Source organism: Hesperophylax consimilis, chromosome 4 (genome assembly GCF_061612785.1).
Source record: "Hesperophylax consimilis isolate HC1 chromosome 4, BYU_Hcon_1.0, whole genome shotgun sequence".
In the NCBI taxonomy this organism is placed as follows: domain Eukaryota; kingdom Metazoa; phylum Arthropoda; class Insecta; order Trichoptera; family Limnephilidae; genus Hesperophylax; species Hesperophylax consimilis.
The window spans coordinates 32,445,578-32,589,756 of record NC_142839.1 but is presented as its reverse complement, the minus strand read 5'-3'; the positions used below and the strand labels follow the sequence as shown (position 1 = coordinate 32,589,756).

The 144,179-nt window shown below is 35.2% G+C and overlaps 5 protein-coding genes across 5 annotated transcripts in view; 3 read left to right on the top strand and 2 right to left on the bottom strand.

Annotated features, from left to right (window-relative positions):
* LOC149424560 (aspartate--tRNA ligase, mitochondrial-like) overlaps positions 1–22,972 on the top strand; it is a 34,354-nt gene extending 11,382 nt beyond the window's left edge. Inside the window, exons 7-17 of the mRNA XM_089631412.1 lie at positions 1,025–1,123; positions 4,563–4,667; positions 7,511–7,687; positions 12,912–13,135; positions 14,246–14,387; positions 17,820–17,953; positions 18,198–18,411; positions 19,097–19,420; positions 21,060–21,269; positions 21,748–21,931; positions 22,714–22,972. Of these exons, the coding sequence (XP_089487538.1) occupies positions 1,025–1,123; positions 4,563–4,667; positions 7,511–7,687; positions 12,912–13,135; positions 14,246–14,387; positions 17,820–17,953; positions 18,198–18,411; positions 19,097–19,420; positions 21,060–21,269; positions 21,748–21,931; positions 22,714–22,913 (2,013 nt within the window). The 3' untranslated portion in view covers positions 22,914–22,972. The remainder of the gene's footprint in view (positions 1–1,024; positions 1,124–4,562; positions 4,668–7,510; positions 7,688–12,911; positions 13,136–14,245; positions 14,388–17,819; positions 17,954–18,197; positions 18,412–19,096; positions 19,421–21,059; positions 21,270–21,747; positions 21,932–22,713) is intronic.
* Positions 22,973–28,436: 5,464 nt separating this feature from the next.
* Wdr82 (WD repeat domain 82) lies at positions 28,437–32,005 on the bottom strand. The gene has a single exon (XM_089631411.1). It carries the CDS (start codon positions 31,905–31,907, stop codon positions 30,963–30,965), a length of 945 nt encoding a protein of 314 aa, XP_089487537.1. The 5' UTR covers positions 31,908–32,005; the 3' UTR covers positions 28,437–30,962.
* A 1,171-nt stretch (positions 32,006–33,176) lies between these two features.
* On the top strand, positions 33,177–36,729 carry AlaRS (alanine--tRNA ligase, cytoplasmic). Its single transcript, XM_089651688.1, has 2 exons — positions 33,177–33,316; positions 33,724–36,729. The coding sequence occupies exon 2, from the start codon at positions 33,744–33,746 to the stop codon at positions 36,642–36,644; it is 2,901 nt and encodes a 966-aa protein (XP_089507814.1). The 5' UTR covers positions 33,177–33,316; positions 33,724–33,743; the 3' UTR covers positions 36,645–36,729.
* A 3,107-nt stretch (positions 36,730–39,836) lies between these two features.
* LOC149424557 (mitochondrial ribosome-associated GTPase 2) lies at positions 39,837–47,036 on the bottom strand. The gene is made up of 6 exons (XM_089631410.1): positions 46,659–47,036; positions 45,399–45,592; positions 45,124–45,232; positions 44,857–45,039; positions 41,410–41,548; positions 39,837–40,245 (listed from the first exon to the last, which is right to left on the bottom strand). The coding sequence occupies exons 1-6, from the start codon at positions 46,797–46,799 to the stop codon at positions 39,866–39,868; spliced, it is 1,146 nt and encodes a 381-aa protein (XP_089487536.1). The 5' UTR covers positions 46,800–47,036; the 3' UTR covers positions 39,837–39,865.
* Positions 47,037–68,508: 21,472 nt separating this feature from the next.
* On the top strand, positions 68,509–143,367 carry Kua (Plasmanylethanolamine desaturase Kua). The gene is made up of 4 exons (XM_089631409.1): positions 68,509–68,848; positions 128,975–129,186; positions 137,158–137,376; positions 142,518–143,367. Exons 1-4 carry the CDS (start codon positions 68,602–68,604, stop codon positions 142,776–142,778), a joined length of 939 nt encoding a protein of 312 aa, XP_089487535.1. The 5' UTR covers positions 68,509–68,601; the 3' UTR covers positions 142,779–143,367.
* The last annotated feature ends 812 nt before the right edge of the window (positions 143,368–144,179 follow it).

Here is a 144,179-nt window from a genome sequence, read left to right as displayed (position 1 = left end):
TTACAATTTAGAAAGTGCAAGTATTAAATAATTCAATATGCTACACTAGCGCCTTTAGGGCCCAGAGTTGTTAATACTGCCAATATTTGACTGAAGTTGGACTTATTATTAATATTATAGAGTATTTAATTACACAAAGTATAGAATACAAATATAATCCTCCTGTCAGTCACTTTAACTGCTTTCCACATGATCATGCAAATATGTTCCCGTGAACCATTTCTTGGTTTCACGCACGTTTTGTGTGTTTTATTGATATTACTGTTGACCATACTGTATTATTGATTGGCAGAAAGCAAAGTATGTCATTCTGAGTAAATCTTTATTTAGCAAATGTCTTAGACATCTAAAGATGTATGTTAGTTTCCTCACTCTGTCTTTGAGTATGTTTATGTGAATGAACCATTTTAGGCATTGGTCTACTGTAATGCGTATGTATTTTATTTCGGTTTTGCTTTCTATTACTAAACACAAATTATTGCAGTTATGTTGTTCTGTGTCCTAGAGTAGACTATAATTTGTATTTCTTTAGGTGTTTCTTGTTTTCTTTATGCTAAATGGTATATAATATTTTTTTTCGAATTTAGTGTTAATAAATTTATGTCAAACCATTTTTTTTAGCCATGTTTTTGACTTCCGTTTAACTAGGAGCTTTTATTAGCTATACTGTGTCGTTTGCGTATGAAATAATTTTGCCATATTTAGAGACATTAAATATATCGTTAACATATATGGTAAATAACAAAGGGCCTGATACTGTACCTTGAGGTATTCAGAGTCACTAACTTAATGACATAAAATAAATATATTATTTCAAAATAATTCGCCTGGGAAGTAGATTACTTCCTTGTTGAAATAGTTCTATCAGTTTTGCTGGTTGTCAACTTCAACATGAACACAGACCTAATGATATTGGTAACCCAATCAAGATGGCGTCCTTTACGTTTTTAAAAAGTTATTTCCTGAAAATCGAATATTATTAAATATTAAAAGATCACTTGAAAACAATATTTTTCTCTTTTAGAAACCAGAGCTTCAGTCTATAGCATCTCAAATCAAGCCAGAATCCATTATTGAAGTCAGGGGAAAAGTTTCAAGAAGACCAGATAGTTGTATCAACATGGTAAGCATATTTTATATAAAATAAATTTACGTGTTACGTTTGTTCGTGTGAAAAATGCGGAGATTCGCAAAGACTGCAAGGCTGATGTAAGCATAATGAACAAAATTCAGAAATTCGTCAGGGACGCTGTGATGGTTTGAACAATCACATAAATAAACGAAATGAATGTACTCCAAAAATTTTTTGTTTGGGCTAACAGATAAGATTTATTGACAGGCAGGTTTTATGAGTAAACACGTTCCCACGGGAAGGGAGCAGAGATCGATGAAACAGTCGGTTCTTGAATGTGGATACGTCGACAGCTCCGAGAAATCAATACAAATCAGAAGTGTTGTGTGAAATTACAGTTAATTAGTGAATTCAAATGGTGTTAGAAAACTTTGTTGTATATTGAATTAAAGTGAAATATTATTGAACCGGTGTTTGTGTAAAGTGAAAGTGGTTGTACTCAGTGGAGATAGGAACAATTGGATAATTTGTAGAGCGCCGTTTTGTGAAAAATCACCCCAGGGGCGCTAAGAGTTGGGCGATCGCGATTATAATATAAAATGTGTTAAATTAAACGTGATTTCGTAAATATGTATTTCAAATTAAATTACTTGTTTTAAAAACATGAAAATAATAATAATAATGATTGCGTTGTAAAACAGAGTGAACGTATTTAAAGGCAGGAAGTTTTTTTATCGGGCTAGGGAGGAATTGATCTGACGAGATGGCATTCTATCCACGGAGACCGAAATCCAGAGAATCAAACAAATCATAAACTCGGGTTCGAATCCCAACAGAGATTAGGGAGGTACAATTGTATTTACAGAATTATTTAATTACCCTTTTATAGGCGTAGGGAGGGGACCAAAATTGAACAAGTTGCAAGGATTTCGCTGAAATGAGGAAAGAAGCCGATAGGGAGGAGATCGAAAATTAAAGTGATTTAGCTATATAGTGTAACCAGGTAAGCTTCACGCTGAGAATGAGAGATGACTAACTGGGTGAGTTTTTTAATATTATTTATTAAATTCCAGAGGACCCTTTTAAAAGACGGATACAACCGAGATACAGGAACTAAGTTTACGACACCTGCCGCCCAAATAATGTTATCATTAAAAGGAATGTGCTAGTCGAACCATCTATCAGCTGAAAAAGGGAGACGGACCAATGACCTTTTCATATGTACGCCGAGGCGCGGTGTACGGTCAGTCGAAGGAGAAGTTTTGCTAGCGTATGACCGCCCGAATAGAAAGCGATCGGATGCAACCAGACAGAACAAAATGAATACTTTTCTTCTGTTATTTGACTTTCTAATTTAATACTTTTCATCTATTGTTTGACTTTCTAAGTTACGAATTGGGATGCACAAAAACAAATCTAGAGTCAAAAGAGGGAGATGGTAATCTCCGAAATAAAACTACCAACCGAACAACTTTTCTCAACAGGTACCTTTCGAGAGGTAGGCATCCTCTTTAAATTAAATGCAAAAATCAAACCAATTATCCGTTTATACCTACTTGAGAGGATAGGTATTCAGTAGAAGTTACCCATACCTAATACACGAGGATGCTAGTAACCTCATAAAATAATTACTAGAACCGAATATTAAAATACAGACAGTCCTCATCCTAAATTTGGCATTTCGAGTAGACCTTACATATATCTCACATGATAATTGGCTGAATGGGTAGGCACACAACCTATCGCTAAAAGCAGGCTAAATGTCGACAAGATCGTCGTGTGTTATCTATGTTATTGACCTAGAAAGGAATGTAGATTCCCGACGACGAGGAATTTACAACGTTTTCTGGAGGTGGCGCGTAACTTAGGACCTTACGTGTCACATTTTCGCAACTAGATTCGTGACAAGGGATGTCATGGTTTCCCCTTCTACACTCAGTAAAGTAGATTTTCCTGGAGGTGCATGAGGTTGGGGCAATTCTGAAATTGGTGATGAGACCTGGTTTTCTTTATTCTGGCGTGACGGTTGCCGATTTGGAACAAGGGGAGACCCGGCCGGTTGTGATATCCAGACACGCAGATATCGATCGCCTTGTTCAAATTATCATCCATCGGTTTTGTTTGGTAAAGAGGAGGAGCCAATCTTAGCTTGAAAAAATTCATTTCCTTTCCTCTCCTTCCCCTCCCAAAATATATACATGGATGGCGTCGACAACTAACACCATAAATTTATCGTATGTTCATCACATATATAAAATCTAACACTTTATTATGTTCACATTACCCTACGATAGATAGAATCGCGTAGCTAGTTGGGGGAGCAGGCGACTTAGAAGATAAGGTTTATGAAATAGCTTTAAAACACAGCGGTAATGGATTCAACTCACTCTATCTCAAAAGAACCGAGGGATACCACACATACATAGATAACTAGGTTTCTATACCGAGAAACAAAAAAAACCAACACAACGTTCGGTGAAGCCTTTTTATACTGAACCGTCACGTGAAATGAGAACATTCAAGGTCGTACGTCACGTTGAAAAACTAGGATGTACACACTTGAAGGGGTGTGTAATAAGGAGAGGGGCAAAGGCTTGAAAGACGGAAGGGAGGACATTCCTACCCCGGATATATACATAACCAAAGCCTTATGGAAAAGTTACCTATGGGACTTAAGGAAAATTTATCGTAGAAAGAAGAGAAGGAAAAGTTTAAAGTTAGAAAGGGCAGATCATTACAACGCTTAGATGCTTTGGGCATGTAGAGTGAATGAACGAAGAAAGGAGTGTAAGGAGAATATAGGACGCTAATGAGAATGCTAGAAGAAGTCGGGGACTCCCGAGGAAGACATGGCACGATCAAGTGAACCTAATACTTGAGTCGGGCCATGCAAAGAGTCAGAATAACAGAACAGTATGCATGAGACAATGTATGAATGTGAAAAAGGCAAGGAGTGTGTGCCAAGACCGAGTTGTTTGGCAGTCTGTCCTCTCTGCCTACCCCAGCGGAAAACAGTGCGATGGTTAGTTAGTTGCATTTACATGACATTATGCTCTATACCTCTAATACTAATGGAGTTAAAAATATTAAATTTTATTTTATTATTTATCAATTTTTTTTTAGTAATTTGTACATTTAAGGTTACAAATTACTAATTAATGGTTACATGCATATATGCTATATTTTCTCCTGCTTGATGTGGTTCCTACACAACATCTTGAACCTTCCAATTGGTGCAGACTTTAAGTTTTCCAGCAGCGCATTATAGTACTTCATCCCTTTATATAGTATACTATTCTGAGTATGCGCCTTGTCCTTTTTTGGTAGCCTGATTTCATTGCACATCCTTGTTATATGTTTTATGTTAAAGAAGCTAACTGTATAAAAATATATAAAACAAAAAAGGAGTACTGTAGACGAATGGCGGGACTGGAGTTTACAGAGATCATTTTTCTGGTGATGATTTTATTTTTTATGTTTTTACTTTCAGAAAAATGAGAGTGGAGGAATAGAGATCCTGGTGGAAACGCTGTGTATTTTAGATCCCCTTGCGTCTCCTCTTCCGCCACCCCAAAAGGAGACACAAATAAATGAGGTTAGTCATAGCACTTTTTTCAATTATTCCAATGTACAAGTATTTGTATATTTCAAAAATTATGGTTGATTTATCTCATTAGTTTTCATGAGATAAAAGATCAGGTTTAGTTAGAACAGCTGGTGTGGGCTTTTTCTTCAATCCACCATTAAGATTATTTAAAAATGGTTATTTCTATTCCGATTACTGTGATTCTTCAATTCCACTCTCAGTCTTTTACTTTCTTCTAACATACAGGATGTCCGGGGGTAAAGTGCGGGATGTGATTCTACACGATGGTAGAAGTAAAAAGATAAATAACTTTTTCAAATTCCAATGTTTATTTTTCCATACAAAAATATTTTTCCATAGAAGAATAGTTATTTTCCCACACAAACAATTCAACTTTTTAATCTAAAAACTACCTTCTAAAATCATGTTGAATCACCCCCCGAAGTTAGTGCATTTTTTCCCCGGACACCCAGTATATTTGTATCTGTGATTATCAGAGATGTGCAAAATGGGTACCCAAAACCATTTGAAATGCAAAATGGAAATGGGTCAAAACTTTTCCATTTGAAAATGCAAAATGCAAAATGGTTTTTAGAAAAGCATTTCAAATGCAAAATACCTATTTTCAAAATGCATTGAAAATGCAAAATGTTTTCTCAGTTCAAACAATTAAAATAATTATAGAATTTTTAAACAATTTTGTCATTTAATAATGGACATCAATGTAGAACAAACATATTACATGATGGTAAATCCAAAAACACCACGACTACAGACTATGAAACCACAAAAAATTTGCGCGGGACTAATGTTGCCAACGTAAAAACATAGAAACTGCTATCTAACATTTAATATTACAGCCCCATGTTCAGTATTTTTTGTAATGGTATCACTCAATTTCCAGGGCTCCTACCAGGGAGCAACTTGACAAATGTAAATTATCTCTCATAGCGAGGTTGAGGACCGACTGATATTTGGGACTTATGAAAAAAAGATGAGTGGAGATAGTAGGAAGAATGTTGCAAAAAAGCATTTAAAATGAAAAATGCATTGAGAAAAGCATTTAAAATGCAAAATGGTTTTTAGAAAAGCATTTAAAATGCAAAATGGAAAATACCCATTTTGCATTTCCATTTGAAATGGATTTATTTGAAATAAAGCACATCTCTGGTGATTATCAAGTAGGCCACAGACAATATACCGAAATAGAAAATATTCAATGTTGACCCGAATAAGTGTCACGTACGGCAATTTTAAAAGAACCAACACAGTATTCGCACATTTATGAAGTTTACCATTTTTTTTTATACATTTTTTTATAAATCCTAAAAATATGGGATAAACGGTAAAACATAGGTGAATTCATTGTATAGCACTATAATCAGTTTATATGTGATTTCACAGTTTATTAAAATTCAGAGGAATGAATTTTTTAATGAGGGCGGGAAATTTCCAAATCGAGCGCTTAGAAAACACGATTGCTGGACACATACTTCAGTTATATAGCTAAAGTGGTTGTACATATGTATCTGGATTTGTAAAATTGTTAATGTTTTTACACACTATATTTGCATTTATTTTCAATACATTCACACAATGCTGAAAACAACGCATTTAAAAAAATTATTTCCACAAGAAATGGTTGGAAGGAATTTCCACTTCGCACCGTCCCCCTTTGTACCAACTACTATGACATGAAATTAATAAATAAATATATTTAAGGTGTTAATTAATACGCCAGTAGTTCAGGGAACAGTAGATTTCGCATAACGTTGATTACTCAGACTTGACAGGTCACAACGTTCTCTGGCGGAATTAAAACGGCTACCATCTTGACAGCATTGATCGAACACAGACACACAAAAAAAATTACAGACAGACAAAATGCAAAGCGGTCGAGTCAAAACAGGACTTCGCTACGCTCAGTCAGTTAAAAGTAAAGGTTTATTTTTAATATAGGTTTGAGTTATTTACATTGTACTGGGTTCAAAAATGATTCATTCGTATAATTAACTATACAGGGTGTATCGGCACTAACCCGACAAACTTTAACCAGCTATTCCTTAGCACATTTGGAGTAAAAAATGTTAGGGGCATTTTGCTGTTCGGTAGCATTTTTTTTTCAATTAAAAACAAAAAAAAATCAAATTTCCACACTACATCACTGTCATTGGCATTGCGTTTCGTGTTCAACAGCTGTTATAAGCAAGTATGTCAAAAAGCGTCTTCGCTCTTTCGCACACACTAAATAATAATAGTTAAAAATGAGACGAATGGTGCCATGCCATTTCGTTGTGATTGTAAGTGTGCGCCAATATAGGTACACACGTGCATTATTCAACGGAATTCGAATAAAATATTTGCCAGATGGGTTTTCAGACTTTGACAAAGGATAAAACAGTGGTGACATGTGGTGAAAATATGAATAATTAATTTTTTATTAAAAAAAACGTTACCGAACAGCAAAGTGCACATAAGATTTTTTACTCCAAATATGCTAAGGAATAGCTGGTTAAAGTTTGTCGGGTACGTGCCGATACACCCTGTATATACTTGGTTCTATTTTTACACGGGGTGTGCGTTTCACAGAATACTGTTTAAAAAAAAGCAGTGCATTGGAAAATGGGAGATATATTTTAGTGTACAAAAATCACCACATGATATCGAAAAATAAAATACATTATTATTTATTACTATTACTGGATAGTGTGCACTACGCACGGATATTACCATTACGTTTTGTTGACAATGTTATTATGACCAAAATCATGTAAAAAAATATATGTTAAAGCAGAATTGACTTAAATATACATACTTATACTATACATAATAACTACAAATAATGTTTCCAGAGCAAAGAAAAGGGTGTGAACTCCAACAGCTGGCGCTCGCACACATGTGGGCAGCTGCGGGCGGAGCACGTTGGCGGCCACGTTCGGCTGTGCGGCTGGCTGGGCCACCGCCGCATGGGGCGCTTCCTGCTCCTGAGGGACGCCTACGGGGTCACTCAGTGCCTCATGCCAGATCATGTTAGTATTACAACAATTAACAACAACAATCATCACAAGTCTGACGTTTGTCATTTCGCTCCCTATTAATCTTATATTTTCTTCTAAAAACATCGACCCTTATCCTAAAATTTTAATACCAGCTGATAATATTCATAGAAGTGCATTAAAATACGAAAGTGAGTGTTTGTCTGGAGTGTAAAAAGTGCTAAATCTAGAGTTTTAGTTATTCTTCAAAAATCTTCAAGCTACCCACAGTATTGTAATCTATTGCAGCCGCAAGCCAAACATAAGATGGATACAACATGCAAATATTGCGTTAAGCAGCTGAAAGTGGCTGAGTGTATAAAGTGTTCAACCTGCAAATGCACCATCCATTTCGAATGCGCTGATATTTCGGCAAGTGTTTTTAAACGCATGTCGCAAGGTAAAAAGGATGCGTGGAAGTGCAATATTTGTATCTAAACCCTGGACAATTTAGATACCCAATCCTGCTCCTCAGATCAAAGCAACGTACTCCTAACTGTTGAGATCAGAAAAATGGCACTACAAATAGAAAAAATGAGCAGCAAAATGGCGGAATTCGAAAAAGTCATCATTTATAATAATAATGTAATGGAAGATTTTTCAAGTAATATGAAATCTATAAACGAAAAATTAGCTAAAATTGATAAGCTAGAAATGGAGGTCTCAGAATTAAAACAAACAGTTTACATGTTAGAGAGGGGAAACGACGAAAGGGACCAGGAACTTCTATCCAACAATATAGAAATACATGGAATGCCTGAGACCACCAACGAGAATCTACCTACCATGATGTCGAATATCGCGACAGTCATTGGATGCCCTCTCCATCAAAGCGACATTGAATATGTTAGCAGAATCAGTAAGCGCCATCGTACTCAAGCCACGACAGATGGACGTCCGGGTAACATAATCGCCAAATTCACCTCCCGCAAGAAGAAGGACGAATTTGTCGCAGCCATCAAGAAAAGAAAAGGAATCACTACCAAGGCCATCGGGATGGTTGGAGCTGACCAGAGGATCTTCGTCAACGACCATCTCACGCGGAAGAATAAATCTACATTGAGGTGCGCTAAAGCCTTTAAAAACGAAAACAACTATCAGTTTTTATGGATAAGAAGTGCAAAAATCTACCTATGGAAAAACGAAACATCAACACCCATACACGTCTCATGCGAATTACAGCTAAAAAACCTTATCTAACTACCATTGCAATGTTAAACCACCTATCCTCTCATAACTACTATTTTTTTCGTATTTTTTTTCATAATTTTTTCAACATCACCCTTTTTACATTAACCCCACATGCTAATAATTACACTAACTGCTCACTACTACATTCTATAATATACTCACTCACTTTAATTGATAATAATAGTATGTTGTGCTTTGCTAAGCCCAGTGGACTCATGACTAATAACATAACTCTAGAATATAATATTCTTAAAATATATTCTACAGAAACCGAACATTATAATGTAATTACCGAAAATTCTCAATGCATGATTCATTAATAATTTTTTATCAAAATTCAAGAGGTTTGCGCTCGAAAACACTGGAATTTCATCAAAATATACTGCTCAATAATTATGACTTGATCTTCATTACCGAAAGTTGGTTGGTTGATAGTATCCGAGATGAGGAATTATTCGATAATCGCTATTCTGTTTACAGAAATGATAGGGATATACACCGCACTAGCAAATCAACTGGCGGAGGCGTACTCATAGGAATTAAAAAAGAATTTTTTGTTACCCCTCGCTCTTGGAAATCAGACGCTGAGGATATCTGGATAACTGTCAATACATCAAAATCGAATCGTCATTGTTATAATATTCATATGTGCTGCGTGTATTTACCTAGCGTCGGTCCAAAATTAACATCATCAGAAAGATTAGCATTATTTACTAGTCATACCAATACTATTTCTGACTTAACAATCCGTTTTCCCAATGACAAGTTTTTAATCATTGGCGACTATAACATGCCCAATATCGAATGGAATAATCAACAAATTCCAAGTAATAGAGATCAATGCGCACTCGCGTTACTTAACTGCTTATCTTTTGCAAATTTAACCCAATTTAACCATTTACCTAACAAATACGGTCGAATTTTGGACCTCGTCTTTTGTAACACTTCAGTTAATGTGTCGCTTGCCGACCACCCATTAGTTAAAGAAGATGCTCATCATAAATCATTGATTGTAGAACTAGAATTTCCATCCACTACTGCAACCCTCTCAACTCCTCGAACAATAAAATTATTCCATAAAGCAGATTATGCAGAGATCAATGAGAGACTGAAAGAAACCGACTGGTCAACCGTTATAAATGCACCAGATGTAAATACAGCGTTAAATTCGTTTTATGTTATAATTGAACAGATTATCGAAGCGTTTATTCCTAAGAAAGTTGTGAAATCTGGAAAATACCCACTATGGTACACGGCAGCCTTAATAAAAATAACAAACGAAAAATTTAAATTCTTTAGAAAATGGAAGCGCCATCGGAACCCCCTTGATTATCTCTCATTTTCATTGCTTCGCAAAAGGCAAAAAGCAGTCGCTTCAGCAGCTTACAAAACCTACATTTCTACAATAGAATCCGGTATACAGCACAATGTTAAAAAAATTTGGTCCTACGTCAATTCTCAAAGAACATCTCCTGCCATCCCTGATCATATGATTTACGGTGAAAAAACTGCTAATGACAGTAGAGGAGTAGCCAACTTATTTTCTGAGTATTTTGGATCTGTATTTTCGAATGCTCAACCTGCACATACAAGCAATGCCAGTCTTTGCTCTAATTCAAATAGCATAATCAACTCAATCGAGATCAATGAAGACATCACATTCAAATACCTTAAGTCCATTGATATCAAAAAGGGACCAGGGGATGATCAACTTCCAGGGATCTTCATAAATTATTGTAGTAAACAATTGACACCCCCCATTTTTGTTATTTTCAAACTATCGCTATCCGAAGGAACATTTCCCGACAAATGGAAAACAGCCCTGATTACCCCAATATATAAAAATGGGAGTAAAAATGATGTCTCGAACTATCGACCTATATCCAAATTACCGATACTAAGTAAAGTATTGGAAAAAATTGTTTACGATCAATTATATTCTACTATCTCACCCTCACTCTTAAATAATCAACACGGCTTCATGAAAAATCGCTCAACAACTTCAAATCTTGCATTTTTTACAAATTTTCTTCATGCTCAAATGGATATGCGATGCCAGGTAGATGCCATTTATACGGATTATTCTAAAGCATTTGACCGTGTTAATCATTATATTCTTTTACAAAAGTTATTAGGTCTAGGAATTCACGGTGACCTCTATAGATGGATCGCATCATACGTCAATAATCGGCACCAAATCACGGTTGTCAATGGTTTTGCATCTTGCTTAGCGGAAATCATCTCAGGTGTGCCCCAGGGATCGCATCTTGGACCACTCTTATTTAATATTTATATAAATGACATTTCCGTATGCTTTAAAAATAGTTACATTGTTTTATACGCGGATGACATGAAAATTTATAAAGCTATACAGTGTTTATCCGATTGTATGGAATTGCAAAGCGATCTTGATAATTTGTGCGTATATTGTGAATCAAATTTATTGTCCTTAAATATATCTAAGTGTCACTCGATTACATTTACTAGAAATAAAAATAAAATCATCTATCCATACAACTTGAATAACAAACCTTTACAACCTATGTCTACGTGTAAAGATCTAGGTGTTTACTTAGATAGCAAATTAATTTTTGACAAGCACATTGAACACATTATTTCAAAATCCTACAGAATGCTAGGTTTCTTATTAAGAATATGCAAAGTTTTCAAAAGTGCTAAGACTCTGAAAATGTTGTTTTGTTCATTGGTCAGAAGTCCACTGGAGTATGCTTCCACAATATGGAATCCTCAATATAAGGTATACATAGATTTAGTAGAAAGTATACAGAATAAATTTTCGAAACATTTACTCAAGAAATACAACAATACTACAAATAATATGTTAACTTTACAAAAAAGACGCACATTGTCAGACCTGTTGTTTCTACATAATCTGCTAAATAATAAAATAGATAGTCCCGAATTGCTATCCGTCATTGGTTTAAATGTTCCAACGAGGCGTACCAGGCACACTACACTATTTCATATTGAAGCCAACAATACCAATGCAGCAAACAACTCAGTAATTACTCGCGCAATCACAACATACACCCATTACGAAAAATTACTACATTTAGACATCTTTCATGATTCCTTTCTAACATACAAAACTAACTTATTAAATTTCTTAGCATGACAAATTTCAAAAATATTTTCACATCATTTTTCAAAACTCCTATGTATTAACAGTCAATTACAATTCGTGAGCTTATTATAATTCTTATTTTCAATTAATTTATTATTATCTATCCACACACTTCCTTCCTTTTATAACAATCTCAGGCGAAATTACGTAATGACATTTTATGGACATACGTAATAGGTACTACAACTATGTAATAACTAAAAAATTTCTAACTGTATCTTATTGTACTGTGTATGTCTTAACAAATAAATAAATAAATAAATTACCAACTAACTAACCATCGCCACAGGGGTAAGCAGAGGGGATCGACCACCACACAACTTTGTCTTGGCACACACTCCTGACTTGATTCACATTCATACATTGTCATTTCTCTTCTGTTATTCTGATTTTTGACATGGCCCAACTCAACTATTTGATTCACTTGATCGTGCCATGTATTCCTCTGGGGTCCCCGACTTCTTCTATCATTGACTTCCACGTCATATATTCTCATACGACGTTGAATAATATTAGTATATTAGGAGTTAGCTCCTATATGTTAGTATTATTCGTTATATTACCTTTGGTTTTGAAATGAGAATATGCTAAATTCCTACCGGAATGTCATCTATTCAGTTCCTATCGGAATTTCATTTATCCAGTTCCAACCTCTCCGTAATCATCACTTGATGGATTTCCTGGAAAACTATTGAATTATAGAACATAACAATTGCAAGAAAATAGTGCAAATTTGAGTGCAATTGTTTTAAAAACAGAAGAATGATTGGGACTACCTTGAAAGCAAGTTGTTGGTGTTTTTCATGTACACAATCTCGTTTGTAACTAAAAAGAAGGAATTTGACCATCTGGAAGTAAAATTATTTTTTATTTCACCCGCAGCTTATTTCAGCGCTGCCCAACCTGGACGCCATTCCGCTGGAGTCAGTGCTGGAGGTGAGGGGGCAGGTGACGGTGCGCCCCCCGGGAACCGCTAACCCCGCGCAGCCCACAGGGGAGGTTGAGGTCGTGGTGGCTGACCTGCGTCTGTTGAACTCCGCTACGTTCCAGCCGTTTGCCGTGCGCAACTATAATAAGGCCAAGGAACACCTCAGGCTGCAGCACAGGTAAATTTCATTTGGTTACATTTGATTACACAAAACAAACCAGAACACTATTGAAAAGTGATATTATAAAGTTATGGAAAGTGATTGTTATTAAGTTTAATTTGTAAAACTTCATTTCTTATTCAATAATGTTATCATTGAATTTATGAAAACCGTTTATTTATAAACAAGTTCTGCTGTGTATCACAGTTTGATAATGCCTTCTGAAAGCGGAACAGCTGTCCTGAGTAATGATAATTACACAATTCTACATTTTCACTCCATATATGCTCAAGAATCGTTGGTCAAAATCCTTCGAGTATGTGCCTTTACACCTTGCATAGAAGTTCTTGAAAAATACCCCGGATAGATATAGCCATAAGTTTTCATTGAATAGCCAAAAATGTGTAAATTTACTACAAAGCTATGAAAAGAAGAATATCTTGGTCAAATTAAGGCCGTCGTCCAATGAGCCAATAGAGTGCTGCAAGACCCTGCGCAAAAAAGTCCCAGAATGAACTGCTCCGCAGGCCATTACGTTACTTTAGCAAACTTTACTTTTCTGCGCAGGGTCTTACAGCACTCGGTTTTTGTCGATTCTTTACTGACCCATGGGATGACAGCATGAGAACGCAATTGATAATCCAAAGGAAAATAGATGGAAGATGTTCTTGGCTTTGAAATCTAAGTGACTGATGCAAGATGAGGACCCCAGAGAAGAATAAGAATTCATTTACATTTTTTGATTCGATGCACATGAAATATAAAACTGAAAATTGGATAGTCACTAATACATAGAGAATTTTTCTTTATTTTATAAGCAATAATTATTAGCCTGAAACACTCATCCACATTGAAAAATCTCCCGATAAAAGATACATGACGCCAACGGGACTTGAACCCGTGTCCTTTCGATTTCCGGTCGACAGCTCTGACCATGCTATGGCGGCTTATCTCTTATACGCGAAATAATTCAATATATACTAGTGTTTCAGGCTAATAATTATTGCTTATAAAATAATTGTTACCCTTTGTGCTATGCATAAAAAAATCTTGTCTTAAACATTAGTTTACCAAAAAAATAATATTTTTTCTTTAGATAACCAATGTAGGTTATATTTAATTATACAGATATGTGGATCTCCGGTTTCCTGATATGCAGTATAACCTGAGGACCAGATCAGACATGCTGATGAAGATGAGGAAATATCTCTGCGATGACCATTCCTTTGTAGAAGTGGAAACCCCAACACTTTTCTGCCGCACACCCGGGGTACATGCATTTTATTTAAGTCTTCACATGTATTCTTCAATTTCTATGGATATTTGATTGGAAGTACTTTACATTCTGTTTTTTCTGTCTATTTATTTTTCATGCAAAGGGTGAGAGAGTATAATTTACCACCATTAACATTATTTGTCGAAGACTCACGCTTAAAGCTGGTATTAGCTATATGTAACATACACGGTGTCCGGAAAGTTGTAGTACAAGTGGGAAGAATCTACCTGACATTTGGAATCGTTTTTGTGGTAATAACTTTGTTTGATTTCGAGTAAATCGAGTCCGAAGTTTGAATTTTTTATATCAAATTTGAAAAAAATCGGTCACTAGGGGTTTAACCTGCAGGAACCGGCAAGAATATTAATTAAATAAAAAATACATTTTTGTTATGGCCAATATGTAGACGATACCATAGTTGATAAAGCGACATTTTAATTTTTGTGTTTAACAAACCCAGTAGAATGGCTAGACTCTCCTTTCTTAGTTAGTGAACTAAAACGAGTAATTAAATCTCTTTCTGACTCTTCTCCGGGTCCTGATGGAATATTATATAGCTTCTTTAAAGCATTCTCCGACATGTCGGTTGAATATTTCTTATCCTTAATTAATAACATGTTTGAAACAGGATTTATTCCGGATGTCTGGAAAGTTCAAAAAATCCTCCCGGTTTTAAAACCAGGGAAAAATCCGTCCGAAGTCTCATCCTATCGTCCTATTGCTCTTTCGTCGTGTTTAATTAAAGTAGTGGAACATTTGATAAAGAACAGATTAGAATGGTTTGTTGAAAATCACAGTATTATCCCTCCTAATCAATACGGCTTTCGGAAAAAGAAATCTACTATGGATAATTTAAGTTTGTTAACAACAGATATCCGTATTTCTCAATCCCTTAACTCTTGTACATTGGCCACATTTCTAGATCTTTCTTCAGCTTACGACGATGTATTAATTGATGTTTTGAAGGAAAAATTAATTAAAATAAAAATCCCTATTAAATTAGTTCAATTTATTATCAACTTGCTAACAGACAGATCCATTATTATCCACTCTTCCTCAAACATATTGAAGCGTAAACTTTGGAAAGGGCTACCCCAGGGGTCTGTAATCAGTCCATTATTATTTAATATTTATATTAGTGATTTAGACATTGTAATCCCTTCGTCTATTAAGCGACTTTATTTTGCGGACGATTTTCTCATATATTTATCTCACAAAAATTTATCACATGCTGCGAAGGAATTAAATTTGGCCTTACATAATATTAAAGTTTGGATGTTGACAAATGGAATGAATTTAGCTACCTCTAAAACCAAGGTAGTGGCTTTTACTCGCAAAAGAAAACTGCCTCACTTTACAGTCTCTTTTGATAATTTCCCCCTTCAAATCGTTAAGCAAATAAAATTTCTTGGCCTGCTTTTGGACCATAAGCTTTCCTGGCTCCCGCATATTCAGAACGTTTCTGCTAAGTGTGAAAAGGGGCTTAATATGATGCGAGCTGTTTCCAGAGTATGGTGGGGATCCCATCCTACTACTCTTAAACTAATGTATAATTCCCTCGTTCGAAGTCACTTGGATTATGGCACATTTCTTTTCGACCCACTTCCTAAATATCTGGATAAGAAACTTGAAAGAATCCAATCAAAAGGGCTCAGAATGATTATTGGGGCAATGCAATCTTCTCCAATTAATGCTCTTCAGATAGAATGTGTAGATCCTCCCTTATTTTTGAGAAGACAATACCTCGCGGATAGATATATCTTCAAAGCGTTATCTTTATCGCGTCACTCATTGGAACAGAGTCTCGATCGTTTGTTCAGTATTTTGAATAACAGAAGGAGGGTAATAGATAGAGATCGGTTCCCTCTCTTATTAAAAAGTTTTCTATCATTTAGATCTCTGTCTTCTAACCTTCAAAATCTACAAGATGATCCAATCCTTCCTATTTACAGTACCCCGTTTAATGCTATTAATTTTATCCCAAACGTAATAATTTCTGACTTCCGGACGAACATTTTATCATCAGCTAATAACTTTCAAAATGTTGAAGAACATTTTAAAAACTTTATATTTTCAAAGTTTCCTGGATTTTCCCTCATATACACAGATGGTTCCAAATCCGACCACAAAGAATGTGGCGCATCGGTATATATTCCTGAATTCAATGTTAATCTGTCTTATAAATTGCCTAAAGAAATTTCCATATTTACTGCAGAATGCTTCGCAATTGAACAAGCTTTAATTCAAATCCAACTCCTCAATATTCGTCGAGCCTTACTGTGTACTGACTCTCTAAGTGCAGTATTAAAAATTTCCTCTAATATCGTTCGAAGTCCAGAAGACTATGTTATTTGTAATATTAAAAACATCCTCGATTCTTTAAACGAATCTATGTTTGAGACAATACTGGTTTGGGTGCCTGGCCATCTAGGAATTGAGGGTAACGAGCAAGCTGATTCTCTCGCTAAACTTGGAACTGTATCTGGTTCTATTCCTTTAGATTTTAAAATTCCTGTCTCTGACGTCTTCTCTATTCTTAAATCCAACATGTCTCGTTCCTGGGAAGAAAATTGGACAGTCACGAAAACTCAAACTGGATCTTTCTATGCTGGAATACAAAATCATATTCCAAGTAAACCCTGGTTCCACGGAATAAAAAAGTCCAAAAGATTTATTTCCTGTATCTCGAGAATGAGAATTGGCCACTGCTCTATAGCAACTCATTTGTTTAAAATTCGGGTACTCGAAAGTTCATTATGCCAGTGTGGTGTGGAGGATGAGACTCTTGACCATGTCTTCTTCAATTGTAAAAACCATTCTTCTTTCAAGGGCATGTATCGATTGCTTATTAAAATCACCCACCAGTCTCCCCTTAGTATTCCATATTTGCTGTCTCTCAACAACTCTCGCGTATATTCTATTCTTTATAAGTTTATAGATTTGAATGACTTTAATATATGATATGTCCAGTCCCCTTATAGATAATTCACATCAGTTTAACCATATATCTTAACCCAATCGGCACAAAGCACTCTCTTTAGGGTGAATTGCCTAATACAAAAAAAAAAAAAAAAAACCCAGTAGAAGTAAAATCCGAAGGCAAAATCAATGTATAAGGTCGACACTGCAATTACAGTTCTTCGTGACGTGCGCGGGCACAATTCTTCAACACTGCAAATGCAGGTCTCCGGCTCCTAGGGGTTTAATGTCTTTTAAAATATGTTGAAGCGTATACCCGGTTCCAAAAGTTTTTTTTGGCCTTTGTTTGCCAAAATAAATGGAAAAGTAAAAAAAAAAATTGTTCTCAGATCGATAAAAAATGTGTTTTTGCATTCTTTATGTGTTGTGAATTTACCCGTTTCCACGCTAGTACTACGAGTTTCCGGACACCGTGTATAGGTAAATAACTAAGAATTTTGTTTTCAGGGTGCTCAAGAATTTGTTGTACCAACAAGGCATAGAGGACAGTTCTATTCACTTGTACAAAGTCCTCAACAGTTCAAACAAATGCTAATGGCTGGTTCGGTTGACAGATACTTCCAAGTTGCCAGGTGTTATCGGTGAGTACAATGTCCACAACAGTTTAAGTGCATATGCTAATGGCTGGTTCTGTTGACAGATACTTTCAAATTGCCAGATGTTATCGGTGAGTACAACGTCCACAACAGTTCAAGCAAATATGCTAATCGCTGGTTCCGTTGACAAATACTTCCAAGTTGCAAGAACTCTTAAATACCATTATGTACCTATACTCTTGAGACTGGTATTGTAAATGGGTAAATTATTTTTTACTCTAATTAACAGAGATGAAACAATTCGGGGTGATCGACAGCCAGAGTTCACGCAGTTGGATGTAGAGATGTCGTTTGCCGGGCGAGAGGAGATACTTGGCCTGATGGAGGGGCTGCTGAAGGCCTGCTGGCCCCGACTCCTGCCGCACACCTTCCCCAGGCTCACCTACCAAGAGGCCATGTCTCGGTATGGGTCGGATAAACCTGATGTCTCTTATGGTCTGGAGGTAAAAAATTTACCATTCCTACATATTTAATAAAATACAGTTACTTCGCTTGATTTCGAATTGAGTTTTAATAATTACATTGTATATGTAATGGCTAAACAATAACAATAATGTATAAGAAAAGTTTTTTGTATTCGTCACAGTTATTATACAGTGAAAGTAAAATTATGTCAGTAAGGCATAATACAGGCTCTCTGTAAAATTTTCAACAACATTGATATTGCCAAAAGATCGCAACACTAGATTGGGTTCTTCTTTAATGTATCAGCGGGTGAATACCAGAACATCTTTTGAACAAAGGAGTTTTTCTTATAAATCTCCGTTGCTTTATAGTATGCTCAATGAAAATATAAAAACAAATAAAAATAATTAATTATTGATTCGTTAAATCTATTCAAGAAAATGGTCAAAAATTTCATACTAGCTGAGAGTGGTGATTTTGGATTACCCATATTGTAACTTTTGTCATCACCTTAAACCCTATATTCAATATAATCCATCTATGAATGTATTATGTACTTATTTGATTATATATAATTGTAAAGCTGCTCATCTCGACACGGGAATAAAAAATCACAGAAAAAATGTGTATTCACCCGCTGATACATTAAAGAAAAACCCAAGAACTATTCCAAAAAGAATAACTATTGTTATAAATAATTAAGCAATGTTTTCTTAATTTCAGCTCCAGGATGTTAGCGATATAATGAAAACAAACGCCAGTATTCTACAAAGATTCCCCGAAAACTTTCACAGTTCTGCTGTAATAGGGAAAGGTCCTTTGTCAGGCATAACTCCTGCGTTTAGGAAACAATTGCAGTTGTATGCCAATGAAACACACCCAAACACCAAGTGTTTTGTCATCAAGATAAAGGAGCCGTTGGATAAATGGTTCACATCCAAACTGAATACGGTTCTCGGTGAAGACATGATGAAGAATCTGGCCGCCAAATTAGAGTTATCTCAGGATGATTTGCTGATCCTAGCTTATGGACCAGAGGAAGAAACGGTAAATTAATCAATCTATTGCTATATTTGAACCAAAAACAAAAGACCGTTCCCTAGCGTCGTCCAAGAGGAAACACTGTGTGGGAGGCGAGTATGGCGTGGCAAACTAAAGTAGCGTGTGAAGGCTAAAGATTTACTAATAAATCGCACCCATTCTGTGCATTGCAGGAACTTGAACTTGCATCCACAACATTTTAGCATTTTCTCTAATTTGTACATAGAATGTAGGTAAATAGGGAACAAAATATCTTCTATAGTGACATAGGTATACATAACATCTGGTATAGTGATATAGGTAAACATAACATCTGGTACAGCGATATAGGTACATATACATATTATCTGGTATAGCAATATAGGTGTACATAATCACTGGCACTACACCCTTTAGTACAGAAACTGGGCGGACTCTACACATCTTCATTTACACTGCCAAGTTGAATGTACAACCAAAGTTTTATGAATGCACGAGTTTTGGCATTTTTCAGACTCTATTTTACCTGTACTCTTGAAGGGTATTGGCAGCTTCTGGGAAATGCCTCCAGTTCCTCATGAATAAGGCTGCGGTATTGGCCTCCACATCATCCTGCCACCTGAGCTTGTATTAAATAGAAACCTCTTCGGTGATTGGCTTTCTTTCATTCTTGCCCAGTGGAACCACCCCAGTTTTATAAACCTTGTTATCGTCTGTTCTTCAAACATATTATAGTACAGGGCTTCCCAAACCTTTTTCAACTGTGACGCCCTTGGGAATTTGCCATATTTTTGCGACGTCCCCCCCCCCTGAACGGGTCACGTAGTATGGGTACGTTACCTAATAACAATTTGTCAGAAAAACTCCAAATAGTATCTACATTTTTTATTAGAAAATAAAGAACACAACATAAAAACAAAAATGGAAGCAAACAAAAAAGAAAAAAAAAGCAATTTTTTTCTTTGGTATTAATGAGAAGGATGTGCTTGCTTTTCTGAGCATAGTTTCTCAAAACGAGGTTGAAGTTTCGAAATCGCCACTCTCGTCTCTGCCTCTACATTTATTTTTGATCTTTATCGCGGCGGCCTGAAGTGGCGCGGGACTCAGTCACTCCGAAGTGTGCGTGTGGAAGACGCTATAAAGATTGCCTCACGACGCCCCTGGGATGATCCCGCGGCGCCCCGGGGCGTCGCGACTCACAGTTAGGGAAGCCCTGTTATAGTATATAGCTATCATCATTATCACTGTGTATATCCCAGGGTAGAATTTGGCCTCCTTCACAAATGTTCTCCGCTAGCTGCGGTCGCTCGCCATTTGCCTCCAGTCCTCCGCCCTTCTCATCCTGCACTAATCCTCTTCCATTCAGTTCATCCACCCATTCCTAGGGTCTGCTTTTCTGTCACTTCCACTGGGGCACCCACTTGATCATAATTTTCGGTGTTTTTTTGTCTGGCATTCTTTCTGCATGTCCAGCCCATCACAGTCTTTGGGACCTACAGAATCTTACAATTGTCTCATACTGTATAAGATTTTCGAGTTTGATTTCATGATTCACCTTTATACTGTAAGATCCATTTTCTAGCGTAGGTCGAAAGGTTTTTTGTGGAATTTTACAGATATATGTAGTTGCTGTATACATATATTAATATATGAAACATTTTTTCAGTGCTTATGTTTGGGAGACCTGCGCACCAGACTAGCCGAAGACCTAGAGTCACACCAGGCCCTGAACAGATTAGCCGGAGACCACCCGCTGTGGGTGGTGGACTTCCCCCTCTTCCTACGAGGCAGCCAGGGGCAGATGGAGACTTGCCACCATCCCTTTACGGCACCCAACGCCGATGATGAATATCTTCTCGCGACTGATCCATTCAAGGTATGTGATAAAATTATGTAGGTAGATTTTTGCAGTTTTATAACAAATAAATGAATATATAATTTCATTTTCAGAAAAAATTCCCTGAGAATAAATGTTTTCAAAGGTTCTTGCCGAACTAACCATTTATTTAAATACATTTGTTTTTTTTATCCCTTGCTTAATCTATATTACAAGTCCTTAAATACATAATGTAATTGTTTCGATTACTGATTAATCTGTATTACAAGTTCTTAAATACATATGATTGTTTTGATCACTGATCAACCATATTTAATGTTTCTAAATTTCACCTTTCAAAGGTGTTCTTGGTATCAACCTGTATAACAGATCTTTAAATACAAATGATTTTATCGATCACTATCTGCAATACGGTTCAAATACAAACGATTGTTTCAATCACTGATCAACACATATTATTAATTATTAAATAATGTCCTAAATGATTATTTCAATCACTGATCAATCAATATTACAGGTCCGCAGCCTGGCCTACGACCTCGTGATGAATGGCAGCGAAGTCGGGGGCGGCTCCGTGAGGGTGCACAATCCCGCACAGCAGGAGGAGTTGCTCAACATGCTGGGACTGCCCGTGGGACCCCTCGAGCACTTCATGAACGCCCTAAGGAGTGGGTGCCCCCCGCATGCCGGCATCGCACTCGGTAATTCATCTTCATCATTGTCACGGCGTTATATCGCAGAGGGAGATTTGGTCTCCTTCACAAATTTTCTCCATTTGCGGTCCCTCGCCATTCGCCTCCAGTCCTCAGTCCAGCCAAGTCCTCTTTTAGCCGCTTAGCCTCCAGTCCAACACTAATCCTCTTCCACAAAGTCTGTCCACTTCTTCCTCGGTCTGCTTCTGGTTCGTTTCCACTGGAGCAATCTTTATAACCTACTAAATCTTACAAAGGTCTAATAATTCATCTTCTTTATATTAAAGAGTGAGATTATTTAAGGAGATTTATTTCTACCATATTATAATGTATTTAGTAGTATATATTAATATTTAGTTTTCTTCAAGTTTCTATCATGCTTTTGCAATGTGTTTTTTCTATTTTTTTATAAACCTGTTAAGAAACCAAAATTATTTTATTCATTGAACATAGACATCTTAGTGTCATTTAAAACCTTTTAAACAATCGCAACACCATCAATTTTTGACTACTCATTATATGTAATAAGATTATAACATTCTATGTACATTGAATAATTAACACATATTATGACTTGAGCCCGTATTCAATGATTAATACCATTAAGTATACCATTAATTAATACCACTAACACCATTAATAATATATTTATTTTTGTCATTATTACCATAAATATTTTTATACACCATTAACTTCCACATCACAATATATATTATATTCTCCTTACAATCTTTCTTCTTTTTTAAAAACATTTTATGTATTTGGAAAAATCTATAATTATTATTTTTCAGGGTTGGACAGACTGGTCTCAATAGCTTGTGGAGCCACATCAATCCGGGATGTGATCGCCTTCCCCAAGTCTCTGGAGGGGCGGGATCCTCTCTCCGGGGCCCCCGCGCCCCTCAGTGACCACGAGAGGGATATCTACCACCTGTCCGTGCCAGAGAGCCCCCCTGTCCTGAGGGAAGATGAGATATCGCAAACGCAGTGATTTACAGTGTTGCTAAATTGATGATAGTATTAGTCGGCCTAATTAAATTATTTTTTGTACTAGTCAAATTAATAAAACAAATGATAAATTTATATTTTTGTTTTTAATACTGCTAGGTACAGTCTGACATTTAATGGTAGATATAAATTGATGGCGCTGGCGCTGCTCATAGGAAAATGAAGGTAAGTTTAAAAGAGCATAATGATCCAAATACATATTTATAAAAGACAATAAGAAATTAGTGATATATACATAGATTCTTCATCATATTCGAAGGCAGTCGTTCCACGGGTCGGTAAGGAATTATCAAAAAACGAGTGCTGTAAAAACGCAAGAAATGTTGTGCGATGTATGTTGCATGATCTCTGCACACGGCAGATAAGCTAGCTAGTAGCTTAGAAAACTGTCAGTATTGCAGATTTCTATTTTCGCATTTACCGCATTTAAGCTAACGATTTTTTAATATTTTTTTTCATTTTTTACAATATAATTTATGCATTTTCGTACAAAAAAGAAAACAATATTAGCATTACCATAACTTAATTAAAATTAACTTTATTAATTCTTCTTCTTCGATGTTTATCTCCTTAGGCTAATTTGTTCAGTTTTTTTAACAAACAGGTTTTATCTGTAGAGTCCATTTGTTCGCTTTTCGGAAAAGCTCATATATTATGGTCTCATAGAAATCTTTATGTCTCCCTTACCGTCATTTAGAAATACATATAAACTAAACAGTGTTAGAAAGAAAAAATACCAAGCTTTACATTAAAATTTAGAAGTTAACCACAGAATAATTAAAATGTACACCTTTACGAAACCATCTGTTCCAACTGCATTTTGAGAAAATTCATGAAACTTTGTGAATTTTTAACTAAATATTTTTATATGAAACGACAAAAAAGTGAGGTGACGGCATAGACATATGAATATTAGTAGATCTGCCCTAAGTGATTAAAAGCGTATTATCCCCACTCCCCATACCGGTTCCATTGGAGCCGGCTGTGCTCGCGTATGGCCTCAAGTGAAATTTGAAAAGTGACGTCATCATTCTTGTGCGAACTATGGTCGAGGCATCATCGGTTCATTTTACGAAATAACACGGCAAAATGTTCACTTGTACTATGAAAACTTGTAAAAATAGATGTGAAAAAGAGAATAAACCCAATTGTCGTATTACATTCCATATATAAGCATTATTTTACTTTATTTTAAGCATATTCACATCGTATAATATGAATCAGTTGTTACTATCACATCGAGAAACGTCTGGACGCGAAACACAAAGCTGGTTGGTTGCTGGGAAGTAAATTATGAACATTTATAAAAGTGTCGTAACTAAATACTTAAACAAAATATTCAACTCTGCAAATAGAACCGAATTTTTTTGCCGAATTTGGACTTCGCAAATTTGTTCATAACGTGGCGAGTAATTTGCGCTCCCATGTAAAAATGTCTATTCATTCAAAAGCAGATTTTACTTTTAAGAAGTAAATGGTGATATTATAATGCGAGATGCCTATTTACTGTCAGATTGATTTATTGACGAATCACAGTCAGATTAACCCCCTTCGTTCTTCAACAGTTGATTTTACCCCTCGCCATTATCTTCTCGTCTATTAATTCCTATGTCTGTGGGTGACAGTAATGCAGTAATGTTTATAATGCATTTTTCTAATAAAATATGTGGTTTTTTCATAATTTTAGTTCGACGAAAAAATGTAAGATGATCTATTTTTAAAACCCTTTGTTTGATTTCATAATTTTAATATTTAAATAATTACATGTTTATTTCTAATAATAAATTTTGAAGGCGTATTCCATCATCTTTGAAAAACAGTTACTAGCTTTCGGATACATTAAAAAATTATTTGGATTTTATTCAGAAGCAGAAATACACACAAATTCTCCGACTTTCTGACAGCATCTTTAACCTTTCCGGGAGTATGGACTCTAATGAACGACGGTACACACTTTCGCCAAAGGAGTATGGACGGCTATGGACAACAGGGGTCGCATATTCATATTCGATGCGGTGACCGGATAAATCATCACAATGATAATTCATCACATCTTTAAAAAGTTATTTAAAGTGATGGAAAGTGATGAAACAAAAACTTTATTAACTGGGTTAGGTTAGGTTAAAAAAAAAATTTTCATCATTTCTAATGACTTTATATCACTTTTTAAAAGTGTGTTGAATTGTCACTGTGTTGAGTTATCATGGAACCCTTCGATGCATATTCTGTAAATATGCATCGTATTGCCATCTATGGGCATATTCCTGTAACTTTACACCAATTTTAAACATTTTTCATCATTATTACGGCTGTTATTATTTTGCATACTATCATAAAATTTAATAAAAAATATTTTTTTTTATTTATGTAAAAAAAACTCACTCCCCAGAGCACGGCCAGCATTACGTAACTTACTCCCGGAAAGGTTAATAAATGTAACGGTCAATATGCCAGAGGCCTGAGGGTTAACATTTCATAAATGTATCAATAACATCGCAATGAAATATTTTACTTCACATTCCTGTTACCTACCTCAGAACAGGTTACACTTAGTGAGGTTAGGTAATGTAAAGTATACAACTAAATTATATAGAAAAGGATATCCCCTCCAGCCTGTATTCTATATGACTTTGACATAAGGCAAAGTAGGCACTACGCAATTGCTCGAGAATGTTCTGTCAAAAATTCATTTTGTGCTTCCCAGTGATTTTTTTCATCAATTATAATGCCAAATTACAATGTAATGTGTGTGTTGAATTGACTCACTTTTGCTCTGGTTCGGGCACCAAGTTGTTTTTTTTAATATTAATATTATTGATACCTATTATTAGTGATATTATTAATCTGCCGTACTGTTTACGGGAAGTTCCCCCCCGACCCGTTTGCGTTGTTTGCATGCCCCAATACAAATATATGGATCAGTGGGCTCTCGGTATCAGGGCGGGACCGATGCGGGCACAATTGGAGCAGTCAACTCTGGGCACCGAATTTCCAAGGCGCTGATAATACCTAACAGTCCTAACACATCGCCCTTGTCATTATTTTTCATAAAAATGAAGCTACACAAAAATACAAATCATATTATTCTGTACCTCAGAAATCAAAAGTCGGTTGTCACATTTTTGAAATTGTTCAGGAGAGAGGAAATAGTAAAAAAAATGGATACCAGACCTTTTATGTTGACCTAACTTAGTTTCACATTGTCGTAGTACAACCGTCTTTATACCTCTGTAGATACTGAAAAAACTAAAAAGGTCTCATACATAACTCATTTTCACAAAAAACTGGACAAACGACTTTGACTTATGAGGTACAATATTGATTTCAGTGCTCCTGCTCAGTATACCGCACTCAGTTTTTGTCAATTATTTACCTACCGCCTAAGACAATTTTATGTTTAAATTTTTTATTATTTAATGCTTTGCAAGGAAGATAATTACATTTGAAAGTCAATTATTTTGTAATTCTGAAACGTATGCATCAAAATAGCCATTTATTAGATGTTAAATTTAAATGTAAATGTATTTCACAGATAAAAATTATACAATTTTTAAATTGAGTTAATTAACTGTCAAATTGGAATGTGAAGAAATTTGAATGTGTAGAACAAATTTCAAGGATAAAAACATTTTTACAACCAATTTTATCAAATCTACATTGTTATGCTAAACTGCACCACATACATTCCCAAAAAGGCCGCTACAGACGTGTTGCTAACTAACTAACCATGACGCCACACGTAGGGGTAGGCAGAGAGGACCGACCGCCAAACAATTCGGTCTTGGCACACACTCCTTGCCTCATTCACACTCAGTGGCGGTTCGTGGTTTTTTTAACAGGGGGTTCAGAAATTCAAGAGAAGATAAACATATCTAATTAAAATTTACTTACTGTTGTCCTACGTCAAATAGTCGAATACGGCAGCAGTCACACAACTTAAATAAAGTTAGTGGGAGGGGTACCTACATATTATTGTTTTTAAATCACTTTACCTAGACACAATTATTAGATAATGAGAAAAGTTTTATAGGAATTAAATTGTTTAATGTTTTTATAGCACTCAATGTAGGTACGTTGCTAATTATTATTGTTTTTTAGAGAAGAATAATTTCGTAGAATACATAATAGATATTTTAAAACATCAAAAAAACAAATAAAGGTGGCACGAAATAAATTTAAAAATAGGTAGTAGATTTACAAATGCCATAAGCAAACGGTTGGAGAAATGCAGAAACAAGAAAACAAAAATATGTACAAAAATGACTACAAAGTTAAATACCATAATATAACATAAAAAAATAACACTTAACTTGCATCCCTATGGTTCAAAGGTTAAACGTCGGCCGCGTTCTCGGGTTTCTTCGGTTACATTCGTCAATGTTCGGAGGTCACGTGATATCACAACGCGTGTTCGGCGCACACAATTTGTCTTATTTTTGCAAAGAAAGACCAAATTTTGTATATATCACCGTCATAGGGTCTGTACCGGCTAAGATTATTTTGTATGGAGAGTTTGGCGCGGATTTTAACTCGCACAAATTTGGAATAGGCATCGTATTTTTCGGTGGCGCGGGTTTTGAAGGCGAAATTTTAATAGCGTGCTATCTATAATGTGCTTATATTATTATAAAACAAGGATGTTTTATTTTCTCATATTTTTAATGGGGGTTCGCCGCACAAACGCACTTTAGAGAAAACCGCCACTGTTCACACTCTTCTATTATTCTGACTCTTGAGATGGCCTGACTCGAGTATCTTTTTCACTCGATCATGCCATGTCTTCCTTGGGGGTCCTCGACTCCTTCTACCATTCCCTCTTGCTTTATATGCCCAAACGATTTGAGCATCGCTTTCTTAATTTTACTCATTACGCTTCCATCAGCCTTGCATTCTTTGCAGATATCCACATTTCTCACATGATCATCATGGTTTTGCCGCACATAGGCCTCAGGGATTTAATTTCTACAGCATTCCGACTGGTTTTCCCTGTAGTTTATCTATCGTTTTTAAGAAAACATGTAGGAAGAGATCGAAAATACGTTTTTCTAAAGGAAAAGACGGCAACACGGCCAAGCCTTTCGACATGGTGGTTTCAGCTAGTACCTGGGCCAGCCAGAAGTCTGTAGACTTAAAAAAAAATGAAGTAATAATAATAATAATTAATTAAACCCTTACAACCGATTTAAAAAAAAATTAAGTAACTAGTAAAATTAACTCAACTAAACCGCATTTTAATATAAATTGTCAATGTTTACCATCAATAACAAAAATTTAATTTTTTAAATTTTACAGAATCAATTGAAGCTTTTCGAGACTTCTCATTGACCGGCGAATGATGAAAACTTTTATTAAAGCTTTATTAACAATTTATACTGACCATTTAATAGGTTAAATATACCTACTTGACCCCTATCCCTATCTGGATCCTTAAAAATCCATTTCATATTGAAAATATTGTGATATTTCAAATAAAAAGAAACATGTATTTTTATACTAAAATATATTTCACTCTTTAACATCTACACTTTCAATATATCCTAATACATTAGTTCAAATATAAAATATGTACAACATAATAATTATTCTTAAACTTTAATGTACAGACTTATACTAAAAAAGTAATACAACTAAACCATCCTTACAACGTTGGACGGTTATTGATAAAAAAAATCTGGGAATAGAAAAATACAATAAGATCTTCATTATTCAGCATTGTCTTTCATCTTTAGCCTTTTACAACATATCGAGAGTGCAATGCTATCCAATGCACTTTCACAACATTGGTTTGCAGACATCAAACTTCAATACCGAAATCTAAGTACATACACATTTCATTAACTACCCTACTAGCACAGAAGAAATACCTACTGTTGAATACATAAAACATGTACATTGTTAATATTTTATCATCTTTATTATGTCTATTAAAATTATCAGCATCAATGGAACTTGAATAAAAACGGTACTAATCCATTTAAGAAATAATGAATTGTCTTATACTGGAAGTTTCATTATTCTAATTCTGCAATGAAATACAATCAGTTATAGAATTACAGCTAAAACAGTCATGACCGTACACGTAAGTAATTAATTATTATAAGAATCTTAATACGTAAGCCAGAATATCCGACACGATTGTAATGGTGTTTAGAAACACCGATTATTACTTTGCTTCCCTCTGGTAGGAAAAATTAAAGAACATACCCTTCTGTGCCAGACAATAATTAATTATGAACTTATTATACAAACTTTGTATATATATATTTTAGTAAGCCAATCCATAGAAAAAGCATATAAATGAACAAATTATAGTATGATATGTCTTTCAAAAAAATTCTATAATCCAAGAAGTTTAAACAAAACATTTTTCAATTAAAATCATGTGTTGTACATTTCACTCAAGGGATTTTTTCTTTTATGTTGTGTGTATTGATAACTTATTTTTATGTTACTCTTATCCCCTTCATCTATGATGGATGGTTCCTGACACTGCATTAGGGATTAGAAATTATTCTTGGTAAAATAGGAAAAGCTTATGTGTATTCGACTAGGCTTCCATACAATGTGCACATCTGCAATTTGTTTACTACTGAAAAACTTATCTCAAATTCAAACAGGCGTAGGATTACTACTGTATTTTAAATGTCTTCTAACTAGGGTGATGCATCACATTTGTGATCAGAAAATCATTTGATTTTTCACTTTAAGCATGTACTTTAGTGATTTAAAGAGTATATTATGGAAAAAGGTATAATTAAAATAAATTTAAATCTCAAATGTCTCCTGTCTGCTATTAAGATGACCCTGTTAGCTCGTTCGCTGCCACCTGGTTCCGATCGGAACTGTTTGGATTTAGTTCATTTACATCCTCAAAATTTTGTGACAGTGACTTGCTAGACATATCAAATGTCTACAAAGTGAAACTCCAAAACAACAATATAAATATTTTTATTTGACTTTGTTGATCAGGTCATGAAAATACAATAGGGATTTTCTCACCTAGGCCATAAAAAAAAATAAACAAAATTTAAATATGTACAGTTTGTAAGATAGTAATAAAATAATAATAACCGTTAAGAAAATTCTTAAATCATCTTCTTTGTCTGCTTCTAAAACCCATTGAAACCATTAAACCGCAGATCGCTGAAGCAACATTTGCAAAATTGGTGGCGGCACTTTTTCAATATTCAAATAAATTACGGAATTCAGATTTGCGCAGCAGGTAAAATTTCTTGAGGCATTTGGTAGAAAAACTCGAGGGCTTCCCATAAGAGATTGAAAAATAGCAATGACGTAACTAAACAGGTAAATCAGGAATCTATAATTGATGCACAGTGGGTCGCCATGAGTGTTATATGCATTAAAAGTTTCTATTGATAAATTTGAACCAGTTTTTGCTCATTCGTTGTCCAATATTAACACAGTAAAATCGTGAAAGTAATAATTTTACAATTGAAGAGAATAATATTATGAGGGTTAAATTATCAAAATTTAAAGAAATATTACTAATAGATTTGTAAATACGCTAAAAGTATGTTAATTAGTTTCATGGACACCCGTTAAAAATATGACGGGATCTTAAACTATTAATTATATTTCATGTCAAATGCAATAGCCTCGAAACATTTTCATATGTTATAAAATTAGATTAAAATACAAATTATATAAAAATGTTCTCAAAAGCAGTACTCTATAATAACTTAAATAAAGAAATGAATGTATGATAATTGGAATCTCTGCGAAGTCTGCATATATCAATTGTTTAATACACAGTTTACACTCAGAAGGAAGACAAACTAACCATTATAATCCAGTGCCTTCAAGGTTAAGTTGTAACCAACTCAGTCAAAATAATAAAGCTGTGTCACAGCTGCACTTGTGAAAAGTAACAACAATTTGAATGTCAACCTCTTGACCAAGTAGAATCCAATACCAATAATTTGGGATAACGATTCACCGATAGTTCTGTTGAATATTCCCTCAAAATGGTGGGCACATCAGTGAGTACATTTTCTAGCGTACATTTGTTATTTCACACATCCTCAATTGTTGGAAGCCAAAAGGCCATATTGGTGCAGGCTGAAGCCAACATCATAAACTTGGGGTTGAACTGTACACACTGGATGGGAGCGGGATGGTCTCCATTCAGCACGCATACTTTATATCCGGTATCGGCGTTCCACACGTGAACGCGCCCGTCCGTGGAGCCACTGAATATGAACTGGGAGTCGGGGCTGAAGGAAGCTTCAATAGGGATGCCTTTGTTGTTCAGATGTCCAGTAAACGTTTGTAGAGGGGTTCCGTGGAAAGCATCAACCAGCCTGATGATAGATCCATTTGTGCTAATAAGCATTGTCTTTCCGTCCTTGGAGAACTTGAGGCCTGTCCAGTCACATTCTTTTTCTTGATTCAGTTTAAAAGTCAAGAACGGCCCCTTGTCAAATGATCGCAAGTCGTATAATTTGATACTCTCGGAGTTGACTCCGGCGGCGAAGATGAGTCCCTCGGGGTCGTAGGCCGCCACGGGCCGGCCTGACAGGTGCATGAGGCCTTGACAGTTTGGCGATCTCAAGTCCCACAGGCGGAGTGTCTTGTCGAGAGACCCGGATAAGAATGTGTCTTCCACGGGTGACAAACATAGCGTCACTACCTTCTTGGTATGCCCTGGGAAGTATCTAATATATTTATTGTCGTGAAGCGACAGGTACCTGATGGTGTCATCGACTTTAGTGGAACTGTGTATAGCGGTGTTTTTCGCGTGGGTGAAATGAATTAAATCGACGCCATATTTTTTGCTATTCACAGTGATCATCTGAGTCCCTTTCTCGCAATCGTAAATAACTATTTGATCATCTTCACTGCAGGAAATCAAAGTTTCACCACTCGGCGAGAAGTCGATGCTATTGATTTTATCAGTATTTTCACGAAAAACCTTGGCAACTTTGAAACTTCGAACAACCTGGTCTATAAGTTTCATTTTGGTAGAGTTAATTTAACGAATCGGTTTAGGAATATTAATAATTATAGCATTTGAAAATCCGAGAACTGCCTACAACAAATAACAATAGACGGCCATATACAAATTGCAGAGAGCAAAGAGCCGGCAAAACTTCATCTATGGTTTCAAAAACGGTGGTAAAATAATGAAATTAGCCTTTTTTAATTTTATAAAACTATAATTTTATAAACCCTTTCATTTACAAAATAAAGCTGTATTTTTCTTATTAAAAGAATTGGTAAAATATTTTTAAAATCCTATTATGAAAATAATATGCCATCGCGAGTTACTTCTCCCAGTCACGAATATTGGCATTACCATTATTACCATAAATATGATCATTATGAAGTATTGACCTTATGTATTGACCTATGAAGCCCTCGACAGAGCGTTAGTGCGATTCTGTATGAATGTCATTGAAGCCAAATCCAGGGTGAGGGGAAATTGCCTGGCAGCCATCTTGTGTGACTAACTTTTGAACTGATTTGTATGTAAAGTGGTGCATAATTAACTATTATTATTTTATCTTTGTGTTGTTATTTCAGTTATAACGGCTTATAATTTTTTGGGGTATTTGATGAGACAAGGAATCGGATACGTCAAGTGGGAACGCCCTTTTAACAGAGTTGATTAAATTTTTAGTTGGACGACTAAAGTTGAAAGCCCGTCTTTTTTTGCTGTTCAATTGTGAGATATCGTTCGAGTTTTACACCGAATCGACCCTTATGAACACATGTATCAACTCGCTTGCGAATTTTAGTTCCTTGCATCCTCTTGTATTGTTATTTCCATTAGCAAGTTGAAATCAAATAATGGTATTTATATATAAATGCGTATTATGCGTGCAGCGGAATTCGGCAACTTTACCAAATTGTTTATCCGAATTTCGTAAGTGGTTTTAATACCCTTCATATTGTAATGTCATCTCTTTCAAGTATTACATGCACCTATTGAACCACATAGAATCCATTTTCTAACCCAAATATTACGTTTTTGTGCCTTTTCAATGACACGTTCTTATGCTCGTTCCGCAAAATGTCAGAAATTATAGAGACGTACGCACGAATAATTTTAGTTGACGCCATCTTGATTATTAATATCGGTTGGAGTTAAGCTGAAACGTCTGAACTGGTCTGAACTAAATCTGTTTGATTTAAAAAAAAAAATCAAAAATTTTCTCAATAGAGTTAAGTGGTTTATTTATGGTCAGACCGTATTTATGTTATGGTCAGACGTTTCAGTTTTTGTCGTTCAACTAAATTCGGTTTGCTAAGTTTGCTCACGTTGCTTGCGTTGCTTTGGCGGTGGCGGTGACAGCGGCGACGTCTCGAAATTGCACGAAGCTAGCCGGATTTCGGTAGAATACAATATTTTTCGTTTAGTGCCAGGTATGTTGTGGTTTTTCTTGTTTTAAGTGGCAAATAGTATCTGGATGAACGCGTTTGCCCTATTTTAATTGTTTCTCGGTGTCATGAATATACGTCCATATGCTTTTGTTTTACAATATTTAGGTTAACAGAGCAGGTACACTGTAGAAGATTTTGTCCGCAGTCTAGGTAGTAGTGGAAAGTGATTGTTTTGTCTACGAAGGCTTGCGTGTTTGACTGCATATGTTGCGTCATTCAAAGGATACGATAACGAGTCAAATGTTTGTAAACTTATATTTTAGATTATAAATAACGGTTAATGTTGTTTTAATTTAGTGAACGTTTTTTAGTATGATAGTGCAGCAAGGTCGTACTTTCCTTCATTTTTATGTATCGTGTCACCTAACTTTAGTGAAATATTTTTTCAGATCCATTTTCGTCCCTCAACATGGACACCTCGATGACAGCCAAGCAGATCCGAACTGCATTTATTGATTTCTTTAAAGGAAAGAAGCACGAATATGTGCACTCCTCTTCTGTCGTTCCTTTGGATGATCCGACTCTTCTGTTTACCAATGCGGGAATGAACCAGTTCAAGCCAATGTTCCTTGGAACCGTGGATCCTAACAGTGATATGTCCAAAATGGTCAGAGTTGTCAACACGCAGAAATGTATCCGTGCTGGAGGAAAGCACAATGACTTGGATGATGTAGGCAAGGATGTGTACCATCACACTTTTTTTGAAATGATGGGAAATTGGTCATTCGGAGATTACTTCAAAACTGAAATATGCTCCTGGGCCTGGGAGCTCCTAACTGAAGTTCTGAAGCTGCCATCCGACCGATTATATGTGACATATTTTGGAGGGGATGAAAAGTCCGGCCTGGAACCAGACTACGAGTGCAAGAACATCTGGCTGGAGCTGGGAGTGAAGCCTTCCCACATCCTCCCAGGCAGCATGAAGGACAACTTCTGGGAGATGGGAGAGACAGGACCCTGCGGGCCGTGCTCCGAGCTGCATTTCGATCGTATCGGGGGCCGCGAGGTGCCTCACTTGGTCAACATGGACGATCCCGATGTTCTAGAAATCTGGAATCTGGTGTTCATCCAGTTCAACAGAGAACCAGACAGCAGCTTGCGTCTCCTCCCTAAGAAGCATATTGATTGCGGATTGGGATTCGAAAGGTTGGTTTCCGTTATCCAAGAAAAAAGCTCAAACTATGACACGGACTTATTTATTCCTCTGTTTGAAGCTATCCAAAAAGGCACCGGAAGTAGACCTTACACTGGGAAGGTGGGTGACGAGGATGCAGATGGTATGGACATGGCCTACAGAGTATTGGCCGACCACGCCAGGACCATCACCATCTCCTTAGCTGATGGAGGCTGCCCTGATAATACTGGAAGAGGATATGTGCTGAGAAGAATCTTGCGTCGTGCTGTCCGTTATGCAACAGAAAAGTTAAATGCCAAACCAGGTTTCTTTGCATCTTTAGTTCACACCGTTGTCGATCTACTTGGAGAAACTTTCCCCGAAGTTAAACGCGACCCTCAGAGCATCATTGATATCATCAACGAAGAAGAAACTCAGTTCTTGAAGACCCTCACTCGCGGAAGAAATTTACTGAATAGAACAATTGGTAAACTGGGCGGAGCCAAACAAGTACCAGGAGATGTTGCCTGGCGATTGTACGATACTTATGGTTTCCCCGTTGATCTAACTCAGCTCATGTGCGAAGAGAATGGATTGAACGTTGATATGATCACCTATGAGGAAGCCAAGAAACAAGCTCAGTTGACCTCTCAGGGTAAGGGTGGGAATCTGGAGGATACTCTGGCACTAGACGTGCATGCCATCACAGAGCTTCAGAACTCCGGTGTGGCTCCCACTGATGATAGTTACAAATATAAGTATTCCTCATCCACGGAGAAGAATACCGAATACCAGTTTGAACCGTGCACCGCAACAGTTATAGCTTTGAGATTTAATAAGCAGTTTGTGGATGAAGTGTCATCTGGCCAAGAATGTGGAGTTCTTTTGGATCGCACCAGTTTCTATGCCGAACAAGGAGGTCAAATATTTGATGAGGGATTCATGGTCAAAATTGGTGATGAAAGCGTTGAATTTGTGGTGAAGAATGTTCAAGTTAAAGCTGGCTACATCTTGCACACTGGTGTCATAGAAGGAAAACTGAAGAAAGGGGATCAGGTAGCTCTAAATATTGATACAGAACGCCGAAGACTCGTGATGAACAACCACACTGGAACACATATCTTGAACGGAGTGTTGCGTAATGTTTTGGGCAATGATGCTGATCAGAGAGGATCACTCGTAATGCCCGACAGATTGAGATTCGATTTCACCAACAAAGGTCCAATGACTGTCGAGCAAATTAAAAATTCTGAAGAACAAGTCAAGAAAATAATAGAAACGAATTCAAAAGTATATGCCAAGTCTATTAAGTTGAGTGTGGCTAAGAACATTAACGGTTTGAGAGCCATGTTCGATGAGACATATCCGGATCCTGTGCGAGTTGTGGCAGTTGGAGTCCCAATTGATACCTTGGAAACAGACCCCTCCGGGCCAGCTGGACTGGGCACCTCTGTTGAGTTTTGTGGCGGATCTCATTTGCAGCAATCTGGCCACATTGGAGACTTTGTCATCTCCAGTGAAGAGGGCATTGCTAAAGGAATTCGCAGGATTGTGGCCCTCACCGGACCCGAAGCTACTAAAGCTTTAAATAGAACTGCCGTTTTGGAAAATGAAGTGAATGTCATTTGCGCCGCCATAAAGAGTGAACCAGCTACCCTCAGCAATAAGGAGCTTGTTAAAAGCATAGTCGAGTTAGACGCTAATGTCTCGCACGCTGTCATTCCGTACTGGAAGAAAGATGAGATCAGAAATATTCTCAAAGGTCTGAAAAAGCAACTAGATGACAAGGACCGCGCAGCTAAAGCAGCCATCCTGGTCAATGTGGCCGAAGAAGCCAAAAACTTGTGTTTGGCTAATCCAGACGCACTGCTTCTGATCAAAGAACTGAAGGCAGAAAACAATACGAAAGCTTTAGACGCCGCACTGAAACAAGTCAAGACGCTGTCTCCCAACACCTCTGCTATGTTCTTTTCAGTCGACAGTGATTCCAAGAAGATATTTTGCTTGTCTGCCGTGCCTAAGAGTGCTGTGGAGAAGGGTCTGAAGGCATCCGAGTGGGTGCAGAGTGTTGCCGGTCTGATGAAGGGGAAGGGGGGAGGCAAGCCGGAGTCTGCCCAGGCCTCTGGGGATAATGGGGCCTGCCTGCAGGAGGTGCTTCAGCTGGCTGAGCAGTTTGCCAAGACTAAATTGCAATAGTAACCTCGGTGCTGGGTTTGCTTAATCACACATTTATATTTATACGCATTTCATTATGAAAAATACATTTAAAAAAATATTTTAATGAAGTGTGTTTAATTTTTAATCCTTTCCCTAAATCGTTTTCAATCCCTGTCTAATTTAATACATATTATTAATTCCCCTCTCTGCTCGTTCCACCAATTCCATATTTGATTGGTGTGAATATGTAGATATAAAATGCGATGGAGATTCTAAATTATCTGTACACAATGAAAAACCAGTTTGTTATTCAAATGACTATGTTACTCACAAGTATCAACTGATTGCACAATTTTGATCTGTATTTCAACTTGTGCAATACACATGACAGGCTTAAAAAACAAACATGTTCTACCGGTAGATTCTGGGCAACCAAAGAATGTTAACAGATGTTATAAAGGCATTATCTAGCACATGTTATGTTTTTGTTGTTGAAGAAAATTTCACATAGAAGAAATAAAACCATTATCTTAAAATTTTATCCCCTGATAAAATTCTAAGTATAAGGTGATTTAAGACAATATCTTTTTTTAATGTAAATGGGCATTTCTAAAAAAATCTGCTTACTGAGAATTTGTCACTGTAATTATTTTTTTTAAATTTAGATCTTTCAAATACAATATTGTACTGCCTTGAATATATTTGAAAGAATTGAGTTTTTATACACACAAAACTATTTATTTATTCTTATTGCGTATGTACAGGCGCATACAAAGCGTCTCTATATATTTTAAAGCATAACTTGCAAAATGTGTATTTTCATAAAATAATTAAATTTACGCTATCTATGAACGCATAGATTATAACGTACATTATGTTTACCCTTATCTAACTTTTTTTTTTAAATTTACTACTTGTGTAATAAAGCAATTTATTCAATTATTTAGGCGTATCAACTTCATTCATTTAAATAAAAAGACATTTTATGCTGTGCTATGAAATGTTGCCGTTTCAAAGTTCGGCTTTGTTACCAAAATAAGAGCACAATCGAATCAAATCTCACTTTAAAAACTTGTGTTTTAAAAATGGCTAATTTTTTAATCACGTATATAATAGCCGCTATATTTCCGCACACTTTTTCGAGAACTGTGACAGAGGAAGTGGTTGCATTTCTATAGCACAGTTTTTGTGAAAAAAACACTTCAAGGGTGCTGTACAAATTTTTTACTTTTTCCAAGGCTCTAACTGGTTATTTCGGCACTCTGGTTCACATCCAGATTTCAACTAATCCTATTTCGTATATATTATTTTTTATGTGTTGTAGGTATGTATATTGAAAAAACTGTTCCATGTAAGCGCAACATTAGAAAGACCTGTTTTGTTACTAGTCTCGTTTTATTTCTTCGTTTTTTGGAAAACTATACCTTAAAAAATGCCAATATCTTTTCCCGAAATTAAATGGCATGTATCTTACAGCTAGTTAAATTGTGCATTATGTAAATATTCTGAAATCTATAATAAGGAGAAAAAATCATTTGGTTTTGCTTGTATAGTAACAAGGAAGATGTAAAATTTAACTAAAGAATTCTACGAGAGTGGGGTTTTTACATTTTTGATTAGATTTTAAGAATAACATTTAGTAAAATGTGCAATACTCACAATTTGTAGAGATAAATACTATACCGTAAAACTCGCTTAAGAAGTTCCCACATAAGAAGTTTTCACGCTTAAGAAGTTTGGTTTTTTAAGTCCCTCGAAGACTGAATTTGAAAAAATTTAGATTTTTTTTTTCCTGTACCATGGAAAAATTCTTAACTCTTTGCACGCGGCCGTATCAACTGTTGTTACGGCAAAAAGTCTATACTCACACGCGGCTGTATCAACAGTTGATACGGCAACTTTGACGACCGATATTCCCGCTCTCTTTCGTCATAAATGTATTTCTTGCTCACTTGGACATTTGTAGAACTATCACGATGCTGACATCTACAAGAATTTCTCAAAAATAAAATTTTATTTCATAAAAAAAGATCGATAACCAAGTGCGCCTCTTCGCGCCTTTTAGTCCTTTAGTTTACATTTTTGTCAACGGATGGCGTTAGTACTAGTTTGTCATTCACAACTTTTCATAACTAAGAATGATAAGTGATCATGGTGTCCCACTTGTGTCTATAAACACAGTGGCCTAAGTACACACACACCGAGAGTGGTTTATTTATGACGCCGAATGAATGGCGGGACCACATTCAAAAGATACGGTACGTCTTTGTATGAAATTTTATGATTTTGTTTTTATAAACATCCAAGAGTGTTGACACACGAGGATTTGTTATCATATTGTGGAGAATAATCTGTTCTGTCTATATAGTCCAATAAATCATGCCAGAATGCTATAATTTGACATTTAATTGCATGCATAGGTATTTGAAAATATGTACCGCGTACGGGTATAGATAAAACGGAGCATATTAACGCGTTCAAAAGGTTAAGAGAGTTTCACCGTAGTAAGAAAACAGACTACTCCTGAAGTAATTTTGTTTATTTTTATCTGAAACTGGTGGAACCCGCAATGCTTCGCTATTATTGATATCTATGACTGCTTCCACCATTCACTACTGAATACCAAATTGTTACTGTAAAAAAACTACATTAATTCAACTCCGTATCTCATTCCAGTGCATTCAGATAAGGCTGAAACTATTCTTCTCAAATGAAAGTAAACACATCAACATAACTTCTCGCATCATTGTATGTATCAAGATTATTGTGCTTGCAAGGCGGGCTATGTGAGTTTTACCAAGTTTTACAGGGAAGCAAAAAATTTCTCAGTTTTCTTTTATTTTCAAATGCGTCAACAAACAATGTTTTAATGAGTATTGTGTGATGCTTACGCACAAGGCGAGATTGGGCCCGATTCCATGATTTTTGTTAGTAATTAAAAAACAAAAAAACATTGCTGAAACCTGGCACATAGCCACTCGCAAGCGCAACGACAATATAATGAAAGCATAAAGTTTGTATATTTTAACACAGGTTAAGGGTCTTTTTTGAGAAATGCCCAAATACTGCATAATAGTCTAAACTGCTTGGAGGCAGTGGGACTTATGGCACCTCCTAATTAGGGGAGGCTGAGGAGAGCGGGTAGGGAAAGAAGATGGGAAGAGGAATCTTGGAAAATAGTCTCATTCATAAGAAAAATAAGGAACTTTCTGTGTTTTCGAAAAAAGGGAATTGATCTCTATTTTTGTATTTATTTTAATCTAAGAATTATTTGCAACAGGACCTTGCACTTTATCATAAATCCTTCTGATAGCTTTCAACAATTCAGATAGGTTAGTACCAACTTTGGCAGACAGAGGCATTATTTCTAGTTTTGGGAAATGTGATCGCAACAATGGAAGGTTTTCTACCGCCTCTGGCAGGTCCATTTTATTAGCGATGATAAGCTGCGGTCTATTTAGAAGTTCTTCATTGAACTGGGATAGCTCAAACTGCAGGCAATCCAGCTGTTCCCATGGCTTTTCAGTGGACACATCCAACATGTAGAGCAGGCAGCAGCAGCGCTCCACATGCTGCAGGAACTGAACCCCGAGACCCTTGTTCAGGTGGGAGCCCGGGATCAAGCCAGGTAAGTCGGCAACTAGAAAGATATGGAATTGTAATTATGATCTCTCATTTAGAGGTTTGTTAAAATTAGTGTAAAAGGATTGCTAAAATTAGAGTGAATTAGAGAAACAGTTTGCTTTAACCACAAAATTTAGTTAAGGCGATGCACTACGTCGTGTAATATTTTAAATTGAGCCACTATCAATAACAACCCTTACGTAGATGGCGATAAGGTTTAAATTCCCGCTTAACACCATCCGCCTGTTTTGATTTATGCAGGAAAAAAACATGGCCAAAAAGTGCCTTTTATTTTATTTTGTGAATGTTCAGGCATAAATATTTAATTTTTTTCAATCATTTTATAGATAACTTAATTTGCCACATTATACAATAAAATCATATAAGAGATTTAGAACTTTAAAGCAGTTTTCATAGGCTTTATACATTATTTTTTTCTGGGCTTATAAAAAGACTTATCTAAAAAATACTCGATTATTTCAAAGATCAAGATGTATTCCACTTGCAGTATTTAATAAAAGCATCTGAAAAATTTCTAGGCGACCAAATTTTCAAACCAAAAACACATGATTTTGCATTACTACATATGGCATCGCCTTAAACTGTCAAGTGATTTTGGATAAACCCTTTCTTCAGCAAGACAAAAGCTAAAACAAAAAAACTTACAAAATAAATATAGGGTTTATGATTGTATTTTATTATTTATAACTGTTGTATATGTACATTGCTGTACACATTTATTTATTTACTTATAATAAATATTAGTTCGCAATCGTTATAATGCTTTCAAGTGTTTGGTCTTGTCGTGTTTAAAAAAACATTGAAATTAAATGCATGCATCACAAAAATGTAGAAACAATGTGCAAATAATGTACACGCCACAAATATTTATTGTTGGGAAGTATCACCATTAACTCACCCAGAGCTACGTTAGGTAAACCTATCATTGAAGTGACGAGTCTCCAAGCTTTTAGGAAAATGAATTTGCATATTATAATGTGTAAATGAACAATACAATATTTATTGGTTTTGGGTGTGGTAGAACAACTTTATTAGAGGCGCCCTTGAGGTGATTTTGCACAAAAACAGCGCTATACAAATCATCCAAATATTATTCATTATTATTATGTATAGGGTAGAAAATAAAGGGAATAAAGTATGTATGATTGTTTGTACATACTAGCAATTTGTTGGTAGTCATCATACTGCACCATGCCGATGTGGGGCTGCAGAGTGGTGAAGGGATAGGGGGCCACCTGGGGGCGAGCCCTGGTGATGGCCCGCAGGAGGGTGCTCTTGCCCGCATTCGGGAACCCCAGCTGGAAATAAGAGGTAACTCAGCTATCGATGTGTGGGTGGGGCCCAACTAAGCGTGTGTGTGTGTGTGTCTCGCACGCTTTGTCTCCCATTTGTCATCAAAGACGAGATAGGTACATATCGGTCCAGTGATTACTGGACTTATTTCTCCGCTACTGTTTTTGATTTGGCATATAAACACTGGACACTGTTCTACCTCAAAAATTGACCTTCGAATGAATGGCATTGAAATCCTATTGAAATTTAGATATCGGTTTGGATTTTTTAGAATCTCTTTTTTGATATTTCTCACGAATTACACATGTATAGGATATCGATGTTAACCATTCATAAACACAACCTACTAAAATAATTTATAATAAATATCGGTGTGAAAACTTTACAATTACCTACCTACATAGGGTCTTACTAAAATACTAATTTGTGGGCTACCGACTTATCATAAATTATTTTAATAGAACCCCCTGTAGGTAAGTAGTTATTCAGATATCACTGTATTTGTGTTTATATAAAATAATAATATTACAATTTTTTTTGTGTAATGTAAATGTATGTAAAACAATAAAACATATTATATACCTAACACACACATCATTATAATATACAACCGTAACTCATAATATTTGCTGATTTTATATATTTTTCATTACCACCTTTGTCATTATATTTTATTTTATTTCATAATATCTTTTTATCGAATACTATTAAATTATGAAATGGGGCCTTAGCACCTCGTGAGGTCCACCTTATAAAATATGTAAAGTTATTTTACCAAACATAAAAAATACGTATACATTTATAAGTCACCAACGGCTATAGGGAAACTCAATATTACGAAAAACTTGACGTGCATTTGATTGGTTTGACACAGATTGCATACATTAGTTATTTCGATACAACACATTGGTTGTTTATTAAAAATTAGTATTACATTTTGATGTGTGGAGTCCCAAAGGTTTGCTCTATGGAAAAATTGAGATAGATGATCTGGTAAAATATCATACCACTGTTAGAAAACTTCTACCACCAATAAATTTTACCAAAAATAATTGACAGTCAAATACTAAAAAAATTATTGGTGAGAGAAGGTCTAAACTATAAATTGTTTTAATTTCATTATAGATGTAAAACAGTTAAAAGTTTAACAAATCATAATAAGCATTAATTACTCGCCTGAAATATCCGTACAAATTTAAAATATCTCCTGAGTAAAAATAAATGCCGCCGACGGGAATTGAACCTGCACCTTCTGATATCCGGTCAGGTGCTCTGGACCACTGAGCTACGTCAGCTTATTCCCAACACGCCAAATAATTCAATAATTAATAATTGAGTAATTAATGCTTATAATAATTTGTTATCCTTTGTGATATGCATAAAAACCTTGTCTTATAAAAATTTGTTTATCATTAAAAAATAATAGTTAAAAGTTTGTCCAAAAAAAACCTTTACAAATAAAAGATTAGTTTTAATTGTTTTTAGTGTTTGTCTGTCTGTAACAGGTGATTTTTTTCAGAGGCTATTTAAAAACTCATTAAAAACTGTTATTTAAAAACTCGCTAAATAAACAAATTAAATTTGGCAGAATGGGGACCTTATAACCATAACCTAAATGCCTGCATATTTTTTTATTATTAAAGTTAGTTTTAATAATTTTTAAATTTTTCATTTTTCGGGTCTTCAAAGGATGCACATGACCCATAACATCACCAGTTCCCAGTCTCAAAAAGCCTACTGTTTTTTTCAAAACGATTACCCGCTTTACACATCGAAGAACACTAAGGATGGGTTGTTACACACAATTTGAACAATTTATCAAATTTAAACAATTACACACAATTTGAACAATTCATCAAATTTAAACATTCATTTTCGGGTTCTATGAAAGTCCTATTCAAGTTCTGTTATTATATCATTGTAGGCTAGTTGCTTGACAGAACTGAAATAACTTGAAAAATCTTTCACAGAACTTAATAATTAAGTTTGAAATTCAAAGAATTGTTCAAATTCTCCGAAACAACCCGTCCTAAGTAAAATGTTAGCATCTCGTCACTAATGTGAATCAAAGTGCAAAAATGCATCCATGACCGCACCTGATAAACAATTTACCGGTGTTTAAGAGTCTTCATTAAAATATTTTCATTGGTTGAAATGTGAATGTGAACCAGAGTTGCCAAAAGTTGTTTTAAAATACCCACAACAGATAAAGAGATTTTAAAATTCCCCACAAGTTCCTTTATATCCCTAATGAAACAAAATTAGCAATTGTTATTATTATTTTCCAATTATGTCCTAAATCCTGTATCTAAATTTCGCTAATAAACAATTATATAATGTTAATTAAGTGTTAATATCAAGTGACCTACCAGGTAAGTATTGTACTGTATAATATATTATCTCCATAAATAGTTAAGTAATAACATAGATCACTGTAGAGATGTATTATAAGTTTGTACAGCGCCCTTGAGGTGATTTTGCAGAAAAACGGAGCTATACAAGTCATCCAATTATTATTATTATTATTTATCTAGTCATTTTCGGATTTTCTCTTTCGTTCAGGCTTTAAAAATATTATTTATTTTAGAATTTACTGCGAACGAAAACGAAATTAGCGCGTTCTCACAATTATTGTAAATATTATTTTCCAATATGGTTGGATGATGAAGAAATGTCTGCACGTTTTGCTTTTTTTTTTAAATACATTGTCTAGCTTTTAAACTGAACATCTGTTGACAGAGTTCAAACCAGGCAATTTTAAGGATTTTTAGAGGGTCCTAATTCCTATGCAAATTAACTTACCATTACCAAAACGTACTGACATGCTAGTGGTCAATATCTATATTATATAAAAAAAAAGTATTTGCACTAGTGCCAAAATCCAGAGAAGAAATTGAGGACTAAATAGAGGTTTGTATGGACAAAACGCTACCCGCTTTCCTCTTAATTAGTTTTCTATTGATTTTTGATAATAACAAAATAAGAATCAGTGATAGATACAGTGCCTAGAAACTGTTATTAGCTAACCGTTGCATTGAATGACAACCTACATTTTGTCAAGAGAGGATGCTTTATTAACTAGTGAAGCAAGATTAATTTCGCATGTAAGGCATTATTATATACTAATTTTAGACAATTCTACTGCACAAAAATCTCTGCAGAATTTAAAACCAAATTTTTTTGTTTTTTTACCTATAAGTATTGTGGACTCATGGGTTAAATAAAAGGGTTTGACCACTTTTTACTGAAAAGTGACGCAAACATATTATGATAATACATTTTAGAAATAATTATTGAACAAGTTTAATCTTACCAGTCCCACGTGTGCCATACTTCTGATTTCTAGTACATATACGATCCTTTCCCCAACAGCACCGTATTCAGCTATTTCAGGCGCCTGTATAATGGCCGTAGTGAAGAACTTATTCCCCTTTCCTCCTGCACCGCCACGCGCCGCCACAAACATCATTCCTTCCCTGTCCAGGTCAGCCACCACCTGAAGACAATTAAAAAAATTATCATCTGAAACATTTTAATTTCTACGGTTAATAATTACAAAAAAAAGACCTCAATTTGTTACCTTCCCGTTGCAATCTTTGACGATTGTTCCTAGGGGTACTTTGATTATATAGTGCTTCGCATTCTTTCCATCACAATTTTTGGTTGTTCCTTTTTCTCCGTGCTTTGCCCTGAAATATAAAATAAAAAGTTATCTTGAATTTACGCAAGAATAATCGTTACCTCCAAAGAAAATGGATGACTGTCAAAATTGTTGAAGTTAATTCTATACATATACATTGACAACACAGTAAAAAAGTTCAAAATGTTCAATTTGAATGGATAAAAAAATCTTACTCTGCAATAGAATGGACGTGGCTGAGACTCTTAACTTCCTTGGTGCAGTGGAAGAGTACATGTCCGCCGCTGCCTCCGTCGCCCCCGTCGGGCCCCGCTTCCTCATTACACCAGGCCTTTAGAAATGACACACTCCCGTCCCCCCCAGTGCCCCCTGTAGTACGCACCCGACACCTGTCCACGTAGTATTGCACCTGTTAGCCAAACATATTCTTTTGTAAGAACTAATGCGTGGAATATAGGACGACACTGGCAACACTACACTAGGTGCGATGTTCCAGATTCAAAACCTTGATTCTAAAACAATACCAACAATAATAATAAAGATTTATTATCATAATGATAATTTAGTGTGTAATTTGCTTGATGCTGTATTTTATTTTGTTCTTTTTGAACAATTTGTATGTTTGTAAATTTTTATTCTAAAAATGTGTACACTTATGTGTAAAAAAATTATTGGGAAAAAGTAAGGGAATATTTTTTATGTGTAATTTTTGAACAATATGAATGTAGACGGTTTTTATGCTATAGTAATGTTGCGAAGGTTGAAGATGTGTTTGGTGTTGAAAGTAAACCATGTAATATTTTATAATAGATTTATTACAGCAAGGATTATTTAAGTAATCGCGGCGCGAAAGGAGTAAGTTATTTTGACTAGCATGTTAAAACGTAGCGCGTAGTAGACTGACTGAGTACCTTCCCACTGTCGCTTATATAAGGTGCCAATACGATTCAAGTTGCACCTAAGAACGTTCCCGAATATTCTAGTTGCTATGGCTACAAATATTGCCACCCGTAACGCTGAGCAACGGCCGAAATTTCTAGTATGTTCTATGACGGCCTAGGTACCTTAGCGCTTGGCACTGTGTACTAAGTAGTACTTGACACCGTCCGACTCGAGTAGTGGCGTACCACTACAGTAATTAAGAAACAAATTCCTATTTATATATTTTTTGCGTAGTAAGCGGAATTCAACAAGTTTATAATTATTTCTATAAGACAGAGAATGTCTTATAAAAGCATGATTGCTGTGCAAGAAATTAAATAAAAAATGTTATTATTGTACACATACCATTTAATCATGCCATCAAACTGTAATTATAAACGAATAATACTGTCTTTATGACAACTTTGTCTCAAAAGAGGAAAAATGGGAACCATTGTTTACTGTATGATTATTGTTATGTATCGCATTGCAGCAAACACAACAGACAAGAGTTAATGACGATAACAACAATATTAGATCAAATAATATCTTACATTATAGTTTTGCGACTTAGGTTTGAGATTCCTCAGCGCAGTGGCTGTGGCAACAGTTGAGCTTCTTAGCGCTGTTGATTTCATTAAGTCGAAGCACCGACACAGCAGTGATTTCTTAAAATACTTCGTCGAAAGCATCATGAGTTAGTGTTCAACTGGTTAACAAAAATCATCTGCTAAATGGACTTGACACTTAATTAGTTGAAATCCCGCCGCAAATCCAGATACAGGGTAAAATAATAATAATGTGCACGAATTCATGGGTTATGTTATTGTCAAATTGACAGTCCATAGATGATCTTCGTATCCATTTCGTATCTGTTGTCGAGTAGGAAGTAGTGATGTGTTCTATTTTGAAACATTATCATAATCGAAATTACGCTCGGTTACCACCGATATTTTCAGTTACTAGGGAGATGGGGAAGCAGTCGCCAACACTGATCAATATAGTATAGGTACACAACTTTGCAGTCAGTGGTTTCACTGGTGTAAATTTTATGGATAATTATGATAATATTTCTAATAATAATTCGATCGTTCATTAGTTACCCCTTCGGATGCTTACAAAGATAATAATTATGTTATTGAAGCGGCTAATATTTCCAACCCAAAGATGATTCGGGATGACGGAATTAAATATGATTAAATGAAAATAAAATAATAATCGCTTGGGTTGCCAAAATATAACCAGTTAACCTAGTCTTATAACCCAAAATATATCCAAGCGACAACTGCGCAGTAGGAAAAAGCACTCTCGCTCCTTCCCCTCAGGTAAGGAATTAAAGCGTAGGCGTTGTGCTCTATAAGCGGAGACGAGGCGCTTAAGGAGTGACGAGGCGAACACTAGACTCACGCCCTCGGCCCTCCTTGATAGTCTCGCTGAGAGGGCAAAGCAATGACTAAATAAAACAATGGTGTAAAGTCAGCAAACAATCAACCACCAAGCTCCATTAACCTAAAACGTCCACGTTCCGTCTTCCTCTTTGCGCCACCGAAGGGTTGGCGATGTGATGGATAGCGAACCTCATCGACACCTTTATTTTATTTTATTTATTTATTAATCTTAAGTTAGCTCACATCTTCGTGTGTGCTAATAGTTTTATAAACATATAAACATGTACATTGTTTGGCAAACATAATCTTTCTTTAAATATTTCAATAAAGTCACAAAAAAAGAAACATTAATAATTGAGATAGACATATTTTCTTAATTCATTTTTGAACTTATTAATATTTTCTATCACAGCAATTTCCTTCGGGATTTTGTTATAGAGTTGAACGGCCTGGTACATCAGAGATTTTTGGGTGCTTGTTTTTTTTCTTGTTGGCAATCTAATTTGCTTAGAATTTCTCGTCCCGTGTCCGTGTATCTCGTTATTGTAATTTATTTTTCTTTTCAGTTCCTTAGACATCATCCCTAAGTTAATTTTATGTACAAAAATAAGTACATTCAAATACACAGTTTGCTTCACCGTCAAAATATTCAGCTCCTTTGTCGGCCATTCCCTTCCAAGGACTACTTATAACATCTTACTTATAAAATTTTAACATACACATACCTATGTATACAATTCATAACACGTTTAAAAACAATTACAAACAGCTTAATGTTATATTTACTTAATTCTAAACTCAACCAAAAACGGTTCAAGGATGGCTAAACGAAGAAACTCCACTAAAAATAGATATCTAATCACTGTATAATGTGTATAATTGTTTTAAATCACTCCATATCGACAGAAAACAATGGGAGCGGGTTCAGTCCGATTCTGTCCTTCATTTCAGATTTCATTCTTCCACGTGCGCAGTGGCACGGGCGGTGGGTAGCAGGGGCTGCGGCTAGGGTTGCAGTAGTCGCTGAACGACTCTCTTCTTGTGCGGGGGGAGATTCAGAGAAAGGACGATTCTGTGGTCGAAGCAATGGACCCACACACATGGCACACAGTCTATAACGGCACCGGCGAAGGCGGGTATGCGCGGACAGCGGGGTTTGCAGTATTGTTGCGGGGTGGGCAAGGAGAACGGGGCAAGGGCCGAAAGGATGACCACATCGAGAGAATGTTCAATATGCTTGTGTCATGTAAAGCTGGGTCCAGACATGTTCTTTTGTCCGTACCGTACCTCCGTTTCGTACCAGCTTCGCGATCCAAAAACTTTGGACGCATCATCTTTTGTCCGTACCGTACCTCCGTTTTGTATCCGCGTCGCGATCAAGAGCCCGTATCTCCGTAACGTCGCTGCGATCATCGCGTGTTCATTTCCTCCCACCATGTCGTCGACAGTTCCTCCCATGCATCTTGCTTTATATTTTTATTGTAATAATTCCTGTTTCCGAGATCCCACAGAACTTCCCTGGCCCCATATCCATCGATAAGCTTCACAATATTATAGTTATCCCACTGCATTTTTCACGCTGATTCGGGTAGTGACAGAGAACACGACCAATGCACGCCGCGAACACGTCCAGACTGGCGCAGACCCGTACCGTATCGCCTTTGAACGGGTCGAAAAACCGACTCGCGATGGATCGGAGCGTACCTCTATCCGTATCGAGACGCCGTACCACCGTACCGTACCGAACGAGCGTCCAAACTAGCGTTCTTGATCGCGACGCTGATACGAAACGGAGGTACGGTACGGAGAAAAGAACATGTCTGGACTTAGCTTTATAGACAATGAATACACACCATATCATAAGCTGGGTCCAGACATGTTCTTTTGTCCGTACCGTACCTCCGTTTCGTATCAGCGTCGCGATCCAAAAACTCTGGACGCATCATCTTTTGTCCGTACCGTACCTCCGTTTCGTATCCGCGTCGCGATCAAGACCCCGTATCTCTGTAACGTCGCTGCGATCATCGCGTGTTCATTTCCTCCCACCATGTCGTCGACTGCGGAAGTGTTTGAGAATTTGACGATTGCTTGCGCGTCCTTCATTGTTATTCACAATAATATAACGAAAAAAAAACAAAAAAGGTGACGTTGGTGGGAGTTAGAATTGTTCAAAAACAGAGAAAGATGTCGCACGCCGCGAACACGTCCAGACTGGCGCAGACCCGTACCGTATCGCCTTTGAACGGGTCGAAAAACCGACTCGCGATGGATCGGAGCGTACCTCTATCCGTATCGAGACGCCGTATCACCGTACCGTACCGAACGGGCGTCCAAACTAGCGTTCTTGATCGCGACGCTGATACGAAACGGAGGTACGGTACGGAGAAAAGAACATGTCTGGACCCAGCTTTAGGATTAACAATATTATTTATAACCTATTCTTAAAATCGTAATACGTCCACACTAGTCATCGTAAATTTATTTTTTAATATACTTAAGCCACTTAAACACAGTAAGGAACATTTATTAACACTTTTAAGGGTGGAATGTACGAAATATCCCCCGTAATTATAGAAGAAAAATGAGACCGACCAAAACGCGTCAGGCTGCACCGAGAGCCTCACTAAAAATAATGTTATGTACCTAATTAAAAATAGTAACCAAAAGTTTTAAAATAATGTCAAAATGAATTTAAAATAATGTAAGAAGAAGAAGGTGACTACATGAGATTTCGAAAAACCACCCCACCCCATTTTCTCTCCTCTTAGCAGAATTATGATACTTTTTGAAGAAATTTTACTCACTTTACGTTCAAAATAAGATGAAAATTACCGTCAACAACTCATTTCGAAACTCTGCGTAAAACCCGAGCAACATTGTACAACATATAATATTAGTAATTCATAAAATTGGTCTTCAACTTGAAATAAAAGAAAAAAATGCTATTGGAAAACAATTTTACTAATATTACTTTGATGAATATGTGATGAAGTCTACAGTCTACACCATAATTTGATAAACAGGGCGAGAGACTAATAAAAGAGGCTTTGTTTCATTACCCCGTCTTCCGGCTGGATATATGACACTTTTCCCACAGAGGGTATAATTTCAAATAGGAAGACAATTTCCTGCGGCACGCCTACTTTAAGGTACAGTGGGGTGAATACTGCCTACTTGGGGTGTAGGGGATATCCTTGCTTTCAACATTTAATAGCTTCTAAATATGATATCAATAAATTTTATCGGGAAATTTTCATCGCGGTCACCTCAAAGTGCTTTCAAATATCATTTGACCGTGTTCAGATGTATTCAATTTCCTAATGTATTTTGTGTGCAGTAAAAAGGTTTTTTATTTGAAATCCTTAAATGATGTTGAACATATTATGTGTCAATAAAATAATATTTATGATATATATTATGTAGGTAAGTGTCAATAAAATGATCGGCTTCATTAATTTTCATTTCCAAACTTGGGAAAAAATGATTATTATTATTAATTCATTTTAATTAAATGACAATGTCAATAGTAAAATACAGTATAATTAACATATTACTCAACCTTTATGATTAATATATATCGATATATTTTTAGGGTACCTACCGACTAAATATAGTCTTTTGCAACCAGAGTCATCGTCCAAGAAATAGGCATCATCAATGCTTGCAGCTCATTGGCCGATAGAAGTGTATTGTATCGTATCCGAAGTAAACTCAAACTATTGCATGGAAAGCCTGTTCTCACTGATCTATTAAATAGATCAGTGAGATGTATATTCTATTCTATAAATCATAGAATAGATGAGGTGGGATCCGAGCTTAAGACACAGGTAAATAAATTATACAAGTGTCAAGGAAATATAACCTTATTCGGGAATACCTACTGTAGTAAAAAAACTTTTTCTATCAGTCTTTAGGTATATTTTTTAAACCTCAACATTTTACTGGAAATAAATGTATGACAAGCAATTAAATGTGTTTATTCTTAAATTATCCACTTGAATATCTTGTTACAAACAGCATTGAGCACTTAGCAGTGGCGGCTCGTACAATGAGGCAGGGGAGGCTGTGTAGGAAAACCACCAATAAAAGAAATGGTTCTTCTCTCTGCCAAATGAAAACCTTTGAACCCCGATACAGATTTGTATGCCCCACATCTTTAACCGAGTATCACACAATATATCGTACTCACCGGCAGCTTTGGTTATCTTGATGTGTTGATTTAAGTTGTCCTACACGCTGCAGAATTCGAAGAGAGATTTGAGATAAAAAGACACACTGCAATACAAAACAGCAATCGACACTTGCGATGATCATGTTTATCCACAGCAGTTACATCGAACTATGTCAGTAGTTACCGATACAGAGCAATCAACATGATATTATCGGGCTATCACGTCGTGAAAGATCAGCAAGTACTTGAATAATAAAATGTTTGAATCCTGGCTCTGCGATTGGCGGGAACCAAACATCGGAATCGTGGATCAATGGCTTTACGAAACACATCAATTTAAATATTACCCACATGATATACGTATAATACGTTTTTAAATGTTTGTGCCTCCCGACTTTTCTAACCCATAAGGTAGGCGACACATTACGCGATACGCATCATGGCTTGGCCTATTTCAGCATATCTTTTGCCGTACACTACCAATGGGAATGTACGGCGAGCGATATGCTGATATCACGAAAATATAGCGCGCTTATAGCGTGGTCTGTCACAGGCAAAAACCTCCACGGACAGTAAAGCCGTCGTCCCATGGATCGGTAATGTTGTAAAAGTTCGCTAAAGCAAGGTAACCGATCTGCAGCGCAGTCCTTTGTGGGACTTTTTTATTTCTATACTCGCATACGGGGGCTATACTCTCATAATATTTAATCTTCTTGCAACCCAAACTAGCTATACATCATTTTTCTTATTTTTCTTTTTTATATTATAGGAATGTATAGATTCTATGTCCGCAAACTGTAAAATTCACCCGCCATAACACAGGGTCATCCTTAGAATGGAGGATGAAATATCACAAAAACCACATGTACTCTCTAAATCATGTATCAATAAAATAAATAAATATATATCATGAAACAGGCCAAATGGGATGTTGTGAGAGAACAGCGCTCGTGTGCGACTAGCATAAGGCTAATGAGATATATAAACTTTCTACTTGAATCACTTGAATCTACTTGAAAATCAGTTCGGTTTTATGGAAGGTAGAAGCACTCAGGATGCAATTGCAAAATTAACTAGTCTTGTTCATAATTCATTAGATAAATCATTAAAATGCATTGGAATTTTCATCGATCTTAAAAAAGCTTTTGATAGCATATCACACGACAAACTTATAAGTAAATTAAGAAACATTGGATTAAGTGGTACAGCTATAGAATGGATAAAAAGCTACCTTTTCAATCGCCCTCAAGTCGTAAAAATCAACGATGTACTTAGTCAACAAAAAAAAGTCACTTCGGCATACCTCAAGGTACAGTCCTGGGACCGTTACTGTTTATCATTTATGTAAATGACATATTCAATCCAAGATTAAATGGAAAAATAATATCTTATGCTGATGACACTGTCATAATAATTGAAGGTACTGATTGGAATAATGTTAACAACTTAGCAAATGCTGATATTAATATACTGAAAAATTGGTTAGATAAAAACCTCCTCTCATTAAATACTGAAAAAACAAAATGTATCCCATTCTCTATCAACAAATTTAAATCAATACCAGAATTAAAAATTATAATACATCAACTTAAATGTAACAGAACTAATTGCAATCAAGAGTGTTCTATACTTAGGACGGGTTGTTTCGGAGAATTTGAACAATTCATCAAATTTCAACGTTCATTTTCAAGTTCTGTGAAAGATTTTTTCAAGTTCTGTTTTTATTTCAGTCTTGTCAAGCAACTAGCCTACAATGATATAATAACAGAATTTGAATAAGTCTTTCACAGAACCCGAAAATGAACGTTGAAATTTGATGAATTATTCAAATTCTCCGAAACAACCCGTCCTTAGTCTAACTTCTGAAATTGAATATCTTGGTATATATATAGATCAACATTTTAAATGGAAAAAACAAATTTGTGAACTTGTCAAAAGAATTAGAAAATGTATTTATATATTTATAAGACTTAGAAATATTCTTAGATTAGAAAACCTAAAAAGAGTGCACTATGCAATTGTACAATCTTTATTACAATATGGTATTATTGGCTGGGGAGGAACTTATAACAATATATTAAATCTACTTAAAATAGTTCAAAGATTGATAATTAAAGTAATATTGAAAAAACCATCCAAATTTTCTACTGAGATTCTCTTTTCAATATTCAATGTACCCACAATAGACAATATATATAAAAAATATTCAATTCTACATTTTTATAAAGAAATACAGTTAAATAACTTACAATTCAATTCATCAGCAAGATATCAAAAAACTATCAAAATCCCAAAACTTAATACAAAGCACACACAAAATACCTATCTCTATCTAGGTATAACATATTTTAACATCCTTCCATTATATCTAAAAAATATTGAAGATATTCAGGAATTTAAAATAAAATAAAAAAATTACCTAAAACTACTATAAAAGTCCATATCTTACTCTTATTATTATTTCCTTCAAATCTTGAAACTGTATTATTGATAAATCTTGCCTATTTCTTACTTATCCCTTTGGTTTTGCAAATATATTATTTACTTACTTACATGATTCTATATAATTGAGCTAGGATTCACTCACCAAACACAAGAGCCTCGTCTCTTTATGGTGAGGAAAAGCTATTATTATTTACCTTGATAACACTGTGTAATATGTATAATTGTATATTTATTGTAAAAAAAATACAAATATTAAATAAAAAAAAAAAAAAATAATAATAATATTGAAAATATTTATATTCATGAGAAGTCGGTAGGTATTTTCAGCACTTAGCCTGTACGTATTACTTATAACATGAATAAATAATTATTGTCTGACCCGTCGAGAATTATTAATGAACTATAATATTTAAAAACTTTTGAACTTGAATGTTTCATGTATTCTTTAGTACTTACTTACTCATTTTACGACATACAATTAGTGAATAGGTTAAAAACTATTGGGAACCTACTTACATATTTTTTTTAATATCTGGTTATCACATTTCAAGGATTTTCTTAGCTATTCATTTGAAGTGCGGATAAAGGGTAACTTTGTATTTCAATTTTGTTAAAAATAAATTAAAATCATTAAGGGAGTCGATAAGACGATATGTTGAAGAGGAGGGGGGGGGGGGGTAGATAAAGCTTTATTGGTGGTGAACTGATAAAATAGTGTAGTGTTTCTATGTTTACTACACTTTTACTGTTGCTCAAGGCTCGTTAGGTGATTGAAACTCTGATGGTTCGTTTTCAGATTTATTACGATAAATGCTATTACAACCAAGCTGTACAATCTTAGTTTGGTAACGTGTGCTCGCTAGCGGGGTAATTTTCCGTCTGGCGCTGCTCCGCGCAGCGCCCGTAGTTTACGCGACTGGATCGGAAGCGCTCGGCCTTCCCGAGCAGTTCTGAACCGCCTGTTCAGTGTTGCTAGACACTGCAAATAGGTTATTTGGTAAAGGGGAAAAATCTAACGCCAGTATAAACATGTTTGAATTTCGGCTTCAGAAAGAAAATTTTATGAAGAACACACGTTGGGTTCGAACAACGTATGTATATACACTCTTTCTTTTGCTAAAAACAACTATGTACCTACCTACATTTCCAACTGCTTACAACCGTCTGAAGCCAATGAAACGGTGGCATCTCCCAATTGGGGTATGTACGTATGTTGTGAGGCTGAAGGAAGTGAGTAGGATAATGAGATGAAGAAAAGGAAGGTAGCGAAAAAAATTGGCTATTCAGATCTGGACACCAAACATGGCAAAAGCCATTTCTTGCAACGTTTCGATTGTTAATGGTAATCTTTCACCAGGGTGATACTGACAGTATCTACCACTCTGGAACGCAACGCAAATATAATAAAATGTAAAATAACACAAATTTATATTAAAAAAATTACTTGCGCATGCCGAGATTCGTAGCCAATGATCGTATCCACTCACCCACGGAAGCAGTCGAATAAAAATATCTCTTTTTTAGGAGGTGATTCAATTTTTACTTCCCAATTTTCTTTCAAATTATATTAATATGTCCGCACTGCGCCGGTCAGCTGCTACTCGGAGCGCGGGGCTCGGAAATCGAGTACAACAAGATAAGAAGTAAGAAAATATAATTACAGACCGCCTCGTTAGTAACAGATCACTCAGATCGCTTATACTCGTATTATAGATCGCGCAATTAGAGTTGACGCAAACAATACATACTTAGGATTATGTGTATTGCTACCTACTTTTGTATACACTTCAGATAGCGATGTCTTTGCTAAACTGCACTGAGAAACAGCATTTTGTCTTCCTTACGCCTATTTATTGTTTTTTTTGTGACAAAGTTTACATCGAATTCCATCACATAAGTTCATAGGTTTATATTGTTTTCATTTTATCGTCAAAATACTAATTTTGGTCTGTAACTTGTGATGTTTTGAATATCCACAAAAATAAACGATAAATAATAAACGAACGTGCTCAAAAAAAAATTTTGTTTAGACAACGACGGAAGATTTATTGACAGACAGGCCTGGAGTAAACAGATTCCCACGGGAAAGGAGAGACCGGAGGGACAGTCGAGTCTTGAACTTGGGTGCATTGACAGCCCCGAGAAATGGATACAAATCAGAAGTGTTGTTTGAAATTACAGTTAATTATTGAATTCAAATGGTATTAGAGAATATTGTGGAATATTGAATTAAAGTGAAAGATTATTGATCCGGTGTTTGTGTGAAGTGAAAGTGGTTCGACTCAGTGAGAAAACAATTAATAATAATGACAATAATAATAATTGGATAATTTGTGGAGCGCCGTTTTGTGAAAAATCACCCCAGGGGCGCTAAGGGTTGGGCGATCGCGATTATAATATAAAATGTGTTAAATTAAACGTGATTTCGTAAATATGTAGTTCAAACTAAGTGACTTGTCTTAAAAACATGGAAATGATAAAAATAATGATTGCGTTTTTAAAACAGAGTGAACATATAAAGGCAGGAAGTGTTTAATCGGGCTAGGTTATTGATTTGGCGAGATGGCATTCTATCCACGGAGACCGAAAACCAGAGAATCAAATAAATTATTAACTGTGGGTTCGAATCCTGACAGATTAGGGAGGTACAATTTTATTTACAGGAATATTTAATTACCCTTTTATAAGCGTAGGGAGGAGGTCGAAAATTAAAGTGATTTAGCTATAGAGTGTAACCAGGTAAGCTTCACGCTGAGAATGAGAGGTGACTAACTGGGTGAGTTTTTATATTATTTATTAAATTTCAGAGGACCTTTTTAAAAGACGGATACAACCGAGGTACAGGAACTAAGTTTACGACACCTGCCGCCCAAATAATGTTATCATTAACAGGGATGTGCTAGGCGAACCGTCAATCAGCTGTGAGCGAGAGACGAGTCAACGACCTTTTCATATATAGGACAAGACGCAGGTACAGTCAGTCAAAGGGGAAGTTTTGCTAGCGTATGACCGCCCAAATAGAAAGCGATCGGATGCAACCAGACAAAACAGAATGAAAATTTTTCTTCTGTTATTTGACTTTCTAATTTAATACTTTTCATCTATTGTTTGACTTTCTAAGTTACGAATTGGGATGCACAAAAACAAATCTAAAGTCGAAAGAGGGAGATGGTAATCTCCGAAATAAAACTACCAACCGAACAACTTTTCTCAACAGGTACCTTTCGAGAGGTAGGCAGCCTCTTTAAATTAAATGAAAAAATCAAACCAATTATCCGTTTATACCTACCTGAGAGGATAGGTATTCAGTAGGAGTTACCCATACCTAATACACGAGGATGCTAGTAACCTCATAAAATAATTACTAGAACCGAATATTAAAATACAGACAGTCCTCATCCTAAATTTGGCATTTCGAGTAGACCTTACATATATCTCACATGATAATTGGCTGAATGGGTAGGCACACAACCTATCGTTAAAAAGCAGGCTAAATGTCGACAAGATCGTCGTGTGTTATCTATGTATTGACCTAGAAAGGGATGTAAATCCCCGACGGCGTGGGAGTTTTTCCCTTCTACACTCAGTAAAGTAGGTTATCCTGGAGGTGTATGAGATTGGGGCAATTCTGAAATTGGTGATGAGACCTGGTTTTCTTTATTCTGGCGTGAAGGTTGCCGATTTGGAACAAGGGGAGACCCGGCCGGTTGTGATATCCAGACACGCAGATATCGATCGCCTTGCTCAAATTATCATCCATCAGTTTTGTTTGGTAAGAGGAGGAGTCAATCTTAGCTTGAAAAAAATTCATTTCCTTTCCTCTCCTTCCCCTCCCAAAATATATACATGGATGGCGCCGACAACTAACACCATAAACTTATCGTATGTATATCACATATATAAAATCTAACACTTTATTATATTCACATTACCCTACGATAGGTAGAATCGAGTAGCTAGTGGGGGGGGAGCAGGCGACTTAGAAGATAAGGTTTATAAAATGGTTTTAAAACACAGCGGTAATGGATTCAACTCACTCTATCTCAAAAGAACCAAGGGATACCACACATACATAGATAACTAGGTTTCTAAACCGAGAAACAAAAACCCAACACAACGTTCGGTGAAGCCTTTTTATACTGAACCGTCACGTGAAATGAGTACGTTCAAGGTCGTACGTCACGTAGACAAACTAGGATGTACACACTTGAAGGGGTGTGTAATAAAGAAAAGACGGCAGGGAGGACCTTCCTACCCCGGATATATATATAACCAAAGCCTTATGGAAAAGTTACCTACGGGACTTAAGGAAAATTTATCGTAGAAAGAAGAGAAGGAAAAGTTTGAAGTAGAAAGGGCGGATCATTACAAACTCTAGAACTTGGATATGCTTTGAATATAAGAGTAATTTTCAAAATTGTAACTAATTGTTCAGACAAGCGATTTTACGCATCGGAACATTATTTTATTTCCATATTTCTTTTGTTTAAATTTTTGACAGATTTCGTGATTTTTGCCAGGCTTAGTTGATCTAGCATCCCCCAGCAGATATGTGAAGGTTTCTGTCCAAGTTCAGTCTATGCCACCCGCTTCAAATTTGTCTCGTGAGGAATTTCCTGAAAACTCTCTCAAGATCGAAAAAATAAATTCCTGATGATCTGAACCCGCTGCCAAATCTCCAGGTGTCTGTCTATTGATTCTAAAGGTTTCTAGAATCTTCGGAAATTCATTATTTGGCAGAACTCCCCTATTTCTCATCTTCCATTCGATTTTTTATTGTTTTCGCCGGCGATTTGGGTCGATCCGGTATTGTGCTTTTGTTACAGAACATTTTTCACGTGTACCTCTAATGGAAATTTCGTAAATCGGACAAAACCTTAATATCTTTTTTTAAAACTATTTTAGTTTATTAGAGAAATAAAAAATTTACACATTTTATTGAAATAATTACATGTTATATGAATGAATGAACTAGTAAATTCATTTTATATACAGATCTAAATTAACCAATAAACCATCACGCCGTTTCCCCACAGGGGTAGGCAGAGAGGACGGATCGTCAATCAACTATATCTTGGCACACACTCCTTGCCTCATTCACATTCATAAATCGTCTCATACATCCTTCAGTATCTGATTAATTTGATCGTGTCATGTTTTGCTCCTGCGTCGTCAATTTCTTCTACCATTAACCTTTGATATACATATAAAACAAAAATAATTAAAGAAAAACATAAAAGTGGAGGTAATAGATTAAAAATATAGGTAGATAGATAATCTAAAATTAAACCAAGTAAACTAACTATTTAAGTACCTAGTAATTAAACTAATAGTAGGTATGTACCTAGGTACTTAAAATTAATAAACATTTTCAAAACTAAAAAAAAAATTGGTTGACTCAGGATTGAACTTTCTTACCCATGAACTGGAGTCGATACCAACCTCACCAAATTTCCGATCGGGTGGGACCGACTTTTGTTTCGTACATTAACTGCTGTAATGTCATCGGATTTCAGAGAAATGTGTTCGTATACGCGTGTGTGTGTACGTGATTGCCACGTTGATGGAATACATTGTCATCAACAACGATTCTATCTGCCGAGTTTCAGCTCGATCCGGTGTCGGGAAGCAGGTTAGTTTCGGCTAGCAATTTTTTTCATTCCAGAAAACAAAAGTAAAATTCAAATAGAGGTATTTAAAAATGAAGTGTTATTTATTTGAAATGTTATTTTTCCTTTTTATGAATTCAAGTAAAAGGTTTGTAACATCCTGAATGTAAATAACGCATCTGTGTGTATACTGTATTCGCATCAATTCCATTTTTTATGTGAATACCGGGGTATGTTGTGAGGATGAAGGTTGTGGGGAGGGGGAGAAGATGGGTAAGAGGAAGGTGGGGGGAGTACCTGGCTATTCAGATCTGGCCACCAAACACGGCTGAAGCCTTTTCAAGTTACGTTTTAATTATGAATGGTGGTCTTGCACCAGGCTGAAGCCTTTTCAAGCTATGTTTTAATTATGAATGGTGGGCTTACACCAGGCTGAAGCCTTTTCAAGCTATGTTTTAATTATGAATGGTGGTCTTGCACCAGGCTGAAGCCTTTTCAAGCTATGTTTTAATTATGAATGGTGGTCTTACACCAGGCTGAAGCCTTTTCAAGCTATGTTTTAATTATGAATGGTGGTCTTACACCAGGCTGAAGCCTTTTCAAGCTATGTTTTAATTATGAATGATGGTCTTACACCAGGCTGAAGCCTTTTCAAGCTATGTGTTAATTATGAACGGTGGTCTTGCACCAGGCTGAAGCCTTTTCAAGCTATGTTTTAATTATGAATGGTGGTCTTACACCAGGCTGAAGCCTTTTCAAGCTATGTTTTAATTATGAATGGTGCTCTTGCACCAGGCTGAAGACTTTTCAAGCTATGTTTTAACTATGAATGGTGGTCTTACACCAGGCTGAAGCCTTTTCAAGCTATGTTTTAATTATGAATGGTGGTCTTACACCAGACTGAAGCCTTTTCAAGCTATGTTTTAATTATGAATGGTGGTCTTGCACCAAGCTGAAGCCTTTTCAAGCTATATTTTAATTATGAATGGTGGTCTTACACCAGGCTGAAGCCTTTTCAAGCTATGTTTTAACTATGAATGTTGGTCTTGTACCAGACTGAAGCCTTTTCAAGCTATGTTTTAATTATTAATGGTGGTCTTGCAGCAGGCTGAAGCCTTTTCAAGATATGTTTTAATTATGAATGGTGGTCTTGTGAAAGCTGAAGCCTTTTCAAGCTATGTTTTAATTATGAATGGTGGTCTTACACCAGGCTGAAGCCTTTTCAAGCTATGTTTTAATTATGAATGGTGGTCTTACACCAGGCTGAAGCCTGTTCAAGCTATGTTTTAATTATGAATGGTGGTCTTACACCAGGCTGAAGCCTTTTCAAGCTATGTTTTAATTATGAATGGTGGTCTTACACCAGGCTGAAGCCTTTTCAAGCTATGTTTTAATTATGAATGGTGGTCTTACACCAGGCTGAAGCCTTTTCAAGCTATGTTTTAATTATGAATGGTGGTCTTACACCAGGCTGAAGCCTTTTCAAGCTATGTTTTAATTATGAATGGTGGTCTTAAACCAGGTTGAAGCCTTTTCAAGCTATGTTTTAACTATGAATAGTGGTCTTACACCAGGCTGAAGCCTTTTCAAGCTATGTTTTAATTATGAATGGTGGTCTTACACCAGGCTGAAGCCTTTTCAAGCTATGTTTTAATTATGAATGGTGGTCTTACACCAGGCTGAAGCCTTTTCAAGCTATGTTTTAATTATGAATAGTGGTCTTGCACCAGGGCGATATTGAGAGTATCTTTCACTCAGAAATCCAGATGGAAGACACTTATATGTGAAGGGAGAAAACTTGCTGATACAAAATATTACTAATTTATTAAAAATCATTTCAACTTATTTATATTCCGGTTAAAAACGCGACTGCAGGCCTTTATCGACTGAATTGACAGGTTTCCTAATAAACTATCAGTAAAACACGACTGTGTTATGGCTATGTCGGAACTCGAGTTCTTAAAAATTCTAATTTTATCGCATTTCGTCATCTTGTATCATCAGGAAAAATAAAGGTGCATGAACACGTGTTCCAATAAATGAGTAATGTACCAAAAGATTATTAGGAAACGGCGTGCTATCCGGTACTTAACAGGATTTCAATATATCAGCAATATCAGCAACTTTGACTTAATACTATACTACAGATTGCTACTTATATTTTATTTATATCTCTTTTTTTCATACTTTTAACCTTACTACTATTTACTGATTATACCACTACACTTACATTTATATTGTTGCATTCCTTATGTTGCTGTACTATTCTCTGTAATTTAGTATGTGAATTGCACATGTTGTGCCGTATATGTGAAAATAAATAAATAAATAAAATAAATAAAATAAATAAATAGGTACTCATTTTTATGTGTGAAGCTGCAATGGGCAGCGGCATACACCAACATGAGAAGGGAAATCTATACTACTCAGGAAGTGACCCACAGGACAGAAACCGTCGAAACGGAGTTGCTGTATTTGTCATGGAGAAGTATGTAAAATTTGTTAAGAATTTTGTACCCATCTCGGACAGAATAATATTATTACATTATTACAATTACACTGTCAACCCATCAACATGAATATTATTCAAGTGTATGCACCAACAGCGGAAGTGAGATATGATGGTGATGTGGAATCTTTTTATGACTCACTAGCCAGTACATTGCAAAGTTTGAAAGGAGGAGAAGTCAATTTTGTCATTGGAGACTTAAATGCCAAAATCGGTGAAGGTCGCCGCTCTCATATAGTTGGTGAATATAGCTTAGGCATAAGCAATCAAAGAGGTGATAGACTATATGAATTCTGCCAGGATAAAAATATGGTTGTATTAAATACCTGGTTTAAACTCCCGAAAAGAAGGCTTTATACGTGGAGATCACCTCAGGATGGAACAATCTATGATATTGTCAGGAACCAAATTGACTATGTGTTAGTAGACCATAGATTCAGGAACTCCGTAAAGAGAGTCACCACGTACCCTGGTGCGGACATTGGTTCTGACCATGTTTTGTTAACTGCCGATATCGTTTTACGCTTAAAACAAATAAAAAAGCCCAAAACCAAAATTAAAATGGAAATCTCGAAACTCCATGAAGAAGTGGTCAGAAATAGGGTATCTCAGACTTTGAACGATAATATTAGGCTACTCCCTTGTGATCCATCGATAGAAATACAAACACAATGGGATAACCTTAAGTCAGTTATACGTGAAACCTGTGATGCAAATTTGAAAGCTGATAAGCAAATTAGAAAAAAGAATTGGATGACTGACCACATTTTGAACTTAATGGATGAGAGACGTAAACACAAACATAATGTGACACAATATAAAAACTTACAAAGAACGATTAGACGTGAAATTAAAAAAGCCAAAGAAGAATGGATGAAGTCACAGTGTGAAGAACTAGAATCGTACAGTCGTAGTCACAATGCATTCAAACTTCACAAAAAATTAAAGGAAATTACATGCACTTCTAGAAGAATTACTCCATCATGTTTAGTTGACGATTCCAATAAATTAATATTGGATGAAAAAGATATTTTACCAACATGGGAAAAGTATATTCATGATACATTCAAAGATATTAGACCTGACATAAATATTCCCAATGATCAATTGCATGGACCATCGATTTTAAAATCAGAAATTCTTCATGCAATAAAGACTTCAGACAATAGAAAAGCGTGCGGACCAGACGATATTCCAATTGAGGTGTTGAAGCTCTTTAATGATGAAAATGTTGACTACCTGTTGAGGTTATTTAATTCTATATACGACACAGGGAATATACCCCAAGATTGGCTAAAATCCACCTTCGTGACATTGCCTAAAAAACAATACCCCAAGAAGTGCAGTGACTATCGATTAATAAGCCTGATGAGTCATGTCCTTAAATTATTCCTTAAAATAATACATGCCAGGATACGTAATAAGTGCGAGCAGGACTTGGATGACACTCAGTTTGGCTTCAGAAATGCGTTTGGGACGCGTGAGGCATTATTGTCTATCGATGTACTATTGCAAAAGTGTCGTGACCAAAGAAAGGAAGTTTTTGCCTGTTTTATTGACTACGAAAAGGCATTTGACAGGGTAAAACATGCTGACCTAATGAAAATGCTTGCGGATTGTAACGTTGACACCAAAGACCAGAATTTCATAAAAAACCTGTATTGGTTCCAAACAGCAGAAATAAGACATGGGAATGAGAGATCTAATGCAATTTCCATTCAGCGTGGAGTACGACAAGGCTGTATCCTGTCGCCACTATTGTTTAATCTCTATTCCAACTATGTCTTTAAAAGAGCTCTAAGTAATACTGAGAAGGGTCTTAAGATAAACGGAGTTGTCATTAATAACATAAGATACGCAGATGATACTGTATTACTAGCTGACTGTATCGATGACCTCCAAGACCTATTAAATCTTGTTAATAATGCTGGTGAGCAACTGGGCCTAACAATCAACGTCAATAAAACAAAATGGATGACTTTTGGACGACTAGATCACTCTGAATCAGTGATACAGTTAAATGGTTGCAATGTCGAAAAGGTCGAAAGATTTAGATACCTCGGCAGTATTCTCACGGAGACTCTTGACCCAGATGTAGAGGTTAGGTGCAGAATTGAAGCAGCAAGAACTGCGTTCATTAAAATGAAATCCCTCTTCTGCAATGATAATATCAGCTTAAAACTAAGGCAGAGAATGCTAAAATGTTATGTGTGGTCGGTCTTGTTGTATGGATGTGAAACATGGACCTTGAAAGTAAATACCATGAACAGGTTAGAGGCTTTTGAAATGTGGCTTCACCGGAGAATACTCAAAGTCCCATGGACCGACATGATCACCAACACAGAAATTCTCAGGCGGGCTAGAGCAGAGAGAGAACTGCTTAGATTAATAAAAATCAGGAAAATTTCATATCTGGGTCATGTACTTCGAGGGGAGAAGTATCACTTGCTCCAGTTAATATTGAAAGGCAAGATAGAGGGTCGCAGAGGGCCTGGTAGGAGACAAATGTCTTGGCTGCGAAATATACGAGAGTGGACCGGCATTAGAAGTGTGGAGGAGCTATTCCGGGCAGCGCAAGACAAAGAGACATTTTCAAGAGTGATCGCCAACGTCGGGGGGACCTGATACGGCACATAAAGAAGAAGATGTGTGAATGGCTCTGCATCAACAATCGCTGCAATACCTCTAAGGGCGACTTGCACCAACTATCGCAAATTTTATCTTAAATTGTATTTAACTAAACGTATTTAAGACCCTAAATACATTTAACTTAAATGCGTTTAGTTGCGTCCTGCACCACGCAGTTCGGTGGCAATTTTAGTTAAACGTGTTTAAAGCGTCGGTAAAACAGTTACCGCGTGGTTACCGCCATTAACGCGTAAATAAAACAGCTACGATGTTTCATTTTACTTGAAGTGTCAAAATATTTTGTGATTGTGTGTGTGGTTTAATAGTGTGTTCATTTATTTTGAAGAAAAAGTTAAAGCAAATAGACATAATGATGAAATAAGACAAAAAGAGCTTCTGTTGTTGGAATTAAAAATAAAACAATTATCCGAGTAATTTTGTTTTTTATTTCTTTTACATATTATATTGTTTTAAAGTATTATAAGAATGCTGTAGGTATGATTAGAAGTTTACAACCTTGCAAAGTACTCCTCGATAAGGAGTGTTAGCTTCAAGTTACGAGCACCTCGCTGATGTTTTTATTGGTGTTGAATTTTAACTGAGGTTTAATTTCTTGCACTATGATGTCGTTTTTTTACAGAGACGAAATCTTCTTTGAAACTTCTTGGCACTGAGTGTTTCAAATAAATTTGTTCTTGTGTTTACTTCTCTGACTATAAACGGTCTACTTATAAACTCTATAATTTCTTCATCATCGTCAGAATACAAATCCCAAATGTTCATTGTGAATACAAATTAAAATGATATAGATTTTAACCACAATCAAAAATCTAAGGGATAACCTAAACAATTTTTGACAGTACTGCTTTATGAGTCGGGCTAAACGCGTTTAACTCGGTTAAACAGCCCATTTTGGGTATTTAACTTTGACAGTTCTTTAAACGCATTTAACGACTTAAATTTTGTGGTGCAAGACGCCAAGTCGACTTAAATCAAATAATGTGTTTAAAATTATATTTAAATCAAATTTAACTTATGGTGCAAGCCGCCCTTAAACTTATCGAATTAAATTGGCTCAAAAGTTAAGAAATGTTATTTTTAACACTTTTATTTCCTAGAAGAATTTTCGGACGCAATCAGTTTAAATTTTGAAAATGACGCTAAAATTCAAAACAAATCCGAGTTCATTGAACCAGAGTTACACTCACAGACAAATCCACAACTATATTATTAAAAATAATATTTTAAAGATTATTCGTAAAAGAATTTTTATCAGTTTGTATCTCCCTAGAACACATTTAAAAAAATATATTTTTGTAAATAATTTGGTGAAATTAATAAAAAAATGTTTGCGGGGGTTATTGATGTTTAGTATATATTTTATGTAGGTACCTTTTATTATAGTTCGAGGTATTGGGGGGGATTGTTTTCATTGTATAGCAACCTTGGACGAGTGCAGAGGGGAAGCCTAGATTAGAGAGGGAGAGATACAACGGACGATTTACAGTATAAAGGCATTCCGCCAAAAGGGGGATATTTTATTTTCAGAAAGTAAATTCTAAGACACGTGTTTAGGAAAGTTCCCGCCATAATTTAAAGGGACATCTCTTAACTCCTAACCTAAAAATTGCAAGATCTGTGAAACTGAAAGTATTTAAAAAATATTTGCCTGAAAATCATTATTAATTAACAATATCAAAAACAAACTTGGTGTATTTTCTTTAAGATCTATTTTTTGCTGACAAATAATTAGAAAGATGATCAGAATTACCTTTCGACGTTAGTACATCTGAACAATCATTAGCATAAATAAACCATTCACTGGATTGATATCTTCGGGCTTTTTTATGAAACAAATTGGTCCTAAAAAAACATAGATATGCCAATATATAGACAGTAAAAATCTCATTCGGAGCCTACTTATTATACTATACATCAATGAAAAACTCTAAAAGTTTATTCCATAGACATAGACTCTCTAAAAAAATTTCATTGGTGGATATAGTTAGGCAATCATATGACGTCATAATATTTCCGGATCAATTTTCGATTATACCCCCTAATCATTGGTGATTCAAATTTAGATCCGTCACTATTTGACAAAAGAAATGCACATTTCAAATATAGAATTATTATTAAATAAAAAATAATTTTGGTACCTACTTTATTGCCTGTCTGAATTTTTCAGTTCTAATTTTGAAAATCGGTACGCGGGAATATTTCACATGACGCACTTAAAACAGAAATCAGTATGTTTGATAAATGAGACATAACTTCCTTACTACTTTGTGAAAATGTTTATACGAAATAATGGAACAGATTTTTGAAGAAATACTTCATTTACAAATTCAACAATGAAAGAAAATCTTACCGTTTCAAAGTTAGTTTTAAGCTTTTAAGCATTTTATTAAGTAATATTTTAGTATTAATACGGGCTAAAAATGTATTTAAATGTTTTTTCCATTTTCCAGTAATGTTATTTTGTTGCGTAATGTGTACAATTTGGGAACCATTGATTGGATAACCAACACCTCTGCAGTAGGTAACCCCAAATGGTTCGCCAAGTTTGGTGATTTAGCAGAGATGCCCGGGTTCATGAGGTGAGGTTTGCCTAGGTCTTGGCGGCGGATGCGTTTACCCACCGTTTTGCATGGCGGGTCGGATCGGGAGAGACTGGTTGAGGGAGACCTTTGACCTCTTCAGCCAGGCACTCTCTCTCGACTCATCACCTTGCACCACAGTGGGAGTGGTGGATTCATACGTCCGTCACTCCTGGACACTTTGACCCCCAGATTCCTATCCACCCCTCATACCTTTTTCCTTCCCAGAATTTTCTCTATTTCCTTTCGCTAAAAAGGCCCTCAACACAGTTCCTCGGTTGGCTAAGTCCTCCAACACGACACAAGCAACATTTCAGCTTAGCGGGATGTTAGTAGGAGATTTTAAAATATTGTCAGGTAGTCGTAACTCGGTAATGTACGTATTAATTTTAAAATAATAATAATAATAAAATGCGTTACATCATTTACATCGGTAATAAAGCTTTTTAATTAAGTGTCACTAATCGTTATAAAAATAGTCGTAACTCACGGGAGTGGACGTTATCTGATAAAATTGAAAGTAGGTAACGCCTGCGCGCGTGAACAGTCAGACTGAGTCTGGGTCTTGGAGACGTGTATTTTCAAACACCGAACGGTCGCGGTCGTGTTCATTTGTCAAACGAACTTTGGCATCGCCGGTCGACGTTTTTTATAGCGAGTGCAGCGCAAATCTATTTTGGATTTTCGTTGTCAATAAGTGTTAGGTTAAAAAATAAGTTATAAGAACTCAAGTTAATCAAAGGTGTCTAATATAATCATGAAAATAGTTGCGTAATAATATTTTTTAGTTTTAAAACTATTTAATTTAAGATAATAGTTGAATTAAAGTACCCTTGTATATTACTGAGTGCAAGCAGTACCACGTCAGGGTCAAACAGGTGGCAAATTTCGTCGTCAGTCGTTGAGTTAGCGCTTTTCTTTCGGATTGTTATTTTAAAGTGTCTAATTTTCGTCGCTTCGCATCTCTAGGTGGCTGGGGTGGAAAAGCGGGCGGTGCTCGGTGGAATCAGGGTCCGCTCCGCGTTCAGTGTCGCGCCGCCGCTGGTCCGCGATGGTCGTGTGCTTGGCGGCTTCATGACCCTCGGGGCTCGGTAGCCGGTAGCCGGTAGCCGGTACTGCCGGTAGCCCTGGTGACAGCGCAGCGGGGATGGCCCTGCCGCTGCCCGTGCCGCCGTGTGGGGGCCGGGGTTTGGCCGCGCTGGTGGCGGCCGGGGCCCCCGACCGCCTGGAGTACGCCAGCAGCGTGGCCAGCACTTTCCTGGCCCCCGTGCGCTCGGAGCGCCAGATCCAAGAGAACTCCATGGCAGAAGACGGCTCCCGCACGGGGCCGAGCGCCGCCCGCTGGGGGCCCGCGCACCGTGGAGCCCGAGAGCTGGCCCAACTATACAGCCCTGGTGAGTTCACATACCTCTATAATCTCAGCACTGCACCATTCAAATTCATATACAGGGAAATGTAAGTAGGTATCCAAGGACCTACCCATAATAAACTAATAATCAGCGCGTTTGTATTTTAATTATTTATTTGTGTTTTAATGATAATTGAACAAATAATCGGGATTATCCTTTGTGTTTTGTTTTTCGTAATAATAATATTTAGCTAATTTCATAACGCTCGTTTCATGCTTTCTCATTACCTCTGATTTATCTAAAGAACACACGAAACACTTGAAAAGTTAATAAACAAAACAGGAACAGAAATACAAACGAATTTACGAACTAAAGAAAGAATTTACGAATGTTAAATAGATCTGTGTTTGTTATTTTTTCACCTTACTTTTACGCACAAAATAATACAGTTTTGTAATGTAAGTTTTTTAATGTACCTATTAAAATAAAATTTATTTTAAAACTCATAAGAATAGGAATGGAGAATTTTAGATTTTGTCAACCATGTTGCAAAAGTCGTGTATGAAGTCATCAGTGACTACCTACCTCATTATTCAATGATTTAGGTATTCATAATTTACTATTATATTATCATGAATCACCTGACTACTCAATTCACTACAAACTAGAAATGATTGTATTCTGGAGCGAACACTCGAGATAAACAACAATGCAGCGATGGTAATAACATCACGCTAGAATATAATAAATTCTGCAGTGGAAGTGGATCACCATATATTATATGTCAAATGCATTATTTTCTTGGTTATTTTATACAGCAATTGATAGATGTCGATAGCGCAATATAATTAGTAGAATGTTAAATTCACACACACAACTGCCGGCGTTGTTTTTAAAAGAAATCATGCTTGGTCAATACGATTATAGGACAACATAATAATATATGACTTTGATTAAAAGTGTGTTCTATTAAAACTGCACAAAAGAGTCATAATTTTCAATTATATATTATGATTTATTGATACTGTGTAACATTATTTATCCTTACTCTTGGAATTTTTTAGTAGTAAGGGAAAAAATTTTGTAAACGTGTAGTAAGACAAAACAAAACTAAAATATGTCTTAACCGAAAATTCTGTCTTCAAGTTAACCGGCAAACTTATAATCATATTTTTTAATGTAAAGACATAAATATTACATAGTGATAAATGTAACACGAAATTATGATAAATTTAATATTTCCACTCTAAAGGAAGCCATAACCGCATTCGTTTGCAATCATAATGGCTTATTGTTATGCAAAACAGTGTCACGTATTAAAAAGTTATAGCTTTCCCGCAATCTTTCGCGTGTCGATTCTCGGGAAACTGAAGCACGCCACTACTTTTCAGGGCGTTTTGACGACTGTTTCGAGCAAATTAAGCGGAATGTGTTCCAAACAATTATTCTATCACATCTAAAAATAAAATGATTTCAAAATATTCGTGCATTCTGTGTCCTCTAGCGGTCAATATTTAGTAAAAGTAGGTAACCACGAATTCTGATTTTCAATCGAAGATCTTATTCACATATTATATAAATCACAAAAAAATGAATATACCTACATCTCCACTAACCTTTCATAAATGTATTTTTTAATCAATTACCATGTTTTTATTTATTATATTCATAAAATTTATATTAACACCTTATAATGAGCATTTTAGCATTTTCCGGCTACCTTGGAATGCTGACATTATAAGGTATTTAGCGAATAGCAGCATCCTTCGCGAATACGGCGCTCGTCGTAATATAATTAATATTTTATAATTTAGATGAGTGATATTATCACGTGGAAATCGGTAAAAAATATCGGATTCATTTTTTGTTGAATTGTGGTTTTGATATTCATTGAATACTAAAATTAGTTTTAATTTTATAGGAAGATGGTCGTGACATTCAAATGCGGGATGAAATATACGAAATAATCGGCAAAACGGGCGAAAGGCTAAAGGCGACCAAATGAGCCATGCGTGACTATCGCACTTTGTCATACGCGATGCATAGTATATTGCATATCTCTCAAACGGTATGCTTAATCCAATGACTCAATAACAATCACGACACGGGAAATAAATATCTTGCAATAATTTGACAAGAATTTAGTCGCCAGTGTGCAAATGACCTGTAGCAGGCTGTAGGTGAATGCGGAACATACTATATAAAATAATATGCATAGGCTGGAGCCAACACAGAGGAGCCATGAGCGATGCATGACTATCGCATGTTGTGATACGCGATGCATATCTCTCAAACGGTTCGCCTAATCCACTGACTCGATAGCAATCACGGCCGGTCGGGTCGGTGCGGGGAATAATTCTATAATGACCTAACCCCGTGACTGATGAGCCATGAGCCGTGTCGAAAGCGAATCGATAAGCCCCGTTCACGCAATGTATGCTAAATCTAATTTGGTAGACGAAGGGAAGATATCGATACGTTGTTGATTATCGATAACGTTTCAGTAGGTACGGGAACTGCCAAATTGAATGCTTTTCAGGCGTTTAGGATATTTCCCCCCTTGTTTAACAACTACTTGAAATGATAATTATTTTTGCTTCTACTTAATTTTAGATATATGATTGGGCTTTCTGTTGAACTATATAATATTTTCAAAAAAATTAATAAATATTAAAAATATAAACATATTATTATTACAAATTTCCGCTGAACTTGCTCAGCTGGGAACTTGCTTCTTCTTGATCGCCGACGCTAAATTTTCGCTGTTCGTCAGCTGATTCTATTTTCATAATATCTTACTTGTTTTTTTGCAAAATGACGTTTGGAAATTGTACCGTCTTACCAGATAATATGTTTATATATTTATAAAAATTGTTTATAATGTACCATAAGTAATTATATTTAGAGAAATGCTTTTTTAATAGTACCTATCCTTAAGGATACGCTTGCGAACAAATTAAGTAGTAGTTAAAAGATATTATAGTAGATACGTGAGTGAGAGCTGCAGTAGTCAATGTATGAAAGAAAACAATAATTACAAAAGTAGGTACGTGAGTGAGATCTGCAGTAGTCAATGTATGAAAGAAAAAAATATTTACAAAAGTAGGTACGTGAGTAAGATCTGCAGTAGTCAATGTAAGAAAGAAAATAATAATTACAAAAGTAGGTACGTGAGTGAGATCTGCAGTTCGTAGTCAATGAATGAAAGAAAACAATAATTACAAAAGTAGGTACGTGAGTGAGATCTGCAGTAGTCAATGTATGAAAGAAAAAAATATTTACAAAAGTAGGTACGTGAGTAAGATCTGCAGTAGTCAATGTAAGAAAGAAAATATTAATTACAAAAGTAGGTACGTGAGTGAGATCTGCAGTAGTCAATCTATGAAAGAAAACAATAATTACAAAAGTAGGTACGTGAGTGAGATCTGCAGTAGTCAATCTATGAAAGAAAACAATAATTACAAAAGTAGGTACGTGAGTGAGATCTGCAGTAGTCAATGTATGAAAGAAAACAATAATTACAAAAGGAGGTGCGTGAGTGAGATCTGCAGTAGTCAATGTATGAAAGAAAACAATAATTACAAAATTAGGTACGTGAGTGAGATCTGCAGTTAGTAGTCAATGAATGAAAGAAAACAATAATTACAAAACTAGGTACGTGAGTGAGATCTGTAGAAATCAAAATTATGTTATTGAGTAATAGCAAAATTGATAGCTACGATATAATAATTTTTATTCTTCGAAAAATTTTCAACATTTTCTTTATGGGCGGAGTCAATAATTATTCGCGTTCATGATTAGTAGGCAGGTGCGTAAAAAAGATAACAAACATAAAATTGTAATTACTCACTCGTGTGTTATATTTTTTAATTTTATTATTTTAGGTTGGTTCCATTATGATGAGCTGTCTGTAGGGAAACGATATAATAAACACACTAGACAAATGTAAGCTAAACTCAAACCTAGATAAACATTGAACATGTCCGCATTTAAATGTCCATAGGGAGATATTAAATAATATTATGCATATTAGCCTCACCCGCCTCGTTAGTGCTCTGTTTTGGTTGTGATTTATTTTGGTCTGGAGTTGATTCCCTCACAAAAGAAAACATTCTCGAGTCAATTTATCAGTTGGCCGGCAGGCTCCGAGCCACTGATTGAATTAATTAATTGATGATTGTGACCACTTATGTTAAGGTTAACTCGAGGACTCATACACAATATACAATAACAGCGTCTGCATTTTAAAATATAAGAAAACATACCATAATAACCTGTTCAACATGCAGAGAGAGATTCTCAACGAGATATTCGCGGAAGAGAGATTTTCGAAGAGAGAATTTTAAAGACAGATTGTCAAAGAGGGATTTGTAAGTGTTATTCTCAAAGAGAGATTCTCAAAAAGAGAAATTCTGAAGAGATTATAAGAAAGAAATGAAAAATAAATATTTTTTTTCTTGAAGAGAGATTTCCTGAAAAAGATTATTTTCAAAGAGATATTCTCAAATGGAAGGCAAAGGGGGGAAAACTCGAACAATTTATTCATAAAAAATACACGATCATTTAGTAATAATTTATTACAAGGTCAACCATTTTAAAATATGTGTCAGTATAATTTATTACAAGTATCACCCGTAATAAATTATTGCCTACTAAACGGGAGGTGCAAAATATTTTCGGACTTTATTACCTCACTGCAGAGACCTACCCAATATTATGAAAATAATTGCGTGAGGGAAAATTGTTTGCACAGCGAAAAAACATCCCCAGTGGCGCGGGCGGCACCTCCCTTAATTAATGGCCATATTGTATCCTGTCAAATAAAACAGTAGTATTACTGTCAAAACATGTGCCGAAAACGCCTCAAATTATTTTAAAATTAAGTACTTTATTTTTTTCGGTCCATTATAAAGATACGATGGCAGTGTTTGTTTGTTTATTTTTATTATTTATTGAATATTCTCAATATGAGTACTAGTATACGTGAATACAGCGTTATAGGTAGTGCTTGGAACCTGTGGCATTTTGGCACACCCGATTAAGAAATTTTGAGGTTTTAGATAAATGTGTAAGAGGAAGGGGCTAGATAGGAGAAGAAGAATGTTGGGCTACTCAGATTTAGAACCGGAATTTTTCGAAATCAGATGCAGATAATAATTATCATCTTATTTTGAACGTCAATTGTGCAAAATTTCATCAAACTCGAAAAATGGGACGGGGTTGTATGTCACTAAAGTGACCTTCCTCCTGTTTTGAAGGTCAAGTGTGCAAAATTTCATCAATTTCGGAAAAAAAAACTGTTGATTTTTGCCTAAAAATCTAATTCACGCCGCCCGCCACAGACACTTTTCTTTATAAAAATAATATAGAAGGTTATCATCTGCCATATTAAATATAGCGTTGCTAGTTGTGTGACCACAGATTCACCTTTCGAAGTCATCATCGGCGAAAAATGCAAACAATCATACAATACGGAGTTCTGCTATTAACTAAACGTAGTTAAGTCACCTCAAGCCACGTGAATATTTTAAATGGTATGGTCTCTCTATCTTACCGATATGATACTGACAGTATCTTGAAATCTGGTATGAAATGTGAAGTCTGAAGATGGCCGAGATAGGTTCAAACTAGTAATGGCAAAAAATAAAAAAAGGAAAAAAAGTTTAAAATTGTTTCAATATAATATTATAATCTGGAAAAAAGCATCTGAATATGTTATTAGTTATTATAACTTACTACGAGGTATTTGTAAATATTTGCTTGCACTTCTGACTTGTGTCAACTTTGTCAATGAGGAATTGGATGCATGATAATTATTTTAGTCAATTAGTTTAAAAGTGGTAAACGATTTGTCAGTAGGTCCACAGGTACTTACTTCCTTACCAAGCAAATACTTACGCAATGTACCTACAAACAGTCGAGCTCGCACATCACTGTCAATACTGAAGGCACACGGGAAAGTACCCACTATCGATTAGATCTGCCCTCAGATAGTCGGTAGGTACTCGCTCCGTACATTAGGATAGAGCAAATAATACCTTCATAATTAAATATTTTGCATGTCGGCAAACTAGAATCCCTCGAAGGGATGACTACCCTTAATAACTGTATCGATCTATATAACTTGCCTTCTAAAAGTCATTATTCTGCTCAGAATGAAGGGCTATCAGCTATCAACATAAAGTCGCTAAATAATCTAAAACTTCAAATTGTGAGAAATTTTTCAGCTGCCATGGGAAACCGGTTATTTCCTTGAAGGGGAGAAGTTGTAGATATATCTTAATAGGGTGGATGTTCCATTACTTGTAATGTAATGGCAACCCGTGTTTGATCGATCAATTCTATAGGTGTTTTGACTACAAATTTATAGATAAAATGCAATCTGACACACATCTTCACATTCTTCACTAAATTAATTCAATTTTGTTTTTACGTTTTTAGTCTAGATTTTTTTTTATGATTGTTCATATTTTATGTAGTTTATTTGATATTTCTTCTTATATTCGTTTCATTAGGTCAAGCATTGTCCTGTCCTCCTGAATTTACGGACCAAATACTTTGTATACCTTTTTCCCATTTTATTATCAAACTCGGAATTTTTTTTTGATTCTCTTAGGACAACAATTCATCAAATTTCAAAGTTGGTTTTCAAGTTCCGTGAAAGTTCTATTCAAGTTCTGTTATTATTTCAGCTTTGTGAAAGAATCGGCCAATAAAGGAGGAAACACATTATTAAACGCGACGCGACGCCACGTCTCGACACCCGATATGCACCGTGCACATTACCAACACGCGACGCCACGACATACTAACAATTTCTGAATACAGTTAGCTAACAGCAGTGGAAGTGAATGGTTTTGTACTATGGATTTAATAAATAACGAGTCAGATGAAGACTTTGAAGAAGATTTGATGCAAATTATGGGTACATATATGATACTTAAACGACTCAAGAAAAAGAGAATAACTAGGCGTTACTGGGTTCATGAAATAAATCAAAAGAGATGTATGTGTGGTGAATATCATACTCTGTATTCAGACTTACTTCAAGATAATGAAAGATTTCATATGTACTTCCCATGCATTATTTCTCACAGTATGATCTCTGTATATAGCTAAACTCATGTCATATAGAACAGGATATCGTTTTACCAACTCAATTAATTGTTCGTCGGTCATTTCAAAATAAATGCAAAAATAATATTAAATTGGCATAAATTCCGTATAATATATGCTCTGTGACAGTTCTCGAACGACTAACGCGTGGCGTCGGGTGTTGTCTAGAAACATACTGCGCAGGCCGCGTCGGGTGACGTGTTTACCTCCACCATGGGCAACACACCGACCTGGCACGTCTGGATCGGGTGTCGTGTGCGCGCATGGCGTCGCGTCGGATGTTCATAGTGTGATTCTGGTCTATAGAAAACAATACAGTTGATTCGACTCAACACGCATCGCGTTTCATCGGGTCGCGTCGGGTTTTAATAATGTGTTTCCACCTTTATGCTAACAGAACATTAATAGAACCTTCACAGAACTTAAAAATCAAAATTCAAATTTGATGAATTGTTCGAATTCGGTGAAACAACCGATCCTAGGTGAATCTTTTGATTAATTGTATTAATTTTATATTTCTTGTTAAAGTGGATTTGTTATTAGATTAATGTATGCTTTGGCAACGTGTCTTTGATCGGTCTAATCAAAATTGTACTCTAATATCGATTTTCCCAATAATTTTTTTAAAATACTTTAAACCTTTTTATCACTACGCCTTTGTCAATTCTTTGATTTGTATTTTGGTATTATCATGAAAATGTTTGTGTTAAATAAAGAGAGCATAGTACTTTTTAAGGAAATCGTGATATTCAAATTAACGCATTTTGTTCTCCGTGTCTGAAAATATTGTTATCTAAATATTGGTTCAGTCCGTTGAAACATCTGCATAGGCTGAGGAACCTCACGACTCACGACGGGTGTTATCTTTAAAATCATGTCAATATTTATTATTCTGAGCGCTCTTCATGTATTTTACAAACTTTCGTACATATTTAACACATTAAAAAACTGTAACGAAGGGTATCGTTTAAAATATACCAGGAAAATCACCGTATTCTGCTTTTTGGGGAGGAAAAGGGGGTAGGAGGGTTATGTATAATCTGCATATTATTATAAATTATAAAGATAGATAATATGCTATGAATGCTACCTACCTACAATGCCATACGAATGCTACTTACCTATAATGCCATACGAATGCTACCTACTATAGGTAGGTAGCATATTATTATAAATTATAAAGATAGATAATATGCTATGAATGCTACCCACCTACAATGCCATACGAATGCTACTTACCTATAATGCCATACGAATACTACCTACCTATAACCTATAATGCCATATGAATGAGACTTTTTTCGTCTTTATCTTATATTTACTCACCACGGAAAGATTAAATTTTTACTAATGGCAATTTATCGATGTATTTTGCACCGATACAAGCTAATGTTTGCGAGAGAGCTTCCCGTGCTAGAAAAAAACGAAGTCACATACACGACCGCTTCGCGCTGGAAAGAAAAACCTAAGAAGGTACTTAGCATCGCTTAGTTAGTACACCGTGTTCAGTTATTTTCTTCCATACTTACCACATTTAAAATGAAGTTTAAAGAAAAAATACAAGCATAACATAAAAAATCGACAGAATAATATGAAATTATCTGTAATTTTCAATAATAAAATTTTCTGCACAGTACACAGGAGAGTCGAAATAATTCATCCTATCCTTTGAACTAAATACCAGTTTTCTCCGGCTGTTCGTTGCGTAGACCAATCTATTATCTTTGCTTAGACCAGATGGTAACCACGCGCTACGGCGTAGAGGGGACAAGGGAAAGCGCGGGGGCCACCGCGGTGCGGTGGTGTGGACTGCGTGGTGCGGGGTGCGGGGTGCGGGGACCGGGAGGAAGAGGGGTGGACACGCGGAGATTCCACCCTCGTCTTCCCTTGCAGCCGATCCATTCCTGACACTACCCGGACTTGCCCTGTATTATGTCAGAAGCGGAATTGTTGAAGAACATTATAAGTACTTTATTAGACGTAAAATTTATTTATTTATTACACGCACTAGTGGGCTTTTCTTTTTAAAAAAATACAAACATTTTGTATCAGAGTTAACACTTAAAAATTAATACAATAAAAAAGGATGTAAACATAATGGCAAAATGCATCCTCGCGCATATAATTAAATTTAAAAGATTCAACAAAACAAAATAGTAGAAGCGGAGAAGTTATATGGGGACATAGGTCTATTTGTGTCTAGAAGAATAAAAGTGATAGAATTTACAACATTTATACTGATTAGTTTTCAATTGAAATATATCACCCATATCAGAATATTTGTTTCCGAGATTGTGAAGTCTCGGAATCGGAGAATTTTGGTAAGCTAGTGTCCTGGTGTTATTGAAGTAAAAAGGTAAAAAATGTCGGCATGATTTTTTGGGAACATGGATATTGATACATTGAAGTAATTCGGGGCACTCAATTTTAAAATGTAGTATTCTTTGTAACAGTATTAAATCTGTGCTTATTCTTCTTTCTGAAAGTTTCAATAGAGACATTTTATCCAAGAGGTAATTGTAATTTATATATTTTGTAATTTTTAATTGTAATGTATAGGAATATGCAATTTATAATTTATAAACCTTAGAAACTTCCGTTGAATCTTTTCAATGTTATCTGAATGAATATTGAAAAATGGAGACCATAACGTAGAGTTATACTCAAGTTGGCATCTGACAAGGGTTTTATATAACATAATAAATGTTCCTAAGTTATTGAAATCTTTTGCAGCTCTCAAAACAAAGCCAAGAGTCTTTAGGGCCTTGTTGATAATATTATTAATATGACATACAAAGGTGAGTTTACTGTCGAACATAATGCCTAGATCAATAATTTTATCAACACAAATTAAATTTTCATCATTTAATGAATGTTGAAAACAAATAGGATTACTTATTTTGGAAAAATGAATGAACTGGATTTATTTATGTTTAATGCTAATTTGTTGATTGAGCACCATTCAAAAAGATATCTCAAGTGAGTTTGAAAAGTAATACAATCATTAATGTGGTTAATCTCTTTATAAAGTTTCATGTCATCGGCAAACAGTAGAACGTTTATATCAGTAAATACATCAACAATGTCGTTTATGAATATTATAAACAAAATGGGCCCTAGATGAGAGCCTTGCGGCACTCCACTTGTCGCCATGAATTCGTATGAATTCGTTCCATTTATTCTCACACAAAGACTTCTTTTGAACAAATAACTAGTAAACCAATTTAGTAAATTACCGTTATTGATTAATATTTTGTGACATACCTTGTCAAATGCCTTGCTGAAGTCAGTGTATACTAAGTCTACCTGGCACCTGTTTGCTAAGGATGTAGATATAATTTTTCGTATATTAGTAAATTGGTTAATGTAGATTTATTTGAACAAAAGCTATGTTGGTAGGGAGTTATAATTTTTTTTATGTTTGTAGATATTTTATCAAGTACTACTTTTTCTAAAAGTTTAGGTATCGATGGCTGGATATATATTGGTTAAGCACAGCTACATCGTTCATTCCCCGATACATCGGTTCACAATAGTAGGGTGATATTGACATGTTTAATGTTGGTGAAATTAGTGTACTTTTATATACATTTTAAATACTTATTCCAACCCTATTCTGTAAATCTATCTATATAGTTATATAGTTCCAACCCTATTATGTAAATCTATCTATATAGTTATATAGTTCTAACTCTATTCTGTAAATCTATCTATATAATTATATAGTTCCAACCCTATTCTGTAAATCTATCTAAAATGTATATAGTTCCAAGCCTATTCTGTAAATCTATTACCATATTTTCTTTATTTTTGTTTTTTGTATTTTTCCTTCGTAATTTCATTTTCATTATTTGTTTCTCATGTTCAAAATTATTTCGCATGGTAAATTTGACCTACCTGTATGTAAAAGCTCTCCGGGAGTTAAATAACTAAAACATTATATATATGATTGTAGGCCTTGGTCCAGGCATTGAGAGGTCCATAGGAACCCATCTCTAAGAAAAGGGGGAGATTACAATTGATTTATCGGCAGTCTGCCTTTATCTGTAATGTAACAATCTACACACAAGATATTATTATTTCTTAAGAACATAATTTTCTTTTATTGTGAATAGATTGATCGCAATCTTCACGGCCATATAAATATTTATATGCACAATTAGTGAGTAAATTTATGGTGATATAAATATCTAGTTTCACTACCCGGTCACATTTATAGACTTCGAGACCGTAATTAGTTTTTTTTCTTGTCTTATTGAACAATTGAAACCTTATACAAACATATTATGGAATGAACATTAGGGAATTGTCTTACTTTAGCTATAAATGGATACACGAAAGCTGAACAGCGCTTGATGGAAATTATGAATATTTTCTTGACCCTCAAATTCTAGGTCGAAAAATTTGTTGATATTTAAAGACCCCAGACTTCGCCGTTCGAGAATTTTTACTGTTTCATTCAAACATATTTCATTTATTTATTTGATATTTAATTAAAAGATCTTACGTTTCTAACTTGACAACATTTTAGTAACTTATGTAATAAAATGTTGTGACTGACATAATTTTTTTTTCATAATAATTTTTTTATTTTTTATTAAATACTTCCACAAAATGTCAGTGATGATAAAATTCCCCTAAAGCAAGGAGTTTAGTTGGACGAGTCCACCATAATCTGTTTGTGGTTATAAAAGTTTATTCTGAGACATTTTCGTGTTGCTTTGTTATCTCACTTTGCTAAAGTCTTGTTATATTCCAGGAATGATAAATCCATTGATAATACTTATCTGTTTTTTAAAAATAATTTCGTGTTATTCTGCACGTAGATTGAAACTATTGTCAGTGTTGGCTTTTTAAATCCCCGATACGTCGAAAAGAGTTGTTATGTAAAACATTAACCCCGTAATAAACAACCATTTATGATACAAATGGGTGTCTATCAGTTATGTAAAATTTTAAACACGTTTATTAAGTAAGCCCCTTACTTATTTCGACTTGAAAAAAAATAAGTCGTAATGTGAAATTTATCATTTTTAAATGTTATTTTTATGTGTTTGGCTATGATTTCAATTTTTGATGCGTGGAATTTTTAGGTCAGCGCTATTTTCGGCTCTAAACGTCATTACTGCCATAATTTTTAAAATATCCATTTACCTTTTGAGAGACATTTTGTTAAATTCACGTTAGAAGTCGATTAGAGTCGTCAAAACCAATACACATATAAGTAAATAATAGTTTTAAAACCTACCTATTCAATATTACATCCAAAACTATCGAAGAGAAAAATAAGACGCTCTAGACCAGGGGTCTCCAAACTTTTCAGCCGGAGGGCCACATTGACTACTCCAGTGAGTTCGGAGGGCCAAAACTGTTTTAATTTCTAGACACCCATATTTTCGTCCACGGGGGGGGGGGGGGGAGTAAAAGTAAAAAGTGGAGAATAAAATTTCCAGGGATCATATTTCTTCATAAATCATTTCACTCCAATCTCACTCCAATCCCCCAGATATGACGTGAAATCCGTTAAGTTGGCAACACTGCGCTTACGCTAGTGTTCAATTATTAAATTGTGTTGTATTGTATTGTCACAACTGCGACGCTTGCGACACTTTTTTTTATTTTTATTTTTTTATTATTTTTTTAAATTTGTGTATTACAGACTGTGTGTCCATTTACAATACACATGTAACATTAACTACACAATGTAAAGAATAATAAATAAATGATACGAAACAATGAAAGCAAAAGAATAGAAATAACAAGTTATAAATAGTGTTTTTTTGCATTCATATACCTCTTGAATTCTTCAAGGCTACTATTGAAAATATCGATAGTCTTGGAGGCGTTGTTTAACAGCGCCATACCTCGTGTCATGCTATGCCGAGCCGGTACGTCCGTTCTGCCACGTGGGATACATAGCAGATCATGGTGCCGTCCCTGGCTGTAGTTGTTCGGTACGTATAACTTATAGCATTCCAGAAGGTATGGGCTATCTATTAAATTGTTAAGAATTTTGTATGCCGTTACTGCAAGGGCCCCACTCCTCCTCGAGTGGAGACTTTGGTAGCGCGTTTCGGCAAGCAATTTTTCGTGATGCATGAATCGCGGGTACTCTCCGTGCATTCTCAAATACATGTATCTCAAAAACTTTTTTTGAATCTGTTCTAATTTTTCAATGTATTTTTGTTGGTATGGGGCCCATACAGCGGAGGCGTATTCAATTTTAGACCTTATAATGCAGTTGTACAAAGTCATCATTGCCTCGGGATTAGAAAATTGTTTGCAGAGTCTTATGACAAATCCGAGAAGCTTGTAGCATGATGTCGTCAACTGCAATATATGGTCCGAAAACGTAAGTTTGGGATCAAAGACTACCCCAAGGTCCTTGATGGATTTAACTTTTGACAGTATATCATTTTTGATGCAATAATCGAATTTGATAGGGTTTCTTGAACGTGTATACGACATAGCGACACATTTTTTTGTATTAAAAAATAATTTATTTTCATCAGCCCATGATGAAATTGAATCTAAATCAGTTTGCAATTTGACACAATCTTGACCATCACAAATTTTCTTAAGTAATTTTAGATCGTCAGCAAAAAGCAGGCAAATGGAATGTTTGATGCATTCTTGAATGTCATCAATTAAGATTATAAATAGTAGAGGCCCTAGGTTTGACCCCTGTGGCACTCCAGAGAATGCAGAAAATTCTCTAGACCTGTATCCGTCGATGCAAACATATTGTTTCCTATTCCTTAAATACTAAACAAAAAAATTTAGGAGGGGTTTGTCGAAACCAATTCTATGTATTTTTCGTAGCAGTACGTCATGATCTACTCGGTCGAACGCCTTGGCAAAATCCGTGTAGATCACATCAGTTTGATGTTGAGCATCTAATCCTCTTGCTACTCTCTGTGAGAGTTCTAGAAGATTAGAGACGGTGGACTTATTTGATAGAAATCCATGTTGGTTTCCCCAAAGAAACGGTTTAATTTGTTTGTTTAGCTTTTCGCAAATTATTGTTTCAAATATTTTTGGGAGTATTGACAGAACCGCTACTGGTCTATAGTTCTGGACTTCCGTTTTTGTTCCAGATTTATGTATCGGGCTAACCTTGGTAAGTTTCCAGGATTGAGGAAAAGTGGAAGTTGAAATGCTGAGGTTGAAGATAAAGCATATCATCTGTCATCATAAATCATATCATCATAAATCATGACATCTCGTGGTTACACGCGGAAATAAGTAGTGGTAGTACCCTATATCTATACTTGTGGACGCAATGTATTGGTGCCCAGTACCTCGCCAATGAACATATATATTCGCACGAAAAAATTCGCGGTGAATTTGCCCCTTCTGAGTAAGGTCTTAGCCATTAGTTGTCGCGGGCCTGATTAATGAAAATTGTCATAAGATGTCGCGGGCCGGATGGATGACACTGGCGGGCCGGACACGGCCCGCGGGCCGTAGTTTGGAGACCCCTGCTCTAGACGATCGAATAGCTTATTTTTATGACTCAATAACTATGTCAATAATAATACGGAGAGTCCGATACATTTGAAAGAAAATAACATGTTCTAGAATTTCCCACAATTTCCCGGGCGGAAGTGTCACTCTCGTAGAGACATGAGGAGTATTCTTTATAGAATCTGACTGGCAGTAGTAGCTCTAAGCTATGTGAATGTATATATTTCTTGGTGACTATCTGACTATGTGACAATGAGTCTATGCGACTTACGTCCCTCGGACCGGGCACACTCGACTTGACACTTGGTGTCTTGGAGGTTTGGTGGCCGGTGACGTCACCGACATTAATAGACCAAATCTCACACTATTTCCAGTGGGTTACGCTTATTTTGGGATTACGGGAATGTCGTAAGGTCGTTGTCTTCGTTGCTTTAATAGTTCGTTAGCTTTAATGCGAAATCAGCGAAGCTGAATTTATATTTGATCACAATTGCAATAATATTATATCTACGCTTGTCTAAATAATTATGTAGGTATATCACTTTCATATATATTTAAAAAATAATATCTCCCTCCGATACTACGCCCTCTTATTACGTTATAAGTGAGAAATTTCGGTGTTACAATAAAGTTTTAATTAAAGTAAATAAAATATAACAGAATTTTGGAATAGCATGCGTTTAAATTGATGATCCCATCCTCATTTATTTTCATTATTTACCTTGTCTGATTGTTAGTCACAATTTTATTAATGGCCTGGGAACGTCACACAAATTAATTTAAACTAGCGCAGACCCGTGAAAAATCACGGATAGTCTGAATTCTCTACAAATCAGTTCCAATTTTGATAATGAAAAAAGGCCATTCTGTTAAAAATATTATATTACAAATGGGTACTTTATCGCTTATCTGAATTCTCCGAACAAACACTTTCATTTTTCAAAATGATGACAATTTCTTTGGCCTGTCTCACATTCCAGCCAATTAAAAAAAGAATTATGAGCTTTTAACTCAAATAACTCAAAAGTACTTTTTTTACAATGGTCGATTTCATAGTTAAAATAATTACAAAGTTTGCGTTTTTCAAAGCCCGGGTAAATCTGGCCGGGTACGCATGACGTTGTACGTACCTCTTTTTTGTCGATTAACAGTAAGGTCAATCCCACTCGGGTCGGTACGAAATCATAAAAATTCCAATTTAAACATTTAGCAAGATTTCCAAAACACATGAATTCTTTTGAAATAATTTGTATTCCACAGTGGTTACCCTTGTGGAAGTCTACGCATCGAACTTGGCATAAAATTGTTCGCAGTCTTAATGCACGCGGCCGACCGACAAGTGAGGTAGCGATGTAAGTCCCGTCAGGACCTGCCGACCTGCCGGCTTTAATGACGATTTATGTATTCTATGTACAATTATGTGTATTAAAACTTATACATTCAGAATCAGTTGATCTATATGAATACATATTTTTAAAACCAAAATATTTTTTACTCAAGTTCCTTATCGGTTGGTGATATGGTTGTCCTAATCTCATGGTAACAGAGGCTTTCGTGAGGAGTCACAGAACGTCAAAATTACGTAGTTTCACCCAGTATGCATAATTAAATTTGAAAATTGGCTAATGGCTGAAGTAAGATATCTATTAGATCTTGCGGAACGCTCTCCATAGACCTGTAACTTTTAATACTGTACAAATAATAATCCGTTGAATGTCCCAACTAAACCGAGAGGGCGACAACTTTCGCATGGCCGGACTGGCCGCCCGGTGACGTCAGTCCGCCTGTTGGCTTGTGGCTGTAGACTGTAGACATTCCCGAAGTGTGCGAATGTAGACACGTACTTATACTTACTTACTTTACTGTAAAATATTCAATTCAACCCGTCAAGTGGAGAAGAATGAACAACTTGCTTACATTAGCGGGTGGCAAATCGATGGAGTGAAACAATTATCATCCCCAAAGGGTTTTCAGCAACGAAGTTCTTGATTTTTCGATTAGTGACACTTCATTTTCCTTCGTCGTAGTTATTTAATACATCCGTTACAGGGTGATAAGTTCCTTGAATCTCGAGAAAAACCTCAAAACCTGACCCAAAGTTTCTTATTTTTCGCACATTCAGGTTGTGTTTTTTTTAAATTTGGAATGGTGTTTAGGCGCGGCCCCGGGAACTTTTTATTGGATAACTAACACCCCTGCCATAGGTCTTCCCAAGTGGTTCGCTAAGTTTGGTGTTTTTCCTGGTCTTGGCGGCGGAAGTATCTACCCAATTACTGCGTGCCGAGTAGAAGCGGGAGAGACTGGTTGAGTGAGAAATTTTGACCTCTCCAACAGGTCTTTCTCAGAAAATCGCTTTGCACCGCAGTGGGAGTGATGATTTCATACATCTGTCACACTGACCCACAAATTCCTACCCACCCCTCATACCTTTATTCCCACCCAAAACTTTTTCTCCTTCCTTTCGTAAAAAAGACCCTCCACACAGTATCTCCAAAGATGACATAGGCCCTAAGGATAATTATTTTCCTCAAGGCCTCCTGTGTGGAGCTGATGTAAAAAAAGTTAATAATTTCAAATGGAGAATATTTGCATCGCAGACCGCCCACTACTGGTGAAAGTTTTCAATTCTTTGTATATAAGTTGACTTTAGCAATGATTATTATTATTGGTGACCATATATGAACTAGGTAATTCACGACCTTGCCTTTATCTATCCCCACCCTCGCTTCTTCAAAATTACAGTAAAATAATAGTTCCACTAGCTCCTGGTAGTTGGAACTAAGAAAACCGAAGAAATGCAGTAATTACTACATTTAGTCATTAGCTATACATTTTTGTGGTTTTTATTTAAGAAATCTGAAAAAAATCAAAATATTGAAAATGCATATTTTCCACGGTACCATTGTAAACCTGAGGTAGGCATTAAGCATTCATTTCCTATCGGAGGCTGACTATCATCAGGGCAATCTAAACTCTGCATGTCATAGTCCCGAATAGCGCAACATAATTGAACTTGAACCAGTCAGGTTACTTGAGGAGCCTCGTCGTTTTTCACTTCCTATTCCATACATTATCGGTGACCCGCTTCTTGATCTCCCAACCATCTGATCCCAAGACAGTTCATCCACCGACAGATGATCTCCCGATAGTTCATCCCCCGACAGATGATCCCCGGACAGTTCCCTCGGACAAATAAATCTGAAAAATATTCTTCATGTCAATGAATTGGCGAATTTTAAGTCAAGCAAGTTTGCATTACTAACACGTGGAAACCATATAGATTTACCTAATTTTGAAAACACCTGGCGGTTTCAGCTAGGCAGGGATTTCACTAGAAAAATCCATATAAAGGTGGTTTCATTCCTTAGGCAGCTACTTGTTAAATATCTACCTGCTTAGCGGGCGGGGCAACTTTTCAGGAAAAACCTTTTTAATTCAATTAGGTTGAGCGATTACCAGTCTGTGTTAATGAACAAAAAAGCTACAAGTTGGAAACCTCGCGGTTGAATCACCTCCAATGTCAATATGTTTAAATATTCGTGCGCTTTAGCATTCTTATTGTGATGTGATATTTTCACAAACAGATTTTAAAAAAAACACGCAAGAATAAGACTTTTATTTTCAATCTTTTATCCAATTGTTATTTATTTGTAATATTTTTTATTCTACTTCACCGCTCTCCATTAGGTAAGAAAAAACTTTTGCTGTTCTTGAAATTTCGATGTGACGACTTTTTATGCTTTTTGATAGTCAAAAGGATTTTTCAAAGAATCGTAGCTCATGATGGGAGGGACAATCTTAAAAAATGTTTAGTTGCGTTGTCCCTGCGTTCGCTCGTATTGCTAATTTATTAAAAAATCTTCGTATTTCTGTTAAAAACGGGACTGCAGGCCCATAACGAATGATATAACGGATTTCCAAACTAATTCCGGAACACATGTTCATAAAAATTCTAATATTTATCAGGATAAGCGCAGCTCCATCAAGACGTGTTGAGATATATTCTGATTTTACTAATATTTTATTAGGAAATGGCCTGCCATCATGTTTTTAACAGGATTTTAATAAATAAGCAACACTCATTTTTCTCCGCACTTGCTCAGTAGATGATTTAGAATGGTTGCTAAAAAGTTAATAAAAGCATCATAATATTCAGTTGAAATATACAGAATTCAGACGGTTATTACCACAACTGCTGGCAGCTACCGAACTCCTTCATATTATTCCATAACCCGTCTGACCTGTCAATCAAGAATCAAATATGTTTTGAGTAAAAATATGCGTGTATCACAATATCTTAATATAACATCCCATCATTCACTCAGCCGACAGATATTGTATGGGAACCTTCGCACTTGACTGCCCGCGATAGACTCACTGAAATTTTAGGAAAAATCTGACGCTCGTTTGATGATCTCTAAGATTTATAACACGTGCAAAGAAGTAATTAAATTAATGTTATTTTATGGATAAACTGGGAAATGATTGTCTTCGTTCAAGCATTAGAAATTCGGAGGCATAAGACATCATGTCCATTTCCACAAATTCATATACATATATGCAAAACAGTTCCATGATATTTCTTCAAAATGAAAATTCAACACACCTTTAAAAAGTGATATGGAGTCATTAAAAGTGATGAAACAAAAACTAGGTTTAATAGTTACCTATGTAACCTATTTATGACTTTTTGGGGGTGTGTTGAATTGTCATTTTTATGACATACCCGGTCACCGTACAAAACCAATTTAATTCCCCTTTTTCCTTTCATCTGGGTAAGTTTAACTTATCTCTAAATCAGTATTCATATCAACAAGTATCTAGTGTATAATATAGCATTAAATCCATTTTCATTGGGGTCATATAAGAATATGCGATCATCTACTTAAAAGAATATCTGAAAAAAAAATTACGGTGACCTAATAATATAACTCTAATACAGTTTTCTTTTTGGTTTCCTCTGTCTACTTAACCTCACTTTGTTGTGCTGTATTGTAAGTGAAAGTTGTGTATTGTAAATTTCTTCCGTCCTAAAATGAGTTTTGTAACTCGTCAGGATTGCTGTAGCAAAAAATAATTTAAAAAAGTAAAAATATATTTTTCAAATAATATCTATACTAAAAATTGTTAAAAGTATATTAAAAAGATTTTCTTTAGTGACCTCTAAGCATTTTTTACTATTAATCCATTTAAAAATGAGAATTTCAAACCTCAATTTTAATAACATATTTACTGGCTCACTTAGAGTAAATGCCAGCATATTTTAAAAGACTTTTTCTAGTTAGGATTTATAAAAAACTTGAATAAACGGAGAGTTCATTTGCGTAAAGGGATTCTATATCAGATGACGTCATATAGCTCTCGATCTCATTCGCGTTTGCGTCGAGAGCGGTTGTTATGATGTTACAGCCAGTCCGGAGCATTTAAATGTTTGTTGTTTATTGGATTTATTAACTGTACGAAAAACTAAATAGGTAATTAACATATTTTATTGTGTGTAGGTATATTATAATATTACATTACCTATGTTCATTACAACATATATTTTAATCAAATCTTCTTTTTTTTAATTTTAAACAGATAATTATACAATATTTTAAGAAATAGTATGATAATATATTTTCAGTAGTTTGTCAATGGGTGCTTTTAAAGTTGAAAAAAACTTACATTATTTAGTTCGTTTAAGGGAGATATGCATATATAACTTGCATGTAAATTTGCACGCACATATTATGCAATTTATACAAATACATAATGACGTTCACTGAAATGTAAATCATGGTTCCATGCTAACTCAACATAGTGACTATTCAACTCACCTTTAAAAAGTGATATAAAGTCATTAAAAACGATGAAATTTTTTTTTAACCACACCTAACCTACTTAACCCAGTTAATAAAGTTTTTGTTTCATCACCTTCCATGACTTTATATAACTTTTTAAGGCGATGCCATACGTAGTAATGCAAAATCATGTGTTTTTGGTTTTAAAATTTGGTCGCCTAGAAATGTTTCATATGCTTTAATTAAATACTGCGAGTAGAATACATCTTGGCCTTTGAAATAATCGAGTATTTTTTAGATAAGTCTTTTTATAAGCCCAGAAAAAAATAATGTATAGGCCTATGAAAACTGTTTTAAAGTTCAAAATCTCCTACCTACGAATCAATTTTCGGATGTGATTTTTTTGTATAATGTGGCAAATTAAGTTATTTATAAAATGATCGGAAAAAATTAAATATTTATGCCTGAACATAGACAAAATAAAATAAAAGGCACTTTTTGGCCATGTTTTTTTCTTCCATAAATCAAAACAGGCGGATGGTGTTAAGCGGGAATTTAAACCTTATCGCCATCTACGTAAGGGTTTTTATTGATAGCGGCTTAATTTAAAATATTACACGACGTAGTGCATCGCCTTAAAGATGTGATGAATTATCATTTTGATGATTTATCCGGTCACCGTAAATCATATAATAATAATAATATGAAAACAGAGATAGCAAAATAAAAACATTTTAAATATAAATCATGTAGCATATCAACTGCGATTGTATCTAACAACAATAAAATACTATGTAATATAGAAAATATAAAAGTATTGATGAAGTTAGAAATAGTTTGTATTAGAGATATTGTCTAATACAAACTATTTCTTTCGCGACCAAAGTCTTCATCACAATATTTAGTTTTACTTTTATACATTTTTTTTTTTTTTTCGGTTGGTATGTTAAGCAATTAGGTATCATGTAGTCCAACGATCGACTTTTATTGTTTTTGTAAATACATATTTTTAACATTATAATAATTTTTATTGGAATTCCTCAATCAACAACAACCGCCCTTGAGGTGATTTTGTACAAAAACGGCGCTATACAAATCGTCAAATATTATTATTATTACTAAAGAAAACTTTTTTTTAAGCTTAGAAAACTTTTTTTTTACTTGAGTTTTAAAAATGGACATAATGTCTTTTGTACCCCAGGTACAGAAATACACTTGACGTGATAATTAAGAGGCCACGTTTCTGTCTAGACTCGAGACGCTGTTGAATTAAATAATAACATTAGAATCGATCGTCTCTCTGGTGAAGGAACAAACGAGAAAATATTCTTAAAATGGCCGACGCTGCTGCCCATCTGCCAACCCCTCCCAGTCCTAGGAGCGGACATGATGAACATTCCTCTGAATTGTTAACATTATTTGGCCAATGATAAAGCGCGTGTTGGCATTAAGAGTATGTTTATTTAAACTTGAGAAAGAAATAGAGAGAATTATTATTCCATCAAAGTCGTTTGGACTGTATGTGTAACAATCTGACGTGTGTAGACTGATTCTGTCATCGTCTGAAGTATTTGTATAGCATTTTGAAATGGCTTTAGCCACATTTGGTTATGCAATGGGACTCTTGTGCTGTATTCACATAAAAATAATCGTTCAGTTTAATTGGGTATTATCATTAATATAATATTTTAACCAGACTTTTCTGTAAACTAAAGTACGTGATTAAGAAAATTGCACTCTTGACGTCGAAAGTTTTTTAGTTTGGACTCTATTTTGATATTGTTTAGCTTTGAATTGTGTTAATTATTGTCGACACGCCACACCGCAGATGGCAGGACTGGGGGCGACATAAGGGAGCAGATGAGGTCATCGGGAGCTTTGTATTACTGATCTGCACGAAACTTCACACGAAACTGAACCGTTACAATAAGGATTTATAATACCCACCGCAGAACCTGACCGTATTCAGTATGCAACATTCATTTAACCTTTGGAAGTCCGCGGTCAATTACCATTAAACAAGGTGCTTTATTAACTTATAATACTTCTTGAGGGAGACCTTTTAATGATTTATGAGGTGTGTATAATGTAGTATAATATAGTGCAGGGGTGACCAATTACTTTCATTGGGTCCGTTTTTTAAAAATACATGACCGTCGCGTTCCGGAAGGGAAAAAGCCTAACAACCTCTCCCCCCCCCCGGCTTAAAAATTGAAATAATAAAGTGTACTATTTAAATATGTGTAGATACAATATCAAAATATGAATGAACGAATTAAATGAATGGGTTCTGGAACATTATTTTATTAAATAATCAACAAATGTTATGAATAAAAAGAAGTTTAATGAGAAGATGTAATTTTTTGCTTTGGACTATCCGTCTGAAATTTGGACTAAAGTTTGTGCAGACTATTGTCATTAAATCTTGGAGATGTTCATTGTTCATCGGTAAGTCTGCTCCGAAATTTATTTTTAATGAAGTTCATCTTGGAAAATGCTGCTTCACAAATATACGTTGACCCAAACAAAGTGAGAAGTTTCAATGCTATTTCTTTTAATTCTAGGTATTTATTACCACAAACCAATTTTATCCGAAACTCTTGACAAGAAACTTCCTGTTTTTAGTGTATTAAAACTGCATTTACTTTGATATCGATCATTTCCATCTGGAGAGCAGCTTTATTACTACGAAAATATTTGCAGCTTCATTGCTCCATTCATCACCGCGATGCAGTGAGTAAATATTACTGAGGATTTCGACGACATTCCCAATTTTCTTAAAATTTGTGAATCTATTTTGTGCGGACCTGTTAACACAAGGTCCGCACAAAATATCCGGACCGCGGTCCGCCATTTGGTAACCCCTGATATAGTGTATAGTATAGAAAATAGCTTGATTCACGAGTAAACAAGACCGTACGAGAAAACAAAATTTAAACCGGAAAATGCTCGTTCAAAATATTTCACTGAAAATAAAATAACTAATAACGCAATAAAGGCCAATTAAGTCGTTGAATTCACAGTAGACATGTTTTCATACTAATTTGTCATCTTATCGAGCTATACTTATGAGCTTACCTATCTCGACCTAGTGAGAGAGGCGCAGTAAAAAAGTTGTGTAAACCCTATTTATGTAAATATAAAAAATAAATATATTTATAAAATTACAATGTTTGACGATTTTCTCAATTACCATACTATACTCAAGCCCGTATTATGGTAGTTGTTTATGTGCTCAATATATTGAAATTGAATGGTGGAACCAAATATATGGCATCTTGTTGCGTTGTGTCCGATTTTTGATTTCCGAAGTGGATATATCAAAAACAGGGTTTTCCAATAAGAGGTGTTATTTTGATATTCAAAGAAAAATGCCGTTTTTTAATATAAATGATCAAATGTTTATTTCATTATAAAGAATAAGGTATGCCGTTAATAGTGAAAAATAACATCAGTCAAATGACCACCACGACCACGCCTACAGGATCATATCCTTTTCATGAAATTTTCCATAATCAAATGGCAAAGTGGCTGCCTTATGTCCTCGATAGCCTCACGAATTCCATCTTTGAGGTCTTGAATCGACGCTGGGCTGTTGGCGTAGACCTTCTCTTTCACGTAGCCTGAAAGAAAGAAGTCGCAAGGTGTTAAATCACAAGATCTCGGTGGCCAATTGTGATCACCTCTTCGAGAGATAACACGGTCCGAAAACTTTTCCCGTAAAAGATCAATGGTTTCGCTGCTTGTGTGGCACGTAGCGCCGTCTTGTTGAAATTAAACGTTGTCCAGATCAATACCATCCAATTCCGGCCATAAAAAATCATTTTATAGCCGGAATTAAATACACATAACACCTCTTATTGGAAAACCCTATATTATAACTTAATTTCTAAATTGTCTGTAATCTCATATCAAGGTTACGATCAGTGCATTCAGATAGCATCTATGTAAATTTGACTCATTTACCTATAGGTGACTATACAAGTGTTTACAAAGTTGAATTCTCTGACCTTTGTGTGACCTAAGCGGATAAGTGATGCACGCAATCACACCAGTTTTGCTTTTAAAGCAATGTCAGCGGTCATCACATCGAACAGTCTGTTGTCAACGATTAAATAATTATTTATAACTTTTTACGTCTCATAATTTAACTAAATATGTCTTTACTCAACAGTTTATTTTATAATCGCGCCAAAATTAGACCAATACAATTAATTAATTGTAAATTTTAATCACTGAATACGGTATTCATTTTTTTGAACGCTTTCACCAATCACATCACACACTGAGCGAGTATTAAGGGGTGGCTGATATAATATATTTATGGGGGTTAATGTTAAAAGTGCCTATGTCAGTTTTTTGTATTATTTGATTTAAGTGCCAGAAAGTACTCTAAAACGTCCGTTATTTGAATACTTTGGAAACATATATCAGGTGCTCTAGATTGTTTAAATTGTTGCTAATGTACAAGTAAAAATATTGATTCTACCCTTTTTACGCCAAGAAATCGACAAACAATCTTTATTCTTGAGCGATTCACAAATTTGTCACAGGCACTTCCAGCATTATTAAGCCCCTGATTTATGCACGGCATAATATGGTGTAGATAATGTAGATTTTCATTGTTTGAAAAACTTGATTTGTTTTTCTAGTAAAAGCCTGGTGTGACTTATTTACAATTCTCTAAAAGGCCCTTCTTCCACAGGGATACGAAAATATCCGATACTCATGTTGTGTACTCACGTCGCAACCAACTTGTCTCGCACAGTCAGTGCAGATCGCTACTGAAATCACGAGACCCGGGTCGCCAACAATCATAGTTAAATTCTCGAAACTTCAAAACTTGAATGCTTTCATAACCTCACTCACAATCAAACAGTTTCTGTAGCTGTTATTTTTATATCGCGTCATTCTTTGTTGTGCCCGACATGTTGTGTTCCTAGCATTGATCTAAATCACATGCATTGTTACACAAGTGACGCTATGTTTAAAGGCTCGATGAAGGACGTGAGTGGGAACATCCTCGACCAGATTTTGCTGGAGACTGGCCGAAGAATTTACAAAAATGTCGACAATGTGTTCCCTTGTACAAACCTTCGCGCAGATGTATGGTGGTAGTCGTCAAGATAATTGAATCGAAATCTGACCAGAATCAATAAGTTTTGCATAAAAAGACCAAGTTTTCTTGACTCTAGGTTTGAAAGATAACAAATGTTTTTATAAGACGAGTTAAAAATGAAAATAGCGACCATAAAAAATACTCAGTTTTGAACAATTCCGAAAACCTTTAAAAACGAAGTTACGCTCCCGTGTCAAGGCCCAATCGGCTTTATGGTTGATCAAGCAGAAACAGTAGTATTTAAAAATAGTAATTAGTGGAATATAATTATCTTCTCTATATATATAAAATGAATGTATGTTTGTTTGTTTGTCCGCTTTGTATAGATTCAAAACTTCTGGACCCATTTGCTGAAAATTTCAAAAGTTATTAGTGTCAGGAGTGTTAAGAGGGTTGTTTGAATGGTACAAAAAGTCAGGACCGTCCTAGGAAGACTTAACGCATTATCTCTTCAATTGAATGAGATACGGAGTCGAATAAAAGTATTGGAAGTGAATAATTGAAGAGGTCGAGGACTCTCGAGGAAGACGAATTATTTTAATTATATTATTCTCACAATGCACCCTGTTGTCAAGTACTCTAGAATTCACGACATCAAAACTTTATCCCACACCATGTATTGGTCAGTACACATTAGCTAGTATGTATAAATAAAAATTCATGTTTATTCGTTCGTCTCCTACAGACTCAAAAACTGCACGACCGATTTTGATGAATATTTAAAATTTGTTCTTATTAGAGTCAGAAGTGTTTAGATAGTGGTTGGAATCGTAGAAAAAGGACGCCCGATGAAGAATTAATGCATTATCTGGAATGAGATACGTGGCCGAATTAAAAATAATATGCTTTTTTTTAATTGTAACATTATGTTATACAGTAGGGAAGGGTGGAAAAATTTGGGGATGCCCGAGAAAGAACACGTTATCTCTGCATGAGACAGGACACTATCAAGTCAAATAAAAAGTAAACTCTGTTTACATTAATATAGCGTGAAGCAAGGGCGTATCCACTGAAGAGATGTGCCGATAGAAGTGTGTTGAGGACGTATACATGCGGTCAAAGCTCAAATTTTCCTTACATTTTCTTATATCGAAATTATTATCACGACAAACAATAATTCCACTGGCCTCTCTGGGGCCTGGGAGTGTAAATATTTATTTATTTAAATCACAAACGCCTTTCAGCTTTTACAGAGTGTAGTCGCAAATATTTTATGCGAATCAGTTTTATTGTTGCCTGTGACCAATATTTGACACAACTATCTGGGTAGCTGTGGTTAACAGTTAGAAGTGGAAAGGGATTCTGACTTACCCTTGGTCTTTTCGATCGATATTATGGCCTTGGGAAACACTGCTGGGGATCACTGCACAAGCTTCCGAAATAGACTCGAATTAATCGCGCTGAAGGAAAATGTTCACTGCACATGTTTTCTTAACCGACTGGTAATATATGATAAATGGTTGGAAAGTCACTCGTATACTCCACGCTGTCAGCCAGGGAAAGGTAATTGTGTAACAGGTAATTGGGTGAAGGAATGCAAGAACATAGTTAAAGGGAGATGCATATAGTTGTGTCAACACATAGTATAGAACATAAACTATAATATGAGCAGAGATGTGCTTTATTTCAAATAAATCCATTTCAAATGGAAATGCAAAATGCAAAATGCAAAATGGGTATTTTCCATTTTGAATTTTAAATGCTTTTCTAAAAACTATTTTGCATTTTAAATGCTTTTCTCAATGCATTTTCCATTTTAAATGCTTTTTGCAACATTCTTCCTACTATCTCTACTCATCTTTTTTTCATAAGCCCCAAATATCAGTCGGTCCTCAACCTCGCTATGAGAGATAATTTCCATTTGTCAAGTTGCTCCCTGGTAGGAGCCCTGGCAATTGAGTGAAACCATTACAAAAAACACCGATTCAAATACTGAACATGGGGCCATGACGCTGTTATATTAAATGTTAGATATAGTTTCTATGTTTTTACGTTGGCAACATTAGTCCCGCGCAAATTATTTGTGGTGTCATAATCTGTACCTAGTCGTGGTGTTTTTGGATTTACCATCATGTATAATGTTTGTTATACATTGATGTCCATTATTAAATGACAAAATTGTTTAAAAATTCTATAATCATTTTAATTGTTTGACCTGAGAAACCATTTTGCATTTTCAATGCATTTTGAAAATAGGTATTTTGCATTTTGCATTTGAAATGCTTTTCTAAAAACCATTTTGCATTTTGCATTTTCAAATGGAAATGTTTTGACCCACTTCCATTTTGCATTTCAAATGGTTTTGGGTACCCATTTTGCACATCTCTGAATATGAGGAATGATAGTTGCGTAAGTAATAAAGGATCCCTTGTGAGCTTGAAAAACAGCAAAGGATAGATAATAATGAGATAACAGTGTAAGAATTATAATATTGAAATGTTATAGAATTTTGAGGTACATATTAAATGCTCGGGGGTATAAAATAAAACTAATTTCCAACGAAAATTATTTTGTAAATATGCGACATCTTCTTTCAAAGCGGTGTAGATTTCACTTCTAGGGATTGCTGTTCAGTAGAAACACCTTTTTGAATCACTATTGCGAATAAATAATATATTATTTCGTATTTTTGTTTTAAATTCTTAATTTTTGTATTTGAACTGAACAATCATAACCACTTATCAATGGATAACGTGTACTCGTGTATTTTTAGTAACATGTAAGCCACTGCCTGTCCCTTTTCCACGGTGGTGCCTCGGTTATCAAGTCTCTCCAATTAAGTTGGTGCGCAGTTATCAAAAAACACACATTAATCAGTATTAAGAGGAGCGTGTTCTCGTCCATCATGTTTATTATCTTATCAGCGGTAAACATAGCTGGCAAAAATAAATTTATGAGCCGCATGCATGATTATTTAAATTTTATTTATTACTTTCAAAAAGAGTTACAAATTATTTATTTTTATTGAATAGATCTCACCAGGTATTATACCTGTTCTGAGGTCTATGTGATTGGATTCTAATATAAAAATAAACGAAGGGTAGATCATAGTATGTTACTTATGTTAGCAGTGTGGTGTTTATAATATGTGTATACGTTATTATTTATTTTCCAGTTTGCTTTATATTAAACCTTTTCCTGTTGTAGTGATCCAGTTTTTTTATTTGTTTTTATAAGCTAAATCGTTTATTATGATGATTTTAGTTTTTTATCTCTTTTTAAAAACCGCAGATCAGTTTGTCGGATGAACATTGCAAAAAAACTAGGTGCTTGTTACGATTTCGTTCAAACAATGTGTGCAAGCTGAAATAGTAAATTTCCTATCATTTTAAAAATTACAAGCGTCATTATTTCAAAAAACATTCGGTGTAATTATTTATACTATTAAAAGTTCTAAAAGTGCACCGAACGAACTTTAAAAAATCAACTTCACAATTTTGTTAACATAGTTATAGTTGGTTGGGTTAGGTTAGGTTAGGTTGATAATAATTAATTTTGTTATCATTTTATTATGTTTATACTGTATAAATGTTTTGTAATCCTTCATTTGTAAAAAAATATATCTCTATTTAAAGGTAATTTAATACAAAATAAATAAAAAACAGCCTAAAAATCTGGTATTTTTCATATCAACACTATATTATATTATGCACTAATATCTCTACGACGTCACAAGTGCATTTTTTATCATACAACTATTTTGCGTTTTCGTATTCTCAGTAGAAAGATGTATTCACATTATTTTTTCTAAGCCAATATAAATGCATGCAAGTCGCTCATTTAGTAAAATTAAACTGGGTGTATTGTTTATTGTGAAATTAGTATTTTGATAAAAATCCATAAATTAATAACGTACGTTCATAAATAATTCCGCTCTATAACGAGACATTTTCGCAGCTTATCTTTATTATTTCTCGACTATATGTTAAATTTACACCTGTAAAATGTGCAAGCTCAAAGGTTCAGTGAAAAATATTGCACAATATAATTTGTCATTTTGGTAGATTGATTCGATAAGTTATGAGAGATTAGCTTGAAAAGATACAGCCTTTACAATTTAAAAAAAATCCACAACAAACACATCAACATTTCTAATTAGGTTCGTGGACATAATACTCTCTGTTTGTAACCGAAAAGAATTGAAATTTGTAATTCTTGATAGTATTCTTTAGGCAGCTTTTCTTATCATGCAAAAAATGAAAATCGAAAAAACATCAAGCCTTAAAAAAACGTTTTTTACGGTAAAACATCTATTTTCATATAGATTCTAAGATTTAAAAATAATATATTATTTGGTTTGATTGGAGATTGAACCTTCCTACCCAGGAACTGGGGTCGACAACACTACCAATCGAGCCAAATCTTGATTGAATACGACTGAAATTTATTGCTCTAAATGCTGCAATGTTAACTATTTTCAGAGAAATGTCTATACGTCCGCGTGTGTTTAATTACTAACAAAAGTTGATAGAATGCATTGTCATCGACAGCGAGTCTATTTGCCGAGTTTGAGCTCGACCAGATGCCGGGAAGTAGGTTAATTTCCACTTCCAAGATTTGCATTCATCCACAAAAAATTGAAATTCAAATAGATGGACATATTTAAAATTTTCAACCCTACACTATTTGTTCTGGAAAATCGTGATAATCAGAAAAGAGTACTGGCACGCAACAACTATAATGTCGTTGAACCAAATAAAAATATTTACTGTTTAGCCAAAAAGTTTTGCACTACGATTTTCTCATGGGTTTTCAAAATGCATCAGTGTACAAATAATCAGTTTTGATAAAAAGGTATAAATTTTCTGCATGTTTTCAATAATTTTACTACCTACGATATTATTCACCTCTCAAATTAGGGCTATAATTTTAAATATTATGCTGAAATTTTCGTAGTATTAACAAAAATGTAAAATATAATACAAATTTTTCAGTGTATAATAAAATATTATTTCGAACATACTAATTTCGATTTTATGTGATGTGTGTTAGTTAGTCTTATGTGAAATCTGGTTCACAAATTTGCTTTGAATTAAGTGTCACTTTGAAAATTGGGACTGATTGCTTGAATAATTCAGACAGCAATAAATTATTTACCCACAGTATAATATTATTAACAGAAAATTATTTTCATTGCCACTTTCAAAATTGGAACTGATTTGTGGAGAATTCAGACTATCCCGTGTTATCTGCGCTTGTTTATAAATAAAATGTGTAAAAACTTCACAATCACAATTCAATTTTTCTTTGACTCGTGACAAATCGATTTCGTTTCCTATTTCTTTTAAATTTATTTATTTGTTACTTTGTTAACACCTTTTTAGGGGCTATTACATATGAATAGCAAAAATTATAAATTAATAAAGAGGAAATTGACAAAATAATAGACACATTGAAAAACCGAATTGCTCCTGGATTAGATGAGATAACAACGGATTGCATTAAGATATTAAAAAAATGAAATTTTAAAACCTATAACACACTTAATCAACCTTAGTATAACACACTCCTGCTTTCCTAGTACTCTTAAAAAAGGACTAGTTATCCCCATTTATAAATCCGGAGACAAAATGGAAATAACTAACAATAGACCAATCACTCTGTTAAACTCGCTTTTAAAGATTTTCGAAAGAGTATTAAAAAACCAAATTATAAAATACCTAGAAGAAAACAAATTAATCTCGGATAACCAATATGGATTTAGAGACAAAATAGGTACAAAAAAAGCTTTTGCATGTACAATAGATTATATACATAGCAACTTAGATCAAGGGTACAAATGCATAGCGATATATCTAGATTTAGCTAAAGCCTTTGACTCAATCTGCCACAATTCACTTTTTAATAAATTAGAAAACATGGGTATCAAAGGCAAGGAACTTCAACTATTAAAAAGTTATATGAGTAACAGAACACAACAAGTCAAAATTACCAACCATACTAGTAAACCACTGCCGATTACATATGGAGTTCCACAAGGAAGCATACTAGGGCCCGTTCTTTTTACTATATACATAAATGAACTTTGCAGCATGAAAATAGACGGTGAAATAGTTAGCTATGCTGATGACACAGTTTTACTCTTCAAATCTAAGGATTGGAATAATGTATATAACATAGCGAATTTGGGAATCTCGCAAGTGAAAACATGGCTAGACTCAAACATACTTACACTCAACATATCAAAGACAAAATTCACAACATACAGTATAAATAGCACGAGACAGCCAAAAAACAACACAAACACCATAAAATACACGAATGTTTAAACACCAACATCTGCGATTGCCCTCCTCTAGAAAAAACAGAACAAATAAAGTATCTAGGAATCGTAATTGACCATAACCTTAGATGGATACCTCACATCAAACAAATCACAAATAAACTTCTCAAAACAATACACATTTTCCTAAACATAAGAAACATATATAAAATAAAACAATATATTTTGAACTTTGCCAATCAATAATAGAATATGGAATTATTGCTTGGGGAGGAGCAACAAACTCGGCTATCAATTACATAGAAACCGCACAGAAAACGATCTTAAAGGTAATACTAAAAAAACATAGACTGACTGATACAGACCAAATATTCAACAGCTGTGACGTACTAGATATACGCCGATTATACGTTAAAACACTACTAAACTACATTTTTGACAAAAAAACAAATTTCAACATACACAAAATAACACTAACAGACCAGTTAGACAAGCGTACAAAGAAAACATAAAAACTCCGACAGTAAATTCAAGCTTTGGACAAAGACACCACCAATACCATGCAATAAAAGTTTTCAACAGTTTAAAACTTGAAATTAAAATTGAGGAAAGTAAAAATAAATTCACACACAAAATTACAAAATGGATTAAAGAACAAAAAAGACAATATTACCAAAATTTCATAGCATAAAATACAAATAAAACCTTCACGTAAAACACAAAACCAATATAAACACACATCACCCACAAACACACAAGATTATTTTCAATGTACTATTTTTTTTATTTTTAAATATATTATTATGTATTTTTAATTTTAAATGTATAATTTTTCTCATTAAATGTATTATGTAGTTTATATTTCATATTATAAAATGAAGGCCTCAGCACGGGCAAGCCACCCAGTGAGGCCTACATTACTGGAAAACCTGAATTGTAAAAAATATTGTACCTAATAAAAAAATAAAAAAAATACCGTACATAATTATTATACATAACTATACTTCCTCAGTAACAATCTGTTGTATCTGTTAAGGCGACTGCACTACGTCGTGTAATATTTTAAATTGAGCCGCTATCAATAAAAACCCTTACGTAGATGACGATAAGGTTTAAATTCCCGCTTAACACCATCCGCCTGTTTTGATTTATGCAAGAAAAAAACATGGCCAAAAAGTGCCCTTTATTTTATTTTGTGGATGTTCAGGCATAAATATTCAATTTTTTTCGATCATTTTATAAATAACTTAATTTGCCACATTATACAATAAAATCATAACAGAAAATGGGTTCGTAAGTAGGAGATTTTGAACTTTAAAGCAGTTTTCATAGGCCTATACATTATTTTTTTCTGGGCTTATAAAAAGACTTATCTAAAACATACTCGATTATTTCAAAGGTCAAGATGTATTCTACTCGCAGTATTAAATTAAAGCATCTGAAACATTTCTAGGCGACCAAATGTTCAAACCAAAAACACATGATTTTGCATTACTACGTAAGGCATCGCCTTAAGTGATAAATTAAAGTTGTCCACTGACTGTATATGTATTGTATAATTATTTCCCTCCCTAAGTATTCTGGGCAGTGAGGAATACATACGGTAGTTAGTACCAGAATTTCTGCACTGAAATAAATCCCGACTTCTAGTATTACCTAGTGCCGAAAGGTTAATAATGCAAGCGCGATTCTGGACTATTAAATTCATCATTTAGAATTTTATATAGAAATACCAAGTCAGTAAAAATCCTTCCGTCAGATTATTTAAGTATATTCATTTCGTTTAAAATAGTGTTGTAGTTCAACAAAGTTGCTGGAATACCCACTTTAAAACGTAAAACATGTTGAATTTTGTTATGTCTTCCTTTATCTTCACAAACTTTCTAGTTTCTGGCATATCAAATGTTTCTATTAATTTATTCATATTATTGTCAGTATTTTGCAATTATTTTCTCTGTGTATCTATTTTGTTTATTCAACCTGTGTTTTCTTCTTACTTATTATTCTCTTTTAACTTCTTGTGTGCCAAAATATTGTCTGAAAATAACTATCTTTTCTGGGGAAACTACTTATTGTGAAATAAAGACTATTTTTTTAAATATATTAAAATACATTATCTGGTAAAACGGTACAATTACAAATCATACTTATGCAAAAACAAGTAAGTCATAACGAAAATCGAAACTGCTGGCGAAAATTTTTGTGTTGGCGATCAAGGAGTTAAAATATACATTTTTACAGTTAGTACGATAAACAACGGATATTCTAGTAATCTGCATTATCGACAAAATAGGTCACGAATATACTGCGTAGTATTTGATACTGCAGACGACCCTTCGTGCGGTTATTATTACGTTCCACGCAACTTGATGCAGTCCACGCGGGAGGGGTAGCGTGGGGGAGGCGGAGGGTGATGGAGAGAAGGAGCGACGTGTGCGTGACGCGGCTCAGTCACAGCCCAGTACAGTACCTACTCTACGGAGAATAGTGCCTACTGTCTACAGCCTACAGCTACTACGGGGTAGAGTCCCTTCTCTGCGGGCGCTACCCTGTGATCGATAGGGGCGGTTGGGGTGGGCCGGCTGTAGAGGTGGAGGGCGCCCCAAAGTCGGCCGCATTACACGCTACTAACCAGCAGTGGCGTGCCGTCCTCTTTTTTCGGGGATTTTGACAGCACAAAACGTTTAACATGAAATAATTATGCTTAATTACCTCTCAGTGTTAAAAAATCGAACTAACTATAATTTCAATAAATTCACCAAAAAAAAAACTAATTAAAATTGCAATTTAACTTTAAAAAACCTGTAATTAAAAATAGTATATCTTCAAATAAAATATGGATAATTAATAATTAAATGTTAAAATATTACGCACGAATTTTTATGTAATTATTTATGTACAAATAAAAAATACATAATAATTTCACCTTAACTGTTTTTACATGCGATCTTAAAAAAATAGCTAACACCAGACTTTCAGTTACCCAAAATCAGCGTGACTTTAACATTCTCATTTGGGAATGTTGTGAGGGTAAAATAGGGGAAAGGAGGTGATTAGAGAGTACCTAGCTATTCAGATTTGGTCACTGAAAACAGCTGAGGGCATTTCAAGCAACAAATTCATACGTACCTTCCACTAGAAGAAGAACTAGAAAATTTCATGTTGTTCACCCGCAGACGAGAGACTTTTAGTGAACTTGAAAAATCTTTCACAAAACTTGAAAATTAACTTTGAAATTTGAAAAATTGTTAAATTCTCCGAAACAATCCGTCTTTAGACATTACCAATAGAACCATTGTTTATTTTACAAATCTTCTTGTACTCCAATCCTCCAATTAATTGCCGCAACTTCATTCAAGTCTCTCATGTGCTCACTGAATTTGAAGACGGCGACTGCTACGAAATAATTGCGGCAACTAAAGTCTCTCGAATTTAAATGTGACCATTTAAAGTTACGAATCTCTGGGTTCAAAACCATTGAACTTACCGTCCTGCAATGAAGATCGTCTATAGTCTATACAAACACAAAAGTACCTAGTTACACGAAAACACTTTTTAATATTTAGGTATGGGAAAATGTAAAACACAAAAAAATAATTAATTATCGTAGCACGGCCCTGGTAATTAGTGCGGCACACAGTCTGTGGATATTCGTGATTTCTCAGACCTGAAATGAATAATTGAACACCTTGTTCCAAAGAATGCCGTAAGTACCCCGCACAAACGGAATGCCGAAACCATAAAAAACACGATAAACTAAAAAGCACACATTTTTACACGAGTACTAAATGTATAGTAAATATTTATCAAATCAGGGGGCATTAGCATTCGGTTAGCACATGGAATTCGACGGGGTGAAACGTGCGCCGATAATAACAGGCGCCGCGATCCCCACGATTAATATGCCAACGGCTACTTGTTGCAAAAAGTATTTAATTATTGGGTTCGATTGTTGAGTTGTGACTTAAAGGCTGTTTATGATTTAAGCCTAGCCTTGTGCAGCCACAACGACCTAAATGGGTTGTGTTTTGTCTGGTCAAAAGCTTTGAATAAAGTTAAACTTCTTTATCAAGGATTTCTTAATGGCATTGATGAAATAAGGCGTAATCGTATTTGGTCAATGTTTATAGCAATAAAATATTTCTTTGTCACAAAATAGCTAACGATAATTTGAGTAATAAGTCACCTGACTAATATTAAAATATCAAAAATAATAATTCCGGTTGTGTGTCTGTAACTCCGGTTCAATGAACTCTAGAACTTTTACTTTGAATTTAAGATTAATTTTCAAAAATGGAACTGATTGTTCATAAAAGCGATAAAGTAGGTATTTACCTATTCTACAACATTTGACAGGTGTCGTGATTTTTATTAGACTTAATCTCCAAAAGATTATCTGTCAAAAATTGACAGATCTAAATCTGAATCATTGTGTTTTTTGAGTTCAGTTAGTTCAGTGTAGACAAATCGGCGTTTATTGCATTATATTTTTTACAGTTTCATACAACAAAAAAACAATATTAGTAGGAACCAAAATTAATTTTCTAAGTAATTTAATTGCAGGCTTTACATTACCTACCTCACTAGGTGTCACCTGTTCAGAGGTATATGACTGGAATGTACAGTAAGATTTTTTTTACATTAATTCCACACAGGCGGCCCTGAGGAAAATAATTTTCCTCGGGGCCTACGCCATCTTAGGGGATGCTGTTTGGAGGGTTTCTTTATGGAAAGGAAGGAGAGGGAGTTCTGGGAAAGAAAAGGGTATGAGGGGTGGGTAGGAAACTGAGGGTCAGTGTGTTCAGGAGGGATGGACGTATAAATCCATCCCTACAACTGCGGTGCGAGGCGGTAGAGTACTGCTAGAGATGTCAATATACCTCCCTCAACCAGTCTCTCGATCCGGCCCGCCATGCAGCAAGTGGGCAGACGCATTCGCCGCAAAGACCCGCACAAAACCTCACCCCATGAACGTGGGCACCCCTATTAGGTCACCAAACGTAGCAAACAACTTGAAGTGACCCATGGCCGAGGTGTTGGTTATCAAATAAATGGTTCCATGGCGGTACCCATATCGCTTTCCAAATAGTTAAAAGATGTTTCATCGCAATGTTATTGACAGATTATGTAGTTTTAAATTTAGATATGTGAAGAAAAATAATATTAATAAAGTATGTATTGTGTAAATGAAGTAGAAAAAGAATATATTTATAGACAATATATATTTGTTTATTTATTTTTCGGAATAACTTTATTGAGTAAAACCTCAAATTGTAATATTTAAATATTGAAGACAATATTAGTGATTTCTAAACGAAAATCTGAAACAGAAAAATCAGAAAAGGAAACGGTCACATCTGGGACTCGAACCCAGGACCATTGTAGACAATGGTCCTGGGTTCGAGTCCCAGATGTGACCGTTTCCTTTTCTGATTTTTCTGTTTCAGATTTTCGTTTAGAAATCACTAATATTGTCTTCAATATTTAAATATATAGGTATTTGGTTAAATAGACGATTAAGAAAAGAAAAAGCAAAAACTCGTTCACAAGAAAGTTCTGAAAATATCTGTTCGTCTCTCTATTTTTTTTGATTATCAACGATATAGCACGTAATATTACCAAATACTGTAGAATACAGGGTGTCCGGGGGTAAAGTGACCTAAATTTGGAGAGTGATTCTACGTGATTTTAGAAGTAAAAATGCCAAATAACTTTTTTCTAAATTCGGTCCATTTTAGGTGAAAATTTTTAAATTTTTAAATGGGAAAATAAATATTCTCCTATGGTAAAATATTTTTATATTGTACTTTTTTACTTCTACCATCATAGTATAGAATCACCTCCCGAAGTTAACGTACTTTACCCCAGGACACCTTGTATAATATTACGTATTACGCATAATAAAATCTTATTTAGCTGTAAACATTTTATCTGAAATAGTGACTTTGTGATGTCATAAAGCATATTGCAATGTAACCCACAGAGCTATTACGCTCCCACGTTATGTATCGAAACCACTATGGTTTCCCGTAACTGGTGGTTAGGTGTTTAACTTCCCCATTATATCGTATGGGCTGGTGTGTGATTATGTCACGGGGAACTGCGGGGAGTATAGTAGTAGTAGCTATTGAAGGTAGGGGAAAATTTTACTAAAGCATGGCGTGCCGACTCTGAGCTATTCATCGGAATTCCTGGGAAAAACCTTGACGGATTCGATGGAAATATTTTTTATTGGCCATCTAATTCCAGAAAGCTCGAGCGAAATAACACAAAAACTGTTAATTTGAACACTATTTTTGATTCGGTTTATTTATATTATTCATGCTGTGAAATATTTGGTATTTATGCAGATCCTAAATTCAGCGTTGATCAGCTACGATGTTTATAGCCAGATGAGATGTTTATAAAACAGTGCCTCTCTCATTAACGAGTTAACCATCGTGCGATTTCCCAGCAAGGGTGCGTAGATGGGAAGGATTTATTTTTATTTATCATTGTACATTTGATATACAAAAAATTTCCTTTACCGTGTTTAATATGAGATCTTGGAAAGAAAATAATCCCGTTCGTGTTTCACGCCGTATTGCCTCCCATTTGCCTCCGGACAAATAATAACTGTTATCCGGAATACCGGACAAATCATAACTGTGACAAATCAGAATACTTTTCAAAGGTGATAGAAGATCATAAACAGTGATGAAAAAACTAGGAAGTAGGTTAGGTTAGGTTAGTTAAATTAATTAAACCTAACCTACTTAGTAAATTTTTTCATAATTTTTATTGACTTTATATAATTTTTCAACAGTGTTTTGATCAACATATTTTTATAAATCTTCCCGTATATTTCTTAATATTCTCATGTAAAATCCCCGAAAAGGGGCGTTAATAAATAAATAAATAATAATATTATTGCATTGGTTGAGTGGGCATAGCGCTTGGGTCTCACCCGAGCGTCGCGTGTTCGATTCCTCGGCTGGCTTAAGTCCTCCATCACAACACAAGCAACATTTTCGGCTTTCTGTGGTGGTAGTAGGAGATTTTCAAACATTGTTGGGTTATTCGTAACCCGGGAATGTTTGTCTTTCTTTTAAAAAAAAAATAAAAAAAATATGTAACAGAAAAAAGTAAAATTACAATGGAGTTCTACGAATTAAACTTGATAACAATTCATTCAAAAGTTCTGATTTGTCGTTGAACCGCAAATATAAAATACTAACTCATAGCCGTGAAAAATCGCGGGATATTATATTTTTAAAAGCTGTGAAGTTGAAAGTATCGTAAAAAAATATTTGTCTGAGGATCATTGCCTTTCAAAAGATGAAATTTATCTATCAACACCTATCCAATGAGATTACTACTTTTGTATTACTACTATACTTCGAAAAAAATATTTCACCGCTTATGAAAAGGATAGCCATTCAAAGAATATTTGAACTAGTTTAGTGAAATCACGCGCGTTGTCTCAGCAACGTATTTTCGCTCTATTCATTCTAGTTAGAATTTGAACAAAACAAGTACTATTTAATTAATTCATAAAACAATGTTGGTACCCACTTATCGCTTATATGATAACGAAACCGGACTACTTCGTATGCTTATAGACATAAATCTTGACGTAGAGTCAGATAAGTTTTCTCTTATCACACTTCTAAACATGAGTGAAGCGTTTGACACGATTGATTGCGAATTCCTCATTAGGAGATTAGAGGAAACATTTGGTTTGAATTCTGACATCAAAAATGAGTTGGTATCCTATTTATCCAATCGCTTACAAGCCGTGAGGGTTGTAAATAAATTGTCTAACTTCGCAACACTTTCTTCGGGGGTACCCCAGGGATCCGTTTTGGGTCCACTTCTCTTCATCCTTTTTACAAATGATGTCGCCAAAATAAGCGAATCGTTTGGTCTCTTATCTCACTGCTACGCTGAAGATCAGCAATTTTATTTTTACTGCGCTCCAAACGAAATCAATAGTCTCAAGATCCGTATAGCTGAATGTCTAGAAGCAATAACTCTTTGGATGTCTTCAAACAAGCTGAAGCTTAATTCATCTAAGACTGAGTTTCTCTAGGCGGCCACAAACAAACGTCAACATTTCATAGACGATTCAACTATTTCTATTTCCGGCAGCGATATCATCCCAAAAATAACAGTCAAACTTCTCGGTGTCAATTTAGATTCGGACTTTTCGTTTAAAAGTAAAATAAATAGGACTATAAGCATCGGTTATTTTCACCTAAGACAACTCAAGTCTTTCCGAAGAAACCTTCCTATAGAAGCAACAAAACTACTTTATGGTTAGTAATAATATAGATCATTGCATAAATGTATTATATATTTATACAGCGCCCTTGAGGTGATTTTGCATAAAAAAGCGCTATATAAATCATCCAGATATTATTATTATTATTAAGTTGTTCCAATTTAGAAAACGAAAAGTGCACTGAACTTAAATAAGGTTACGCATTACGTGGGAATAATTCGCTTAACTTACTTACTCTTACTGTGCACTAATAACCGAAATTAGTATGTTATTTGTGGTAAGTCTCCCGTCTCCTGTGGGGCTCGCTGAGAAAGTAAATCTGGTGTGGGAACTACTTATTTGTTTCTATTTCAATCGGCGCAGCACAGTTACATCAATGACAGATAGCGTTTTACCCGAACAAATTCACTCTGTCAACTAGCATACTAGCATATGTCAGTGTTTTTTTTTATCTTGTCAATTGAAATTATCTTTAAGGCCCCGTAGTAAGCGTTCAAAGATGGTTTGAAAGGGAGATAAGTAAATACGAATGTGTTAGAAGGAGCGCGTTAATATTTATAAAAAGGATAATAATTAAGCGAAAATGGTGAAAATATTTAATAAAACACGACTCGTTTTAAATAGAACAAAAATTTCTCTAAAAATGCTTTTGTTGCATTTAAAGATACACCGTGATTTTTTCATACCTATAACATATTAGATAACAGAACAAAACGTGTTTTTAATAATTTGCGGAGCTTACTTTGCGATTTTTTTCTATCGAGAGAATTTCATATAATTAACGTTTCGGCATAATAAATGTTATCTTCAAAAATAACATTTTTTGGAACTTAAAGAGTTAACGAGAAACTTGATATAAACCGGTAGAAATGGGGTATGCGGGGCTTCGCTTGTCCTCGAGGACTTTGTTTATTTTACAAACTCATTAGTGATATCTGAAGCACATGCTTGATAAATATTTGAATCCCGAATTGTACTCCATGATGTCTTTTTGACATAGATAATAAACACCTACAGAATACCAAAAAGCGCCCCCGCCATCGCGCCATTCACTAATACAAGTCGTTCACTAATACAAATAATAAAGAGATAATATGATTAATACGAACATCTCACATTACGTCCATGATTCAATGTAAAAATTGTAACTTTTTTCGCATATTAGATTTTAAAAATGTATACTTTATTACTATGTTGTACTGCATTTGATTTTACACCACATTTGAACAACGAATATAATTTTTTCTCGTCTAATATTATTAAGCACGGCGAAACACCTAACGGAATATTACTTTCATATTAATATATATAATTGATCACTATTTAAGTATTTTAGTTTTGTGTTTAATTCCCAGTATTTTCTCAAATTCGTAGTCAAGATCGATAAATAATTCACCGAAATCTTCTTCACAATCGCGTCTTGATTGTCTTAACGACTTGGGGATATTAAAAGTTACATAGCTTTATCTGATTCAGCAACCTTCATCTAATAACATATGCAGCAATCCATACAGCAACCGTAAAGATGACATAATCGGGGTGGATTTAATGTACAAAAAACGCAAAAGGCGAAAGCGAATTGGATACTGATTAATTATATGTGAAATAACACCAAAAAAAAATACATAAAATTTAAATTGAAAAATAAACATAATTCAGAATTTTCGTCTAAATAAAAGAAGACACCACGTGACATAATAACACGACTGAAAATTTGTGCGCGGGAAAATCAAACTACTTAGCAGGGAAATATGGTAATCTTCACCCTGACGAGGTATTTCAGAACATAAACAAGATCATGTAATCATATTCAAGTTTAATGTTCAATTTACATCTGTTTAGAGATGTCTCTAGATAAAGGTTTAAATTGTTTTTAAGCTCGAGTTTTGCGCCATCTATATGGAAAAAAAATCGAGATATCATAAGACGAATTTGAAATCAAGTACGCTTGCGCGTGGCAGTGATGGCACGGGATCTTGGATCACATATATGATATATGTGCGCATGACAGCTAAACGGTTAAAATTGATGTAAAACTGAGTTATAAATGTCGCTCGGTAGCCACTAAAAGGTTATTCTTGTCATGTTTGTTTGATTTTCGAACAATTCACGTAACTCATATCAAAGTGTTGTAATCTAAGTATGTTTCAATGTTTACACAAGATCATGTACGATTATTTATTTTATAACCTCAAAAATGATTTATGCTTGTGCGTGTCCCGTACATAGCGGTCCTGAGCCCTAATCGCACATTTGTAGCCAGTAGCCATTCATAAACATATAAACATGGTAGTATTGTGTACTATAGGATATGGGGCCGGGGATATTGTAGATGTGTTATCGGACGGTATTATTACCGAATAGTTTGAATGAAAAAACTCGGAAATGTCGAATAAAAATGTTTCCCACTCCTATTAAAGTTGTGCGGCCGCCAACTAGAATATTATTTCGGTCGCGACTTACTCCCGCTTAGATCTAAGATGGATATATTTATACCGTAAGTAATACGCTTTCTTTGAAAGGTGAAATATTTATTATAAAGATAGATTTAGGAATACAAATACATTGAGGGGGCTCCCGCGACGTTACCGGAACTGTTGTCAAATTCCACATAGATCGTTCAAACATTTTTTCTTTTCATGATTTTAACTGTTTTTTTTTAGTAAGCTTTGTAAAATTGTAAAATTTAAGGCTAAAAAACTTTAAAAAAAATCGTTACAAACACGCATGCAAAGATGCATTTGAAGGGGTGTCCTACCCGCCAAAATATGGACCATAGTTCTTCTTCTTCTTCGATGGCGCTACAGCCCATATCGAGCTTTGGCCTCCTGCAACAGTCGCCTCCAACTCCTCCTGTCCTCAGCGGCTGACTTCCAGTTTGTCACCTGGAAAAGCTGTGCTGCATCCCCTCTTACCTCATCTTCCCACCTCAGTCTGGGTCTTCCCACTTTTCTCTTTCCACCTGGGTGACCAGTCAGAATTCTTTTTGGGACGCGTGTATCCGGCATTCTCTGTACATGCCCAGCCCATCTCAGTCTGAGGAGTCTCATGTGTGCGGAGATGCTAGGGGCCTTATATATATCGTACAATTCTATATTGTGCCGGATACGCCACTGTTCGCCCTCTTTCACGGGTCCACATATTCTTCTCAGCACTTTTCTTTCAAAAGTATCCAGCATTTCAGACATCTTTACCGTCAGTGTCAGCGCCTCACATCCATATGCCAATACAGTTCTTACAATGGTCTTATATATGGTTATTTTGGACCATAGTTGAGCGAACAATATAGCGAACACGGATTTTGCTGAGGGAAGGGTGCAAGGGTTTGCTGCTTTGATACGCCACGGAGTAGTCGGGACGAGTCCGCGCTACCGGAGATCGGAAAACACTCTCGTCCAGGCTTTCGCCCAGTGACGGGGCGCGCCCCTTCAACATAGATGAAGAATTTCCCTCAAGCCATCGTAGTAAAGTGCTAATATATTTACCATTGCTCGGGCCAGTTATTGTTGCAAAGTATTTGGTTCTGTTGTTTCCCACCCGCGTTCCGCGCCTTTTACCTACATGAGTCAGTTGTTAAAGTATCGCGCCGCCCGCAAGGTTCAACCGACCGCTTCCGCATAACCTATCTTGAGTTATTAAAACCACCGCGCCGCGCTGTAAACGGCAAATGTTATACCGCAAAGAACGCCGTGAAAAGTGCATAAAAATAGCAATATGTAACGCATTGAACCATTTCGCAAATCCAATATCACTATTCCTTTTCCTTGACCTCCTCCAATACTAACAATTACCCCACCGGTGATTACCGCAGTGCAAAGTGGAAAGGTGCCGACAGCTTGGAGATATTGGTAAGTCGATCAAACAATATCACAAAATACCGCAATTACAGTCCATTCACGCCGCAACATTTGGTCCTATTCGAGCCGCATTAGTTAAATTGAGAATTACATTTTGGTAATTCTAGAACCATATTTGTTCCTATTCAATCGCAAATTACATTCATTTTGTGTAAGAATTCAGTTAGCAATACTCGTCCGCTATTTGAAATTACATGCCTAGGTATAGGTACTCCTTGATATCTTGGGTAATTAAATTATTTATCGATGTTGTTGTAGCAAATTTATTCGGTGCAAATCGCAAAGATACTACAGCGTAATATATATTCGTCTATATGTATTAATGCCAACCTAAGTACGTACGTAAACATCGCTTTGAGTATCGCTCAATATATTTAATTATTTGGAAAATAACTTCTCCACTATAATTCGTCAGTACAAATTGTCGCCCAGTACACTTGTGTTTCTTGCGCATTATTTTATAAATAATTAAACTTTTAGTTTGCAAATAATTCTAAAAATGGAAGACAAACTAAAAAGACAATTAGTTTTACTAAAAGGTAAAAGAGATATTATTCTAAAAAGGGTTCAAAATTTAGTTTTGCTTGCATATAATTTGCCAATCAATTTCGACGCGTCACGCTCAGGTGAAGCATTTATGTCCGAATCTGAAAGTATTTTAGAAATTAAAAATAAATTTGAATTAATTATTGATCAAATTAACGAGAATACTCTTACGTCAGACCCGAATTCTGAACCAGATTATTCAAGCTGGGAACAGTTTGAAGAATTATACACACGTATTATTCGCGCACGAAATAATTTAAAACCAAATTTAGCTACAAAACCGCAAACATCTACATCTGCGTGTGCTGCTACGACTAATAATAATAATTTTATTAAGTTACCCGCTATAGAATTACCTACGTTTGATGGACGGATGGAAAATTGGCACATATTTTATGAAACATTCAAAACAAATGTTCATTTAAATTCACAACTATCTGATTCGCAACGCGTACAATATTTAATTGGAAAATTAACTGGAACCGCGAAAAATGTTACGTCAGGTTTAGTGCCAACTGGAGACACATATAAAATAATCTGGGATACGCTAGTCAATAAATATCAAGATAAGCGATCTCTTGCCACTTATTACCTGAATAACATATTTCATTCAAAAACCGTAGCTCACAACGCAAACAATCTGACAGTTTTTATAGAAAAATATTCAGCATCTATCGCCGCACTAAAACAATTGGGAATAGAAGACCTTTCGGATTTTATATTACTACAATGCGCTTTGCAGAAGTTAGACTCGCAAACTGCACAAGCATTTGAGCTCTCAGTTCGAGAAATTGAGATTCCCACCTGCAAGCAATTAGTGTCGTTTGTGCAAGATCAGGTCAAAATTCTGCAACGAACTTCAACAACTCGTGGACCTAACACCGCCAACACACATTCAACCAGTTCCGGTGGAACTGGTCGCACAGCTCAACTCCGCACACATCATACTTACACGAGTACGCAATCAAAATCCCTTTATTGTCAAAATGAGAGCCACACGCAACTGTACACTTGTACACAATTTTTAAAATTATCACCAAAGGAAAGGTTTTCCTTCGCAAAGGAAAAATCTTTGTGTTTTAATTGCTTGAGCCCGCAACATACATCTACAAAATGTAAATCAAAAGGCACTTGTCATAAGTGTCATGGCAAGCACCATACTTTTCTTCATTTTGATAAACCCAGTCAAGCAAACGCCTCCACATCCAATGGAGAAACTCAACCTAACGATGCAGAACTGCCGATATGTACTATGTCAGCAACCACGCGACAAGGGGCAACCACTGAAGTTCTTGCTACCGCCAAAGTTCACACTGTTGATCGAAACGGTGAAGAGAATACCGTCCGCTGTCTTCTAGACCCAGGCTCACAAAAACATTATATAACTTCACAATGTTGTGAAAAATTAGGCCTGGCAATCAGTTCAGGAACGCGCTTCGCAGTCCAGGGTTTAGGTGGCAAAACGCAATCAATAAGAGGAAGTGTCACATTGACAATTCAATCTAGGATTGATCCCTACTTCAAATACTCTATAACCGCACTAGTTTTAGAAAAAATTACCGCTCATTTACCTACTTGCAAGGTGGACTTGACGTCATATAAATTTATAAATGTTCCGCTGGCAGACGACACCTGGGCAATGCCAGGCCCAATCGATTTGCTAATTGGCGTCAGTCTGTTTTCTCAACTGTTGCTACCAAATAAGATAATCACCCCCGGTTTTCCAGTCGCGATTCAAACCACATTAGGTTATGTTTTTATGGGTAACGCCCCAGTAAATTCTCAACCAAACACCGCATTAACTTTCTGCGCTACGCACGAAATTGAGAACTTAATGCAAAAATTCTGGGAAATCGAAGATATTGGTTCGGAACCAGTTCACAGCCTCGAAGAAAAAGAAGCTGAAGACATTTTTAAAGGCACCACAACCCGCCTCGAGGACGGTTCTTATGAAGTGGCTTTGCCATTCAAAAGCAACCCTTGTGACTTAGGTGATTCATTGCAAGCTGCGCAAAATCGGTTTTATGCACTAGAAAGAAAATTTTATCATCTGCCAGAACTAAAACCGCTTTATGATGAAGTGATAAGAGAACATATTCATAAAGGTTATCTGTCCCAGGTGGAAGCCTTACCGTCAGAAAACGCATACTACATCCCGCATCACGCAGTTAGGCGTGAAGATAAAATGACAACAAAGGTGAGAGTGGTTCTGGACGCAAGCGCAAAGACAAAAACTGGTTTATCTTTGAACGACATTTTACACACGGGACCAAGCCTACAGAATGATTTATTTTGCATTCTTCTGAATTTACGCCTTTTTCCTATCGCAATATCCGCAGACGTTCGTCAAATGTATTTATGTATAAATGTTCGCAAAGAAGATCGTCGTTATCAACGAATTTTATATAGATTCGATCCGCAAAAGCCGCTTCAGGCTTACCAATACAATCGCGTAACATTCGGTCTTAAATGTAGTCCGTTCTTAGCCCTTCGAGCAATCAAACAATTAATGTTAGATGAAGGCGCCCGCTTCCCTCTTGCAAGGGATATTATTAATAGAGATGTTTATGTAGACGACATCGCTAGCTCTGCTTTAAATGAGCAAGAAGCTATCCGCGCGGCTGAAGAGTTGATTGAGCTCTTCCAGTCAGGAGGTTTTCAACTCGCTAAGTGTGCATCCAATTCCAGCACACTTTTAGAAAACGTTCCATTGGAACTTCGCCTGTCGCAAAGTGTAACTTTCGATAGTGATGCATCGCTAAAAATCCTTGGGCTACGATGGCATCCTTCGGATGACATTTTCGCATTTGAAGTTACTCCAGACAATCGAACTTGTACGAAACGCAATATTTTATCATCTGTCGCTAGACTCTTTGACGTGATGGGTCTGGTAGCACCTATAATTGTACAAGCCAAGCTTCTAATAAAGGAGCTGTGGAATTTGAAAATCGATTGGGACGAAATCCCACCCGCAAGGATATCACAACAGTGGCAGCAGTTCAACGCGGAATTGCCGTCAATATCGTCGATTCGTATTCCACGTCATATAGGAGTCACGGAAGGATGCACGTTAATACTTGTTGGATTTGCGGATGCCAGCGAAAAGGCATATGGAGGAGTGGTATACGCTCATGTGACCACTCCTGATAACCGAATTAAGGTTCAATTAGTTTGCGCAAAATCAAAGGTAGCGCCGCTAAAAATCGTCTCCTTAGCACGCCTAGAATTTTTTTTTTTTTTTTTTTTATTTATTTATTTTTATTATTTAACATTATAAATGAAAACAATATGCAGACTTATAAATAATTTATTAATTATGCGCTGCATTATTGTTATCGCACCTGTTAAAAAAGGTAATTGATAATTACTCCGCTAGGTTTACTATTCATTCAACATTTGCCTTTTCTGATTCGACTGTAACTTTAAGTTGGATTCATTCATCACCTCACCGCTGGCAAACCTTTGTTGCCAATCGTGTAGCAAAAATACACGAAAATTTAAACAGTAGTCATTTTTATCATGTCGCAGGTGCTGATAACCCTAGCGACTGCCTGTCAAGAGGTATGCTACCATCGCAATTGATAGCAAATGACATTTGGTGGAATGGTCCAAAATGGCTTTGCCAGCTGCATTTCGAGTGGCCTATTTCACCATTTAAGCACGCAAATTCAGAACAGTTACCGGAATTGAAACCCAATCAGTATGAACAGCCAACTACTTTTGGCTTGTGCTCTCGTGTAGCTGATCCACCCGAAATGAAACCTAAAACCGATAATCGCCTCAAGACAATCGTGTCACCTTTATTGTGCACATTGGCTTCTCGCATTCATTCGTGGTCGAAATTGATTCGAATTGTCATTTACGTGTTTCGCTTCATTAGGAAATTGCCGCGTAAATTTGAGTTAAGCCATATTGACATTGCAGAAATCGCTATTATAAAGGCAGTTCAGCAAGTACATTTTTCCGATGATATGAAGTCAGTGAACGACGGCAAGAAAGTACGTAAAGTTCTTGCTAAATTAAATCCATTTATTCAGGACGGTCTCCTAAGAGTAGGAGGCAGATTGAGAAACTCCGAACTCGAATTTGATAGTCGTCATCCTATTTTATTACCCGCTCATGATCATATAGTTGATTTAATAGTAGATTATTACCACACTAAGAACTTGCATACGGGACCCACCTTACTTATGTCTCTGTTGAGGCAAAGGTTTTGGATACTTTCTTCGCGCAATTTGATTCGGAAACGCGTGCATCAGTGCAATACATGCTTTAAAGTCAATCCCAAACCGCAATTCCCAATAATGGGAGATTTACCCGCTTGCCGCGTCCGCGAAGCTAAGGCCTTTCTGCACACGGGGGTCGACTACGCTGGGCCGCTTCAAATAATCCCGCATAGACGTCGGGGTGTTAGAAGCCAAAAGGCATACATTTGCTTATTTATCTGTCTGGTGACCCGCGCGGTTCACATTGAACTCGCTTCAGACCTCTCGACCGAAGTCTTTCTCAACGCGTTCAAACGTTTTCTATCCCGTCGAGGGCCTGTAAATTTAATGTATTCTGATAATGGGACAAATATTGTAGGAGCTAAATCGCATTTGAAGGCTTTATTCGAACTTTTAGAGTCACCGGACTACAAGAAAGAATTCTCAGAAAATTTGTTGGAAAACCGTATCGAGTGGAAGATGAATCCTCCACAAGCACCCCACTTCGGTGGGATCTGGGAGAGTAACATTAAGTGCATTAAATGTTACTTAAATAAAGTTGTGGGTACATCTCTTCTCACGTACGAAGAGATGCAAACGGTTCTTCATCAGATTGAAGCTATTCTAAATTCACGCCCATTATCAGTGCTCAGCGTTACCGATGTTTCGGCTCCATTGCCTTTAACACCCGCGCATTTTTTAACGCTCACTCCATTACAATCTTTACCCGCTGCTGATTTGTCAGATGCGCCAGTAAATTTGCTGCAACGAAAACATCTTGTCGATCGTCTCGTCCAGACTTTCTGGAATCGATGGCGAATGGAGTATCTGAACACGCTGCAATCGCGTCAGAAATGGAATACAAATTCGAATCCAATAACGAAAGGCACCGTGGTAATAATTAAGAGTGACAATATCGCACCACTACAATGGCCTATTGGCGTAGTGGTAAACGTCCACCCCGGCGTAGATGGGGTGATCCGCGTTGCGGACGTTAAGACTAACTCCGGAACATATCGCAGGGCAGTCGTTAAACTCTGTCCCCTGCCTACACAATAACTTTAACGTTATCTTAGATTTAGTTAATTTAGAATTAAGTTCTACCGCGGGTTCAGTATTGTTTATTGAATCCTTTCATAACGTGTTTCTTTTGTGTATTAGTGACTTTGACCATTGGTCAAGGCGGGGGGCATGCTCGGGCCAGTTATTGTTGCAAAGTATTTGGTTCTGTTGTTTCCCACCCGCGTTCCGCGCCTTTTACCTACATGAGTCAGTTGTTAAAGCATCGCGCCGCCCGCAAGGTTCAACCGACCGCTTCCGCATAACCTATCTTGAGTTATTAAAACCACCGCGCCGCGCTGTAAACGGCAAATGTTATACCGCAAAGAACGCCGTGAAAAGTGCATAAAAATAGCAATATGTAACGCATTGAACCATTTCGCGAATCCAATATCACTATTCCTTTTCCTTGACCTCCTCCAATACTAACAATTACCCCACCGGTGATTACCGCAGTGCAAAGTGGAAAGGTGCCGACAGCTTGGAGATATTGGTAAGTCGATCAAACAATATCACAAAATACCGCAATTACAGTCCATTCACGCCGCAACAACCATTTTATTTTATTTTATATTTAATATCATGTAATTGGAGTGAGATACGGAGTCGATATAATGCAGTTTTTTTAGTTTGCAGTTTCAAATAGTAACAATGTGGTATATAGTAGTGAATGCTGGAAGTCGGGGACGCCAGAGGAAGACATATTTTAAAAAGAAAAATTTTCAATTATTTATAAAAATATTATTTCCATCTTAATAATTGACTCAGTTTTCAGGTACACTGGACTTCACAACCTCAAAAATTCACTCCAAATCATTCATAACTCCTAGCACCGCCGGGTACATGTCAGCTAGTGAATAATAAATACAAGATTGTCACCAAAACTTCTTGCTAGCAAAACGAAACGACGCGGCGGGAAGTTAGAAGTAACAATGTAACGCTATTAAATACGCGAGGGCAGTTGCCGCAATACGAAAACTCACTTCAGCGGTTGTAATACATTAAAATCTAGCTAGACTTTACCTGTGTGCATCATCAATTAATTTACCCATCGCAAAGTACTTAAAAACAGCTCATTAAATGGAAAATGAACTCCCATCTCCATTATAAAATCCATACAATCAAGTCATTGTGCTGTACTAGATACGATGGTCATACTGAATAATTAAACGGGCATTCAATATTCAAGTATAATGTTCTATTCGTATGAATATCTACGTACTCTGTAGTTATCTATATTATACTTTGATCAAATTAATAATTCAACATTTTATTTTCCTTGACTGTTTCTTACCATCAAATAATACTTATAACTATACTTATACTATATACTGAGGATTTTCTATCGACTTATTTCTTTAATGGTGTATGTTTCCGAATCCATCTTTTATCATATATACTATTTTCCAACTTGCATTGTAAAGTATTTTGTTTTTATGTTGTTGTGCGTTGAATGATCTTTGCTTTAAAAAAACATGTAAAAGAGCAGCTTGGGTTGAATTAAATAAATAAATAAATAACATCATTTTTCACAAAACTCCGACATTTTCAACGAATCTTTGAACATTCTCTAAACTAAACCACACTTGTTTCCGTAAACTGAGTTTTCCCACCAATAACACACCATCAAAAACAATTTTATTTTTTTTTAGTTAAAAACAAAATGGAATACATTGTGAACACGAATACAAAGGAAAATGTTATAAGATAGTACCCAGTACCTACCCCAATTTTGTTACAGAGTTGTATAGAATCAGGGGCACGACAAGGTGAGGCAACTGGGCACTGACCTCAGACAGAACACCTATCTATCTGAATTGTGTTTAAATTTAGTTGCAAAACGAAAAAAAATATGAATAATGGGAGGAGTAAAAAAAAATTAAAAAGCATTAAACATAGCTTGCCATGAGGTACCTATAATCCGCACGTGACTCCACAAGAGTCCCAACAGACTGGAGCTAGTGGAAGTATGACACCCCTAAAATGAGGAATGTTTTAAGGCTGGAGAAATTGTGCTGAAAGAGGAGGAAAGAAAGAAGAAGACGGGAAGTAGATACATGATTATTCCGATCTGGTCGCTAAATATAACGAGCGTAATTTGATGCACGCACGGGTCAAGTCTCACGACTAAGGCGATGCACTACGTCGTGTAATATTTTAAATCGAGCCGCTATCAATAACACCCCTTACGTAGATGGTGATAAGGTTTAAATTCCCGCTTAACACCATCCGCCTGTTTTGATTTATGCAAGAAAAAAACTTGGCCAAAAAGTGCGTTTTATTTTATTTTGTTCAGGCATAAATATTTTATTTTTTTCGATCATTTTATAGTAGACTTAATTTTCCACATTATACAATAATATCATAACCGAAAACGGGTTCGTAAGCAGTTTTCATAGGCCTTATACATTATTTTTTCTGGGCTTATAAAAAGACTTATCTAAAAAATACTCGATTATTTCAAAGGCCAAGATGTATTCTACTCGCAGTATTTAATTAAAGCATCTAAAACATTTCTAGGCGACCAAATTTTCAAACGAAAAATCATGATTTTGCATTACTACTTGTGCATCGCCTTAACATGAGATGGAAAGTTTTTCACTCCGATAAAATTCAAAAGCAGAAATAGAAAAAAACCAAAACACCTCGCGCCGCGCCGTCTATATTTAGAGTCCCACACTGAAAGAATTTCATATTTACCTACGCAGAGACGAATAATTCATTAAGGTTGGCCATTAGACGAACTAATGAAGACAGTATGAATTGAACTTAAGTATGTTTCTTCTTACGCACGAAAGTCTATAAATAATAAGCACACGACGCGCGACGAGTGTGTGACACGAAGGGACTCTGCGTGAGACGATAATTATCCACTCTGGAAATAATTTATTTCCAAATGTTCTGTCAGAATGAGTAAACTCATCAATTTTCTTTGTTTCCAATTATAGCCACCGTCATAAAGAAGCACTCATTACTTATATTTGTAGGTTTACTCAAGTAACGACCACCAAAGCAAATAAAAATAAACGGGCTTCAAAGAACGCAAACAAATAAAAATAATAATGAATGCACTTATTCTGACTAATGTCAAACAATAAATTCATTTGCATGTTGATAAAATTCTCCATGACTCAATTTTTCACAACATGAACAACGTAGAATTACAGTTTTTTTTTACATGCCACTATTTTTTATGTGATTTCATTTTTTATTTCACGAAAACGGATCGATTTGGAGCGGTGGGCGGCACACAGGAACAAAAAAATACATACACTTAAACAAAGAAATAAAAATCATACCCGGGAGGTGGTTCCCAAAAAGTTGCTCCGGGTAGGAATCCTTGACAACCCAATCCGACTCATAATATTCCCGAGTATACTGAAAAACCGGCCGTATGTGGTGTCACATAGTGAATTTCCATCTCCGAAAACGCTCCGGACGGTGCTTATGACGTCAGACTATCTGCGCCCGGAACGTTTAGATATGCTGGTTGTTTAATAATTTTTTATATTCTTCTTATTTTTTTCATAATTCTTGAGGTAGGTACTCGAGAAATAACTCATAAATATGGTAACCACTGATGGCAGAACAAACAAATTACAAAACCTTAAAGCCTTGTTTACAAGTTTCTCATTAACTCTGTAAGGTTTTATGTCCAAAAAAACATATTTTTGAAGATAATATCTATAAAATTGAATAGATATTATCGAAACGTTAAATATATGAAATTCCCTCAATAGAAAAAAAATCGCAGAGTTTGCAGAGAACATTATTAAAAACACGTTTTTTCTATTATTTATAAGTATTATTTCTATTATTATTAAGTTATAACTATTATTTTTCATGCCTATAGGCATGAAAAAATTCACATTGTTTGTTTAAAGCAACTAAGAGATTTTTGCTCTTTTTCAAATGAGTCGTGTTTTATTAAATATTTCACCATTTTCGCTTAATTATTATCGTTTTTTTAATATTAGCGCGCTCCCTCTAACATTAGTATTTACAAATCTCCCTTTCAAACCATCTTTGAACGCTTACTACGGGGCCTTAATCCAACCTATGTTTTCGCATTACTACGCCGATACTTAAGTTATTTCCCAAAGAAATATGTAATGTGTTTGGAATAAGTATGGTGGTATGCGTATGGAAATGGCTTTTTTGAATTATGAGCTCCTGTTCAAAGGTTATGTTATTATTAAAAGGTCGAGGTCCTCGCATTCTCCAGAAATACTAAACGGCGAAATTTAAATGTAGCTTGGGCGAAAAGTCACAACAACTAACGGCCGTGAAACGATACGACGATTTTTATTGCTCTTAAATTCTTAGCAATAAACAAAACAATCTCTATTACTAATTTATATACCTACTACTACTTAGCCAAAATTGATTGTAAAATATGGAACAACATTTTATTTTTTAATGCAAAACCTTTTGGTTTTCAATGATTTTCACTATTGTTAATGTATTACGACGTACATTTTAATTTTTTTTTAAACATCAAATATTTTAAGTTGATTTTCATGTTCAGTGAAGGTCCTATTCATGTTCTGTTACTATATAATTATTAGAAAGTTTTCTCACAAAACTGAAATAATAAATAGAACTTGAATATCAACGTTGAAATTTGACGAATTATTCAAATTCTCTGAAACAACCCGCCCTAAATGTTTTTCTGTACAGAATGATCAGCATTATTTGAAAAAAGAAGCCAGTTTTTTAATGAGGATAAAAGAATTTTGCCGACTTTTATTGAATTTCCTTATATCGCGTCGTTAAAATTTTATATCGTAAACAAAGAGACGCAGGCGTCGTAACAATCTACGTAAAGTTTTTTTCCATTTACTAGTATCGAACTACTAACATCATTCACAGCTACTAAAACACTGTACACTTTCCACACTAAAATCATACAGAAGTCACTAATAAATTATAAAATTTCTTCTTATAAAAATGTATTTTCTATATTTATTATATTTTCATTTACAATTCTATGAAAATCCCTGCTGGTTGGTTACAGTATTTGTGTCAAAATGTTAATTTTCCTTCAACATTTCGTGATTGATGACATTAAGCTTGAATGCATAAAGAAATGGGAATGGTTGGGTGTCATAAATGGTGCTATTATTTGGTTAGTCATTGTGTTTTGTGTTGTCGTTGGCACCACCCCTGGTGAGCTGCTGTTAGGGATGAAAATACGTTAAAACCATGCCACAACGAAACTATACCAAGCTGTACCTAGACTTGGTATCATTATGCAAAGTCATCAATTTGTTGGTGTTAAAATATATCGTGTTTCAAGCTCAATTTGTGTAACTTATATAATATACGAATTTAAGAAAAAATCTAATGAAGTCGAATTAAAAATAATCAAGCAGCCTTACTGTAACTTTTACTTGTTGAGATTAGGCGTGTCAATCGTATTTTAGTGTTAGTAAAATATCTGTAACGGATACGGATGAACTCGGTATTGAATATACATCGGATTATATGCATTTGAGCCTTTCTGGGTCGTTAGTGCATATTTGAGTTATTTTTCATTTGTTCAAATTAGAAATGGTCGATATTCTTGTCTTTTCTTAACCCTTAGCTTGGCAAGGATAGAAATATTCAATTAAAATAATATATTTGTTAAACTAGGTTTTCTACATTGGCATTTAATTTTTGTCAAAAATTCGTGAAGCATTTATTTTGCAACAGTGTGTCTTTTTGAAATGGGTTTTTAGGAATCGGAAAATTTTGATTTTTATCGTAATGCTTGTCGCACACGAGCGCTATACTGAAATATGGTGAAACAAACCAAGCCCACATATTGCGAGTATTGCGCTCATGTGCGACTAGCATAAAAGAGAGGGATGGATTATTTCCTCCAGATTATTAATGCTCCCTCCCCGTGAAGTCAAAAAACCGGTTCTGAAAGACATAATTATGACTGTTTTAATTGTAAAATTTAGGCATATATTTTGGCATTGATAGTGCATGTTTCGCCATTTTGCATTATTAGTGCATATTTTGCCATATAATCCGAAGTCTAGTAATGCATATTAGCAATTTTGTGAATTTTTAATAAAGAAAATATTATTATTATTATTTAAAAACATTGTCCACATTTTTAGAAATGGTGCTAGATATAAAAAATAATAAAATTTAGACTGAGATTAACTCAACCATTTTGCATTTCATCTCTCGCCATGGTTCGTATGATCGTGGTTCCTACTACGAGCTGTCAAATAGGAAAAATCAATATTTTGGTACCTTACATTAACTCCACACAGGAGGACCTGAGAAAAAAAATTATTTCCCTCGTGTCATCTTTTGGGATGCTGTATGTACTACTCGTGGCTCTATCCTACTGACTTTCTCTTAGGCATGCTCGGTATGAACCACCTACGCGTCAGAAGAGATGTGCATATTGTATCACACTTCTTCAAACTGATTCGTGGATGGTTTGAAAATCCGACTATCATGGAGATTATTAGTCTCTATGTTCCTGATGGTTATCTCCGTCACCGACAGCATAGACTGTTTTATCTCCCAGCCTGCAGGACTAACTTGCCTGCAGGTCATGCCGGTGGGGAGAGCAGTCTTGCTGTTGAACAGAATTAATTCGGATATCGACATATTTAGCATCGGTGAAGTTGCCTTTAAAAGGCAAGCTCTATTGATGCTCGTATAGTTAATACACCGCTTACTTATTATACAGGATGTATCGGCAAGTACCCGACAAACTTTAACCAGCTATTCCTCATCACATTTGGAGTAAAAAATGTTATGGGCGCTTTGCTATCCGGTAACATTTTTTTCCATTAAAAACAAAAAATAAATAAAAAATCCACACTCCGTCACTGTCATTTGCATTGTTTCTCGTGTTCAACAGCTGTTATTAGCAAGTGTGTCAAAAAGTGTCCTCGCTCTTTCGTACACACTAAATAATAATAGTTGAAAATGAGACGAATGGTGCCGTGCCATTTGGTTGTGATTGTAAAAGCGCGCTAACGTAGGTACGTACGTACATTATTCAACGAAACTCAATATTGCCAGAATAAAACAAAATATTGCCAGATGGGTTTTCAAACTTTGACAAAGGATAAAACATTGGTGACATGTGGTGAAAATATGAATAGTAATTTTTTTATTAAAAAAAATGTTACCGGACAGCAAAGTACCCATAACATTTTTTACTCCAAATGTGCTAAGGAATAGCTGGTTAAAGTTTGTCGGGTACGTGCCGATACACCCTGTATAATACCATTTTACAAATGTACTTAAAAACGAATTAAAATGTAATTTTGTAATGTTTTTATAGGAATAAACTAATTGAATTTAAAAAAAAATGAATTGAGGGAATTTTTTTAAGGAAAGGAATGAGAGGAAGTACTGAAGGTAAAGGATATGAGGGTTGGGTTGGAATCTAGGGATCAGTTTGTCATGGAGTGACGGACATATGAATATATCCCGCAAGGCGATGGGCCGAGAGACCAGTTGGAAAGGGTCTTCCCAAACCAGCCTCTCCCGATCTGGTACTCCACGCAGCTGGTGGGCAGGCGCATGCTGAACACGCCTCACCCTATTAACCCGGGCACCCCTGCTAAATCACCAAACGGAGCGAACCACTTGGGGTGACCTATGGCACAGGTGTTGGTTATCCAATAAATTGTTCCCGGGGCAGCGGTAACCAAAACTTCCTCTCGATTTCCTTATTTGGATTTTTTATGTCACTTAAAATATTTATGATTCATAGGTATATTAATCCTCCAAATTTATAATAAAGTATCTACTTACAAATCTTACGATTTCAGAGGAAATTTTGATTTTGATTTTTTAAACAAGAGAAAGTTATAAACACACCTTTTTGGGCGCGGGTTCTACTGCTCACATAACTACTAGGTGACTATGGTAGTACTACGAGGGGCGACAAATAGAATTTGTCAATTGTTGATATCGAGGGGGAGATTTATAAATTTCATGATAAAGATGCTGAAACTTATGTAACTGATACAAGTACAGTCACACTGATTCGATCGCAGTCTGCACGAAATATTACCTTGATGAAATCTAACCTCCGTTAGGAGAGGGCACCAGAAAAAAATGGAAATCACATAATGGAAATTTTTTATAATTTTATTTCAGCTAAGTATTTCATTAGCACTAATGGTTCTGAGTTCTGACCTACGTTTGTTAATTTTATTTATATAAAGGGTGGCCCATGAGAAATTTATTTAAAATGAAATACCGTAAATTATTATGATTTAAGATTTTCACGGCCAAAAGTATTTTTGTTATTTGTTATTTGTTATTGGGGTGTTATTCCCTGTTGCGCTAACTCCTTCTTTAGCCAACGTTTCGAACAGCATTTCAGTGTCCATCATCAGGGCAGATGTGATATGATGTGTTAACACATCTGCCCTGATGATGGACACTGCAATAGTGTCCGAAACGTTGGCTAAAGAAAAAGTTAGTGCAACACGGCATAACACCCCAATAACAAATAACAAAAACCGTAAATTATTATTTAAGTCGGCATGTTTTGTTAATTTATAAATCAGATTCGTTGAGATCAATAATGAAATATAGTGTTAGCCAAATGTTTCCTATTTTTTTTAAATTAATCTTTTAACGGTTCACGATATTTTCGAACAGTCTACACAAAGTTTTCGTAATTTCGTAAATCGTACATTGTCCTTTTGTAAGATTCAGAGTTTTAAATACGTCTATTTGAATTTCGTTTTTGTTTTCTTGAATGACGAATCTATGTCAAACATTACATTGCGAAATTTTTAAATATTTAAAAAAAAAATCCGGAATAATAATAATCTATCGGAAACACCCTATATTTTTAAGTCTGTTGTAACATAAACAAACACCCCATAAATAACGAATTAGACGAAATAAAATGTTTATTATGATAACTGCCATAAAGTCATTTAGTTATGGCATAGAATTGCTTCGATACAAGAACAATACGTTTGATGTTTCTCATCAAGGTTTTCCCAAAATCAATATTATTCATATTGATCTTTTAATGCTCAGTCATTGCTGGTTTTTATCTATATCGAAGCAATCAAAAGGGAAAATGACAATTTGTAATATTATAATATTGTTATAATGGCGTTTGAGTGATACGAAGGCATGGGGCTGGGTAGAATAAGCACTCCGAATAATGATTAAAATTGATTATGGATTATCTGTCGTATTATTGAGGGTACGGGATTAATTCCGCCCAAAATAGGACACACTTTCTTATTCTATCTAGAACAACCATTCACTAAAACTAATGAAAACCTTCCGTAAACAGAGAAGAGAAATTTTGCTGATTTCTGATTAATAAATCTATCTATCTGAAATGCCAAAAGATTTGAACTCAATTCTCTACGCCAGAACTTTTCTACGGATAGACTATTGACTATCGCAAACTATTTCACCTACCGAGGTAGGTACTGCAGTGCTAAGGAAATGTTTCTGGGGAGACAAGTGTTACTCTTTCAGCGCACTTTTCCGCCACCCTATAAATTTCTAAGCCTACGGTACGGACTACGCCAACCAATAAATGCTATTTTCAATGCATACCTATATAATTTAATTTTCATGTTTTATTAGACGCCATTTATGGAATACATTACATTGAATACTATTCTGCACACTTTTTTATGCAATAATTACAATCGTAGAAATAATTTTTAACAACACAAATATATCTGTTTGCGAAAGGGGATAGTCATTAGCGCATTGTAAGTGAATTGAAGGTATGTGCCTTTTAATCCACCGGACTCGAAGTAATTCAGAGAGGGAAAATCTATAGTTGCTCTCTTTCAGCTTTAAAAGATCTTGAATAACCATCATTTTTAGTGTCTTGCCGTAATTCATAACCATTAATTTGATAGAATCAGACGATGTTGGTAAGTTAAAACCCCCGGCTTTAAAAAGATCTCGCAAATCCGACGAGGTACAGAAAACTCGGAATGGTAAACTATCTTGTAACAAGCAGTAATTGTTGAATGAAACACTAGTATATATTGAATTATTTCGCGGGTAAGAGATAAGCCGCCATAGCTCAGTGGTCAGAGCTGTCGACCGGAAATCGAAGGGACACGGGTTCGAGTCCCGTTGGCGTCATGTATCTTTTATCAGGAGATTTTTCAATGTGGATGAGTGTTTCAGGCGAATAATTATTGCTTGTAAAATAATTGTTACCATTCGTGATACCCTCTTTTCGACGGTATTGTTTTCGCTTGAAAAATGGTCAGTGATTTTATTTGTTGATGGTTGAGGTTCACAATGAGCCGATGTGGAAGAACTGAACGTCGATGCAGTTGTAGAAGCTTCTCTGTAATCCCGCCAGTCCAGCGGGATCCCGCAAAATTTTCGACCGAGATTAGTCCCGCAAAATGTCTGCGGGATCCCGGTTTTTCGGGATCCCGGTATACCGAGATTGCATTCCCTAATTGGAAGCAATGGACGTGATATGAGAAGACTAATTATTTTGAAAATACGGCAAATATTGAGATATAGATTAACACAGTCTTATTTTATTCACAGGAAAGCGCATCCAGGAGTGCGTCTGCGTGAGCATCTGCCTGACGCTGATGGCCGTAAACATGTGGTGCCTGGGCCGGCACGTGCGTCTGGAGACAGCCTCGGGGGTAGCCCTGGCCGCGCTTGCCGGTATCCTCACGGCGGACTTCCTCTCCGGTCTGGCGCATTGGGCGGCCGACTCCTGGGGCGCCGTGGACCTACCGGTCATCGGGAAGGTAAACTGTCTATAATCAGGCTGTAATGACTAACCCTGTGGTGCCTGGGCCGGCACGTGCGTCTGAAGGCCGCCTCAGGGGCGAACTTCCTCTCCGGCTTCGCAAGTGTGTCAGTAGGGCGACCGACTCCTGGGGCGCCGGGAACCTGCCGTTCATCGAGAAGGTAAACCATAGACAGAGTTGTGCGATTATCTTCAATATCACCTGTCTTCCGGCTTCCGGATGGTGTTGATTACTACCATAATGATAGTCCTTCTAAACTCACTAGCCTCTGACATCGACATTTTCCACGTGAGCATTAATAAATTTAAATCGCAAATTAGGCAATTATGATTGTGTATTTGTAAAATGTATCTTTGTTATTGGAATTTTTTTATTCTGTAAATATGCATTTAAAATATAAATATAAATAAATAAATTATGTCTGTTGACTATTTTTATATTTTTTTAAAGGGACTATTTAAACATTGTACGTAGGTACAAAATATGATATTAAATATGTGTAGTGTAAATAGAATTTCTTAGTCCTCACTAGGGTGACCTGTGCTGAGGCGAACTATAGTTATTCGTTTCGGTTTTATTAGTTTTCTATGTCGTTTTTAATTTTTTTTTCATTAATCTCTTTCAGCCAGATTTTTATTCTTGATTTGTAATCATTCAAAATTTCTATTCGCTTTATATCAGGGAACTATTATTCCGCCATTATACAAAAGGCAAATATATTACAATTATTAAATATTCTATTTCGGCATTCTAGCACACCTACTTGGTCGTGATTTTCGGCGTTATATATCACCTAACATTCTTTCTACATACCCAGCCATCGCAATATTTGGACCTACTGAATCTTACAATGGTATCGTGTTCTATCAGATTTTGTAGTCCATTGGTTCATTTTAATTCTGAACACAGTCAAATTGTCTTATTACCTGCAGATAGATGGGATAAAAAGGTGCTTGAAATATGATGATAAGTGTTCAATCATCTATTCATCGTATTACACGGTGTCCGGATACATGTAGTCCTAGCGGGAAACTGAGTCGATTTTGTAGTATAACTTTTTTTGATTTTTTTTTTTTTTTTTTTTTTATTATTTATTGAGTTAGTTTATACATTGGAATATAAACTAATATAAACAAGATCATATTTCATTTTGTAATTTTACATATTTTTACAATAAATATAACATTTCTTTTTAAATACATTCATTCTTCCTTCATTCTTCAGACTTTCAGGCATTTCATCATACATTTTTAGTCCTTTGTACATTAGGCAGTTCTGTGATTTTGTTTTTTTCATATGTGGCAATCTAATCCTATTTACATTTCTGGTTTCGTAATTATGAACATCTCTATTAAAAACAATTTCATCCTTAAAATATTTTGGCATTTGGTTGTTCATGATTTTATGTACAAAAATTAACACATTAAATAATAGTCTCTTTTTTATAGAAATCCAATTTAGCTGTTCTCTCATTTGATCTATGCTTGCGTATTTTCCTTTTCCTAGTATACATCTCATAGCTCTATTCTGTATAACATCTAGCTTGTTCAAGTTTCCTTCATTGGCCAAATACAACATAGTAGAGCAATAATCTAAATGTGGAGCAACTATAGTTTTATAAATCAGCTCTGTAGTGTTTCCATTTAGTTTATTTCTTAATCTTCTAAGATAATTGACTTTTTTAGATACCTTCTTTAGCACATATTCAAAATTTGCTGCGAAAGTTAGTTTTGAATCTAGTATCACACCTAGGTACTTAATTTCATTTACTTTTTCAATTTTTTCGTCATTAATTGTCAATTTTAACTCTGTGTTATGCGTTTTGTTGCCTATTTCCATATATTTTGTTTTGTTGACATTCAGTTTTAATTTGTTTAATTTCAGCCATTTCGCTATATTTTGTAGGTCTTCATTTAATTTATTGATTGCATCTATGTACTCTTCACATGAAATATAGATTAATGTATCGTCTGCAAATAATCTAATTTTGCAATGTTTTATGGTTTTAATTATATCATTAATGTAAATAATGAATAGAATTGGACCTAATACCGACCCTTGTGGAACACCGAGGTTGTTTTCTATCGGTTCTGATTCTGAGCTTTCCACTTTTGTTACCTGTTTTCTTTCATGGAGATATTCTTTGAAAAGATTTAGAGCTACTTCAGAAAGACCTATATCTTCTAATTTTTCCAAAAGTTTTTTCCTTTCTATCGTTTCAAATGCTCTTTTAAAATCTAAGAATGCTGCAATGGTGATTTTTTTATTATCTGTTTCTTTCTTCCATGTATCAATCACAATGTTTAATGCAGCTTCACAAGAGTTATTATTACGGAATCCTGATTGTTCGTCACATAATATATGATATTTTTCCAAATACTCAACGAGTTGTTTCTTTATTACAATTTCTAGTACCTGTTCATATTTTGGTAACATATTTATAGGTCTAAATTCTTCACATTTTCTGGTATTAACAACTTTCGGAATCGGGATCACAATAGATGTTTTCCATGTGTTTGGAAATTTTCCACTTCTTAACGATTCATTTATTATGTTCAGTAGATGAGGTCCTATCACTGGCATTGCATCCCTTAAAACCGTAAAACTTATTCCATCTGGACTCTCTTTTGATTTGGTGCTGTTTAGAATCTGTAAAAGATATGTTTCATCAATCTCTTTAAACACAAGTTTTTCTCGGTTTAGGGGAACATTCCTCATGCTGTTGTCTTCCTTCAGTATTGGTATACTCTGATGTAATTCCGTTATGCTGTTTACAAAATATTTGTTGAAGCAGTTTTGTATGCTACCCTGTATCTGATGTGGAAATTCAATGTCATGTTTTATCCCTTTATCTTCAGTTTGCATTAATCCTTTTATGGTTTTCCACATTTTTTTAGTGTCTCTTTTTTCACAGATAATTTTATTTTTGAAGTAATCGTTCTTACAAACTTTCAGTTGTTTTGAGTATTTATTTCTTGCATTTTTGAATGCTTTCCAGTCTTGTGAGTTTCTTGAGATTTTTGCAATTTTGTACAGTCTATCTCTTTCATATTGTATTGATTGTAGTTTTATGTTATACCATTTATTTGTTCCTCTTATTTTAGTAGTTTGGATTGGTATTAACTGGTCGATTACTTCTTGAAGGTTATTTATTAATAATTTAGACTTTTCATTAAATTCCATTTGATGAAGTTCATTCATATCACCCAGAAGTTCAATTAACCTTTCACTGTTATATTTTTTATAATTTCTGTATTTTATTTCTTTGCTGGTTTTCGTATTAGTTCTTTTTGTGTTATCTGTAATGTGGATAAGGTTATGGTCGGTTATTTTTGGCTTATCTAGAACTTTTACATTCAAATCTAATCTGTTGGATATGACAAGGTCAATTAACGTCCTGGATTTATCCGTTATTCGTGTCTCACTTTTAACAAGTTGTTTCATTCCCGATGCTTGGATAATTTTTTTAAGTCTTTTAGTATATGTATCATTCAAATTTTTGAAATTTATATTAAAGTCACCAGTTAGGATATTATTTTCTTCTTCTTCTTCTTCTGATAAGAAATTTCGTTTTCGAGTAAATCCATTCCGAAAAAAAAAACTGTCGTTAGGGGGTTAATTTCATCTGTTTAACGTATTTTAAAATGCGTCAAAGCTTAAACACGGTTTCAATATTATTTTTTTACTAATGTTTATCATTAAAAAAGAATAATATTTGACAAGTCAAAATATTTCACCAACAAATGTAGATATAGTAGGTCTCGACGCCATCTAGTGGGAAATTTAGCACTTACAAAGTCTTTCTGCAAAATAAAGTTGGTTGTTTACAGGTGAATAAATATAATAAGCGGTAATTGTTGATTGAAGTACTAGTACATATTGAATTATTTAGCATGTTGGAAATAAGCCGACGTAGCTCAGTGATCCAGAGCAGCTGACCGGACATCGGAAGGTGCAGGTTCAATTCCCGTCGACGGCATTTATTTTTACTCCGGAGATATTTTCAATTTGTTATTTCTTAGACTGTTTTGGTTTATAGTGTCAATAAAATATTGTAAACTAGACAAAGCATACTCATATGTAAAGCATTTAAGCATTAAAATGAATCATCAACATAAAAAAGTTTTTTTTCAACCTTGAGGATTTAAAAAAAAAAGCGCAAGTTGCGCCACAATACGAAGTATGTCAAAAAATACAAATAAATAGTAGTATATCTGTGTGTATTAAGGATATAATGGCCAACCTTGTGATTCCAGAGATAGCCTCATTTTTAATGTCAGTGCCATACAATTTTTTCTTAAAAAAATGATAACTTCTTCATTTGTACACGCAATTGCTTCATACGAAATTTTATAGCATAATAATAATCAGCAGAATCCATTTCTAGCCAAAAAAAATACCCTTGAAAATTCAAGTCTCTATGTCTATGAAAGGCGATTTTCAGCCCACTGTGCGGCGGGAGTGTAGGCGGGTCTAAAGTATGTCGGCTTAGAACGAATAATGGACATATAGTTGACACCTGGGTTTCAAATTTTAAATGCCAATCGCTCTATAGATAATTAAGCTTTTATTTAATAGTGTTGGTAATAATATGCGGGTAAAGTTTTTCCCTGATAATGACAAATTAAGTTTTGTTAGCTAATGGTGAGTGTGGTTCCGGTGTCGTTAACCTTGCTTGAAAAACGCGTGCTAGATACTTTGAGGACTATCATAACAAATTAAATTTTTCGTTATAGGTATATATATTATTATTTACGTAAATAAAAATTATGCCAATGAGATTGAAAAAAAAATTAAGAAAACATGCTTTAATAAATATTTTTATATCCACATTTACTCATATTATTATTTTTTTTAACTCAAAATATATTTTTTACATAACTTGATCCAATACAGAAGTAAATATAAACAATTATTACGTTTAAAAGTAGGGTTTAAGAGTTACATTAGATTTGGTACAGATTTTAAAAATTAATTCGAAGGTGAAGGCCAATTTTTTAACTCAACAATCCGGATGCCAATTGGTTAAAGAAACATAAAAATCGAGTTAAATTAAAAATAAAATCGAGGTATTGTATTTTTACACGGCAAAGGTGTGAAATCAGCATTTTTTGTTGCATTTGTGCTTATTTTTCTTTTGCACTACAAGATCGATAAACTGATGATGTAGGTACACTATAAAACATAGTTAGTTAGCCTAAGTGAGTATTATGTCTATTTCCACCGAAAGCAGTAATGCACCTTTACTAGCCATATTCAAATACCCTGTTTGAATTTGGTTTTCCTCTGGTGCTAAATTAATTTCAACCGATGAGACGACGTGCACTTTCCTTGTGTATTTTAGTCGAATTTGGTTGCCACATTTGTACTAAATTAAAAATAAACAAAATTGCCGGAGGTAATAAAAAATTCGGTTTACGATTTCTTTCGGTTGTTAACACGGATTTATTTTTGTATTCACCTATAAGCAGTTTTAACATCGCATGAAAGCAACTCAACTGTAAACAGTCAGAAAAAATAAAAATTAAACGGTAAAAACATCAACCCGTAAAAAAAAAAAATTACTATAATACATCTATTTTTAATTGTTTTTTAAAACGTTAAATATATATAATTTTAGGACTAATGACATAGGATATAATTTTAGGAATAATGACTTAGGATTGAACCTTCCTACGCAGGGACTGGAGTCGGCAGCTCTACCAACCTCGCCAAATGCTGATCGGGTAGAAACGACATTTATTTCGATTATTAACTGCATTAATGTCATCCGTTTTCAGAGAAATGCGTATATGTTCACGTGTATCTACGTGATTGTCAAATTAAGTTATTCGCTTCCAAGATTTGCATTTATTCATTACGGAAAATAAAAGTGAATTTCAGATAAATGTAAGCATTTTTAAAAAAACAACAGAGCTTAAAAATTTTTATTTGATAATTTGAAATTTTTATAAAATTACGAGAATGTAAAAACGATAGGTACCTAATAGATAAAAACCATACTAAATATTACTTAGAAATAAATAAAATCTGTTTGTCTGGAGCCGCAAAACATTCAAACAATGAGCACTCTTATCATGCAATTTGTGCAACTTTTTTTCTGAAATGTCGAGGACAACATTGTATTTATCTTCGAAGCTTTGAAACTTTGAAACATCCATTCATTTAACTATCAAAAATAAAACTAGACGCCACATTGTTTATTCCCTACTTTTCAATTCAAATTTCAGTCGAAGCCGGGTATTTAAAGCCAGTAAAAAGTTTGTTGTTGTTTGCGGTTCAGCGGGATCATTATATTGCTTTCCTAGGCCGGAAAACGAATTTTTACATCAATTATTGGTCAATGAGTCAATAAATTAATATTACCAGTTATTCGGAAACTGTTCATTTTTATTAGAATCGTCCGCAAATAAGTACTTAAAATGGTATCCTCCGTGTATATTCTTTAAAGTTTATTTTTCTGTTTTTCTTTGTTGCCGCAAATGGAATTGTTAAAGAACCCATTGAGTTGCTTTCACATACTGAATAATTGGCGGGCTTCCAGGAAAGTGTTGCCTACTCTTGAATAATAATTGTTTCCATTGCGATCCTTAATTAACTACTCGTACCTTCCGCAAGTACCTACTCGTTAAACTTCAATGGAAAGATTTGTGAAAGTTTATTCATCAAGAAGAACATTTCAATAAATACAATTGTAAATTTTTTCTACTCTGTGTGAGCCAACTATTTACTTCATGTTTACTCCTGTATGTATTGTGGATTCAGTATATATATATGAAATGTGAAGAAAAAAAACACCCGTATACAGGGTGTTCCAGCATGTACCCGAAAGACTTTAACCAGCGATTTCTGGGCATATTCGGAGTAAAGATGTATAGTGTCATTTTTTATCAATTTCAGACCCAAATATTATTTTTCTCTTGGTACACTGTCACACCTCGCATCGGATCACGTGATTCGCGCTCCTTCTCATCTGCGGTGATGCAGAAACGTTTCTGAGTGCATTTCACGTGATGCACTAAACTGTACCAGGGGCGACGTGTGGTTGGAAAATGTTTTTTTTGTTTTTAATTTTTTTTAATGTCATCTACTCTTTTTGGGAATACGATCTGGAATCGCCGGTTAATGTTTTTCGGCTACGTGCTGGTAAAATCTGTATTATAAATAAATAATTATAAGTACTTTTTTCACTTACGGAAGAAAAAATTTCAAAATTATATTAAACCAATTAATCGTTATTGAAGACATGTAAGTAATAAGTATAAAATAAAGTTACCTACTATGAACTATCTAAAGTAAGTAGTAAGTATAAAGTAAAGTTATCTACTGTGAACCATCTTAAGTAAGTTGTAAGTATAAAGTAAAGTTGAACTATCTAAAGTAATTATAAAGTAAAGTTACCTGCTATGAACTATCTAAAGTAAGTAGTAAGTGTAAAGTAAAATTACCTGCTATGAACTAACTTAAATAATTCTTGTAAAAAAAGGAATGTTTTTTTTTAATTTACAAAGTGATACTTAAGTTAAATTGACGTAGTGTCAAATATTCATATCGACAAAGCTAAATATTATAATAAGCAATCACGTTTCGTTTCAAGAATTATGCTCACCAATTATGTCGAAGCCTGTTTTGGCGTGCTTTATTTTCGAAGGAAACGCAGAAAATGCACATTACAACCAGTTTCTAGAGTCTATGTGTGTATTTTAAAATAGCTAAAAAATACGATATACAGTGTTGCAACCTTGTCAATGTTATTGGTAAAAAAACTGAAGGTTTTTCTTGAAGGAGAAAGGGGGGGAGGGAATCCAAATAAGTTCGGGAAATTCTGCTCTATAGCTTTCCTATTCCCTGTTCCTTTCTCCGTTAGCAAAAAATTAACAAAAAAAACATAATCACACACTTCTAGTCGATTGGGAGAATTCAGATATCACATAAATATCTAATACGCTTTATTTGTGTGTTTTCCAGAATTTCCTGCGGCCATTCCGCGAGCACCACATCGACCCCACATCAATTACGCGACACGACTTCATTGAGACGAACGGGGACAACTTCGCGGTGACGGTGCCCGTGCTGGCCCGCCTAGCCTGGCACCTGCTCACCGCACCCGAGGAGACCATCCAGGCGGACTTCCGCTGGTCGTGCTACTGGTTCCTGTGCTCCATATTCGTGGCCATGACTAACCAGGTACCTACATATTAACTAACTTAACTTTAAGGAAGAACGAGACGAACGGGGACGACTTTGCGGTGACCGTGCTGGCGCGCGTCGCCAACGAGAAATTTCAACATAACGTTTCTGAACAGTACGCAATCCCTCACGACTCCACCCAGGAACGAGGTTCAAATATGGGCGTTTAACTATGTATTATTTTTTTTTAAATACTTATAAACAAACAGACTCACCTTTAAAAGTATAAGAGTTATATGTGATTTTCTCTATTCAGTTGTGAACTTCTTAATATGCAAGTAAGTGGTAAAATATACTTACGAAATGTGCCATGTTCGTAAGCTCCAAAGAACAAACATTTCAGCCAAGGTTCCATATTATTAAGATTAAGGAGAATATAGAAGGCCACTATACACAATTTTGGGCGGATTACTTAATACATCACATGTGTATTTCTATAAATATCCCCATGTGTGGGTGCACCTTTATAAGGTCGTTAGGGCTAAAAATACACCTCATAATACGAGAAAAACGGTTTAATTTCCTACATCTTCGAACATTAACTCTCCGATACTTTTAAAGTGAGAAAAAAGTTGGATTATTTTTGTTAGGTTATACTTAAGACCTAATAAAACCTACCTACGCAGGTACCCTGCATTTTAAGAAATTTAATGCCCTAAAAATGTTCATTTTTTAAATGGAATGTCTTATAGTTATTAAGTCCTGCTTGCCTAATTTCTACCGATGTATAACAAGTTTCTCGTTAACTCTATAAGTTTAAGGTTTTAAAAATATGTTATTTTTGAAAATAAAATCTATAATTTGTTATGCCGAAACGTTAATTATATGAAATTCCCTCCATAGAAGAAAAATCGCAAAGTAAGCTCCGGAAATTATTAAAAACATGTTTGGTTCTGTTATTATTACATATTAATGTTATAGGCGTGAAAAAAAATCGTAGTGTATATTTAAATGCAAATAAAGCATTTGTCGAGAGATTTTTACTCTATTTCAAACGAGTCGTGTTTTATTAAATATTTTCTTAATTTTCGCTAACTTATTATCGTTTTATAATATTACTAACCTAACCTAACATTGGTATTTACATATCTCCCTTTCAAACCATTTTTGAACGCTTACTACGGGGCCTTAACGAAACTGTGAACATGCAACTAGTTCTAAAAGTCTAAAACTACCACAAAACTTAACATTTTTCTCCAGGATGGATGGTCTATAAGTAGATACTAACCGTAAAATAGTTTTTTCTAACTAAGTTTATTTCTACGGATTTAGATTTTTTTAAATGCATGTCTTATTTTAAATAGAAATATGAGTTTTCTACTCCATTATTAACCTAATTGAAATAAACTGTTTTAATTTGGTTTTCAATGGCGCTATAGCAAAATGGACTGACAGTAACATCTATTGATGTTTGTTATACTTGATGTCCAGACACTAATAACACCCGCTTTCGCTTACGTATCAATCACTTTCATTCGTTACGGTATTCGGTACGATAGTTCACTACCTGTCTCAATTGTTATTCGGAAGAATAAAATTGTGTTAAATTATGTGCTAAGTACACAATTTTCTGGAAAACGTAGCGTCATAAATAAACCACGTAGCGTGTAGAAATCTGACAGAAAGGGTTATCTAATACGCCATTCACACTGGGTGATTTTAATTGATCAAGTCTGCGTTGAATGACACTTGAAGGCGAATCTACAAGTGTGAACAGCCTTTCAACAGAGTTGTTCGAGTTTTTAGTTGAGCGACGAAAGTTTTCGAGCGTTCTATAAAAGGCGTCAGACGTTTCAATTTAACTCGAACTGATATTGTTAATCAAGATGGCGTCGATTGAATTTATCGCTGCGTGATCGCATGATTTCGAACCCTTTACGGAACGAACTGTAGAATATTAAAAAGCGCAAAAAACGTTGTATGTGGACCAGATAATTGATTATAAGAAGAAACGAATTGGGTGCTTAACACTATATTGAGAGATAGCGTTAGAAGTAGATGCCATGATGGTAGGTACTAGGTACGCATAAATAAATTACTAAGTAGGGACGTCTGACGTCTACTTTCGACCGCAGGGAACTAAAAATCGCAAGTGACTTGAAACATAGTTCAATTCGGCGGGAAAATCGAACGATGACTCATACTTGAACAACAAAAGTAGACGGGCTATCAACTTTCGTCGTTCAACTAAAAACTTGATCAACTCTGTTGAAATGCTGTTCACACTTGTCGATTAGCTTTCAAGTGTCATTCAACTCCGACATGATCAACTAAAATCGCTCTGTGTGACGGGGTATAAGGGTGCGAATAAAACCGACAAAATTTTCACCGCAAAGCAACCGAAAGCGGCGTTTCGAACCGTTTGTGGTTGCTTCGTTCCTTTGATTAGTCGGCGCGTAGGCGGCCGACTTGCGCAGAAGCGCCCACGAGAATGTTTGTATGTAAACGTATGAGACCGCACATAGTGAAGGCTTAGCCGGCGCCGATAAGCTTTCCCGGTATGAATTCTTAATTCCTACTCGCCGGTGACGCCGGTTAGTGGCGCTCATTTTATTGAGCAGGAAGATAGTGTCAACATGAGCGACCTGTTAATTGCCGCTGTTTTCAACAAATCGCCAGTCTGGGATAAAAGAAACACTCTACACAAGTTTTATATCTTAATTTCAAGAAAGTATTCTCATAAAGTAAAAAAATCTTCGCGTTGTACGAGTCCACAAGTCGGCGCCAACTGCCGCCGACGAACTTGGGCACTGAGCACCGATAATCTGAAAGTCGAAACACGCGTCCTTTGTGTTCGTACACTTTCCCATAATTGGCGGATAAGCTCGCGGAAATTTTGTCCTGTTTATACGTAGCATAATGTATAGAAATGCAAATTGAGCGTCTGGCCCATCCTTTCTTTTAAAAACTCGCATAAAACTTTTTTATTCTTTTTTATTGATACATTAGCAATATTTTTGTATAAAATATTATTCGGTAATGTTAGCATCACTTAGGCCCCCAATTTACAATTTTGTAACACAAAATATGTTTGTAAATAAAATGTAATGCGTTAAAATTAAGTAAAATTAAACGAACTGAAATGAAATATTAAGAAATAAAATAAAGTATTAACAGTAAAATTATTAAGGCAGTAATAAAAAAATATGCAATTTTAATTTATTGAATAATTTGTATAGAGCCGCTTTTGTGAGATATCACCTCAGGGGCGCTATGTTTGTAATTATTGGTACGGTTGTGTATGATATGTACTCGTATACTATGTATATTATTTTTAGATACATTTTTTTATAATATCGCCTCTTCAAATTCATCTATTTGAATTTTGATTTTGTTTTCGTTAATGAATGAATGCAAATCTTGGAATTGGAAATTAACCCACTTACCGCCATCCGATAGAGCTGAAACTCAGCAGATGGTTTTCGATGACAATTTTGGTAGGACTCACGCACATACAAGCGCACATGTGCACACGCACTGAAATTGGCTACTAGCCGGCTCAAGTAACGGCCCTAAAATTGAAAATATATGTATTATAGTAAAAAAACTTTGTTTTTTATTACGGGTTGATTTGTTTTCAATTTTCATTCATTCATTCCTAATATTATCTGAGCTCACGGCTCTCGTTCAATTGAGCCGTCATTTAAGTGAGTCCACTCTTTGAGCCGAACGAAAATATATATATATTTTTTTTTTTATTTGGTACATTATTTTGTTACAATTTATGTTTTCCAGTAATGTAGGCCTCACTGGGTGGCTTGCCCGTGCTGAGGCCTTCATTTTATAATATGAAAATCTTATCTACATATTACATTTAAAGAGAAGATAGTAAATTTGAAAAGAAAATAATAAATTTAAAATTAAAAATAAAAATACATAATAATACATTTAAAATTAAAAAAATAATACAATGAAAATAATCTTGTGTGTTTGTGAGTGATGTGTGTTTATGTTGGTTTTGTGTGTTACGTGTAGGTTTTATTTTTATTTTATGCTATGACATTTTGGTAATATTGTCTTTTTTGTTGTTTAATCCATTTTGTAATTTTGTGTGTGAATTTATTTTTATTTTCCTCAATTTTAATTTCAATTTTTAGACTGTTGAAAGCTTTTATAGCATGGTATTGGTAGTGTCTTTGTCCAAATGTTGAATTTACTGTTGGAGTTTTAATGTTTTCTTTGTACGCTTGTCTAACTGGTCTGTTAGTGTTATTTTGTGTATGTTGAAATTTATTTTTTTTGTTAAAAATGTAGTTTAGTAGTGTTTTAACGTATAATTGGCGTATATCTAGTACGTCACAGCTGTTGAATATTTTGTCTTTATCGGTCAGTCTATGTTTTTTTAGTATTACCTTTAAGATCGTTTTCTGTGCGGTTTCTATGTAATTGATAGCCGAGTTTGTTGCTCCTCCCCAAGCAATAATTCCATATTCTATTATTGATTGGCAGAGTGCAAAATATATTGTTTTCAATTGTTTTATTTTATATATGTTTCTTATGTTAAGGAAAATGTGGATTGTTTTGAGAAGTTTATTTGTGATATGTTTGATGTGAGGTATCCATCTAAGGTTATGGTCAATTACGATTCCTAGATACTTTATTTGTTCTGTTTTTTCTAGAGGAGGGCAATCGCAGATGTTGGTGTTTAAACATTCGTGTATTTTTATGGTGTTTGTATTGTTTATTGAGCTGGTACTGTGGCTCCCTCTCTTAATAAACTAAGCCATGACCCATCGCTAATAGTTTGGGGACCAAAGTTAACTATGCTCCCCCATAAACTGGACCCATCACTAGTACCTACCTATAAGCGGGTTCAGATGTTTAAATTTTAGTTGATCAACCCTACTCTTGAAAGCATATTGACAAGTGTGAACCTTCTTTCAACAAAGTTGATCAAGTTTTTAGTTATAAATCTTGTCGTTTAATATAAGTTGATCAATTAAAATTAAATCGTTTCAACCCGCTATACATTAGATTTATTTTTAAACGTTGCATATTATATAAGTTTTGCAAACTAAGTTTATTACCTAGTCAGTTTGATTGAATTGTGTTTTGCTTGATGGAGTATCCATTTTCCTATGTAGGAGACCCGAAAATCATACAGTTACATATTTATAACATTGATTGTTGGTCCTTAGATCCACAAGTGGTCGCACACGTACTTCGGCCTGCCCTGCTGGGTGGTGTGGCTACAGGAGCGGCGCATCATCCTGCCTCGTCGCCACCACCGAATCCACCATGTGGCTCCCCACGACACCTACTTCTGTATCACCACGGGCTGGCTCAACTGGCCGCTCGAGAAGCTGTGCTTCTGGTCCGCACTCGAGGCCGTCATCCAACATGTCACGGGCTGTAGACCGCGCGCCGACGACCTTAAGTGGGCGCAGAAGAACTCGTAGCGTGACCGTGCTCGGGAATGTCGACTAATAACTGATATTGTTGATAAAAAAACTGTTATCATGTCGATGTTGGACTTTAAAACCCTGGTGTGACACGTATTGCGATGTGCGCTCCCAATAGCTTCGACTCCACGAGAAGCAGGTGAATGAAGCAGTCCCACAACGCACGCCTAGTGTTGTGTGGATTTGTCTCCGCGGAGCAGTGTGCGCCAAAGTGTACATCCACACAATACTAGGCATGCGCTGCTTGATTGCCTCACACGCCTGCCTCTCATCTCCACCGAGAAAACGAAGCTTTTAATAATATAATACACGTGACTATTATGTGTACTGTGTTTGTACTCTGGATAAATTTCAAGTGCTAAGTGCTGCAAAATATTTTCACCCTTTGAGACATAATGTTAATTCAAACAAACATCACCTAAGTTATGTACTGTAAGAAAAAAATTAACCTGAAGTGTGAAGCATTATATCATTATATTTTTATTCTTGAAAGAATTCATAATCTGCTTTTTGATGGATGTGCTAATTTAAATATTTTAGGAAAAAACACTTTTTCAAATTTCGTTTTGAAATATTAAGATTATTCATTTGCGCCCGTACACACGCAATATGAATATGAATAAAGAGTTTTGTCCGTATACAAACTCAACTCTTTCAAAAAAGGCATACAAATACAATATTGGATTGAATCACCGATACAATATTGTATTTGTATACCTTTCTTGAAAGAGTTCAGTTTTTGCATATGTACGGACGCAAACAAATACTTCATCAGCATAACTAATTGATAAAAAAACAATTTTCCTAAAATAATTAAATTAGCTCCATCTATGAAAGAGCAGATTAGGAATTCTACAGAACACATAAATATGTTATAATGTATGCGTTCAAAGATGACGTTAATTTAATTATTTTATTAACGCCATCTATGAACACGTAGATTATAACGAAAGATGTGTTTAAGGTTAAACGCAACGCTCGTTGTATTCTACGTGTTCACAGATGACGTTAATTAATTAATTTTGTTTAAATACGCTTTTGCAAGGTATTGCTTTACAATATTAAGACAAATCATTTGTTTGCACCCGTATATACGCAATATGAATATGAATCAATAGTTTTGTTCGTTCAAAGACTTAATTCTTTCGAGAAAGGCACACAAATACAATATTTTACCGATGATTCAATCCAATATTGTATTTGTATGCCTTTCTCGATAGAATTGAGTTTTTATATGGACAAAACTATTTATTCATATTCATATTGCGTATATGAGGGCGCAAACAAATAATTTGTCTTAATACTGTAAAGCAATACCTTGCAAAAGCGTATTTAAACAAAATTAATTAATTAACGCCATCTGTGAACACGTAGAATACAACGAGCGTTGCGTTTAAC

Excerpts from the sequence above, each read along its gene's own strand:
- AlaRS (XM_089651688.1), top strand. The coding sequence starts at position 33,744 with ATGGACACCTCGATGACAGCCAAGCAGATCCGAACTGCATTTATTGAT.
- Wdr82 (XM_089631411.1), bottom strand. The coding sequence starts at position 31,907 with ATGAAACTTATAGACCAGGTTGTTCGAAGTTTCAAAGTTGCCAAGGTT.
- Kua (XM_089631409.1), top strand. The coding sequence starts at position 68,602 with ATGGCCCTGCCGCTGCCCGTGCCGCCGTGTGGGGGCCGGGGTTTGGCC. Across the intron at positions 129,187-137,157 it reads ACCTACCGGTCATCGGGAAG|AATTTCCTGCGGCCATTCCG; the intron begins GTAAACTGTCTA and ends TGTGTTTTCCAG. Across the intron at positions 137,377-142,517 it reads TCGTGGCCATGACTAACCAG|ATCCACAAGTGGTCGCACAC; the intron begins GTACCTACATAT and ends GTTGGTCCTTAG.
- LOC149424557 (XM_089631410.1), bottom strand. The coding sequence starts at position 46,799 with ATGATGCTTTCGACGAAGTATTTTAAGAAATCACTGCTGTGTCGGTGC. Across the intron at positions 41,549-44,856 it reads GTATGGCACACGTGGGACTG|CTGGGGTTCCCGAATGCGGG; the intron begins GTAAGATTAAAC and ends TCTTATTTCCAG. Across the intron at positions 40,246-41,409 it reads TGACTACCAACAAATTGCTA|TTGCCGACTTACCTGGCTTG; the intron begins GTATGTACAAAC and ends ATATCTTTCTAG.